The sequence below is a fragment of the Zootoca vivipara genome, chromosome 17 (assembly GCF_963506605.1).
Source record: "Zootoca vivipara chromosome 17, rZooViv1.1, whole genome shotgun sequence".
NCBI lineage: Eukaryota > Metazoa > Chordata > Lepidosauria > Squamata > Lacertidae > Zootoca > Zootoca vivipara.
In genome coordinates, this window is record NC_083292.1 from 28,165,754 (window position 1) to 28,270,593 (window position 104,840).

At 47.7% G+C, this 104,840-nt stretch overlaps 4 protein-coding genes across 13 annotated transcripts; 2 read left to right on the forward strand and 2 right to left on the reverse strand.

Moving 5' to 3' along the window:
* The first annotated feature begins 14,443 nt into the window (after positions 1 to 14,443).
* On the forward strand, positions 14,444 to 31,760 carry CDC42EP2 (CDC42 effector protein 2). 8 transcript variants are annotated; one of them, XM_035098588.2, is made up of 4 exons: positions 14,511 to 14,534; positions 14,954 to 14,971; positions 24,596 to 24,701; positions 27,390 to 31,760. In XM_035098588.2, exon 4 carries the CDS (start codon positions 27,402 to 27,404, stop codon positions 28,122 to 28,124), a length of 723 nt encoding a protein of 240 aa, XP_034954479.1. In that variant the 5' UTR covers positions 14,511 to 14,534; positions 14,954 to 14,971; positions 24,596 to 24,701; positions 27,390 to 27,401; the 3' UTR covers positions 28,125 to 31,760. The 8 variants fall into 8 exon arrangements, with proteins under 8 accessions (XP_034954477.1, XP_034954474.1, XP_034954476.1 ...); XM_035098587.2 differs by having other exon boundaries at positions 14,512 to 14,534; positions 27,387 to 31,760; XM_035098586.2 differs by lacking the exon at positions 14,954 to 14,971 and having other exon boundaries at positions 14,444 to 14,534; positions 27,387 to 31,760.
* Positions 31,761 to 36,996: 5,236 nt separating this feature from the next.
* LOC118075708 (uncharacterized) lies at positions 36,997 to 45,258 on the reverse strand. The gene is given in 1 exon segment (XM_060269920.1): positions 36,997 to 45,258. A coding segment is annotated over 1 exon segment (5,418 nt). The 5' UTR covers positions 44,748 to 45,258; the 3' UTR covers positions 36,997 to 39,329.
* Positions 45,259 to 48,962: 3,704 nt separating this feature from the next.
* On the forward strand, positions 48,963 to 75,797 carry DPF2 (double PHD fingers 2). Of its 3 annotated transcripts, none has more exons than XM_035097878.2 (12): positions 48,963 to 49,165; positions 52,591 to 52,751; positions 53,201 to 53,308; positions 55,411 to 55,574; positions 57,741 to 57,833; positions 59,746 to 59,824; positions 60,907 to 60,948; positions 66,647 to 66,784; positions 67,469 to 67,597; positions 69,725 to 69,837; positions 71,528 to 71,609; positions 73,099 to 75,797. In XM_035097878.2, exons 1-12 carry the CDS (start codon positions 49,134 to 49,136, stop codon positions 73,173 to 73,175), a joined length of 1,218 nt encoding a protein of 405 aa, XP_034953769.1. In that variant the 5' UTR covers positions 48,963 to 49,133; the 3' UTR covers positions 73,176 to 75,797. The 3 variants fall into 3 exon arrangements, with proteins under 3 accessions (XP_034953769.1, XP_034953770.1, XP_034953771.1); XM_035097880.2 differs by lacking the exon at positions 48,963 to 49,165 and adding an exon at positions 49,205 to 51,532; XM_035097879.2 differs by lacking the exon at positions 60,907 to 60,948 and having other exon boundaries at positions 48,969 to 49,165.
* A 3,562-nt stretch (positions 75,798 to 79,359) lies between these two features.
* On the reverse strand, positions 79,360 to 101,131 carry CHRM1 (cholinergic receptor muscarinic 1). The gene is made up of 2 exons (XM_035098555.2): positions 100,915 to 101,131; positions 79,360 to 81,495 (listed from the first exon to the last, which is right to left on the reverse strand). The coding sequence occupies exon 2, from the start codon at positions 81,397 to 81,399 to the stop codon at positions 79,816 to 79,818; it is 1,584 nt and encodes a 527-aa protein (XP_034954446.2). The 5' UTR covers positions 81,400 to 81,495; positions 100,915 to 101,131; the 3' UTR covers positions 79,360 to 79,815.
* Between the last annotated feature and the right edge of the window lie 3,709 nt (positions 101,132 to 104,840).

The window sequence follows — 104,840 nt, forward strand, 5'->3', positions numbered from 1 at the left end:
GGCTGGCTCCGCTTCCCCCCCACCCCTCATCCCAAGTCTATCATGATTGCTTCATTCAGGAATGACCACCTGCTGCCACTCCCCCCCCCAACAGCGCCATGGCTGGTTCTCAAAAGCATTTTGTCCACCCTCCTCTGCTGGCAGCGCACCCCCAATTGTTACCAGTGGTTTAAATGACCCCACAAATCGACTCGTAATAAAATTATGCTCCTAGGAAGCTGACTTATACTCCGCTGTACCATTGCTCCTTCTAGCTCAGAAATATCCACATCAAGGGCTGCCAAGCTTTTTAGGCCTGTGGGAACATTTGGATTGTTGAGTGACTGCATACCCCTCAAGTGTCCCAATTTAACCGGCGCATCCCAAATTGACAGATGTGGTGGTGGGCAGCGGCAGTGGGCAGCCACAGCAGATATCTTGTGGGTGCCAGGGCCCCCTGGAGTTGGGACCTATGCCTACCCCATTCAGACTTTTTGAAATAAGCCCACCACAAGTAGGAGGGGATGGGATTGAGCCTTCCCCCAGTCTTGAGGGGTCAGGCCCCACTGGGCCTCCTCGCGGTGGTGGAGGGCCTCACCGGGCCTTGCAGCTTCCTCCCAACATGTGTGACATCATGTGTATGTTGCACGTGTGATGTCACATGGCAAGCCTCCCCCCCCCAAAAAAAATGGCTGGATGGAATTCAGCACCTCAGATACCTCCTTTGTTCCGAGGATCACCGGCGCAGTTTACATTTGCATTAAAATACAGGTGAATTTTCATGTGAACCTTTCCTTAAAAAAATTCTCAATCTGATGTGAGAATGTGGAGAATTGACCTTAAGACTGAGAAACTTAGACCAGAATTGACAGATGTGACCATCCTTGACTGAAAGCTTTCCTCACTTAGCTGCTCTTTTCTTTCTCCTTTTCTGTGCCCCCCCCCCCAGCTAGAAATCGAGTCTTTTGGGGAAGGGGGAGAGGTTCAGCTGAGGGGCCAGCATTTTGAGTGTACAAAAAGTACTGTACCCAAAGAGACAATACTGCCCCCCTTTCCTCAAGATCCTCACCTTTCCTCCTTCCCCTCCCTCCCTTTTGGGGATTCTCTTGCCTGCTGTCTCTGAAGCCAACCGCCTTGAATTCCTTTCTAAGGAAGTCATTCTCCCCTTTTAAGCCCAGGCTGCTTTGCATTATTTTACTTCCGAGTTTTGGGAAATAGGGTTGAGCTCTGAAAGTGGAAGCTCTATTGCTAAAGCTGAAAGATCTGCATGTTTTCCGGTCAGGGAAAACACCCTCCTCCCCAGACAAAACTCAGTTTTGTGGGGGGTGCTTGTGAGGAACAGGTCTCATGGCCAAGCCATCCATTTTGCATGCAAAATTCGACAGTGTGATGCAGCAGTAAAAAGAGCTAATGCAATTCTAGGCTGCATCAACTGAAGTCTAGTGTTTCAGATCAAGTAAAGTAATAGAACCACAGACTTTGTCAGACCCCACCTGGAGTCCTGTGTCCAGTTCTGGGCACCACAATTTAAGAAGGCTATTGGACTCATCCAGGTCTGCACTGTAAAGCCCCTTATCTGAGTGCTTCCCCCATACCCGATGTTTTACTGCTGAATCACAACAAACAGCAATCTGCATTCAATCAACCTTTATTGGCATATAGAGAAGACAAGAATGTATGAATCAAAACATAAAATTGGCATCTGTTCACAGAAGAAGATGCTTTGAGATAAAACTATACAGACGTAATACCGTAGTAGTAGTAGTAGTAGTAGTAATAATAATAATAATAATAATAATAATAATAACAACAACAACAACAATACTTTATTATTTATACCCTGCCCATCAGGCTGGGTTTCCCCAGCCACTCTGGGCGGCTTCCAGCAGAAATATTAAAATACAATAATTTATTAAACATTAAAAGCTTCCCTAAACAGGGCTGCCTTCAGATGTCCTGTAAAAGTCTGGTAGTTATTTTTCTCTTTGACATTTGGTGGGAGGGAGTTCCACAGGGCAGGTGCCACTACCGAGAAGGCCCTCTGCCTGGTTCCCTGTAACTTGGCTTCTCGCAGCGAGGGAACCGCCAGAAGGCCCTCGGCGCTGGACCTCAGTGTCCGGGCAGAACGATGGAGGTGGAGACGCTCCTTCAGGTATATTGGACTGAGGCTGTTTAGGGCTTTAAAGGTCAGCACCAACACTTTGAATTGTGATCGGAAACGTACTGGGAGCCAATGTAATAAGGTTTTAAAAAACCACTCCAAGTTCTATGACAATGTAGTTTCAAGGCATTGCTCAGAAATTGCTGTTCCGATTCAGCATTAAAGGGGAGGGGATGAAAATGAAAAGAAACCTAAGATACGACACTTTAAAGTGCAGGTCCGTGCCTAGAAAGCATTAGTGGGGGGAAGTTAAGTGTGGACCAGCCCATTGGCAAGTTGGGACATGTGCAGAAGAGGGCAACCAAGATGCTCAACGGCCTGGATACCAAGTCTTATGAGGAACAGTTGAGGGAGTTGGGAATGTTTAGCCTGAAGAAGGAGAGATTGAGAGGCGATATGATAACCATCTTCAAATCCCTGATGGGCTGTCACATGGAAGATGGAGCAAGCTTGTTTTCTGCGGCTCCAGAGGGATTCAAATTACAAGAAAGGATATTCCGTCTAAACCTCAAGAAGAGCTTTTCTGATGGGTAAGAGCCATTCCGCAGTAGTATGGTTCCCTCAGAAGGCGACAGACTCTTCCTTTGATGGTGAGCGGGGCTTTGGCAGATATCGGGGTCTCAAATTCCAGCAGCACCCTGTGCAACGTGGTGTCAGATGCGTTTAAGGTGGGTGCATGTGGCTACCCCAAATTGGCTTCGTGGCCCAAATGCAGAGGACTGGTGGGTCAAATTTAGGCTGGGGGGGTCTCCACTCCTCTTGTAGAGGGAGAGAATCTTGTATGGCATCTTGAGCTCATTGGAGAAAAGGTGGGACACAATTGAAATCAATAAATTTTATAAGAGGGAAATGGAGAGGGCCATTGTGGATTTTCCGCCTGAGGCAAGAAAACGTTGCTTTCAGTCAGCGATAGCTCATCTCACTGAGCATTTCTCTGTTGGCCTCTCTGTTGACGTGTGCATTCAGTTTGCGACTGTCACTGAAGACGTTCCTCCACGTTCCTTGTCATAAATGCTGATATCCTGCGGTAATATCAGCAATGGCAGAAGCTCGGCCCAGGCTTAATCTGTTTGCCCTAGGCCAAAGGTCAGCCCTATCTGAATGCTTCATCCCTCACTCCCCGGCCATTCCATCCCAGCTAAAGCCTGGGATAAAATTTCCAGTCCCAGCTACAGCTAGTAAAGGGAAAGGAGGAAATATTATCCACATTTCTGCTGCCATTTTTTTAAACTGATTGCATTTCTCCAGAAATGTTGCTGCAGGGTGTGTGTGTGGGGGGGGGGAGGCTGTCCTTTGTTAAGGGGATATTTGTTTTAGATTTCAGCTGAAACGCATTTCACAATAGGGAAAACTCAGCCTCTGGCTGCCCGCCAGATAGCAGAGCTGATGACATTTACTGTATTTATTTCTTCGCAGAATGAATCACGCATGGGAAAAAAGAGTTTATGTGTGTAAAGATACAGAGTAGCCTCTCCCTCTTCCTGTGTGAAGTTCCCTAACAACCAGAAAATACTTAGGTTTCCTGGGTCCTTTTTCTGGAAGTGGGTGGGTGGTTTCTTGGAAAGGATGTAGGACTAGGACCAGGGAGACCAGGGTTCAAATCCCCAATAAACCGTGAAGTTTTTCAGGCCTGTGACCTCAGCCTAACCTGCCTCACAGGGTTGTTGTGAGGATAAAATGGTGTGAGGCAGGGAGGAAAGCAGAGGGAATACAGTATAAATAAGTGGGATAGCTCAGTCAGTAAAGCATGAGGCACTTAATCTCAGAGTTGTGGGTTTGAGCCCCACATTCCTGCATTGCAGGGGGTCGGACTAGATGACCCTCGTGATCCTTTCCAACTCCACTATTTTATGCTTCTAAGTAATAATAAATATAAAATAAACACATTGTTCCTTTGGTGTTGAGTTTCCATCTTTGGACAATGGGTTCTTTCCAGCTAAATTATACTCAGAGTAGATTCACTGACCTGAGTTAGTCATGTCCATTAATTTCAGTAAGTCTACTCTGAGGAGGATTAACATGGGCTGCAACCTATTGTTACTCATGTGCAAGTGCACACCTGTATGTACGTCCTCCCCTTGTGGCTGGAAATTCAAACCTGTTGTAGGGAAAAGTAAAGGGATATTATAATCTTTGAGCCTCAGCGCTTGAGCCCATTTTTCAGTGGCAGAGCAGCTGTAGACAATACTTAGCTAAATTGATCAAATAGTCACTCAATATAAAGCAGCCTCCTATCCTATCATACCCCAAGTGTCAAAAAAACAACAACAACCAGGACATCCCAGGGTTTTTTCGGGGGGGGGGCATGAAGGGACCTCAGCCCCTAGCAGTTGGCTCCTATGGGTCTCCGTTTCTGATTTGATCCCAGATTGTCCTGCTTTTCCTTAGGACGTTCCTATTTTCAGCAGAGAAATGTTGGAGGGTATGGAGTTATACGATTCCCAAGCCAACAAGACTGAAGGCAGTTGCATCTGAAGGGAAGTTTTTTTAATGTATAATGTTTTTATTATGTATCAGATATGTTGAAAGCTGCCCAGAGTGGCTGGAGCAACCCAGTCAGATGGGCGGGGTATAAAGAATAAAATTATTATTATCATTATGATGGAATAGGACATCCCTATTTTCATCAGAGAAATGTTGGAGGGTATGAAGGAGGCAGGCAGGCACAAACTGAGGTCGGTGGGGCAGGGGCTGCTTTGCCCTAAAGGACGAGCAGCCGCCGTGAGCTTGGACTGCCTTTCATCCCTCCACGGTTTATCCCAAGCCTCTCATTCCAGCCCCTAAACTTTACATGCCAAACTGAGCTCCCTTTCTCGCAGCACCCACCATACAGGCCCTGGAACAGCTTCCCCACAGTCACAGGGTGTGTCCTTGGTGGAAAAGGTACTTGCCAATGCCAAATGCATATGGAAGCGCAACGGATCTTGGAAGGCGCTCCCTTCTCTTCTTGGGCTAATCCACAAGGCCTCTCTGTGCCTCTTACCTCCCAAGATTGGCCGCACCACCTCTTTGTTTTGCAACTTTCATCTAATCCAGTTTGTTGTTTCTCGTCAGGTGGTCCGAAAATCCAAGATTTGGACAACGTTCAAGGGAAGATTTGCTCCTCTTTTCTTTGTCACTTTATTTTTAGTTCGCTTAAGCTTCTTCTTTCCGTTCCGTCGCTTCCTTGCTTCTCTTCTGTTGATTCCCCAATCCCTGCCCCTCCCTATGGAGAAAGGACCTCAGCTCAGTGGTAGAGAACATCACCTACGCACGCAGAAAGTTAGTAGAGCATGAGACAATTCTGTGATTCTAAGGACACAGGCTCCATCCTTGTCACCCCTGGGAATTCCCCATGCCTGAAACCCCAGAGAGCCACTGCCAGTCAAAGTAGACGATACTGATATAGTTAGACCAATCGCCTGACTCGGTTAAGATAGTTTCATATATTCTATCAGTAGGCTCATTCTTCCTGAATTTGTCTTATACCCTTCTAAAGCCATCTAAGCGGCTAGTATATGGCCGTCACATCAAGTATTGTTGCTCAATCAGTTTTATTATTTATTTATTTATTATATTTATGTCACCTTTATTTTTTTAAGGATCTCAAGGTGGTCTATGTGGTTCTCCCCCCCCCCAATTTCATCCTCTCGACAACCCTGTGAGGTAGGTTAGGCTAAGACATGGTGACCAGCCCATGGTCACCCAGTAAACTTCATGGCTGAGTGGGAATTCGAACTCTGCTCTCCCGGGTCCTAGACCTCATTTGAGCAGCCTGACATCAGCGCATAGCTTTACCTGGCCTATTGCACTAGGCTGTCCCCCCCCCCCCCCCGTGCAGGGCAGTCTCGAGCAGGTCGGGTGCCCTGGTGCTGAGGCATGGAAATCGCTCCGGTGCCCCCGCCCTCGCAGCCCGCAGCGCGGCTTGTGGCTTCGCCGCGCAGTGCCCCGCCTGCCAGCCCCGCACCACCGGGACTATACCTAGAGCCGGCCCTGCCCCCGTGCTCCAATCCTGAAGTGTCTGCAACTCCCTGCATCTGAGTGGCACAAATATTTTACTTTTCCCGCCTCTGTCTACACCTGGATGGGTTTTCTTGCTTAAGCCTGGTAACTTGTCTCCCCTCTGTCTTGCTCTCCTCTAAACCGAAGGCCACCTTTGCTTTCTAATTGGCCTTTCATTTCCCACCCTTCCCAAGCAGAACTGATAAAAATCTGCCCCACCTCCAGGCGTGTTGCATCTGACTGTCAGAAGAAGGAATCTTTGTCACATTCCTCCAGCCCCGTATAACAGTCTGTTTCGCCTTGAGATGCAGTGCTTTGCAGAAGACGTTAATCTTCTCCCGAGTCTGAAGGATTCCACGTTGACAGATTATTAAAAATTATAGGCTTGGCTTGCTTTTAGGGAGAGGAAAGTTCAGACCAAGTAGGGATTCAACTTGCAAGCTCTGATCATAGCTGCCAAGTTATCCCTTTTTTAAAGGGATTTTCCCTTATGCTGAATAGGCTTCCTCGCGAGAAAAGGGGAAACTTGGCAGCTATGGCTCTGATGGCCTCTCCTGTAGATCAAGTCAAGTGGAAATGGAGGCGGGGGCTCCCCTTGTTGCGCCCTTAAATTGCAACTAAGCTCTCCATCTCTGCTCAAGAGAAATGGTTTGTTATTTCAATTCTTATTTAACACCTATATCTAAATCTTAATATGTTACAATACCTCTACAAATCCTCCTCTACAACCTCCCTGTAACTTCCAGATCTTATCTTAAACATTTCCAATGTTGCAATTATTTCTTAAATAGACTTTAAATTTTTTAAGAAGAAGAAGAAGCAGGCAACGTTTCATATTGAACAGTCCTGCAAAACACTAAGCTAAGTGCAGCCTGCTAGCTATGTATGGTGTCCTGCCAGTGCCTCTATAAACTTGTTTTCCTATGCTTATCTGAGATTGCAAAATGAGGGGGAGGGGTAACATAGGGGAAGGGCGTAACACAGACGCATGGGGAAGATCCCAGGCTGAATCACTGGCATCTTTCGATAGGGCTGGGAAAGTCACCCTCTCTGTAAACTTGCAGAGTCTCTACACTACCGGTCAGTGTAGACAGCACTGAGTTAAATGGACCAGTGGTTGGACTCAGGGCTCGTGCATGCTTCTGCTTGTCCAACTGCTTTCACCGGTCAAAACCCGCTCTTTACAGCTGAATCGGAGCAAACATCAGTCGTGTTTTCTATGACTTGACATTGCACATAGAAGTGAAGATGATGTACAAAAATGTATCACATTGGGATAAACTGCTTTGCACAAATGTGTGCAATATGCAACACTGCATACAAAAAATGTGTATATCAGGAGAAATTTGAACCCAGCTGCTGATTAATTTTAAAAGAACTTAAAAAAAATATACTGTATATGTTGCAAACTGATGTGGAATTGTGGAGTATTGAATTTAAGAGTGGAAACAGAGAAACCGAAACTGACATACCTATTTGCCCATCCCGACTCAAAGAGCAGAGATTTAAAGTCCACAGTCCAAAATGCCAGTATTTTATTTGCCAGCTCATGCATCCAGGTTGCTTAAGTTTCCTCCTCAGGTGGTTTGGGTAGAGGCATCAATATAGTTTTTCTCTTTTCCCTTGGGGAAAAAAATACAGAGAAGGGGAGAAGCTCATTATCTGGATCAGTCAGAAAAATTATGCAGAGACAGAAATTTATTTAAGCAGTGGTTTCAATTCATATACAGTACACACTTACACGAGTGTAAGCCCCATTTAAGACAAGGAGACATAGTTCTGAGTAAGCATGCAAAGGTTTGCATCGCAAATTGATAATTCCTCCTTCCCCTTAGGTATTTCATTACAACTTAAATAGTATCATATTGTTTGTTGACTTTTCATGATATTCTCTGTGTTTTCGTCTGTTATTGTTAGCTGGTCTGGGCTGCCTTTTGGAAGGATAAGCTTAAGTGCAAACATTTAAATGAAATGGAATTTGATTCTGCGCTGGGTCTTTTAGTGACCACGATAGATAGTGTTCATTCTTTTGCCCCTGGGGATTAATAATCAAAGATGGACAATTCGGAACTGTAACAAAATGTTGCAGAGTGGAGTCCCCTTGTTCAGTGTTCCAGCCAGCTAGTTCCCCATGTCTCTTTACATGCTACTCCATTCCATTCCCCCTCCTCCCTTGTATTCTATACACCACCCAAAAAAATATGCTCTCACTAAGCATGCTTAGTCATCATTTGGGGTCCCCTGCACCACTTTAGGGTGGTTTTTTCTCTCCTTTAACAAAAATGTATTACAACTGTGGGATTACCCCATGCCTGCTGTTACCTTCCTCTTATGAATGGGAACTTCCATTTGGCTACATAAAAAGAGTGTTGCTGGATCATGCCAAAGGCCCATCTAGTCCAGTATCCTGTTCTCATAGTGGCCAGTTAGATGCCCCATATAGGAAGCCCACAGGCAGCCGCACTCTTCCCACTTATGATCCCCACTCTGACAGTGGAGGGAAAACATAACCATTGTGGCTAATAGCCACCGGTCGCCTAATATCCACCGTGAATTTGTGTAATCATCTTTTAAAGCCACTCAATTGATGGTCATCACTGCCTCTGGTGGGAGCAGATTCCCAAGTTCCATCATAAATAGAAGGAAAAACACAAACAAGACTAGCAAACCACACCTCCCTGTTATACAGAGCCTTCTCTTTAACCGTGGGAGCAAATTCCACAGTTGTGTGAAGAATGACTTTCTTTCGTCTGTCCTGATTCTGCAGGAGGACCCATGCTTAGAGGACTGAGTTCATGCAGTTAGTCAATAGGATATTGCCATCCTGCCTTGCTACGTCTCATCCAGTCTGTGTAGTTGCTGACCTAGACGGAGCGTGAGCTTGACCCAACAGAGTCATTTTAGATAGTTTAGGGAATTGTAATGAGGAAGGGAAATTTTGAAATGCAATTAAACATTGACCCTCCCTGCTGAAAAGGAAGAGAGCAGGAGAAACCACAGAGAGCAGGCAAGTTAGTGGAAATCCGCCTATTGCTCGTGGCTGGGCCTGTTTGTCAACATTCACATTGACTCCCTCTATTGTACTGACACACCAAGAAGAAGAGATGGCAGCGAACCAGCAGCAGGTCATTGCATTAACCACAGGTTTAAAACGTGTGGCATTTTAATTAGAACTCTCTCCCTTTCTCCTTTACTCCCTGTGAATATGTGCATTAACAGCCTCTTAATCGGTTTCAGGCGGCTGATTAAGCAGGCAAAAAGCAATTTTAATTCCACCTTCCCTCCTCCCGCCATCTGGGTAAACTGTGGGAAATATGCAAAGATTAGGGGCCCAATCCACTGAGCAGTTGCCCCATTGAAATGAATGAGGGGCTCAGGGATCTGCACTGGGATGCTGAACATGTATTTTGGTTCTGCCTAAAAATAATAACCGCCTGAATGACGGTTTGAGAAGTGGAGGAGGGTTACAGGGTATATATCCTGCCGGTTTTTAACTTTTAATCAGATTTTTAAATAAATTGTACTCTGCTCCCCTGGTTAACCAAAACCAAACCAGACATCACCGCTTTACTATATCTGCGTACAAAAGCATACAGACAATGCAAGTAAGTTGTCTGGAGGTGAAAAGTAGGTGCACAGTCCATTTAAGACTATGTACAGATAAATATATACTGTATATTATTATTATTATTGGTCCATTTTTGTTTTTCTTCCTTTAGGGTGCACAGAGATCTCATCCCTGGCTATTAGTCACGCTGGCTGGAGCTGATGAGAGCTGTAGCCCACAATATCTGGAAGAGACCATGTTGGCTACCCCTGGAAAGCGTAATGCTGGTGGTCAACAAAAGAGGTTTAAAGACTGTCTCAAGGCAAATCTTTAAAAATGTAGTACAAACACTGACAACTGGGAAACACTGGCCTGCGAGCGCTCCAGTTGGAGAACAGCCTTTACCAAAGGTGTCATGGGCTTTGAAGAAACTCGATCTCAGAACACAAGGGAGAAAGGCTAAGAGGAAGGCATGCTTGGCAAATCCACACCGTGATCAACTCCCACCTGGAAACCAATGTCCCCACTGTGGAAGGACGTGTGGATCCAGAATTGGCCTCCACACTCACTTACAGACCCATTGTTAAAATCGTGTTTATGGAAGACAATCTTACTCAGCTACGAGTAATCGCCAAAGAAGAGACCCCTGGCGTAGGCAGCATCACAGTAGATGAACCAGCGATCTGACCTGAGATGAGGTAGCTTTCTGGTGGCTTGGAGGTTCAGATGTTTAGTCTAGAAGTCTCAGAGGTCCATGTGTGGCTACTAGTCATGACAACAATGCTCTACCTCTAGTGTCAGAGGCTTCCGAATGCCAGTTGGGAATCGCAGGTGGGCAGAGTGCTGTTTCCCCACCTCTAGCTTGCAAGCTTCCCAGGGGCATCTGGCTGGCATTCGGTGAGAACAGGATGATGGACAAGATGGACCTTTGGCCTCATCCAGCAGGGCTCTTATGTTTTTAGGGTAGGGGAGGAAAAATAGGGTGGCATACGCTTTTGACAGCAAGCAACTGCGTTCCACTACATTACCAAAGTTAATAAACAGAAACCAAACTGATTCAAATGTGTTCTTTCCTGCCTGCAGGCCACCCTCAACTTTGGCATTACCCCCCCCCCCCAAAAAGAGCAGCTTGCCCTATTATCTCATGCTATAGATCTAATGCCACCCCATGAAAATCCTTCCAGTGGGGAGCTGTGATGGTCCATGCTGCTTCCAATAAGTGACCCAGCAATTCTTTGTGGTTCAATTTTAAATCTAAACCTATATATAGTTTTAACAGTGCTCACTGTGAAGAGCGATGGAGCATATTCCCTGGATCACTCTCACCCCAAATGTTGGTGCACAAGAGCATTTCCACTACATATGTACCAATAAGTTGGCACCCTCTCCAAAAAGGAAGAAAATGTTCTAAGACACATAAAGAACAGTTTCCTCAGGGTGGTGTTGTATTACTTTTGCAATAGTTTTAAAGTTAGCTCCCTGACATTAGCAGATACAATTTTATGGGAATGCCTATTCCATATTTAGTTTCAATCATCCTCCTGTGTAATTAACCCATTAGCTTTCCTTTTTGTTGTTAAGGATTTGTTTTTATTGTAAGACAGACAACTGGTTTCACATTTATTAACATGGTAATTAGTTATAACGGGGGGGGGGGGGAATCCAATCGCCCAACAACTGGGGCATGGGAGGTTGTTCAAATGATAAATCTGACAAATTTAATCAGAGAAAAGAAAGACAACTTAATGATAAAAACATTTAAAAATGGAATATATTTATTATCTACTAGTGTAACAAAATAGGTACAAGACATTTAACCATATAGTCTATTAGGAATTTTGTATAGATAGTATAAGAAGTTTGCAAATTAATTATTAGTAATTACTCAATGTTTATTTCTTTTGTTCATAAGCACTGATTATGTATTTAAGCCAGACATCCCCAAACTTTGGCCCTCCAGATGTTTTGGACTACAATTCCCATCATCCCTGACCATTGGTCCTGTTAGCTAGGGATCATGGGAGTTGTAGGCCAAAACATCTGGAGGGCCGCAGTTTGGGGATGCCTGATTTAAGCAATATAATAGATTGTATTATTATTATATCCCTTCTTTATATATGTATGTACATATGTATATTATTAGAAGTTAATAAAAATAATTTCAAAAATGAAAGTTGAGAAGTTTGGATTTTAAAAAAATATTAAATGGTTTATAAATGCTTTTAACTAAATATGAATAAATAGAGGTTGAAAAAGCACCGCTGTTGTGTGCTATGCATGTTTACTTAGACGTGAGCCCCTTGGGGTTCAGTGGGATTTACTCCCATGTAAGTGTGTGTAGAATTGCAGGCTCAGCCTCTTAGATTCCATTATGCAGTAATTTTCCACCCTGTCCATTCTTAACTCGAAAGATTATAAGTTACCAACTCTAGATCCACAAAGCTGCAACTTCAGACACACCCAAATATTATTTACGGAGACAATCTTTCCACACCCAATATCCTGAGGGCTTTTAAAACATATCCCTTAATTGCATTTTATCTTCACAGCAGCCCTGTGAGGGTGGTCTAGCCCAGAAACGGACTTTCCCCCAAAGGCCACCCAGTGAGTTGCATAGCTATGGGGATCTGAATGCGAGTTTCCCACTTCTGAATCCAACAGTTCTACAGCATCGGGGCTTAAACTGATAACAACACAGTACTGAATCCAGGAACTCCAGATTAGTTCCCCCCCTTCTGCGAAATTTCAAGGTGCTTCTGTACCTGTGCTTCTGACAGTGGAAGGAGGATATAGCTGGGTGGCTTTATGTTGACCCAGCTGCGGGGTTTTCACTGCAAAATGTGGGGGCTTTGCTGCAAAACGCTTGCAAAACTCTGGCACAGGTTTGGAGCGGATCCCAGAGTTAGGGGTTCGTAGTTAATGGGGGCCCCAAGGCTGCCTCAAATGGGCTAGCGTGGGACTTCCTGGCCTTCATGTCAACCATGGGGCTCTCTCAGTACATCAGACAAACCTAGCTGCGCATATCATTAACCCTTTAGTGGAATGGGAATATACTCTGCTGATCGGCTCCTGTGAGTCTGTTGCCGTTCCCTGAATGTAGCTATTCCAATTCTGCAAGGACAGGGGACCCATTGACTGATGGAACCTGATGGATTCCTGAATGCTCCGGGGGATTTCCCGGCAGACATAGCTGGCACTCCTGCCGTCGCACTTGTGTCACTGTCGAATGAATGGTGAGCTGTGAGCCATTGACGCAGATCACCTTGGTGTTCCAGTAACCTGCCGTGTGATGAAACAGGGTCAGCGGCTAGAGCACAGGTTGCATAAGACTCAGGGTCCATCTACACTTCCGTTGGTCTTAGAATCATAGAATTGTGGAGTTGGAAGGGACCCTGAGGGTCATCTAGTCCAACCCCCTGCAATGCAGGAATCTTTTGCCCAATGTGGGGCTCAAACCCACAACCCTGAGATTAATACTCTCATGCTCTACCAGGTGAGCTATCCCAGTGTGATTTCAAGACATGGGTCCGAGAGGATTATTATTATTATTATTATTATTATTATTATTAAAGATTTTCTTGGGTTAGGATTATTTTTTTGTCACACCGCTTTCCCCAGGAAAACTCGCTGTTTGCTGCAGAATCGGAACAAATGTCCATCGGGTTTTCTGCAGATTGATGTTTGTTCCAAATCTCAGCAGTAAACAATGGGTTTTCCTGGCAAAAGCAGTGGGACAAAAAAACACCAAAACCCAAACCTTCTTGGACAGACCTGTAACTTGACATCACGTGAAATCCTAGGAGAAGTGGAAGTGTGGAAGAGCCCCCAGTCTGAACCTGACTTAACATGGGTGAGGCTGCCTCATTGTATCTGCTGGGTTTTCAGAGCTCCCTTTCTGGAGAGGCAGTAGTTGTCTGGTGCAGGACATGTGTGTTACGGGAACGATTAGAAAGAGCAGTATCAGGGATGGCGTCTACCCAGAATAGTGCATTCTGATTGAACGCCGAATTTCATATTTGTGGGAGTTCATAGAATTGTAGAGCTGGAAGGGACTGCGAGGGTCATTCTAGTCCAACTCCCTACAATGCAGGAATCTTTTGCCCAACGTGGGGCTCAAACCAACAACCCAGGATGTGATTACTTGGGTGTGTGCCACGCTTTTTCAAGGGTCTTGTTTTGGTTCTTACTGCTTAACATATCACAGCCCCTGAGCATGTGCAGAGGAACTTTGACTTTGACTAGAGCTGAAGAAGGCAACTTAAAACCCCACAAAAGCAGGAAAATAAATACTTCCTCTTGAATTTCCAAGCTGCTGGTATTTCTACACACAGGAAGCTATATAGCTCAGGATTTTCCACTCTTTCTGGCTGCAGCTATCCAGGATCACAGGTCTTTCCCATCACAGGCTGCTTGATAATTTTCTATTTTGAGATTCCTGAGATTGAATTTGGGGTTTTCTGCAACCCAAAAAGCCCCTGACGTCAGCGCTGAACTATCGTCCTTTCCTCTGAAGGAAAGTCTGGGATTGCAAGTAGTCTTCTTCGGCTCCAGTGAAAATCAAAAGTTCCTCTGCACACGCTCAGGGGCTCTTGGGTCACAACAAGCCCAGGGGGGTTCGCTTCCTTAAAAGACTGTTGCAATATGCAATTTAAAAAAAAGAGAAAAGCAGAAAAGCAACGAGGGGAGGAGTCTGAAAGAAGGGCGGGGCTTGCGCTTCAGAGCAGCCGCCTTGGATTGGCTGGTGGCCTCGGGGAGGCGGGGCTTTGTGGTGGGTGGCAATTGCAGGCTAGTGGAGCTCGCTCCTTCTTTGCTTGTCAGTTGCCGCAGGAAAAGGAGCGGCCGGCGCCGCCCAGCTGCGAGCCCGGGGTAAGTAAACGGCTTCGCATTGGGAAAGGGAAAGGAGGAAACTGCCTTCAAAAATATGGAGTGTTCGGGGGTGGAAGGGAGACCTGGTTAAAAGCTGCGTCCCTGACCCGCAAGATCTTTAGGGGTGCTCTGTATTTATTGTGAGGATCCAGATCATTATGGGCTCTTGGGTAAGGATATATCCCATTGACAACGCCCTGAAGAGATGCCGGGGTTCAGGTTTGCCCAACTTACGCTGCTGGTGTTGTAGGTAGAGGAGGATTTGCAGTGTTTGGGGAAGGCACTCTGCACATGTTCAGAGGCCCATGGGTTGCAGTTCCTGCCTGGTAAAAATCTAACCGGGGCATCTCTCTTTTCCTTCTATCCGACTGTGTTCACCCCCGACCCTTCTTCCGCGTTGATCGTTCCACATTCTACAGCACAGACCCCGTCGCAAAGTATGAACACCGTTTTTTAAAAGATATATACTCGGCGGGGTGGAAAGTTTTTTGGGGGGTGGGCGTGCTGTTTTGGGTTAGCTGCTCCTGAGTCGTTAGAGGTGCCTTCACTTCCTTGCTTCTTACCCCTTGGAGATGTAAACAGTTGGCGGGTTTGAGATCATTCTAGATTAATTAGAACGGGATGTGTGTGGGGTTTTTTTTGCGGCGGACGCGGCGCGCAATGGTTAGAGAGCCACGCGGCGGGGCGGGCGCGGGGTCTCTAAGGAGGATACAGAGCTTGGCTCCGGGATCTCCCAGCTTCCCCTCCGGGGATCCAACATTCAGCGTGTGCCATAATAACGAGAGTTTACTGGAAGGAGTGCGGAGAGCGGCTGGTGGGGTTTGCTTACTTCCTTGCCCCTCCCTGAGCAACCAGGGTGGGTGCGAAGCAGAGAACTTCACTTTGTATCCGGCAGCCTCTGCTCCTGTGTCTATAGCAGCAGCAGAAGCAACTGGATCTAAGGAGGGTCGCAGAAAACTTGCAAAAAGTTCCACCAGTGATACAATCCTGTACATATCTATCCGGAAGGAAGGCTGGTTTCAGTGTATCTGAAGAAGTGTGCATGCACACGAAAGCTCATACCTATGACAAACTTAGTTGGTCTCTAAGGTGCTACTGGAAGAATTTTTTGTTTTGTTTTGTTTTGACTACGTCAGACCAACACGGCTACCTACCTGTAACTGGTTGAGTTCAGCGGGCCTTATTTTTACGTGAGGACAACCCCAGTCTTATTCCTGACAGATTCTGGTCAGATCTCCCTGGTAATCCTGATAAGAGGATGCAAATTCAACAGCCCCCTTCCCGGTTTATTTATTCATTTCTTGCTATTTCTCTCTTAGCAGACGGGGAGGTTCTATTTAACAATCCTGACTCATAGCCTCTGATACCCCCCCCCCTGGAATTTATTGCATCTTCTCCACACCCCAGCCATTTTGGGCAGTGGTCCCTGCCATTGCAACATCTTGTGGCCGGAGTTTCTACTAAGTTAAACATGCTGTGCAAAGAAGTGTCTCATTCTCAATGCGCTGCCTGTCAAACTTTATTAGGTGGCCCAAGATATATATCTCCCTCTCCCCTCTCTCTCCCTGTTGTCTCTTTCTAAGCTACGCAGCACTAAATTGAGGGTGGAGGCAGCCTGAGGGCCACATTTGGCCCTCGGTCTAATTTCATGCAGATGGCAGTGGGGAAAATTGGATGGATGGGGTGGTAAAAGGGAGAGAGGAAAGGAGACGGTGGAAAAAGAGAGAAAGGGGTATCCTTTTCATTTTTCTTGGTGCCAACTCAACCCTCATGTGCCCCTGGCAAGTTTTCTCCTTGCCCAGAATGTTGCCCTCATTAGAAATAAAAGTTTCTTTGCCTCTGTCAAAAATGCTTTAGTCCAACCTTTGTCAACTGTGTGCCCTCTAGATGTTTTGGACTAGTCCAAACCATCTGGGTGGCATCAGGCTGCCAAAAGCTGCTTTAGCTGTTCCTTGTATCCCTAGTGTGCTGACCCCATTTGATTCATTTCGTGCACCCTTACCTGCACTTAGATGCTAATCCAGCTCATGTGAACAATTTCCTCTCCTCATTTCTTCCTGTCCTTGACTGCCTTGCTTTCTTTTGTTGTTTTTTTACGATAGCGTACTGTTTTTAAATGTTTGGGACGCGGGTGGTGCTGTGGGTTAAACAGGGCTTGCCGATCAGAAGGTCGGCGGTTCGAATCCCCGCGACGGGGTGAGTTCCCGTTGCTCGGTCCCAGCTCCTGCCAACCTAGCAGTTCAAAAGCATGTCAAAGTGCAAGTGGATAAATAGGTACCGCTACAGCGGGAAAGTAAACGGCGTTTCCTTGTGCTGCTCTGATTCGCCAGAAACGCCTTTGTCATGCTGGCCACATGACCTGGAAGCTGTACGCTGGCTCCATCGGACAATAACGCAAGATGAGCGCCGCAACCCCAGAGTCGGCCACGACTGGACCTAATGGTCAGGGGTCCCTTTACCTTTACCTTTACTGTTTTGAATATTGGGTTGTGTTCAACTAAGTTCTTCCCAGAGAATCAAATGGGCCTAAGTTACTCATCCCCATTAATTTCAGTGGGTCTCCTCTGAGTAGGAATAGCATTGGATGCAGCCCATTGCCTTGTTTGCAAGTAGCCCAGGGGATATTTATTCTGGGATGGCCTTGGAAACAAATGAAGTACTGTAAAAGCATCCCAGGCTGGGCTTTGTTGGGTATGTTGGAAACCCTGGTACTTTTCATTTTAGAAAGGAACGCTTGATCATGTAATGTCAGCTGTTTCTGTTTTGCTTTGTTTTAACTGTGATAATTCTGGAATAATACAGGGGCAGAAGACAGGTTTCTTTTTTTAAAAGAAGAAAAGTGAAAAACAACAACCAATCTCTCTCTCTCTCTCTTAAATATAAATTAAAAATTGGCCAGATGGCAAGCAGACATGTCTGTTCCCATCTGTCTTGGCCCGGCTTTCCACACCTCTCTGTATTTAAGGAATGGAACCTGGCAGCTACATTGTGTGTGTGTGTGTGTGTGTGTGAAATAAAGCTTGGACCTTTTACAACAGGGGTGTGGTGGGCAGGAGGGCATCTCTGAGCTTCCAGGCCTGGCAGAGTAACTAAACTCTCAAGTTTAGAAGCTGGCGTCATTGTAGTGCCTCTCCCTCTCTCTTCCCCTCTCCCCCCCAGACCCCCCCCCCAGAGATTCATCTTCTGGGCTATATAAAGCCCTCTGCAAATGTCCACCCTTCTTTCACCCCCTCCCCAAGTTGCCCCCAATATATAGCCCTTTCCATTGCCGCCCTGCTATTAAAGACCCCTCTGAATTGAATGGCATTGATTTCACAGAACAGGTGAGCACACGTGAAACTTGGATCAGGGTCTTAGATTGGACAATACCTTGGCGAGTTGCGGGGGGTGGGGGGTGGGGAGAGCTGCTTTGTAACTTTAGAACCCCACCCCACCCTGGCTCTGCTGGGGCTATCTTTGGATGCTCCTTGGGCTGTGGGAAGTCTGAAATGGATACAGAGGGGTCGGCGGGTGGGCTAACTGGGCACGGCGCATAAATGACATAGTGCCGGGGGAGGGGGGCAGAGGAAGCTGGATATATGCCTTCTCTTCTTCGTAAGGGTTTTCAGTTGCTAGGCAAAAGTACGGGAACAATTCTCGTTGGTTTTGTGAGGTGCTAGCCTGCTCTCTTCATTCAGTGTTTTACTCTGCCTGCATCCTTGCCAGGGGAAAATCCCCATGGGTTCCAATGCTTCTCTCCCTGTGCATATGTTTGTTTGTTTTTTGTACTCATAAGGGACGTGGGTGGTGCTGTGGTCTAAACCACAGAGCCTTGCCGATCAGAAGGTCAGCGGTTCGAATCCCCGCGACGGGGTGAGCTCTCGTTGCTCAGTCCCTGCTCCTGCCCACCTAGCAGTTCGAAAGCACGTCAGAGTGCAAGTAGATAAATAGGTACCGCTCCGGCGGGAAGGTAAACAGCGTTTCCGTGTGCTGCTCTGGTTTGCCAGAAGTGGCTTAGTCATGCTGGCCACATGACCTGGAAGCTGTACGCCGGCTCCCTTGGCCAGTAAAGCGAGATGAGCGCCACAACCCCAGAGTCGCCCGTGACTGGACCTAACGGTCAGGGGTCTCTTTACCTTTTACTCATATGGGAGTCCTCCTGTGCTTCGAATGGGGACAGTGGTAAAAGCAGGAAACATGGATGGTTGGCATGTTTGGCCCTGTGGGCACATTTGGACATTTGGAGGGAGTGTGCCCTGCTCTCCCCATCTCCTTGCCTGCTTACAGACAAACACACACACACACACACACACACACCAGTTTCCCAAGGGGCCTGGATAAACATCAGGTGTGGTAAAATGAAAATGGAGTCTCTAGAATTTTTATATGGGATCTCCTGAAAAAACAAGCCCACTATCAAAGTTTTTACTGCACAGTAAAAATCACAGATCAGGTTGGTTTAAGGTGCTGGTCCTCATGGAACTTCAGGGTTGTTGTTTTTTCATTGGAGGAAGAAAAACAAATTGCAGGAGGACACATCCGTGTAAATGGAGGTGAGCTGTGATTTGATGGTGGTTTTTAACATTTGTGTTGTGCTTGCAAGTGTTCAGACTGCTTTGGCCACCCCCTGTTGTTCACCTCCCTAACACGTGGGTACTTGGAGATAGACTGCATCTGAGTATGGAGGTTCTCATTGATTGTTCCTGTTGGAATAGGCCACCCAATTCTCTTGGATGTCTAGTATCCTGTTTCTAACCCCTGGTTTGCCAAATGCCTCCAGGAGGTCCATCTAAGCAGAGCATGGAGACAGCAGCCCTCTGCCTTTCATGTGTCCCTTGGTCTCCGTTGGTCAGTGGTATAAAGCCTCTGACAATGGGGGGGGGGTGTATTTAGCTGTCATGACTGAGAGCAAGCAGAAAAACAGCTTGGATCAGAAAGAAACAGTCTGCAGGGAGGGAGTTGAGCACATTTTGCTGCACTTTCACAGCCTCCCTACATTGCTTTTCACAGGATGGCACCTGATGTCTCCACCATCATGCCTGGGGACCCTCGGTTCTTGCCTGTTTTCACACACTAACAACACAACCTGTAAAATTCTATCCGTGATATTTTATCTGCACAATCAGAGCGAATTTCAGAAATCAAAAAGTCGTATTAAAAAATATTACTTTTGAGCTGTCTGGTCCCAAAATGGCAACTAGACATTCCGTTTGGGTGACTGTAGCCTTAAACCCTACTTTAAGGAGCCATTTGGCTCCTTGCTTTTACGTATCTGAGTTTCTAACACTGATTCACAGGACCCTAAAGTTGAAGGAGGCCTCATCCAGCCCATTCCCCTGCTTGAGGCAGGAAATCCAGGCGAAGGGCATCCCATGAGAGCATGGTCAAGCCCAGGCATCCCCAGACTTTGGCCCTCCAGATGTTTTGGACTACAATTCCCAACATCCCTGACCACTGGTCCTGTTAGCTAGGGATCATGGGAGTTGTAGGCCAAAACATCTGGAGGGCCGCAGTTTGGGGATGCCTGGTCAAGCCTCTGCTGAAAGACTTCCACTGACATAGCAGTCAGAAAGTAGATACACTGTATGGATTTCCTGGTAGATTTCTAGTAGTAGGACTAGGAAGCTACCATATTATTATTATTTATATTTGTCAGTGGCTTTTTACCTTAAAAAAAAGCCTAATAATAATTTTATTATTTATACCCAGCCCTTCTGGCTGGGTTCCCCCGGGCACTCTAGGCAGGATACGATACGATACGATACGATAATCTTTATTGTCATTGTCCCATGCAGAACAACGAAATTGAACATCTACATCAAACTTACAACAACCATCAGCATAATTAACCCCCTAAAAAAACTCTTAATACGCCTCCTGATTTACCCCCTAAAACTGAATACAGACCTTCCCTTCCTCACAGACTGCCTTTTGCTGCATTCAAAACTGAAATTGCTCTTGGATAGAAGCTATTTCTCAGGTGTTTATGACCCTATACCTCCTTCCAGAAGGCAGAAGCTGAAAGAGATCATTTCCGGGGTGCGCACTATCCTGCACAATATCTGCAGCTTTCTTATAGCACCAGGAGGCATAGATTTGATCCAAAGTGGGAAGAGTGCACCCAATTATCCTCTCCGCAGTCTTAACGACCCTGGATAGCGCTGTTTCCCCCCCAACTGTGTAACTCCCAAACCACACACACAGACCATAGGTTAAGACACTTTTCTACGGTACAGTGGTAAAATGCCCTCAGCAGGTCCTTTGAGAGATTGTTTTTCTGGACGATTCTCAGAAAGTATAGCCTCTGCTGTGCTCTCTTCATCAGATCTTTGCTATTTGCTCCCCATGTTACATCATCTCTCAACTCCATATAAAAACATAGTAAAGTGTCAAACATTAAAAACTTCCCGATACAGGGCTGCCTTTAGATGTATTCTAGAATCATAGAATCATAGAGTTGGAAGAGACCACAAGGGCCATCCAGTCCAACCCCCTGCCAAGCAGGAAACACCATCAAAGCATTCCTGACAGATGGCTGTCAAGCCTCTGCTTAAAGACCTCCAAAGAAGGAGGCTCCACCACACTCCTTGGCAGCAAATTCCACTGCCGAACAGCTCTTACTGTCAGGAAGTTCTTCCTAATGTTTAGGTGGAATTTTCTTTCTTGCAGTTTGAATCCGTTGCTCCGTGTCCGCTTCTCTGGAGCAGCAGAAAACAACCTTTCTCCCTCCTCTATATGACATCCTTTTATATATTCTAAAAGCTGTGTAGTTCTTTATCTCCTTGACATCCGAAGACGTCTTGTAAATGTCTTACTTGCAAGATACAACAAATGAAAAGACTAAAACCAGAATTTTTTAAAACATTGTATAATACAAAATATCTTAAATGCTAATCCAATAACATAGTAAATATGTAAGGTTTATGAGTGCATTGTGCAACATTTCATTGATGCAATGATAGTGGGCTTATACAGGTCACATCATTCCACTGTTGTCTGCAAGGGCACACTTTCAGCTATAGTGCAACAAGAAGGGGCTCATCTACACTGCCTCTCGTCCTGCTGCTTTCATCTTGGGGGAAAGTGCTCTTTGGCGCTCAATCAGAGCAAACAGCAATTCGAGTTTGCTCAGATTTAGCACTGAAGGTTTTCCCTAAGGAGTAGGGCAAGGGGGAAACCACTCAGAGCTATGACTAGAAAGGGGTGGGTCAAGCATGAAATGGCTTGGACTTTTGCCTCCTAGTCATGGACCCAGCGGACGTGCAGACCAGCCCCAAAGCGGGACAATGGGCCCCCTCCCCTCTGGTACATTTGCGGTATGAAAAGTTACAGAATTTCAGCAGAAAGTTGAGGGACATTCACCGATTAGAAAGCTGCTCTGCAACTTCGGCGGGCGCAAATTGTCCTGAAAGTGGAATCGCAGGTAACTTCCATCATGAGCACAGTAAAAAGGAGAGCCCCGCCCCCAAAGTTCAACCAAAATCTACTTTGTAACTACAGCCCATTTTAAATTTAGTCCTGCTGCACCCTGCGGAAGAAGTCTTTGCCTCCGTTTTGCATGGAAGCCTGTCAGGTCTTTGGAGAATGTCAGGCCATCATTTCTCTGGGCCAGGGTGGTGTAGTGGTTAGAGTGGTGGACTTGTAATCTGGTGAACCGGGTTCGATTCCCCGCTCCTCCACATGCTGGGTGACCTTGGGCTAGTCACACTTCTCTGAAGTCTCTCAGCTCACAGAGTGTTTGTTGTGGGGGAGGAAGGGAAAGGAGATGGTTAGCCGCTTTGAGACTCCTTAGGGTAGTGATAAAGCGGGATATCAAATCCAAACTCCTCCTCCTCCTCTTCTTCTTCTTCCCTGTAGCAAGTGTCTGCCCATCTCATTCTTGTTCTCCTTCTGTGCAGCTGCTCTCATACCCCAAGGCGCATCTTCAAATTGCTCAAAAAGTGCTTTCATGAAAAGTGCTGCTGTTGCCACCTGCTCTCGCTTCCTTTGTGCTGCGTTTATTCAGCACCATTAATTGGCACACAGCTCACTGCAGCATAAGCAGCAAAGGCGGGGTCCATGCCCTGAGCTGCTTACAATTCATAGGAGCTAACTCCTAGGGGTTGAGGTCCCTTCGCCCTCCCAATGTTGAAGAGCATTGCCATTAAAACGGTGTCTGTGCACTGCGTCATGTGATCGATTATGTAGTGTGCAGTTTACCCCCCCCCATAATTTATTCAATTTGGCACCCCGTTCCAATATTATTATTTTTTGTAATAAATTTTTATTAGTTTTCAATTACAGTCCAGTAATAGCCTCATTATAACAATACCAATTTATAATACAATTATTAATACCAATCATTCAATTAGTGAATTATATAATTTAGTTAGAATGGGCCCCCCCCACGTGCTAGATTTGATTATTGTCTTTATTTCTGCGTTCCGAAATCTTATCAGTTTTAATTACATTCTGGTCATAATAATAATCCCTTATTCAACCACTGCAATATTAATAACTTCTGTTTGTGTTGGCACATTAAATGATTTATAAAACTTCAAGTGAGGAACTCAAACTATATCCTTGTTCTTCTTGTGGGTGGCAATTATCCTGTCCGTGGTGTTTCTTCCTGTCCTTGCAAGATGTTATATCTTTCTCCTGATTGTTGCCATTATCTGTCATGCCTTGGCCGGAGCTGATATCCCATGGGCAATTTTAGATTGGCTGATGTCGCAATCTAAAATTTATTGATGGGGAGAGAACCAAAGGAGGGAAGGATGGGGGGAAAGGCAAAAGTTTACAAGGGATGAAAGTACGTTTCCTTATGGGTGAAAATGTGGAACGTTCATCCTGATCTGTTTGCACGGAAGTTAATGGCGTGCGGCCTGTTTGCTGAGCATTCGTTCAAATTTGTGGGAAGGTTAGATGATGTTTCATCAAGCAAGCGTTAGTCCCGCACTTTCTGATGTATTTTCTCTGCAAAAAGTTGGATTTCTGTGGCGTGGGGGATGGACAGTGTGTTTGCTGTGCAAGAGCTCCAAATCGACTTGTGCAACCTGAATTTGGCGGTATATAATTGAACGCCATCTGGAAGCAGCACCCTCGTGAGTGCAATGCCCAAGTGCAAAATGTATCTTTTCCCTGCTAGTTCTCTGTTACTATATAAGTCCCAGTTTCCCCCATTCCCTGTGTTCTGGCTCTTACTTGTTCTTTGAAGTAAAGAGATGTTGTACCAAATCCTCGCCTCCTGCTTCTTATTTGCACTGAGCTGAAATCACTGAAGACCCACTACACAACAGCTTGGAATGGGAAGCCACGACTGCACCACCGTGTTAATCACAGTTCAATGTCCCAGTCTTGTGCATATCTAATCAGAAGTTAGTCTTTGGTCAGAGAGAACTGCAACTTGATAGGGATTCAGTTTCACAGAGAATCTTTGGAAGCAGTGCCAGTTAAGCTGATTGCAAACCAGTGTGGCCTGGGGGTTAGAGTGTATCTGAATAGGATTTGGAAAACCCAGGTTCAAATTGTACTGTCTCTTTCAGCCTCACCTATGGTTGTTGCAAGGATAAGAGGCAGATACCGGTAAGTTAGCCAGTATGCTGCCCTGATGCCTTTCGAGACGAGAGTGGGATATAGGTGTACTCTGTGCTTGGGATGAACTAGTTTGGTCTAATGAAGTTTGCTACATTTGTTAAAAAAAAATCTCTGAACTACATCTGAAAGATCCCACAATTGCCAGGTGAAGTAAACATGAATTAAGTTCTTTTTTTTGGAGTAGAACTTGGGACAATTTCTAGTTCAAGTTCATTCTCCTAATGTGTTTTTCAGGTTGTAGTCTCTTTGAGCCTTTAAGCTGAAACGTCATAATTGTTGGCAAAAAATAAATAAAACAAGTGAAACGATTCACATTTCCACTACATGGACGTTTCCTTAGTCTTCAGTCCGTTTTACACTTTAGCTCAGCAACTTTTAGCATTATGAATGCTAGGGAGAAAATTGCCGAGAATGATTGGGATGAATTTGAGTTGAACTGTAAACCTGAAATGGTCCGTTTTCTAAAGGGACAAACATGAACATGTTCCTTGTCTCATGGTCTACAGACAGAGTTCCCATCTGCCGTGGACAACATGGGCAAAGATCAAGGAAGTTGGAAGCCCAACAGCATTGGGAAAGCCACAGGTTCCTTATCTCTGGTTTAAAGAATTGGTGAGTGGTTTGTGGTTGCTCTTGAGAGGAGCCAGAGTTGCTCCTTTGAGAAATGCGACTTACCTGGACTTACACAGCCACCTAGTGGAATCTTGGAAGAACCAAGAACATGGGGTCGGTTGCTCAGCTAGGGGATGCTTTAGAAATGTCTTGCAAATTCCCCGTACACTTTTGTGGGTTTGCAGAATTTAAATGGGAGGGGGAGAGATAAATTGGTAGCCTCGTTAGTCCCTGGATATTTTTGGCTTTTTAAAGGTGGATGTTCACATCCTCTGCCTGACCTGGGCCCCATCTGTACTATACATTTAAAGATTAATCATGGCTCTCCCCCCCCAAAAGCCCCCCCCAAAACCAGTCATGACTTTCCCCTCAAAGAATCCTGGGAGTTGCAGTTTGTTAAGGGACCCGAGAGCTGTTAGGAGTCCCCCTTCATTTCCCTCACAGAGCTACAATTCCCAGAGTGGTTTAACAATCAATCCCTCTTCACAGGGGACTCTGCGCATTGTAGCTCTGCGAGGGGAGTCTCCTACCAACTCTCGGCATCTTCAACAAACTACAGTTCCCAGGGTTCTCTGGCAGAAGCCATGGCTGTTTAAAGTGGTATCATACAGCTTTAAATCTATGATGCGGATGAAGCCCTAGGTGTGTAGAAAATCACCTGATACCAAGCCCTGTGCTTGCCTTTCCCAACCTGGTGCCCCTCCGATGCTGTTGGTCTACATCTCCCATCATCCCGGTGGGCACCTGGTTGGAGAAGCCTGGCCCACGCCAACTGCCATCCGCTCTCCTGGATTTCAGTCAGGACTACCTGGAGATACCAGGAATTGAACCCGATACCTTCTGCCTGCAAAGCAGGTGCTCTAACCAATGAACTCTGACCCGTCTAACCTCTTTGGAGGAAGTCTGGAGGAAAACCTCAAATCTCCTGCCACTGCTGCTGCTTCAAACTGTGCTGCTTTTTTCTGGGGTGGTGCCCTCGGCAGTGGTGCTTTTGAGCCCAGAGGCATGGCTGTTTGTGTGTGGCATTTGGCGGGGCAAGAGAACAAGTGGCGATTGTCCAAAGCAGTGCATTGGAGCTGTGGGCCCGGCTTCTTTCAGCCGCTGGTGTATTGTTCTCTTAACTTGCAAAGAGAGAGAGAGAGAAAGCTGCCTGGATTGCTTTTCTGCGGTTGTTGCAAATGAGGCCCGTTTCCCCTTTTAAATCCTTCGCTTCCTGACTCGTCCGTTAAACAGTTGCTCGTGATAACCTGCTCTGTCAGCAGTGCGCCGAGCCAATGCTCTTGAGGCTTTGGCGTGCACCAGCGCCCTGCCAGGCACTCAGACAAAAGGCCGCTTTGTCCATCAGCCCACCCCTGACAGAGCAGCCACCTGTTTCGAGTCGGCCGCAGAACGCTCTCGCTTGTTCAAACCCGGCCAGGCCACATGGACTGGGTGTCGTTGCTTTTTTTTTAATGCCTCGGGGAGCAGAGCCCCTGCCAAATGGCGCTGGGATCAACTGTTTATTTATTTCAAAAACATGTATGCCGCTTAATTGCCGCCTCTGCCTCCGAGCGGTGCTCGAAAAGCTGAACAAACACAGTGAAGAGAAAATCCGTTTTAAAATGAGCAACGGAAGTATTGCTCTGAATACCAGTTACTGGGAATTCAGAACTGGGAGAGCACTGTTGGCCCTCAGGTCCTGTGTAGTGGGGCTCCCAATGTGGGCAGCTGGCTGGCCACTGTGAGAACGGGATGATGGATCCCCTTCCACAAACATCTAAAAGGGGTATAATGTGTTAATCAGGCAAAGGCCTGGTTGAAGAGGAATGTTTTCGCCTGGTGCCTAATGGTGTATGATGTTGTTGTTGTTGTTGGCGGCCTTTGGTCTGATCCAGAAGCCAGGCTTTTCATGGGAACATTGCTGCTCCTTTTCCTCGCTCTATGCCTGGGGAGGAGGCCAGCAGAGGAAGTGTCTGCTGCCTGGTCACTCCAGCCCATCCTGAGGGCATTCTGGGATGGAGAAGGAGATGACTTTGATGGGGCCAAGGCAGCAAGAAATGCTTACAATCCCAAACAACACAGGTTTCAGATTATGAGGTGAGCAAAGAGAGCTCTTAGTTCAGGGACGAGGAACCTCAGGCTTAGAGAATGGATGTGGCCCTCCAAGCCCTCCTTATCTGGCCCTCGGGACTCTCCCCCAGCCACACTCCTCACCAGCTGTGTTTTTGCTTGGCCTGAATGTAGTCTGATAATGCTTGCCTGGATGGGGAGGGGTTGAGTATAAAATATATGTGGGGAACCTTCAGCCCCACAGAAACTACTAAAGTACAACTCCCATCATCCTTGGCCATTGGCCATTCTTGCAATGGCTGATGGGAATATTAGCTCAGCAACATCTGGAGGGCCAAAGATTCCCAACACCTGGTGTAGAAATTAGCCTGCTGCACAAAGGTAAAATGTGTGCTCATTGCCCCGCCCACTTTTGCTTCTGGCCCCACCTACCACCGAAATAGGGTTCTCAGAAGGGAATGCGGTCCTCTGGGTGAATAGGATTCCCCATCAGGGATTGAACCTGGGACATGCAAAGCAGATGCTCTACCCTTGAGCTGTAGTCCTTCCCTCTATGGTTGGGCTTAAATTCCAATTGGACGATTGTTAAAACTGAATTCTTAACTTAATTTCAACCACTCTTTTCTTCTTCCTTAGCAGCAGTCGACAAAGATGTCTACCACCAAAGTGCCCATCTACCTGAAAAGAGGAAGCAGAAGGGGCAAGAAGGAGAAACTGCGAGACATCCTCTCTTCAGACATGATCAGCCCACCACTAGGGGACTTCCGGCACACGATTCATATTGGCAGCGGTGGGGAGAACGACATGTTTGGTGACATCTCTTTTCTCCAAGGGAAGTTCCACCTCCTGCCCAGGACAGAGGGCAACGTGAGTCCAGGCGGCACTAGCCAGTACATGGTGCCCTTCGAGTTCTCGAGGACCGCTACCATCTCGGGTTACGAGCCGCCGCCTTCAGACATCCCCTCCCCTCTCCTCAAAAATGCCATCTCCCTGCCGGTCATTGGTGGCTTGCAGGCGCTGACCCTGCCTTCTGCTCAAGCCCCGCCCAAACCACCACGCCTGCACCTCGACGACAAAGTCCAAGCTGCTCCCCAGACGAATGACCCTGTGCTGAGTCCTCCCTGCGCTGTGTCTGCTAGGACTTCGGAACCCCTTGGCACCGCCAATGGCAAGTGCCCGGCCTCTGTGAATGGGTTCTCAGGGGAAGAAAATAAAGACAAGGCTTTCATGTCCCATGCAGGCTCCCTGCTCTCCCTTCACGTGGACTTGGGGCCGTCGATTTTGGATGATGTTCTGCAGGTGATGGAGAAGCACCAAACGGCAGATGTGGGTGCTCCGTTGCAGGATTCCGGCAGACAGGAAATCCTGACGTAATGAGAAAGGCCGCCGGCGGAGGGGGACCTGAGACTTTGAAAGTGCAGCCTTTTTGTACATAAGAGAGTGTTTTGCTGTTAAATTGGGTGACTGGGGGTGCGTGTGCAGGCGTGGATGTACGCACACACCTGTGTGAGATCCTTTGGTGCAGCTTCACTAGTAATATAATTCCTCCCAGCTTTCAAAGAGTATGTTGCAGAATGCAAGCTTTCCTCCTTACAACGCAGCCCTCCGTTTCGACAAAAGCTGAGATGGGTCCCTGTCTTGTGTGCTCTTGGCAGGCTCTACACACACAAACACACCCTGCTGCTGAAACTTGTATTGGAAGCAAAGCAATAAATTAATAAGCATCTGTTAAGTTACCCTCGTGAACCAATGTTATGGGTGTGGATTCCAAAAAGCTGATGGTTAATAGATGGGTTGGGGAAGAGAACCTCAACAGCAAAGAGGTGTGTGTTGTTGTACATTCTTTGTAGTGGGAGTGGCGGGGGCGAAGTTGCGCTGCTCATTGATGGGAAGGGCGGCACAGCGCTCTGAGCAGTCGTCAGAGATTGTCCCGTGCTGGAGGGAGGAGGAAGCTGTGTTTCGAGCGTTGGAATGTAAACAGGAGTCAGGATATCTCATTTAAGTTCTTAAGCTGGTAATATGGGGATGTTAATGAATAGTTAAGGGAGACATTCCTGTGCTGGAATTTCATGGGAAAAGATTCTGAGTCATACAGGTTGGCTGTGGCTGGTGCAATTTAGGGACCTGCCTTATAACACATCACACTATTTCTCTACCTAGATCAGAATCATCTGCTCTGATGGATGGCAGGGTCCTAAGCAGAGAAGGTGCCTTTCCCATCACTTGCTACCTGATCCTTTTAACTAGAAATGCCAAGATCTGAACCTTAGTCCATAGTTAATACCATTTCCATTTCCCCTGTGTGTGTTTCTCCTTCTCTGATGGAAGAAAGATTGGTTATTTTACCGGGCAACACTCCTCGGTGGTGACCCAGCAGCCAACACATAGAGAGGACTGTGGTTTAGCTATGGAACACCTATTTTGCATTCAGAAGATCCCAGGTCCAACACCTGGCATCTCCAGGTAGGCATGGGAAGGACCTGTGCTTGAAACTGCCGGGAGCCACTGCCCGTCCCTGAGCTAGTTAAACCCATGTTTTGATTCAGGAGAAGGCAGCTCCCTATGTCCCTATTGGAATCCACCCTTTATTCAGAATCATGAGGACTGGAATCTTACTTTCTTTTTAGCAGAAGGGCTGCAGTTCAGTGGCAGAGCACATGCTCTGCAAGCAAAAGATCCTTGGTTCAATCAATCCCTGGCATCTCCAGGTAGGACAGGAGAGAGAGACCATCGCCTGAACTTCAAGAAAGTTACTGCTTGTAAGTGTGGATAACAGTGAGTGAGATGGACCAATGGTATAAGGCAGCTTCCTGGATTCCTGTTACAGTAGATGGTTATACTGTTCAGAAGAGAGGGTTGCCTACTGGTTGCGGCTCTCCTCTTTTGGCCGTTCCTGTGCTTGGTTTTTCCTGCACCATCCTGGCTGCTTCTGTAGTCGGCTGTCCAGCAAAGCAGACAAAGCCCCATTTCAGCATCTTCAGCGGAAGAATAAATAGAGGCTTGTTAAGCTAACAAACCATGACCTGGCATTGTCCCCAGGCAACTGGCTGTTTGGCAGCCGTTTCTTATCCGGACCATCTGTCGCTGCAAAGGCCGCTTCGCAAGGGGACCCTGTCAGGATGCTAGGATGCTGTCAGTCCCACGGCACACGACAAAAGGTGGGGATGACTCTCGAATAGGGTCAGGCTCCGCCAAGAAAGCCATTTTCAGCGTCCCAAGCGACTTTTGGGCAGAGACTGTTGTTGCAGCTTCTTTGGAGCATCTTTGGCCTCAAGCCAAGCCTAAAAATCTCTCCTTGGTAGCATGGCTTCCTCGAGGACTGCTCTCCAGATGCGTGCTGGGTTTGTTCCAGGAATTGGATACTCCATTCTGTGGTGTTTCACTGCGGGTTGCCCAAAATTCACTAGAAAGCTGTGTTGGATTTAAACAAATTCAAAAGGGGCCCTGAATTCGAATATTGTGAATCTTTATTTTTATGTCCCCCAAAGCTATTTATGATACAGCACCAGCAACTTATGTCAGGGAGGGGTGGGGAGCCTTGGGCCCAGTGGCCAAATGTGGCCCTCAGAGTTCTCTGCCTGGCCCTCAGGGCCTTCCCAGGACTGGTGGTGCTTTGCACATTTCCTCTGTTTTTGCTTGACTGAAGTGTGTCTTCGAACACTGATGATGCTTCCCTCTTGCTTAGCCAGAGAACGTGGTGTAGAAACTGCAAAGTAACATTTCGATTAGTTGCTCTGGCCACTTTTGCTTCTGGCCCTGCACACCTCAAGCACGTGGCCCTTGGAAGGCTTCCCAGAAGGGGATGTGACCCTCAGGCTGAAATAAGGTTCCCCATCTGTGCGCTGCGTATGAACTGTTAAAAACAGGCATCCCCAAACTGCGGCCCTCCATATGTTTTGGCCTACAACTCCCATGATCCCTAGGTAACAGGACCAGTGGTTGGGGAAGATGGGAATTGTAGTCCAAAACATCTGGAGGGCTGAGGTTTGGGGATGCCTGGTTAAAAAGAAGGAAGCAGATGGGTGGTGGTGGGGTGGGGTGGGGGAGACAAACAGCATGAAGGGAGGAGGGAATCCTAGAACTGTAGAGCTGGAAGGGACCACAAATGTCATCCAGTCCAACCCCCTGCAATGCAGGAATCTTTCACCCAATGTGGAGCTTGAACCCATGACCCTGAGATTACCCATGACAACTGAGCAATCCACAGGGGAGAGGCAAGGCTGATGGGTAAAGCTAATACATACATGTGTGCTTAGTGGCTGCTTTCCAATGAATATTGGAGGATTCGGGACAGACAAAAGATGGTACTTCTTTATGCAGTGCATACCGGTAGTTAAACTATGGAACGCACTCCCACAGGAGACAGTGGTGGCAACCATCGCGAGTAACTTGGGAGGACTGGACCAATTCATCATGAGGTCAATGGCTTCTAGCCACAATGGCTGTGTTCCACCTCCACTGTTAGAGGCAGTGTGCTTCTGAATATCTAGTTGTCGGGAACTGGGCAAAAGATTCTAGCATAGCAGGGGGTTGGACTAGATGACCCCCGTGGTCCCTTCCAACTCTACAATTCTATGATTCTATGAATCACAAGTAGGGAGAGTGCTACTGCACTCAGGTCCTGCTGGGCAGCTTCCCACAAGTATCTGGCTGGCCACTGTGAGAGCAGGATGCTGGACTAGATGGGCCTTTGGCCCAATCCAAAAGGCTGTTCTTATGCTTTAGGGTGTGCTATGGGAGATCCAGGTTTGTTTGTTTCCCCCCAGTTTTACAGTGGGAGGGAGAAACCCTTTGGAAGCACAATTCTGGGGTTTGGGGAGCTTCAATTTCCCATTGCAAATGGCTCTCTTGAAGTATCTCTTTGCAGCTTTAGTGAAAAAGCATAGGTACCCATATGTGGGAGGAAATCGCCACAGGGATGAGAGTTAACGCCTCCTCTGCTCTGCCAGCACTGCAGTCCTGATCAGATTCGGGCTCCCCTGCAACTGATATTAAACTTATTTAAAAACAGCATGAAAGCCCATCGTGGATTATTTGACTCTCTCAACTCTCTCTCTCTCTCTCTCTCTCTCTCTCTCTCTCTCGCGTGTGTGTGTGTGTTTTGAGGGGGTGGGGTTCACAGAAAAATTGGGTTTTGAAGAAGTGAAGCAATGTGCGTGCCTTGGTGGTGATGGAAACATTGCAAACATGGCTTGTTTGCCAAATACAACCCAAGTGTAGTGTTTTGTTTTCTACCCTGAAAGCAGAGCGTTCTCTTTGACTTCTAACTGGGAGAGACTGGAGACAGAAGCTCTTTGCAGCTTTGATTCTATTCATTATATCCACACCCCCTCTCTCCAGCTCCCAGAGTGAAGCCCCCACCTTTTCTTTTTTTTAATCTTTTTGCAAAATTACTGCCTCTCACGCTTTCCGATTCCCTTTTTGCAAGCTTTTTGTTTGTTTTCCCCCAAACGGCCTGCAAGCCGATTGTTCGCGAGAACAAATGGGAGGCAAATTTCTGGAACCAGAAAGACTGCCTTGTGTGCAAAAGCCAGCCTGTTATAACCAGGCAGCATCTGTTGCTTTCTCCCTCTCTCCCTTTCCGTAACCCTTCTATGGTCTCCGTGGCCATGGAGATGGCAAAGCAGTCATGACGGACCAGTGCCTTCGTTGCCATGGGTTTTGCCTTCACCAAAGTCAAGCGCACAAATGGATTTGAACCCGAGGTGAACCCCAGATCTTCCATTCTCCTCGCCTCCTCCAGTTTCTCAGTATATCCTCTGAATGCAATAAATTGAGGGTTTTTGCAGTAGCGGGAGAGTAGGTACAGACGGGACTCTTTAGCACCGATGAAGAATATGGCAGAGAAATTTGATTCATCAAACTGCTTTTGATGGTTGATCTACCTAATTTTCACAGTTCTGAATTTTGCAATGTGATTCTCCAGCCCCAGTAACGTGTGCACAAATGCATATGCTAAAGTGTGCACATAAATGCATATCTCAGTGAAAATGACATAAGAACGTATTGTGCGTGGGGAAATTTGCAAAAAAATGTGTTTATTGCTCAAAATTGCAAACAAAAATTAATGTAAGCAGAAATCTGCGCAACAGTGCTGATGAAATTTCATGAGGACTTTGGGGAGGGGGGGAATCACAATTGGATGTGGAGAACTAAAGTTAAGTTTGGAAAAATGAGAAACTGATAGGTTTGCCCATCCCTAAAGGTGAATTAAGTTTATTGAAAGGCCGCTTTTGTCTCCAATATCCTGGAGAGCAACTAGGGCAGCCAAACACTGGATTGCAATGGACCAATTGCTCAACCTAGTCTAAAAACAACTGCTTGTGTTCATCTTCTACCACTTCCCTAGTAGATCAGTGGATCACTGTGGCAGAACACCTAGCTGTCAGCCAGATGCTTGTTAAGCATCCTGAGTTAAGCAAGAATCAGGTGGTGGGGAAAATCCATCTCTGCCTAAGGGCCCCTGCCAGTCAGAGAAGGCAGTACAGTAGGTGGGAATGTGGTCCTCCAGATAATCTCTACCCAGACCTCAGGACTCTCCAAGCCACACACTCCTCACCAGCTCTGCTCTGTGATTTAACCTCCCTGGGATAGAAACATAGGGTTGGAAGGGACCCTGAGGATCATCTAATTCCAACCCCCTGCAATGCAGGAATATGCAGCTGTCTCATATGGGGTTCAAACCTAGAACACTGGCATTAACAGTACCACACTCTAACCAGCTGAGCTATCCAGGCTGACATGTCCTTGAAGTGTGCTGATATCTCTTGCTTTCCTGCATGGGTTGGGGCATGTCAGGCCACACCCACCACTGGTACATGAGCTGAAAAACATCTTCCCACCTCACACAATACAGGGCTAGGTGGACAAATCATTTGCCCTAATCTAAGGCAGAGGCAAATGGGGGTGAAGCAACAAATGTATATTTTACCTTTCGTACGGTAGGCTAGCTTTTACATGCCCCTCGCTATCTTCCATACAGACAGGGGTGCCAACTTGGGGGAAAAAATTGGGTGGCAGGTAAGCCCCGCCCCACACAATCAATCATTTGATGATGTCACACACACTATTTGAATGGCAATGTCCATTATTTTTGCCCCCCCCAGCCCCCTGAAATATTTTGGGGGTGCAAAGGGACCTCATCCCCCTAGGAGTTGTCTCCTATGCATACAGGCAAGCTTGGGGGACCACATCCAGCTCCCAAGTCTGAGCTTCCCTACCCTTGCTCTTCAACACTGCGCCCAAGGGTGCCCCAGAGTTCTTTGCAATATGTTCCCTTCCCCAGACACACACATATATGTGTATATGGTCCCATCCGGGAAAGGGAAAGTCCTTGTGGAAAGGGTTCTGCTCCAAGATGGAAAGACTTGGGTTGAAGTCGTGCTCTTGAGCCTTTCAGTACTGGAGGAATATCCTTTGGAAGAAGTTCAGTTTGCAAGTGACTCCTCTTTCCCTTGTGTCTTCTCACCCTCTTCCTTCCTCTTTCCCCACTGCCCAGGAGCAGGAGTGACTCATTGGCAGAATTGTGGACCAGACCCTTGTCCCAGGTTCAGATGTTCTCCCAGCAGCTTGCTAGGACTTCCTTTGTTTGGTTCTGACTCCTTGGCAACCCTCGTGGCCCTGTCTAGAGCCCCTCCCTTCCAGCCCTTACTCCTCTCTCTCTCTCTCTTTCTGCATTCCCTTGCAAAATCAGCAGTGCCTGCCTGCCTGCAATGTCTTTTAACTTTCTCATATATTTCTGTAAATCAAGAAAATCTTTTTTTAAAAAAAGCAATAAAAAAAATGCAAAAGCATGATTTCCAACCCCCCAAGCTGTTGCGAAAGAAGGAACTGTGCACACGCAATGGGGGTGGTGGCGAGAGACGTTGCTTCATGGGGTGGAGCAAGGGTCAGCAGCAACGGGTGAGTTTTGGGGGGTGACAGAAAGTTGGAAGGGAGGTCATCCAGTCCAGGGCTGTGGAAACTTTTTCAGCCCATGGGGACATGCCAGTGGTGGGCAAGGCCAAAGGGGTTGGAACAACTACCGGTAATACATTTTCTCCTGGGTCAGAATAGGTAGCAATCAGGGATGATGGGATTCGGAGTCTGACCAGACCTGGAGGGACAGAAATTATGTTCCCCTTTCCTATTCTAGGCCAGTATCCTGAGATGTCACTCCTTTTGTAAGGTGCTGTTAAGCAAGTTCCAGGACTTCAGAGATTGACCAGAAATGAAAGCCAGGCAGCGATATTCTTTTAACAAGAAAGTTTATATAGATTCAAGTTGTTTTGTACAAAGCAAGTTGGATGCATTTAGAAATGGAAAAAATGCATGCTGTGACCAAAAATTGATCCATCTTTTATACTCTTAGCACAAGCAAGGCCCAACCCCTCTTCCAACCCAGTAACCTCCCCCCAACCAATGGCTAGCAAGTTCTTATACTTCCTGATGCATATTCATTAAAGCTCAACCAATGAAAATTGGTGGTTGCCTTGTTTGGTTCCAAGCTGCCCTATCCACTAGATGGTGCTGCAGGCTTATTATTGAGAGAAACTTCCTGACACTTAACTAATTCCGATAACCACGGCCCCCTTCTTAGAAATGTACGCAAGAGAGTTAGTGGTCTTGACAGCTCATAACAGTGTGTCGCACCTGGAGTCCTGTGGTGGGCACATCCTGGAGAAGCGAGAACTAACTAGTTTTGTGGGGAGCTGAACATCCTGCTCTTTGCTTGCTTATCGTGGTTCATCTAAGTTTTGAGGCAAATGTCAGGGGATCATTTCTCATAAATAGCTTAAAGCTTGCAAAATACCCTAACCGCAGTAGCTTGCTGCCGTTTGCAAAATTCTATTTTTGATACTGCTGTTGCAAGCCGGAGAAAGAGAAATAGATTTTAGCTTTTAGCTTGCTTTTATAAAATGGCTTTTCTGGCTATATAAAATGGCTCTTGCCTGGTCTTTACAGTGTTCCAAGATAGGTCACTGGCTTTCACTCCTTCATTCCCCCCTTTTCATCACGAAATGCTAACCATTTATGGTTCTGCATCTTCGCTTGATGAACCTCTAGGTACCAGATCATAGAGAGCCAGGACACGAGTACGTGTAGCTGCATTAACTGAGCGGCTTACCATTCGGCGTACAATCTGAATAAGGCAAGGCACAATGCATGATAAGGCTAAGACAATAATAAAGAAAACCAATACAACGAGCAGAATCTCTTTTAACCATGACCACCCTGGGAGCCAGGAAGTAAGCCAACTCCATACACTGGGGAGCCCTTCACCATCTAGGCTAACTTTGTGGTACAGATCAGCCTGTTTTTTTATGTTTTGAACATCACCCTGCACCCGGGTGCTCTGGTTGTACACATTTGCTAACTTCCTAATCCTTCCAATATCGGTGACCACCCGCTGGTCCTGATTGATGTACACACAACAGGAAGAGTTAAGGAGGGCACATACCCCTCCCTGGCTGGCCAGTAGGTAGTCTAAAGCCATCCTGTTCTGCAGAGAGGTTGTGGCCATCTGTCTGACCTCTAGCTGAAGGGCCAGTAAGGCATCAGCCGTAGAGTTGGCCATCAAGGCCATCTGTTCTACCTCCCCCTGAAGGGTGGTTAAAGCATCAGCAGTGGAATTGGCGAAGAGTTCCAGCGATGCTGAGACATTGACCAGTGCTCGTTCTAGTTCAGCAACCCCAAGCCAGGGTAGGAAGGCTCTAACGCCTGAGTGGAATTTGGTTTTCCTGACCACCAGGGGGTTACCTGTATAGGGGTTCCTTGCTCTACGAAAGCGAGTGCGTTCTCTTCCTGGGAGGGTGTCGTGGATTGTGAGCCCCGGGGCCAGGGTACCCAAGGTGCAGGTTCCATACCAATTAGCAGGCAATGTCTTGTAAGCAGTGTGGTCACACAGCCAAAACCAGCCCTCTCTCTTCCCCGGAACCGACCAGGCAAACGTCCATGGGTTTGTTACCCATGGGTTAGTCGACCCTGTCACTGGGTCTATGGGGGGGGTCTGGTGTAGTTGTGTAGACTGGTGCACCCCGAGTAGTTGCCCACAAATTTCCCTTCCGGGAGAGGATCTTGGGCATATGCATAGGTCCGTCTGGTCCATTCCGAGACGTACGAGAGGGGTGGAATCTCCCTATGGATGCAGGGGCCTCCCTCTTCGACCCTGTCAATACGCCAGATGTGGTGTTGGGGGACCACGTATCTGGTGTATCTGGTGCCCAGACGTTGGCGAGTGGCCATCAAATCATAAAACTGACTCTTGTTCATAAAAAGGGGAACTCCTATTAGTGGAATTCCCTGTCCTAGGTGCATAGGCACATGCACACATACCCAGCATTCTGACCGGTTCAGGGCTTTTGCTACAGCAGAGGTCAGATTCAGGAAGGTGTTCTCCCTCCACCCTGTGGCAGTCTGGGAGGTGAGAACAATCAGGAGGCAGGGTATGATCGGATTCCTCATCCTGATCAGAGGGATGTCTGATGCCCCAGAACAAATGGCTGTATCAGCAACACAGAAATAGCACAAACGAGGTAATACCACAACCCAGAGGGATGGGGGTCCACCAGGGCAAGGGCATGTGGGACTCTAACCTCCGGTCCTACTGGGGCGTGAACAGCGTCGACAAACGAATTGTTCCCACTTAATAAAGGGAAAAGTGACCATCCGTGGACACCACTGTTCGGCTCCCTCACTAAGTTGGGACTGATACACCGCAAAGCCTCGGTAGCTGTAGAGGTGGCAGTAAATTCTATACAGTTCAAATGCTGGACCTACTCTCCGGATGAGGATGAAGGGGCTATGAGCCCATCCCTGAGCCTCAGTGGCTCTGTAAACCAGCCACAAAGGAAGGCAGGGGTGTTGGAATAGGACGTAGCTATGGTGGCCACACCTTAAGCTTCCTGCGCAGAGGAAGACGCCCCTTCGGATCACTGGTCGGACAAACCACTTATAGCACTGCAGCTCCGACCAGTCCTCTTGGTAGGGGTCTGAGGGTGAAGGGCGCCTCTGCATAGGAGGAGGTCCCTGCCTCTAATTGCCTAGATACCACCGCCGGAGTCCAGCCTGGGCCTGAAGGTATGCAAGGTCCAGGATCTCCGCTATTTCGGGGCCGTCGGCATACCAGGGTCTGTACCAGGGTCTGGATTCTTCCGGAGCTAGGAGCCCTGTCTGTCTTCCTGCCGGACCCACTGGGTGGCGGTCACCTATGTGGCCCCTGACTAGGGCGTATGGGGGTTGAAACCCTGGGGTGGCCACTCTTATGCAGCCACAAGAATACCCTGCCACATCCAAGGGTATTAGGTGTGGAGTCACCAGGCCTACAAGCGCAGGTGTTGTTTTGGAATTCTGGGAGGTGCGAGCCACTACAACAGTCACAGGTGGAGCTGCCGGATTTACTGGCACCTGTTCAGCAATTTCAATGTGCACCTGATTCAAGCTCCCTCCCATGCAGCACCTGGACCAAGATTAGGGCCTGGTCTATTAAGTGGGGTTGGTACACAGCTCTACCCCCCGATGGACACCAGCCACAAAGGAAGGCAGGGGTGTTGGAATAGGACGTAGCTATGGTGGCCACACCTTAAGCTTCCTGCGCAGAGGAAGACGCCCCTTCGGATCACTGGTCGGACAAACCACTTATAGCACTGCAGCTCCGACCAGTCCTCTTGGTAGGGGTCTGAGGGTGAAGGGCGCCTCTGCATAGGAGGAGGTCCCTGCCTCTAATTGCCTAGATACCACCGCCGGAGTCCAGCCTGGGCCTGAAGGTATGCAAGGTCCAGGATCTCCGCTATTTCGGGGCCGTCGGCATACCAGGGTCTGTACCAGGGTCTGGATTCTTCCGGAGCTAGGAGCCCTGTCTGTCTTCCTGCCGGACCCACTGGGTGGCGGTCACCTATGTGGCCCCTGACTAGGGCGTATGGGGGTTGAAACCCTGGGGTGGCCACTCTTATGCAGCCACAAGAATACCCTGCCACATCCAAGGGTATTAGGTGTGGAGTCACCAGGCCTACAAGCGCAGGTGTTGTTTTGGAATTCTGGGAGGTGCGAGCCACTACAACAGTCACAGGTGGAGCTGCCGGATTTACTGGCACCTGTTCAGCAATTTCAATGTGCACCTGATTCAAGCTCCCTCCCATGCAGCACCTGGACCAAGATTAGGGCCTGGTCTATTAAGTGGGGTTGGTACACAGCTCTACCCCCCGATGGACAGTTGGTTACCCCCCCACAACAGCAAGAGCGGTCCAGAACTCGATAGATTTCGACCGTCTCTGCAACTTCCCGCAGGAGCAACACCCACGCACGCTGGGCAGTGTTGTGGTAGAGGAGCCACAGTGGGGACGTGGGGTGTTTTACTACCTTAGCTGCGTTAGATCCCTGTTCCCAATAGCCAATGAGCACGCCGTCCCTCACCACCGGCAAGACAAACCAGTCGTAGCAGAGGTCAGCAGGCCAGTGAGGTTGGTATGGCCCGGTGGGGGCAGACCAATAGGACATAGAACAAATCAATACAGAATAGAGGAAAAGTAGAAAGAGGAAAAGTCCTTGTGCTGATCAGCCGCAGGATCTCGGTGCCCGTGGCCCAACGCTCTCCCGGTAGCGTCAGACACAGGGGTTCTTGGAGAGAGTCAGTTTCAGAGGGTCAGCCGGGTTGCCTTTGCAAGTCCAAACACCCTCTGACTTCTTCAGACGCGTGTGATGCACCCAGGGAATCACCTCGGCCACTTTCACCGCAGTTGGAGTGGAGAGAAGGACGGTATATGGGCCTCGCCACTTGGGGATGAGGGGATCGTGCTTCCACTCCTTCACCCAAACGCTGTCGCCCGGCTGGAACTGGTGGACCGGCTCAGCGAGACTGCACGGTGTACGCTCGAGGGAGTACCTGGAAAGAGAAGCAAAAACACGGGACAGGGATTGCACTTGTTCCTGGGTGATGTGATCTCCCACCCGGCCCAAACTTGCGGGGATGTCACGGACGAAAGGGGGTGGTCGGCCATACAAGAGTTCAAAGGGTGAGAGCTTTAGTCTCTTGGTTGGAGCACACCGGATGCGGAACAAGGCAATAGGTAAGACATCTGGCCAGGCTAGGCCTGTCTCCTGGGTCAGCTTAGCCAAATGGTTCTTCAGGGTGCGATTCATTCTCTCAGTTTTTCCCGAACTTTGAGGTCTGTAGGCTGTGTGTAGCTTCCAGTCTATCTGCAGCGCCTTGCACACTTCTTGCACCACCTTATCAATGAAGGCTGGGCCGTTGTCACTGCCAATACTCCGGGGGAGGCCAAATCTGGGAATGAGTTCATGTAGCAGTTTCTTGGTCACCTCCCGGGCTTTCTCAGTCCTGGTGGGATAAGCTTCTGCCCAGCCAGTCAGCGTGCAGACGAACACAAGCAAGTATTTGATTCCCCTTGCCTGGGGTAATTCAGTAAAGTCCACAATCAAGCTTTCCATAGGTGTGTAGCCCACGTGTTGCACGCCTGGTGGAGGTAGAAGGCCTTGCCTGGGGTTGTTTTTGGCACACAGGATGCACCTCTGGGAGATAGCAGCAGTCAGTTGGGATAAATTGGGGATGTAGAGTATTCTCCCAAGGTGTTCCCTAGCTGCCGGACCTCCGAAATGGGTGGACTCATGATGATTTTTCACAATGATGCTGGCAAGTTGGTGGGGCACAAAAACACGGTTGTCTGGTAGAAGGAACCATCCCTTCTGGACTCTGGCTCCTTCCTGGCGTGCCCACTGCTCTTCATCTGGGGTGTAATGTGGTTCCACATCGTCTGGAGTGAGGTCTGGTATGAGGGCTGCGGTGACCGCTGGTAGAGGTTTCAGAGCTGCTGCACGGGCGGCGGCGTCTGCCTTTCGGTTGCCTCTGGTGACCATGTCCCGTCCTCTCCCATGGCCTTTGCAATGCATCACAGCAATCTCCTCGGGGCCCCATACGGCTTCCAGTAGCGTCTCAACTTCAGGCCCATATTTCAGGGGTTGCCCGTGGGCCCCAATCAGGCCTCGTTCTTTCCACAGGGCTCCATGCGCATGCAGGGTCAAGAAGGCGTATTTGGAATCTGTGTAGATGTTAGCCTTGCATCCAGCTGCCAATTGCAGGGCCCTGGTCAGTCCAATCAGCTCGGCTTTCTGGGCAGAGGTACCAGGGGACAATGGTTCAGCTTCCACTACTTCCTCATTAGTTACCACCGCATATCCTGCCTTTCGGATGCCGTCTAGGATGAAGCTGCTGCCATCCGTGTAATACACTACATCGGGATTCTTCATTGGCTCATCCTTCAAATCTGGTCTGCTGGAGTAAACCTCATCCATCACTTGGAGGCAATCATGGTGCTCCGTGTCCTCGGTGTCAGGCAATGGCAGTAGAGTGGCCGGGTTAAGGGTGTTGACAACCCTTAAATGTATCCTGGGATTTTCACACAAAAGTCCTTGGTACTTGGCCATGCGAGGGTTGGTCAGCCAATAGTTCCCTTTATATTCCATGAGGGTGAGAACTGCATGGGGAACATTCACATACATCTCCTGGCCGAAGGTGAACTTATCGGCTTCTGCCACCAGGGTTGCTGTTGCAGCAACAGCTCGCAGACAGGGTGGCCAGCCTTTGGCCGTGGGATCCAGTTGTTTGGAGAGGTAGGCGACAGGGCGATTCCAACTTCCTAACTTCTGTGTTAATACTCCGGCAGCGACGCCGCTTTGTTCATGCACATAAAGTTGGAATGCTTTCCCGGGATTGGGCAGACCCAGGGCTGGGGCCACCATCAGACATTGCTTAAGAGTTTCAAAAGCTGCTTGCTGGGCTGGTCCCCACTCGAAAGGGTCCCTTTCCCCGCCTCTGGTACTCTCGTTCAGGGGTTTTGCTAAGACACTGAAGCCTGGGATCCAGATTCTGCAAAAACCTGCCGCTCCGAGGAATCCCCGCAGCTGTTTTCTGGTGGTAGGTTCCTTCATGCAGCAAATAGCTTCCTTTCTTTCAGGTCGCAGTGACCTCTGCTGGTGTGACACATTAAAACCTAAATATTTGACTTCTTTTTGACACAATTGAGCCTTTTTCCGGGACACTTTGTAGCCAGCTTCCCACAGCAAGTGGAGAAGTTCCTCGGTACCCTCTGCGCAGGTCTCGTAGTCTACTGCCGCCAGGATTATATCATCAACGTACTGCAAGACAACCTTTTGGCCAGGTACTGAGGGGTACTTTGCTAAGTCCTGTGCCAATGCCGTTCCAAAAAGAGTGGGCGAGTTCTTAAAGCCTTGCGGAAGTCTCGTCCACGTAAGCTGTCCCTTCGTACCGGTCAGTGGGTCCTCCCACTGGAAGGCAAAGAGTGGCTGGCTTTGGGGAGCCAACCAACAACAGAAGAAGGCGTCCTTGAGGTCCAGCACGGTGAAGAAGGTAGCTTCAGGCGGGATGAGGCTTAGTAAAGTATATGGGTTGGGCACGTTGGGGTGGAGGGTCTCTGTGGCTTGGTTGACGACCCTCAAATCCTGTGCCGGACGATAGTCATTGGTCTGGGGCTTTTTGACCGGAAGTAAAGGGGTATTCCATTCAGATTGGCAAGGTTTGAGTAGCCCATAGTGGAGCAGGCGGTCTAGATGCTTCTGTATACCTTCCACTGCTTGGCGTGGTAGGGGATATTGTTTAACAGAGACGGGGGTTGCAAAAGGCTTCAATTTGACTATGATAGGTGGTATATTGATGGCTAATCCTGGGGGATTGTCCTCAGCCCAGACACCCGGTGGCGCTTGAAGATTTTTAGGGATCTGGTCATTGGGGACGGCTTGCTGGGTTTCGGTGGTTAAGGCTGCCAGAAGTTCCCATGAGTGCTCTCTGGGCACCGTGACCGACATTATGCCGCTTGCCTGTGGGGGCAACTTCAATTCTGGTCCTTTGGGGGTGAAGGTAATTTGAGCCTGTAGTTTGGAGAGGACATCTCTACCCAATAAGGGTACGGGACACTCAGGTATGTACAAGAACTGGTGGGTCAGGTGTCGCCCCCCGATCTGACAGTCCAAGGGTTGTAGAAAAGGTTTTCTTGAGTGGTTGCCAGTTGCTCCCACTATGCTCACTGTTCTGTGGCTTTCCCGTTGGAGGGGAGTGGTGACCACTGAATATTGAGCTCCGGTGTCTATCATAAAGTCCATGAGTCGGTTCCCTAATTTAATCTGGACCATGGGTTCCGATTGGGAACCTAAAAAGGCTTGCTGAGTGCCTACAAAGGAGGAACCCGGTCCGTCCTAGTCTTGGTATTCTCCCATGGCTGCCAGGCCCACAAGGTCTGTCCTGTCCGGTCCTCTGGCGTATCTTCCTTCCACTATTCTGCCACGGCGGTCTCGTCCTCTGTCTTCTCCCCTTCTTCCTGGCTGATTCTGGGGACATTCGGCCTTCCAGTGCCCTTCCCGCTTGCACACCGCACACTGGTTTCTTCCTAAGGCTTGACCTCTTCCGCCCCCTCGGCCACGGGTTTCTGAGTTGTTGCGGCGCACCTCCCGGGTCACTGGGGTGTGAGCCATTGCCGCGGCTATCACCGCTGCCTTTTCCTTCATCCACTGCTTTTTCTCTCTCTTCTCCACATCTCCCCTCTGTTCAAACACCTTTTGGGCAATGGCCATGATTTGGGATCTAGACATGCCTTGGAACCCGGCCTGTTTCTGGATCTTTGTTCTGATGTCCTTTGCACACTGTCCTATGAAGGAGGCGTTCACCATTAACTCATGTGCAGCGTCTTCAGGGTCGAAAGGGGTCCAAATTCTATAGGCTTCCATCAGGCGCTCAAGAAAATCACCGGGACTTTCATCTGGTTTCTGTGTTACAGTCGAGACTTTAGACAAGTCTGTTGGTTTTCTAGCTGCCCTACGAACGCCATGCAGGAGAGTTTCTCGGTAGGTTGTCAGGGCAGTGCGCTGGTCTGGGACATTTGGGTCCCAATGTGGGTCGGTCAGGGGATAGCGGCCAGGCCAGTCCCGTTCGGCCACCTGTTGATCTTTTAGATGTTCACATGCCTGTGAATTAATTCGTCTCCTCTCCTCTGAAGTAAAAAGGGTGCTCAGCAGCTGCTGACAGTCTGGCCAGGTAGGTTCATGGGCTGCAAATATGGAGGACAGCAAGTCCACCATTGCCTGGGGTTTCTCAGCAAATGCAGGGGTGTGGGTCTTCCAATTCATCAAATCGGTGGTGGTGAAGGGGACGTACTGGAGGGTGAATGTCCTACGTGGAGGGTCAACTTGTGCACCGCCTTGTCCTCCCTGAACTGCAGGGGGTGCCGGTGGTGGATTGTCCCAGACTACGCGAAGGGGTGTCAGGACTGCTGCTCCTGCCTCTGCGGTGGACCTGGACCGCTTTATGTAGTCCCCCAATACCTTATTTCGCCCGTTGCGATAAGCCTCTTCAGCCTTCCGATACATGGTGGTGGAGGACCGGCACCTACTCATTTTCTCCCTCAATTCTTTAAGATTGGGGTATAATTCCTCCAGAACCTGTTCAGTAGGCTCTGTCCCTTTGCTTTCTGGGCTGGCTGAGGGCACCCCGCCTCCTGCTTCGGCTCCTGGGGCCACATATTGGGGCAGCGGTGGAGCGTTGGGGACATGGGGTGCTTGTCCCTGGTCTCCCAGTGGGGCCACCACGGCACTTGGAACATATGGGGGTGGAGCGAGGACTTCTGCCTCTGGTCCCTGGTAGATGGGCTTCTTAAGACATTTTCCTACTTGTCCTCCTCTAATTTCATTCCCGAGGGCCATGACCTTGCATTGGTCAGTCTTGCATTTCTTCAGCCAAGGGGGGTCTTCTATTATGACGTTCAGCCAACTGTCCACAAACGGTATCTGATCGGGATGACCTCCCTTGTCCTTGATGATGTTGGCCCACAAACGTCCGACCAGGTACCTATCAAAACTCCCCTCTGAGGGCCACCCGGTGCCTTGCGTTGGCCAGTCTAATTCACACAAGTTCCGTAAGCGTTCTGGTGTCATTTCTATGCCATAGTCACCGGAGAAGCCCTTATCGAAGTTGTTCAGCATGCATTGAAGGGGGGTCATTGGACCCTTTGAGCCTCCCCCTCCCATATTTAGTATGGCCCTGTGCAGCGTTCACACACTCAAGCACTCACAGACTCAGTTCGCAACTTTCCCTGCCCAGACGCGGTCGCCCGGCTGAGAACCGAGGTACTGGTTGCTACTACCCCAGGGGAATGCCCTGGGGTTGTCAAGCACACATGCACACCAAAGGTGCCTCTTTTGCTGGACGCTGCACCACACTCTAACCTCCCGGTTCCCCCCCTTTCTCTTTCTTCCTTTTTCCTAAGCGTGGGTGCTTGTCAGGGGGACAATCCTTCCCCTGTTACCACCAACACGCTGGAGATGTGATCAGGATCTCCCTTCTCCTTAATTAAAAGGAGGTCTTCCTATTCCCCCTTAGGGCTTGTTTTACTCACCCCCCAGCCGGCTGGTTTCTGTCCTGTCCTCTCAACCTCGGTTCTTCAATCCGTTGCCTCTTTGGTGCAGGGCGCAGGGGGTCCAAGTGCCGTCCGCTCTCCTCCGAAGAAAGGTTTTCGGTGTGCGCTGGAGTAGCTGGTTAGCCGGTTGGCTGCCGCCCCGCCCTGCCCATAAAGGGCAAGGGAGCTGCCTTCTGGTCTTATTAAGGACTTAAGGTCCTTTTGATCCGAGTCACCTGGGGCACCAGAAATGTAAGGTGCTGTTAAGCAAGTTCCAGGACTTCAGAGATTGACCAGAAATGAAAGCCAGGCAGCGATATTCTTTTAACAAGAAAGTTTATATAGATTCAAGTTGTTTTGTACAAAGCAAGTTGGATGCATTTAGAAATGGAAAAAATGCATGCTGTGACCAAAAATTGATCCATCTTTTATACTCTTAGCACAAGCAAGGCCCAACCCCTCTTCCAACCCAGTAACCTCCCCCCAACCAATGGCTAGCAAGTTCTTATACTTCCTGATGCATATTCATTAAAGCTCAACCAATGAAAATTGGTGGTTGCCTTGTTTGGTTCCAAGCTGCCCTATCCACTAGATGGTGCTGCAGGCTTATTATTGAGAGAAACTTCCTGACACTTAACTAATTCCGATAACCACGGCCCCCTTCTTAGAAATGTACGCAAGAGAGTTAGTGGTCTTGACAGCTCATAACAGTGTGTCGCACCTGGAGTCCTGTGGTGGGCACATCCTGGAGAAGCGAGAACTAACTAGTTTTGTGGGGAGCTGAACATCCTGCTCTTTGCTTGCTTATCGTGGTTCATCTAAGTTTTGAGGCAAATGTCAGGGGATCATTTCTCATAAATAGCTTAAAGCTTGCAAAATACCCTAACCGCAGTAGCTTGCTGCCGTTTGCAAAATTCTATTTTTGATACTGCTGTTGCAAGCCGGAGAAAGAGAAATAGATTTTAGCTTTTAGCTTGCTTTTATAAAATGGCTTTTCTGGCTATATAAAATGGCTCTTGCCTGGTCTTTACAGTGTTCCAAGATAGGTCACTGGCTTTCACTCCTTCACTTTCCCTTAAGACCTTGATGCTAAAATCACTTCAGATTAAGCTGTGAGACCTGTCAAGCCTCTGTTGGGATCACTTGGGGGGGGGGGGAACGGCACGGCGGCGATGTGACTTTATCCAGTAAGCTCCAGAGCAGCATTCACCAGCCTGGCTTGCTCCTGATGTTGGACTAAAACTCCCAACAGCTGGGGTCTAGTTTCTTTTGAATCTTCTCCCTCGCATTTTGGCCTGCTAAAGTTCTGCAAGAATTATTGCTGGAAAAGGGCAGTTACAAGGAGAGTTCCACAGCTGAGATGTCCCAGCTGCATCTGTTTCATCACTGGCAACTTCCTTCGTTTCTTTGCTCATCTCTAGATGTTTGTTTTTCTACAGCTTGATCCCAGATGTGTCTGCTCAAGACGAAAGTGCCAGACCACTGTGCCTATCAAGACCCTTTACTTGCTGGCAACTGGGCTCATGTGCATTAATTGAAAATGCATATTGGAAGCGAATGGGGGAAGTTTTCTTTTTCAGTCTTGAAGGCTGCATTTCTTTCCCGGCAACTTCCTGGCAGCCACATGCTGGCAAAAGAGGGCAGAGCAATGAATGTTAACATCCACCTTTGTGCAGTAGGCTAGTCCTCTATCCAGTCAAGCAAGAAGCATTATCAGAGTCCAAGGGCTCATTCCAGCCATCAAAAACACTAAATACAGTACTGTAAGAGTGTTGAGCAGGGCCCAACTCTAGGGAGAGTTTCGAGAATCAGATATAGAGACCTGGACCTGAGAATATAGAGCTCAGATATAGAGAACCCCAGGCCTGAGGTTCCCCACCCATATAGATAAATTAATAGTAGATCTGGCAGCAATGATTGGTCCTAATAGCTGAATGGAACCTCCAGTTCAGAACCAGTCTACCTCCAAATTTGAATTGGAGACAAGGGGCTGGACTAGATGAAGGTTTCCTAGAAGGGCTTTTAAGTTATTTGCAGTGACAACGGCTTGATTATGTCTAAAGGAAGTTTATAAGAAAAACAAAGCAGAATGTCAGAGGAGGGGGAAATGTTAATTTCTCATTCTTTTCCTATGAAATATGCCAAGAAAGTGTCTAGATGCAGCTGGCCAGCAGAAAGCCCATGGCACAAAATATATCCCTACTGGAGGAATCCACTCGTACCAAAAGAATGTTGTTTTTACCCAACAGACATGTCTCAGGAAACATTAAATGCTAGATTATGCACTTTGTTTCCTTTCTGAGTGCTTAGGCCTTTCCTTTAGTTAGCAGATAAACATTATTTATTAATTTATTATTATTATTATTAGTTGCTTGTTACACAAAAGGGATTGTATCCTTTTGAAATTAAGGGGCATGACTAAATGAAATTCCTTGATTGCTGTGGATCTACTCCAAGTATGACTAACATTGAATACAACCCAAGATCTCCCAGAGACTTGCAACATATTTAACAGCAGAAGTATACGTAAAAATGCAACATAATAAAATCACATTTACACAAAAACACATACCATTCATAAAAACTGCAACCCCCCAAAATAGCAGCAAAAAGCTTCTGTTTTCATCCTAGTCATTCCAAAGCCTGAGAAAAGGGTAATCATTCCAAAATATCAAGGCAATTTACAGCTATCTAAAATACATTCATTAAAATCAATGCAGTAAAACAAGGGTAGTCAACATGGTGCCCCCCAGATATTGCTGGACAACAGCTCCCACCATCCCTGACCACCATCCATGGTTGCTGGGGTTGCTGGGAGGTGTAGTCCAAAAATATATGGAGGGCACCATGTTGGCTATCCCTGAACCTTTTTTTTTTTTTTTGCTGTTTTGTTATGTGTTTATGATGTTGTAGGGGACTGTTTTGCAGACTGAACTATTATTAAATAAATACCTTATTAACAAGAATCCTGGTCAACATGTCTCTCTCTCTTTTAAAATATTATTAACAAGCGTTAACGCATCAACATAAAAAAATTCCTTCCAGTAGCACCTTAGAGACCAACTAATTATGTGTGTCGACACATAATTTTAACAAATTGACCCTTATGCCAAGGTGGGGTTTATTGTTTTTGTTTGTTGCTATGTTATCTATTTATGAGTTTATATATTTTAAATATATCACACTGTAATCCTCTGATGAAAGGCAGTAAAGAAATTTGAAAAATGATAATAAAAAGTAATAATAATAATAATAATAATAATAATAATTTCTTATTTATACCCCACTCATTTGGCTGGGTTTCCTCAGCCACTCTGGGCGGCTTACAACAAAATATAAAAATACAATAATCTATTAAACATTAAAAGCTTCCCTAAACATATATGAACGATATGAACAAAACATTAAATGTAATTGTACAGATTAATATCTGGCCCAAGACAGCCACTATCTTGCATTTTTAGTTGAATTCATAGCTGCCAAGTTTTCCCGTTTCTCGCGAGGAAGCCTATTCAGCATAAGGGAAAATCCCTTAAAAAAAGGGATAACTTGGCAGCTATGGTTGAATTGTTTATTTTAGTTCCCTCGTCAACCAGCATGGTTTTCCCGCCAATTTTTTCCAGATTCAGGCATGCGTCGTCGACTGCTGACTCTTTGACCGCGAAATTTATTTCCCCTATGAGGGAGGGTTTTTCCATTGCGCCTGCGCAATATAGATAAATAGTCACCGTTGGTGGCGTCACTGGCAAGTCTTTCTTGTCTTCTCTACGCGTGCGCCTTCGTGATATTTGACAGCAGGGCCGGCGGGAAGAGCGTGGGAGGATTAAGTTTTTTTTAAAATTACGCATGCGCCAAAGATGGTGGCAGCGGGGCGCATGCGCCATGCCGTGGAACTGAGTGAGATGCTTATGGAAGTCGCCCTGGTGAGCTCGAACGGCCGGTGGTACATGCGCACTTAAGTACCCCGCGGCCCCAGGCGGCAGAGGGGAAGATGGCGGCGGTGGTACAGAATGTGGTGAAGCTGTGAGTGCAACTCTCGTTCTCCCCCCTCCCCTCCCCTGTTTGGTTCTAATGGTACAGCCCGAATCTCCGAGAAATGCTCGTAGGAGGGTCGTAGGAGAGACCATTCTGTTATCGGGGTGGACTTGGGGGCGGAATAGGAGGCGAGGGGGCAGCTGTTGGCTCTTTTTATTGTTCAGGGCTGAAGTTTTTATAAATAAAAAAATTAACTCCCTTTCTATGGGTGGAGGCCGGATGAGGAGAGGGGAGAGTGCCTTCGTCTCAGATTTTTAAAAGTGGGTGGAAAAGAGGACACCCGGCCTTGAAATATCCCAAATTTTGGGGTGGGGGATTGGAATGAGAAAAATAAAAGGCTGCTCAAAAAATAAAAATAAAAAGAGGGAGGTGAAGTACAGCCGCCACGGGGGAGGAGAAAAGAGCAGGGAACCCCCCCCCACTTTCCATAAAGTCCCAAAGAAAATGGGGAATGATGAGAAAAATGGTCCTTTTACCGCATGCTTCCCCCCCATTACACAAACAGTAATTGTGAAAGAAAAACGGGGTGTGGGGAAAAGGGGGGGAAATACACCAGGTGGTCCCTCAAAAAAGTGTGTGTGGGGTGGAGGTGGAGTGGATTTTTAAGAGGTGTCAAGAGAGACTATCTCATACTCTTAAAAAAAGTCTTTAAAATGGAGTGGGGGGGGGGAGTAGGAAAAAATCACTCTTGAAAAGTAGGATTCCAGTCCTGGGGGTAAGAATGAGTTCCTCCCCACTTTCTATCAGAATCCAGAAGAAAATTGGGGTGGGGGAGTGAAATGGATTTAAGACGAGAACATAATATATAGATCTACCACCCACTCAATTCAGATCTCCAGAAATAAAATGTGATGGGGGCACAGTTTAAACACAACACAGCCTTCTCTTCCTCTTCTTTATATGGGAGATGAAGGGTGGCAAGAGATTCTAGCTAGCAAAGAGGTAGGGTGGCTAGAGAAGCTAGGGCAGGGATGGGCAACCTGTGACCCTGCCGGACTACGACTCCCATCATCCCTGACCATGCTTGGCTGGGGCTGATGTGTCCAATAACATCTGGATGGCAAAAGGTACCTCGTCCTTGTGCTAGAGAGAAACAGATTCCCCCCTCGCAATGTCAGGGGCAAGTTCCAGGGGTTGGAATAACAAGTGAAGAGATGAAAGTTGCTTGCCCAGTACGTTAGGAGGAGAGGCTGGAGTGAAGAGCACAAAGACCCACCTCCGTGCAAGAGTTTAAAAGAAGTTTTTGGGTGGGGGAGAGAATGAATTGAATTCCTGCCCCAAAGAGGCAGGATGGAAAGAGGAAGCATGACCCATAATGGTCAGGACTGCTAATGGGAGGTGGGCAGAAGTCCAAATGGATGGGCCATTGCTCTGTTGCTCTTGAATGGAGAAAAAGTGATGGGCCTGCTTTTCACATAAGAAAAGCTAAGCTTCTGAGCTGTTGTAGAATTTTAAGATGGCATCTTTGGCTATACTTGACTGGTATTGGATATCAAGAAGTAATGGCTGTAGGGTGGACCCAGGTTCCAGGTGTGGTGCCCTCTGGATGTTGCTCTGGACTCCAGCTCTCATCAGCCCTAGCCAGCATAGCCAATGGTCAGGGGTGGTAGGAATTGTCCCCAGAGGGGCACCATGTTGGCAACCCCTGGCATACGAGATGCTGGTACCTGAAGATTCTACATGATACATTCTTGCAATTATGTTGTTGTTGGCATCCATCTATCTCGAGAGACAAAGGAGTGCGCCTCTGAGAGTAAAGTCAGACTGCTGCATTGGCAGCTCTAAAGTGACCTCTCTTGGCACTAGCCTGGACAGTGTGTATGGAGGTCCTGGGCTGCCCAGATGACAACCCTCTCCCCTCCATGGCCTCGCTGATGTGGTCCAAAGGAAAGCAGAGCAATTTGTTTGGCACCGGCTTGGCTGCAGGAGCTGCTGGAAGGAGGCATAGAAAGTGCCATCCAACAGTCTTAGGTACTCCACTCCTTAGCCTTTTCTTGCCCTGAAGATACCCCACAAGGCAGCGGAGGTTTTGGATCAGAGTTTTCCTTCTCCTAGGTGGGCTACCTTTCCAGGTTGATGAGCCCCAACTGCTCCTCACTTCCCTCTACAGCTCCTGCAGAAACCACCTTCTTGACCACTGGGCCCACTATTGGTCTTGTTGACTTAATCCGCCAGAGCCTGTCTTCGCATGAAGGGGACGTTCCCATCGGCTACCCTCACATAGTTCAGCTGGCCAGTTGAAGCTGTTTCCTGGGTTGTGGCAATTTTCTGTCCTGATTTGCATCCTCTAAATTTCACAAAGCTGCTTCAACTGATGATAGAGCGCCAAGAGGATTATAAAACATTGTAAACAAGGTGGACTTGCAATTTAATTACCTAATTTTCTCTTTCATCCCTCCACTCCCCCCAACAAACTGCTTTTCCTCCGGCAGCAAAGATATTAAATCCCCCCCGCCCAAGCAAGCTGATGCCCACCAGTTTCTATTCCCTTCCCTCAGCTACTTTATGTGGCGAGATTGAAACACTAAAATTACTGTAATTATAGGCTGCTCAATTAAGGAAACTTCATTGCTGCCACACCACAGATTTTTAAAGAACAAGAATATAATTGCAAACGATGTATTCCCCCCCCCTTTCTGCTTCGCTCTGAGAACTCTTCATCTGAGTCTTCGCTAATGGGATTATTGAATAGAATTGGGCATTTTCTTTCTTCTATGATTGTAATAGATTGAAAATGAGATGTGGTAATATAAAAAGCTAGCTCTACAGATGCCTCTTTTTTGTTCCAAGAAGGGAAGCTTAAATTCAGCTTTGTAATCAGAATTTTGATCCTGACACCTTAAAATTAAAGTATAACAAAAGTGAAGTACTTTCTGCACCCCCAGTTCAACATTGTTGCAATTATTAGCTGTGGTTACAGGTAGGTAGCCTGACGTAGTCGAAACAAATACCTGAAGAAGTATGCATGCACACAAAAGCTCATACCAATGACAAACTTAGTTGGTCTCTAAGGTGCTACTGGAAGGAATTAGCTGTGGTGTTTAGCCTGAGGATCCTCACTCTCGTGTGCACTTCAGCTTTCCAAAGAGATCCCTGTGGGAAGATCCAGCTTCCTAGATTTCTCTTTGTGTGATGCAGTCAATCAGTTGGTAGAGCACGAGACTCTTAATCTCAGGGTTGTGTTTTTACTTATGTTCCTCTCATCAGTTTAATCCTCTTTTAAATTCGCCCAGGAGTGGATCAGTTCTGGTCCTGAAAGCAAATTTATGCGCTGAGTATATGTTTAAGAGGCACCTTGCTCCTTAATTGCAAATGGCTGGTTTGTGCATCCACTTTAAGAACAAAGTGGATCTATCAAGCCTGAAGTTGGCACACCCATGTTCTAACGCATGCTTGCTTTTGCCTCCCACCAGCCTTGGCGAACAATATTATAAGGACGCGATGGAGCAGTGCCACAACTACAATGCCCGACTGTGTGCTGAGAGAAGTGTCCGATTGCCATTTCTGGACTCGCAGACTGGAGTGGCGCAGAGTAACTGCTACATCTGGATGGAGAAGCGGCACAGGGGGCCAGGTTGGATACACATATGATGTTGTGAAAACTTGAAGTTTAGGGGCACGGTGTGGTTTTCTTCTTTGGGCTGCAGTTTGTAACACTTTGGAGTCGGCAGCATATTTGCTTGTTTTTGATAAGGCACTGCACCTGTTATTTGACAGCTCACCTGAGGAGTGGGTGGGTGGGGAGAGGTAGGTCTCTTCTTTTTCCTTCATGGAAATATCTTTACTCATTTCAGGGAGCCTATCTGCATATACTGCATAGTCCTTTATTTATTGGTCCATATCAACTGTGCGGATTAGCGGCAAACTAGGATGGATTGTAAGGAATGGTTGTGCTGTGTTAATTCCTGAAGTGAGGGTTGTTGGGGAAGTGCTCAAGGCTAGAGCTTTGAAAAGGCTGCATTGCACTGATAATCTTACGCTTTTTCCTCCTTTCCTGTCCTGGTTTGCTTTTTTTATTGGAAGGTTTGGCATCTGGCCAGCTCTATTCCTACCCGGCTCGGCGCTGGCGGAAAAAACGTCGTGCTCACCCTCCTGAGGATCCAAGGCTTTCCTTCCCTTCCATTAAGCCAGGTACATATTTTCCTTTCTTTCTGAGCTGCTGCTGGGACTTCATTTGGGGTCAAATTAGTTTTTCCTAGGGATTGGGGATGGGTCTGTACCCCATAGCAAATTGATTAGGGAGAACCTCTCCTGCCAGGGTGAGTTGCACCACCGACACAACTGTGCTTTCAGGAGCATCATTATCAGCATCTCTAACTTTCCAGGTAAATTCCTGTTTTGATTTTAGTAACCATTGGAAGTCTTTGAGTCTTATATTATTCAAAGGCTACCCCTTTCCCCATTTATCCCATCACATTTCTAATGCAGGGGTGGCTAACGAGTGGCCCACCAGAACTTGTGGAACTAAACCTTTAATCAGCCCCAGTCAGCATGGCCAATGGCCACAGATGATGGAAGCTGTAGTTCAGTGGTCATCTGGAGGACCACAGGGTACCCACCGCTGTTCTATTACCACATGAGAACTTATTAAAGTCTTGATATACTGTCTTGATGAACTGTTTTGGCTTGCATTCTGTTGTTGGACTCCAACATTTCTCAGCTGCATTGAGCATAGCCTATGGTCAGGGGTGATGGGAGTTATAGTTCAGGAACACCTGAAGAGCCACAAGTTCCACATCCCAAATCAAGGCAAATATTAAAGTTCTTTTAACGGGTCAGGAATAAGAATTGCAATTACACTCCTGACATGCTGACTTTTCATGAGATTCACACTTGGTAGCACATTTACATCGGATTTTAGGTTTCTCCAGGAATGCTCACATTTTGGCAAAACACAGGAGAAGAGGAAATTTTTCCTAAGCTGGAAGGCAGAGCAATGGAGCCCCTCCAGCTTGGGAATTTCTTCCCTTCCCTTCCTTCTGCTGTGGCTGGTTCTAAGATTCCACTTCTGGAGGGCCACAGGTGATAACAGTTGTTTGTATTGGCTGTTAAGTTTTCTGCTTGGGCCAAGTATCTTGTGGCCAGGGACAGGAGGGCCTTTACATGCATGAATCAAGGTTTTTGTCTAGCCTTGCTGGCCAAGCCAGAAATTGTAGTTGCTGCTACCCCTGCCCACCCCACCAAAAGCTGGCCTGAGGTTGTTGGGGATGCGATGAGAGACTGAGCATTTGGCGGCCACTTTCCAAAAGTGCACAGAGTGCCTTTGAGCAGCAGAGCCCAATACTCCACTTCCTGCCCCATCCTTTCCAATGCATATGTACACAGTTCTGACTAGTCGGACCAATGGGATCACTTGGTCTTTGATCTTCATGAAAAAGACACACCAATCACATAGCCTGAAGCAAGCCCAATTCTATGTGAGGCATCTACATAGTGAGTTGTGTCCTCTCATTTGCCTAAGGGGTGGTGGTAGCAGCGGCATGTGACTATATTGTTCGCTATAGCATCCTCCCTTTTGATTTCTCTTTCAGTTTCAGGCCCTGCCTTCACCCAAATATGTTCTTTCATCTCTCTGCCTTATGCTTGTTCTTTTTTTTTGCTTTAAAAAACCCCTCTGTATCCACCTCCCTGACACACATAATTTTATATTTTTCTACCATGTTGCCTCTTATTCACCTTGTTGGTCAACTAAAGTTGGTCAACGAAATGTTGCAACCTTTCCTCACAGGGGAGATGTTTCAGAGGCTTTGTTCCGCAGTGGGCTCTGCTTCCTTAACTTGAGGTTCACAATCCCTCGTCCAGTGCGTTCTTTCCTTCCACCATGTATTGGAACCTCCAGTCCTTCTCTTTTGGTGATGTGGGTGGCAGTTTTAGCAATGGCCAGCAGAGGCCCTTAGTCAGCTCTTGGTTTGGAGAATTCTCTACCTGGTGTGATTGAGTGTGTCTTGCTCCTTACTGACTTCCTGGAGAAATTTAAAGTCATTCCTATTTACCCAAGTATTTGATGGCTGACAGATATTGACCATGGCAACCTTGAAATTAGTGACTGTGAGCATATGTGATTGCTTTAAAATGTTTTTAGATGTTTTAACATTGTTTTAAATGTGTTCTTTTATTTTAAATAGTATAGTTTAAACATTTGGTGTTTATCACCCTGGGCTTCTCTGGGAGGAGGGACAGGATACAAATTTAAGTACATAACACAGCCAACCCTCTGGATGTTACTTCTGTAGACACTGAGCAGACCCTAAAGAAAGAGGGTTTGATCTCTCAGGATGGCAGCAGCCTGGAGGCCCTTTTGAGGACGGACTCTCTTGAGAAGCGCAGTCTGCCTGATCCTCGTACTGACGAAGACAGCCTCGGCGAGTTTCCTGTTGCCAATAGTCGCGCGCGGAAGGTAATGGCAGGCAGAGGGTAGCATCGACTCTGTTTCGAAAGGGGGCTCCATGGTAACATATGAACGGCTCCTTGCAGCTTCTTTCTACCTCTCCTCTGCTGTCCTTGCCTTTAACTACAGAACGGATAGAAATCTTGCACCATGGAGACCTGGTTTTTGTACCCAGAAAAACAGAAGTTTGCTACATGAATAAATTGTTCATATTTTTAACAAGTGCACAAATGGTTGGTGAGGTTTGAGCACTTAAATCCAGCTTACACCAGAACAAGGAGCTGTGTGGAGCTTTAGCTCCTAGCCCATGACTTCTGGAAGTACTGCTGATCCCACCACCCCTTGCTGTTTCACCAGCTTCTCCCCACAGACATAAGGGCTCAAAACCTGCTTCAAATGCAGAAGATGGAGAGAGCTGAGAGTCTCTTTTTTTGCGTCTGTGTAGTAGCTGAGGAGTGCACAGCCGTACCCCTGCTGGTAGTGTCCTTTCAGCTTGTCAGACTGCTTCTGTCTCAAAGATCCTCATTGCCAGAAAAATCATTTCATGGACCAGTGTTTTGTTCTACTGTGGTGCTAGGCATGCTTCTCTCAGCCCAGCCCAAGGTCTCATCTGTTGTTCCCTTGCTCCAGTTTCTTCAGCTTTATTTGTTCCCAATTCCACCCTTTTACTCCAAACTATTGGTTTGGATTGCAAGAGCTTCCTTTAAAAATAAAATAAAAATGAACCAGAGTGGAATTTAGTGTGAAATGAAAGCCAGTCTTATTTTGCAAAAGCCATGCTGGCGTGGGGGTGGGGGTGGAGCGAACAGGGAGGAGGAGGTGGTGCAATGACACTTTCTGGTTTTCATCAAGTTTTTTGGCTTGCTGAGATACTGAATGTCATAATACACACTGGCTGCTTCCCAGGATCAACTCTAATAGCCTAGTAAGGCAGCTGAAGATGGAATGCTGTAGCTTGTCTTCCAGCATCCAGGAAGACAGGATGTGTGTGTGAGAGAGAGCAATAGAGAAAAAGAGAGAGAGAAAAGGGAGAAAGAGCACTTACTGATGTGGGCATGAAATGCGCTTTTTTGAGCCCAGGCGTTTTCATAGAATCAAAGAACTGTATAATTGGAAGGGATCCCCAAGGATCATCTAGTGAAGTCCAACCCCATGCAATGCAGGAATCACAGCTAAAGAATCCCTGACAGAGAGGTAGGATATAAATGTAGCGACAAATAAAATTATATATGACGTGAAGAAAGCAGATATAGAAGACTTGTTAATGCCATGACCCAGGGTCATCTGATAAAGCTGAAAGGTAGAATTGTGGAGTTGGATGGGACCCTGATGGATCATCTAGTCCAACCCCCTGCAGTGCAGGAGTATATAGCAGCTGCATACAGGGATCGGACCTGCAACCTTGGTGTTATCAGCACCATGCTCTAACCAACTGGAAGATTCAGGACAGAGAGCAGGAAGTGCTTCTTTACAGAAATCCTATGAAATCTGCCTGTGCAAGATGTGTAGGTGGCCCTAAATGGATAGTTTAGGAGATTCAACAAATTACTAAAAGATGAGTCTGTCACTAACTACTTGTCATGATGGCTGTATGTGTTGATAATGAAGGGAGAACCTGTGGCCCTACAGCTGTTGTTGGACTACAGCTCCCATAATCCTCCTTGTTCGGGGCTCATCTGAGTTGGAGTCCAGTGACATTTGAAGGACCACAGGTTTTCAGTCGCTGGTTAGGCTCAGAGGCATCATGCCTCCTTAGTATCGTGCTAGGGAACAACAGTAAGAGTCCATGCCCAGCTTCTCAGTTCCCCATAGATATCTGGTTGAAACAATGTGCTGGACTCATAGGATGTTTGCCCTCCAGATGTTGCTGAAATATAACTCGTGGGGATGAGAGTTGTAGTTCAGCAACATCTGGAGGGCCAGAGGTTCCCCACATCTGGGAATAGGCTTTTGCTCTGATCCAACAGGGCTTCTCTTATGTCCTTAAGACAGTTTTTAATGTTACCTGAAAGCTCTGCAGTGCAAATGAAACTATTAGGTGGTCACTGCCATTGGTCTAACTAGAATGCATTTGAGGGGGTGCTTCTTAGCCAGACTTTCAAGTTTTCTGTCCACCCCTCTTGTCTTTTTGAATATGTTTGTTTTCTCTACAGTAGTCTTGCTTCTCTGTTCTAGCGGATCCTGGAACCTGATGATTTCTTGGATGATCTAGATGATGAGGACTACGAAGAAGACACGCCAAAACGCCGGGGCAAAGGCAAGGCCAAGGTACAACTCACATACTGGGGCTCAGTAATGCTTGCTCAGTCTTGATTCAGTGTACGCTTTGAGCCTGCATGGAGTTGAAAGGAGCACGGGCTCTATGGCAGTGGCAGGCAAGAAAATTCTATGGATGTCCCAAAATATGGTGGGTGCTGGAAAGGAATGAACACTCCATGATTGTAAAGACTAGTGAGAACGGCATGGGGAAAACATGTGGTCTTCCAGATGTCTTTGTGCTATAGTATCCATCATCCCATCCTTTCTGTGGCTGATGGGAACTGAAGTCCAGAAACATCTGGAAGGCCACAGCTTCTCCATCCCTGTCCAAGTATTTCTCAGTCTGCCTTTCTGTAGTTTTAAAAACCTTGATGTCCCTGGGAAAAACATGCATGGACACTCTCTCCTGCCCCCATTCCCCAAGGCTAAAAGGTTGAAATTGCTAGAACACCAAAAACACAAGGTAATTGTAAGTACTAAAGGAAAGGGATGATTTATCCTTGCGGGGGAAGGGGGGATTCTGGGGCTATAATTGCTTGGCACAATATTGGCTGTCATATGAATAATAATGAAATGGAAGAAGAAATTTGAAAATAAAATCATTCAAAGCATGTGCCACTGTGGGGCAGTAGTGGACTGTCTTTTAAAATATTGCCAGATGAGCTCATCGACTGCAGCACTTCATTAGCATGACTGCCTTCCTCTGCTTGGCTTTTTGATTTACTGAAAGAACTGTCCTACCCTATTCTAGTGGTGAAAACATATTGAAAGACAATATGTTTTAAAGGTTAAGACTTCAGCCCTGAAAAGGACAATTGCAACTGTTCCCTTAAAGGATCTTGGTGATGGCTGTGTTACTTGAGAAAGAGAATACGTGTGATTTCCCCCCTCTGAAGGTCATTATACTGTATGTACATAATGATGCATCACATAAATGCATGGTGTACACCAGGCATCCCCAAACTGCGGCCCTCCAGATGTTTTGGCCTACAACTCCCATGATCCCTAGCTAATGGTCGGGGAAGATGGGAATTGTAGTCCAAAACATCTGGAGGGGCCGAAGTCTGGGGATGCCTGGTGTACACCATGGCTGCAATCTAGAGAAAACATTTAGCAGTCGTGGTGGGAACCACATATGTTTTTCTTCATGACGGATCTAACAGTTGAGCTGTTGGGAGTGGGGGAAGAGTTCAGTGTGGCATCTGTGATTATCCCCTGTCTCATAGACCTAAATAATGGTGGGGTCACTGTCTTCAGATCATACTATAATACTGTTCTTGCCCATGGATAAATCAGCTAATTTAATAGTCTTATAAAGGGCTTGAAAGTGTTTTTGAATTCCTTGGACCCACAAGAACTGTCCAGCAGTAGTACTAGTAGTAGTTGTTGTTATTATTATTAATATTAATATTATTATTATTATTCCTTGCTAGATTATATGTTCATTGGTCTTCCTGCAGCGTGGTGCCCTCCAGATATTCTGGACTATATTTTCTATCACACCCGGTCTTCCCCAATGTACAGTCTCTAGATGTAGACTACAACTCCCAACACCCATTGGGAGTTTCAGTCCAGGATATGTGGTCTGAAGGGTGATAGGTTGGGGAAGGCTGGCATAGACCACCTAGTCTGTATCATGTTTCCCAGTGTGGCCAGGCATCTCTCTCTCTCTCCTCCAACCCCAGCAACTGGCATTACTCAGATCCTTTTATGAATAACAGCTCATTTGCCATGAATTTGTTAATTGCCCTTGCCTCATCTTGTGGCACTGAATCTGCTTAACTTTCCTGCAGGCCTCCTTAACAGCTACTTGATGGGTTTCAGCTCCCACTTTATGTCACGTCAATGTTCTTTCGGTGAGGGATTGTTGGGTGAGGCATTCTTTCCCATGCTCATGACATCCTCCTCTCTGGGTTCCTAGGGCAAAGGAGTTGGGAGCGCCCGGAAAAAGCTGGATGCAGCCATTTTGGAAGACCGAGACAAACCGTATGCCTGTGACAGTGAGTAAGAAGGCGAGCCGTGCTGTGGGACGCAGCTGCCGTGAGCAGAACACCTTTGCTTTTCCTAGATAGGAGGACGGTGTGGTGGGGAGGGTGGGTGAACGGAGGATGCAGAGGTCAAAGCTTCTTTGAAAGAGGGGCTGCGTCAGCTTCCTACTTGTCCTTGGTCCCTTGCTTTTTATTCAAGCTTCTTGGAGGCTGTTATATTACTTGTCTAGTTTGGGAGCGTTGGAGGTCTGGCACTATCCGAAGTCTCCTGTGGGTATGGGCAGTTGCCTCTGATGAGATCTTAGGCTGATAAAATGATGCTTTTTATTTGCCCGGTGTGCAAATTTTCCTGTTTCACAGCGCGTTTCATTCTGGCTGGTGAAGAGTTCTGTGAAAGCGCACAAAATTACATACTTCTGCACCAGCTCAAGTTGGACCAATAGGAGATAACTTTACCAATGTTCTCATCTCCTTTGGGACAGACTTGGCAGACTAACCCAGTCTCGTCCATGCAGGGTCTTAGCCCTGCCACCATTGGTCCTCTAAACTGGAGACATTGGGGATTGAGCCAGGGCTTCATGGATGCAAAGCAGGTGCTCAGCCGCAGTGCTCCAGCCCTGCCTTCCTCTGGCAGATCCCAAGACTTGTATAGACCTTGGTATTGCTTTACCGGTCCATTGGGGGCTGTGTTTGTGTGCAGACTCCCAAGCTAGGGGACCAGCCCTGCTGCGTGTGGCTGCCTTTGCCAGTTCCATATTGCATGACTTTTCTGTTCTTTAGAGCTGCTCCCTGTGTGCCAATCTGGAAATGAACGCCCGTGCAAACCTGGTTATTAACGTAAAAGGTGGGGGGCAATTGGCCAGAATTTTCAAAATTGCAAACAATGAGTTTTTGAAATTACTTTTCTTTCTCTTCTCCTTTTACTGTCCTGTAAGAATTTTATACTCCCCCTTTTTACTTTAAAATAACACCAGTAAACATTTTTCTTTTTCTCCCTTTTAATTGTTGTATATAGCTTTACTGTGTGCATGTTATGTGTGTGACCTATAGAGTGTTTTCACCTTTTCTCTCATTATTCTCTTTCTGTATTTCAGATAGTTACAAACAAAAGCATACCTCGAAACCTCCTGACCGAGGTAGTCCATTCTCTCTGTCTTGCTATTTATTTCCTCCTGACTTTGTTCTTCTGAAATGTTAGTTTTAAAAACTCTTCTTTTTTAAAAAGCAGGTCTTTTGATGCAGGGCACAAAAAACCCCTTCCCTCATATGATAATGCAGTTCAGGTTTATATTTAGTGTGTGTCCTAATAGGGTTAGCACCCAGCTTTTTGGCCTGAGTCTCTCCAAGTTGCTGTGGGAAAGGTGATAATTTTTTGTCTGGAAATTTGTATAAATAGATATTTCCCTCAGTAGCTCATAGCAATTAAAATTCAATAAGCATTGTTATTGTAAGGTCCTGTGCATTGAGTTGGGAAGAAAGTACATCAGGATGTTTTGCAGTAGATTGGAAAAGGGTTCTTACTTCCTATTGTCTAGCAGTAACAAATGAAAAAGCTTTCCCCTCCCCTCCAGCCCCAAATTAGGTTGCTGAAAAAGATACGGGGAGCAGGTTTTTATATCAATGGACTTGTGAGCTTAGCTGTGCTACTGACCACACATTCCTGGACTCATCGTGTGCTCATAAGCGGCACCCTGTTCTTTAAATCTTGAGAGTGTGTCTGCCCAGCTACTGTGCAGGTGTTCTGATTGGTGGACCTAGTAAAACCACCACCACCACCACCAAGTATATTCCTCAAGCCTGTCTGCTCACCCCTGGCATACATGAACAAAAATAAATCTGTCTTTGCACTCAGGCTTATTTAATAGCACAATCCTATCCATGTCCACTTAGAAGCAAGACCAGTTGATTCATTACTACTTCCTCCTAGAGAAGTAGGGTTAGGATTGTGCCTAAAAGGACAAGAGACTCAAGGGGAAATGGGTAGAAGGGAGATGGATTTGCCTGACCTAGAATGAAGTAGTGAGTTGCTACCAGGAATTTAAATTCTTGTGGGACTGGGATGATGTTCCCTGCCTGATATTTTTTTACTGAAAAGGAAGTGATGCAGTTATCTAGTAGCCCTTAGGCTGGTGATGGGCCAGGATGTCCTTCATCTTTGCCTTTGTAGTCATTCCAGATGTTTGGAGGAGGAAAGCAAGTGTCTTGAAATTGCTTCTTCTCTGGTGGATCTTCTCTTTGTCCGATCCCCTTCTTGGAAAAGTGGGGGGAGACTTATACATGGCCCTGATGTCTGGCTAGTGACAAAGGCTAGAGTAGCCTTCTCTTCACTCCTGCAGTCACAGAAATTTGTCCTTTGGTTCTGACCCACTGAGGTCAGAAAGAGAGGTGTTTGTTGTTGTTTTTTAACCTCTGTATGTGACTTTGAGTGCTTGCTTCCTGTTGCTCCCAGGGCAACAGGATCTGCCACATCAGGAGTATAGCCTTAAAGGCCACAAAAATAAGCAGCTCACAAATACCCCCACATGCCCACACATGCCCATGGCTGTTATTTCTGGCCTGAAAGGGTAGGTGGGTAGAAATAAGAGCCTTTTTTGTAAACTTGGCATGCTCTGATTTTCCCTGGGTGACCAGGCTATTTACAACTTTGCACTGCAGGATGTTGTTGAGTGCTGCAGAGTTGTGTCTAATATCTAGTTTCCTTGAGAAGATGCTGGATTTTGCTTGGGGGAATGGATGTTGGCTAGTGAAACTGTTGTGTATTTTTGCTTTCTCCTGTGACTTCTGGTTTGACTCGCTTGCATGAGTCACCTGACAGTTTTGGAACTGCAGGCCACCTTTTTGCAATCTTTGCTAGCAGCACTCTGTGGTTGATCTGCAAGGGCTTTGGTGTATAGCAGGGATGAGGAACCTCTGTCCCTCAATATATGCTGGACTCCAACTCCCATCCACCCCAGCCAGCAAGGTCAGTGGCCAGGGATAATGGGAGTTGGAGCCTTGCAACACCTGGAGGCCCTGTCAGGTTCCCCTATCCCTGGCACATAGGCTGAGTTCTTCCCATCCTGGATAGCTGTTGATAGACGTGCTAGGCAGCCAAGTTGTTCCTTCCAGATCTAGGTAATGTATTAACACAGTCCCAGGGTCCAAAAGGCCTTGGAATTTTATAAGCTCTGTTAATGATAGGCTAAGCCCTGAGTCTTCAGTTTTCTCTGCCCTTTGGACTCTTGCTCCTTCTTATAGCCACCTGAACCAAGGGCCAATGCCACCTTTGGCCACAACCCCAACCAGTTATGTTTCAGTTTAATGTTTCATTCTGGTTTTTAAAGCATTTAAGCATCATGGGGGAAAGGTACCTCAAGTATTGCTGCAGGCTTCTGAGAATGATTTTATATTTATATTTTGCGTTGATTTATTGGGTTTTTTTAAAATAAATCTAGAGTAATTTTTAAAATAAATCTAGAGTAATTTTTGTGGTATTAAAGAAGCCTGTACCCAATAATCGGCTTCATACCATCATTTTTTCTCTAGTTGTATTTTGACACAGTGCAAATACACAAAAACCTGCATGATCTACTATGTCATTCTTCCTCAGCTTTGGGTCTCTAGGTGTTGTTTGACTATTACTCCTTCCACCCCTGTGATCCTTAGATTAAGGGCAGTATATAATTAATTATTATTATTATTAATAATAATACCAGGTCCTGTAACTGTTATCATAGAATTGTAGAGTGGGAAGGGACCCCAAGGGGTTTTTACCACCTTCCAAGGGAGTCTATTCTCCTCTCAAACAGCTCTTACTGCCAGGAAGTTCTTCCTAATGTTTAGTCAGAATCTCCTTGTAATTTAAATCCATTGGTTCGATGTTCCTGAACTACGCCCCCTCCCCCCATCATCCATGGTCATTGGTCATTCTTCCTGGGGCTGATGGGAAGGCTCTTACATTTGTTAGCCTTTGAATTGTTAAGCAGAGCAGCCTGATTTTACCCCTCCCTTCCCTTGGAATTAGCCAACCAGAGGAGGAAAGGGCTCCGGGCAAAGGCAGGGCAGCAGCTCAAACTGCTAACCTCAGGCACAACCCTCATGTGGCAGAGCCCTCCAAGCTTGCTGAAGAAGTTGTGGAATGGCAGGATTGTGCTATTCTGGGAATGTTTGCTCACAACTCTGAGCAGAAAAGACCCACTAGGGCAGGGGTGTCTAAACTCAAATTCATCGGGGGCCGCATCAGCAGTTTGGTCACCCTCAAAGGGCCTGTTGTATCTGTAGGACTATGTGTCCACTCTTTATTATCATAAATTATTGTCACTGCATTCAATTATTACTTTTTTTTTGTAATAATGTAAGTAATAACTAGCTCTGAAAGCAGAAACATAGTCAGAATAAAGTGGCGCTGCTGGGTGCTTTGTCTGTGCTTCAGCAGCAGCAGCAGCAGCCGTTTCCAGGCGCCGAGCCGTGGCAGGAGGAGGATTCAAAGTGCTACAGAGCACTGCTGCGTCGCAGAGGCTCGGGACTCTCCGTGCGGCGCTGCTCCGGCCGCCTTTCTACCCCCCCCCGGGCCCCAGCTGTTTGTCGGCGCTTTGTCGGCGCGGCGCTTCAGCAGCAAGGTCCCGCTGCTGGGTCCCGTTGGCTGGGGCGCTCGGCGGGCCACATGACGAGGTCTGGCGGGCCAGATTTGGCCCCCGGGCCTTGTGTTTGACACCTGTGCACTAGGGTAACCGCTGTCCCCTGGCAATCCTGCCCAGCCCTTCATTTGAATCCTATAGAGTGATCTTTCTTTTTCTTAAAGCGCTGAAACTCAGGAGCATCCGATGAAGCTGAATATTTGATTTTAAGGCCAGACAAAGGAAGTCCTTCACACAGGGCATAGTTGAACTACGGAATTTGCTCCCACCAGAGGCAGTGATGGCCACCAACTTAAGATGACTTTATAAGAGGATTAGATCAATTCATGGAAGGTCAGACTATTAGTGGCTATTAGCCACAATGAATATGTTCTCCTTCCTCTGTTGGAGGCAGTGTATGCCTCTGAATCCCATTTGCTGGGAATCGCGAGGAAAACGTGGGTGCAGTCGGGCCCTGCTTAAAGGCTTCCCATAGGGATCTGGCTGGTCCCTGTTGGCTTGAATGGGCCTTTGGCCTGTCGCCAGGTTCCTATGTTCTTACATTTATGCAAGTCTTAAGAACTAACTTATTTTAATTTTATTGTTTTTATTAACGAAAACCAAGAGTCGGTTCTGCAAAGGAAAACATCGGAATGAAGCAAATTTGCAGAGTATATTCAGCCTTGCCTCCATTTTCTGGTGCCATGAGCAAGTGGGCTGCAGGATTGAACTTGGGACTTATTTATTTTTAACTGAGATTTGTTGGCTATCTCAAGTATCCCGATCCTTAATCCCAGATACGTGGCTCTGGGCTGTTGGTGGTGAGAGAAAAGCACGCAATGGGTTGTATCCATCTAAGTTCTCCTTAGAGAAGACGCAATTGGAAATTAATGGCTCAGCTACTGTTGAGCATGACTAATATGGATACAACCCAGTATTTCATGAACATTGCACTGTGTGTGTGTGTGTGTGTGTGTGTGTGTGTGTGTGTGTGAGAGAGAGAGAGAGAGAGAGAGAGAGAGAGAGAGAGAGAGAGAGAGAGAGAGAGGAGAGCTACTTTGGAACCACAGCCCAAGGAAAGAGGACGGAGGTTGTTTTTTCTCCTCCTGCAACTGCTCCACAAAGTGGGCTTTTTTTTGTAAGCTATGTTGAGCCTCCTTGGAAGCAGCATATAGCAACCACTGCCTCTGTGGAGGGAGCCTGCCAGCACAGGCTCCCTACTTAATCAGCTGTGTTTACACAGCCCTTAAGAGAGCCATTACTTTTCCCCTGCAAATTGGCTTTCCAGTCGCTGTGCAAAAGACTTGCTGGACTTAATGCGTTTTAGAAAACATTTGTCTCCCTCCCCCAAATCAGAACTTGATTAGACCTGGAGTGTTTATGGGAGATTGTGAGTTTGTGTATGTCCAGCCCCAGCGTGTCCCCCCCCCCAAAGCAGTGTTCCTTGATATATATGGCTCACTTCCTTGTTTCTGTGTCTTAGCTACTTCCAAATCTGGAGCACGCTGTTTTGGTGGTTCAGCCTAGGTTGCTGAGCTGCGGGTATTAATCCCTGCTCTCCTTTATATATCCATAATGCAATTCTGAATTAGAGCCAGATCTTCAAACAAATTGCTCTTTTCTCTTTGCCAAGGACTTGAGGGTGGAAGGTGGAGGAATGGTGGGGTGGCAATTGGGGAAGAGTGGACTTGCAGCAAGGCTGAAGAGCCGTGCAGGGCAACTAAAAGCTGGCCACTAGAAATCTGCTCTTAGCTTTTCCCTTTCTGAAACCAGACAAACAGGGTTTCAGGTTGTTCTTTCATGAGGGCCAGAAACATGTGCTGTGCATGTTAAGAGTCTTCAATTACTTGGAGTGCTAGACATACACAATTGTGTGCTATCACCTCTACTGTTTGGTTGCGGGGTGGGGTGGAGATTCTTTGAGAGCATTCTGAGTGCTGGTCGCAAAGGGTGCTACAACATGAACTTACCACTGTGTTTAGAAAACTGGTTCTGGTGCTGAGCAACAGCAAATATTTCCCCCTCCCTTGTTTTGAGATTTGTGCAGGTTGACACAGTAGCCCATTTAGGGGATGGGCGGTGTGGGCTTTTTGGAGTGGGGGGGGAGAGAGAAGGGGATAAAGATTGTCTGAGAATGGGATAATTTTGTTGCGAAAGGAAGGGGGAGGAAGACAGCCCCTCTGGGGATGGGAAGCTCAAACCTGTGTCTTGTCTGCCTTAAAATTTTCTTCCTGTTCAGTCTGTGGGAAGCGTTACAAGAACCGTCCTGGGCTGAGTTACCACTATGCGCACTCCCACCTGGCTGAGGAAGAGGGGGAAGACAAGGAAGACTCGCAGCCCCCCACGCCTGTATCACAGAGATCTGAGGAGCAGAAATGTAAGTGTCTTCTTCCTCCTTCTGGGGCTTTTCTAAACTTTAAGATCTCTTTATGTAACAGTTCTCCTCTACCTCAGCTTAAATTGGATCTCAAGATTTGCCCTGGAAAAAAGGATAGACCTAGTGCGAGTCCCACACTTAACTGTCTTGTTGTGATGTTGGGATTTCTATGAGCCAATTGAAGGGCTAAGGGAGTCAGTTTCAGCCAGAATGGTGGCATGTGCTAGCAAGTGACCAAGCCTGCTGTGCTTTGAGCAGCTGCATATGGAACCATCACAACCAGGACTGAAGGGATGGACCTACGTACTGTATGTCCGAGCCATAGGTATGAGCCAGCTGTTCTCTTTAAGTAGGCTGTGAATACAGGGTGAGCATAAAATGATCAGCAGGATGAAATCATAGAATCATAGAATTGGAAGAGACCACAAGGGCCATCCAGTCCAACCCCCTGCCAAGCAGGAAACACCGTAATGCTATAGCCTGTATCCTGTAATGGCAATGGGACAGTGCTTTTGAGAATGCACACAAGAAGCTTTTCTCTTGTGGTCACCCCTTCCCTTTCCTTTGAGAGAAGCTGGGCTGCAGTTTAAAAATAATAAACTCCCCCTAGGTCTGGGTGGAGTGAGGGGAGGCGGGCTCTGTTTTGACTGTCTTGTCATTGATTAAAACACCCTTTTCCAATAGCCAAGAAAGGTCCGGATGGCTTGGCCTTGCCCAACAATTACTGCGACTTCTGCCTTGGAGACTCCAAGATCAATAAGAAAACAGGGCAACCCGAAGAGCTGGTTTCATGTTCTGACTGTGGACGATCAGGTATATGAACTAGGGGGAGCAGTGGGGCCAGATCCTGCCAAGAACATGGGTGTCCTACGTAGGTTTTGTGGGTTTGCTTTGCATCCCACTCCTGATCCTTCCCACCTGCACCTTCCCGTGCTTGTTGGTTTTGGTCCCAAGAACAACCTTTTCAAAAAGAATCTAAACAAGAGAAATGAAGTAGGCTCAGGAGGCATGCTCTTACAGCTGCCTCCTGAAGCTGCATTTATTTTTAAAAAACAACACCAATTTTTTAAAAACAATTTCATGGTACAGAAGATACATTTAGAGAAAACAGTTGTTGCAACAGTAAACAACAAGCAACTTGTCCGGATAAAATTACAGACTTTTGTCATAGTATGTAATAAAGTTTCATTTGATTACTCTAAAAGATCACACCACATTTTCCCATGAGTGTTGGAACTGATTCCTGCTGCAATCTGAACAGTTTATGTGTTCAATGAACATTTGCCATACGTTATAAAATAAATAGGGATTGTGTTTGCCCCATGCCCCAATGCTATTGACCACATTGGTGTACCAATGGTGTGCCAATCAATGTTAAGCCTAACACCAGTTTCTGAAGCTTCAAGACTGGCATCTTTGTCAAGGAGCTTGTGCGTTTCCCATCTGTCAGTGCCCCAACAGAGGCTTTGACTGCCCCTCATTGGCTCATTTGGCCATCTTCTGCTGCTAGGGGGAGTACATCTTCCTCATGGATTAAGACAGCTACCAAGGGTTGTATCCAGCTAAGTCCTATGCAGGGTAGAGCCCTTGGAATCAATGATCATGAGTTTTGACTAAAAGTCATCATTTCAGTGGGTTTACTCTTGAGTTGCACACAGATATATAAGACTAACATAAGATTGAAGTGTTGGAATCTTGGCTTAGCCACTCCTGAATCCCCTTGTTAAAAGGGGGTTGGACACAGTCATGAAACAGGAGAGACCTGCCAGTGGCCATTAGCCTTTTTGTGTTGGACCAAACCCAGAACTACCGTATTTTTCCATGTATTGGACGAAGTTGTCCAATACACGGATAGTGGCATTTTTTTGGGGGGGGGGGTAGTCTGTTGTTTTTTGTTTTTTATATTTTTTTTTACTGATTTTCCACATTTTTTACATCTTTACAATAATAATTTTTCATCTCTATTTATTAGGCTCTTTTGACCTCTTGGACTTCCCTCCATGTCCCATAATTAATTGCATCGTTTACGTTTTCCAAATAATTATATAAATAACAAGTAATTTTACATTAAAGTATCTTCACATTCCTGTCAGTGACTTTAAAATTTTAGAGTGATCTTTTAAATAAAGTAAGAATTTATTCCAGACCTTTAAAAATACTTGATCTTCCTGGTTTCAGATCTTTCCTGTCAATTTCGCATAGTCCATCAGTTTCACCTGCCATTCCTCTTTCAATGGCACTTCTTTTTGCTTCCATTTCTGGGCTAGTAGTACTCTCGCTGCTGTTGTTGCATACAGAAATAATTGCTTATCTCCTCTCAGTATCTCTTTACCTATAATACCTAATAAAAAGCCTTCTGTTTTTTTTTTAAATGTATTCTTAAACATTTTCTTTAACTCATTGTAAATCATCTCCCAGAAGTCTTTAACTTTATCACATAACCACCACATATGGTAAAAAGTAACCTCTATTCCCTTACATTTCCAACATAAATTTGAGCTCGTTTTATACATTTTTGCAGTTTTACTCAGCGTCAAATACCAACGATACATCAGTTTCATAATACTTTCTTTCAACAAGTAGCATGCAGTAAATTTAATTTCTTCCTTCCATAATTTTTCCCAATATGACATTTGAATATTATATCTAAAGTCTCTAGCCCAGTGTATCATAATAACTGCCTTAACCTCTTCATTCTTTGTTTGCCATTCCAAAAGTAATTACAATATTCTGTTGTTTGGTCTTATGTGAACGTTGTGAGATTAAAATTCAGTAGCGCTTTCCCTCTTCCTGTCAAAACGCTTGCCAACCTGGTTTTCTTTGGAGAAAAGACAAGCGGCAAATGTGATGAAGAGGTGCGATGTCTTTGTTTATTCAATTGCTGAGGTGCCCACACAACATTCCTGTCTTAATGCCTGCCCCACTGTCTCTCCCCACCAGGGCACCCTTCATGCCTTCAGTTCACACCAGTTATGATGGCGGCGGTGAAGACCTACCGCTGGCAGTGTATTGAGTGCAAGTGCTGTAACATCTGTGGCACCTCTGAGAACGATGTGAGTACCCCTTCTCTCTCCTGCCCCTGCCCTTTGCATGACTGAATCCCTTCTCCCTGTGTCCTTTCATCATGAATGTCCCTCCTTGTCGCTATCAACATCTCCCTCTCTCCTTGCCACCTTCATTGCTGTTCCTCTTCCTGGGCTGCTCTAATAACCTTTGAGGCAACCCCAAACCTCTATCCCACCCTTTGTCACGTGACCCCAGGCAGGCTGCCACAAATCCATAAAACAAGGTATTTATTTATTTATTGGATCAGGCATCGACAACCTCTGGCCCATGGAGGCCGTTTATCCGGCCCACGGGCCACCCGTGAACCATAGCTGCCAAGTTCTCCCTTTTTCAAAGGGAAATTCCCTTATGCTGAATAGGCTTCCTCGCGAGAAAAGGGGAAACTTGGCAGCTATGCCGTGAACCGAGCCACCTGCTTGGCAAGTCCCCTGCGCGTGGCGGTAAACCGGCGCAGTGTGGCACGGGAACTCGCCGAGCAGCGCCGAAAATCGCGTCTACACAGCCGCAGAAGCGATTTCTGGCGCTGCGGACATTTTGGAAATGGGCATCCAGCACCGGAAATCGCTACTGCGCGGCCGTGGACACGCGCAGAAGCGATTTCTGATGCTGCGCTGCCAATTTCCAAAATGTCCGCAGCGCCAGAAATCGCTTCTGCGCATGTCTGCGGCTGCATAGAAGCGATTTTCGGTGCTGGCTGCCCATTTCCAAAATGTCCGCAGCACCACCGGAAATGGCTTCTGTGCCTGTGCGGCCTATGTCCAGCCCACGGACGATAGTCCGTGGGAATCCTCCGGGCCACGGGCAGGAAAGGTTGCCGACGCCTGTATTAGATTTAGATTTTAAATTGTCTCTAAACAATTTGCATCTGGAAATTTAAACATATTACAGTGGTACCTTGGGTTACAAACACTTTAGGTTACAAACTCCGCTAACCCAGAAATAGTACCTCAGATTAAGAACTTTGCTTCAGGATGAGAACAGAAATCGTGCTCCGGCAGCGCGGCGGTGGCAGGAGGCCCCATTAGCTAAAGTGGTGCTTCAGGTTAAGAACAGTTTCAGGTTAAGAACGGACCTCCGGAACGAATTAAGTTCTTAACCAGAGGTACCACACTACACCAATTCGTGCAGAACTGTAACATTCTCATAGGACCCCCCCCCCCAGTTACAGTCTCAGGAAGCACACTTCCAGCAGAACAAAATCATCTCATTAAAAGCCTGGTGGCAGGTGGGGTCATAGGCCAAAGTGGTTGGAGCAAACAATGTAACCTTTTTGGAAAAAAAAACAGTAGACTGCTTTCTACACGCGCCCCTCATTTCAAGGGTACCTCCCAGCCAGGAAAAAGATTGCAAGGAAGGTGCAAAGCAAAGTCATTTAGGGGCTTCGTCTGGGGGAGAGTGCTGAGGGCCAGATAGTACGACCTGGAGGGCCACATCCATTCCCCAGGCCTATAGTTCCCCATCTCTATTTCCCATGGTTGTCATGAGGCTGAAGGGTGGCAGCGGCAGGCATTCCTCTCTAAGTTCCTTGGAGCAAAGGTGGGATATAAATTTGATAGATTAAACTGTAACGGCTTGATTTTTAGGGGCAGAGGGCAGATTTTCTCCCTTTCTGAAAAGAAGTGGAATAATTTGCGTTCTCCTTTTTTCTGGCTTTTCCTCATTCTCCATCCTGCTTAGGACCAGCTGCTCTTCTGTGATGATTGTGACCGTGGCTACCATATGTACTGCCTCACTCCGCCCATGTCAGAACCACCGGAAGGTGAGTACTTCTCTGCTTCCCCGTTTGCCTCTTCCCACCTTTGTGCGAATTTGAGTTTCTCCTGGTTTTTGCAGTGGTAATCCTGGAGGCCATAGTTCAGTGATAAAGAGTGACTGCTTTGTAGACAAAAAGCCCTGGTTCAATTTCTGGTGTCTCCAGGTAAGGCTGGGAGAGAGAAACCCCTGCCTGAAACCCTGGAGAGCTGCTGCCGGTCAGTGTAGATATTGCTGAGCTCGGTGGACTCTGTATAAGGCAACATCCTATTTGGGGGCATAGAATAAAAGGATGCTCTGCACTGCTTGCTTACCTGTTTTGTAATTAACTGGCCTGCAATTTAAATTGAGTAAAAGAAGAAGAAGAAAATTTCCTTCTGGGCCTCATTCTGCATAACAAATCAAATAGGATTTTTCTTTTTTTATGCTTTGGGATTTTAAACCTACCTTAGCGTGCCAATTATATAAAAGAAAAAGTTTGCATGTAGCATGACATGGCAAAACGCTGGTGACTTGTAGCAGGCAGTTTGCTGACTCATTTCCTGAGCAGGCGCTGACTTGGGATTTTGAAAAGATGCTTCCGGCAACAGGCCCACAGCCAAAGGTAGCCTGTGTTAATCTTAAATCGCCTGTTTAATCTTTACATCACTTCTTTTGAGTCGCAGGTCACAGCTCAGCCTTTTCCGAGGCCTAGTTGGTCAAGGCCCACAGACTGCCTGTCTACTGTAAGACCAGTAGAAGGAGCTGTAGGTTTGGGGCGGAGCACACATTTCACTCATGGAAGATTCTGGTTCTCATCCCTGACACCTCTGATGTGGCGTCAAGTTCTGCTGGTGTACAGTGTGTGTGTCTAGTGTAGCTATAATGCATCCCACATACTCCAGAGAGGACAAGTCACATACCTGTAAACAAGGAGGTGGACAAAATGACACTCTTGTGTGCACCACTGTCTGCTATGCTTAAGTTTAGTTTGCTTATATGTTGCTTTTCCACTGTGACCTTGGTGGCTCACAATAAACATTAACTTATTATCAGAACATACACCATTTGGAACAACTTCGTGTTTCAAAACATATCATTAAATTCAAAAAGGGCAAAATCAGCAATTAATAAGCACAGGATAAATTCGATATTACGCTAAAATAACCAAGTACTTAATGGAGCCCCTTTCTCAGTATGTCCCATCTTGTAGTTTACGATCAGGGAGAGCGGCCCTTCTCAGAGTATCACTGAGTGAACTTTTGAACAAAGCGTATCACTTTTGGAGTGAACAAGACTTGCTTGTGCAGCATCTCTCACCCAAATTTAACAGCAGCTCAAAGATAGGTCACCTGGCACCTCCCAGATGTTGCTGGGCTACAACTCCAGTTCATCATAATGATTGGCCATGCTGGTTGGGGTTGTTGGGAGTTCATGTCCAACGTCCTCCAGAGAGCCACTGGTTCTCCCACTGCTGCAATACATGTCTTATCCCTCCCCCCTCTTTTCTGTTGCAGGAAGCTGGAGCTGTCACCTGTGTCTGGACTTGCTGAAGGAGAAAGCCTCCATCTATCAGAACCAGAACTCCTCCTGATGGGCGCTGGGGCAGCAGAGAAGAAAGGGAGCTTGAAAGAGGAACCGCCAGTTGTCCACTACCTTGCCGGGCTCTTTTTCCCTTTCTTGGTTTAGTCTTTTTCCTATGCTGCCTCCCACTCTTGGTCAGTGTCTCCTTCACCAGTCGGATCCAGCCCCTGCCAGCTCTCTCCGTTTTCCTCTGCACAGCGGTTTTTGGGTTTAGAACTTCTCTTTCTCTCTCTCTCTCCCTGCTCTCATGGGAGGGAGGACTCTCCATGCCCTTTCCTCACTTGCCTCCAGGCTGGCTGAGAAGCACCAAACAGATCATCATATCTACGGCCTTAATACTCAAGGACAAATATATATATATAGAAATATATCCTGACCGAACTGGGCTTGCTGGGAGGAGGCGACTCCTTCTCATCTCACTAACATTGTGCTATTGAATCAACAGCTGATCTGCAGGCTTCTATGTCTCCGAAAGCAGAGCCAGCAATTTTAAAAACTTTTTTAAAACGCAAAACCACCATGAGGACTCTTGATACTACTCACAGGGCTTATAAGCTCCCTCCCAGTCCTTGGTCACCCTCTCCATTAGAAAGTGGTTTTGTCCCTGATATAATTACAAGTGGATCTGGTTCTGGTCTGGAGCAGCCTCCTAGACCCGAGAGAACCCTGGGAAGGCACTGTCCAATGGAAAACCTACCTTTGGCCTTCAACAGTGTGGACCAGGACTTGGCTCAGGCAGGTGCGAAAACAAAGTGACTTCGTTTACCTCAGTCAGGGAAGATCTTTTGAGGCTTCCCCTTGTCCTGATGGAGGCTGGATCCTGACCCAAAGAACCCTCCCATTGTTAACACGAAACACCATTGCCTCCTTCCTTGTTTTCACGTACACAAGGCTATATAAATATATTTTTAACCAGGGGTTGTGTCGGGGTGGGGAATTGGGATTGGGGGAAAAGTCTTCTTTAGAGCAGAGAGAGGGTTCCAGCACTTCCCCCCACCTCTCTTTTGCAAGCCCTTAACCCATGGGGTGTTGACAGCATTTCTGTGCCATGGTGGGTTTTAGTATGTTTTTAATTCTCGGGGGAACGTTTCCAGTCCTGGCACCATTTTACATTTCCCCTCGTATCTTCCTCCCACCATATGGGCCTCTACAGGAATAGGTGAGTTGCTCGGAGGTGGATGAATGGAGGGCCAGCAGCTCCTTCTTCCCCGGAGCAGGGCTTGTTGGCAGGAGTTAATCCTCCCAAAGTTGCCTGGTCTCCCCCCTGTGCTACGTGCCTCTCTGGGGACGTTGGCCACAGATCTCTGGGGTTGCCTGTGCGGGTCACTTCTTTGTTTCCTTTCCCTAGCCTCACTTGATGCCTATTTGCTGAGTCCTGATTTCCCACATTCTCTGTGTGCGTGTCTGCAGGTGGAGGGCGAGCCCTTATACCTTTGGGCTGCTCTCCAAGGAGAAGTAAACAAGCATGCGGAAGCCTCCTCCCTTTCAAGAACGGAAGCTCTCTTCTGCATCCGTCCTGCCTTCCCCTTTGGCTGCCTTCTTCACCTCCCCACCCCCCACTCTCTGGAGGAATCGGTCCTTAATAAGAAGTGACATTTTGAAAATCTTCCTTGGAAATTTCCACCTGTCTTCCCCCTAACCCCCTTTGTTTTGTATGGCACCCCATTTGGGGAGGAGAGGTGTTTTTCTCTGGAATAGGGTTCTGTGTAATATACTAATGATGTGCCTGTTTTTTTAAAAAATTGACTTCATACCTACCTCCAAAGCCCCTTACCCCAGTCATACATCCTCTTGCACTCCCCCAAAATGCACTCCCCCTTCTCTGCCCGCATCTTTGCAGAGGCAATACATGAAGACTCAGGGGGACTGGCAAAGCAGAGGGGGCTGGTTCTTTTTAGAATAGCTTGCCTCACCGAGTTAACATCCATCCTGTGAGTGGGCACTGCAGCCTCTTGCCTCGCCTTTCCCTAAGGCAGGGGTGGGGAACTGATCCCCCCCCCAAAATATGTTGTTGGGCTATGGCACCCATCATAATCTCTGACCCATTGGCCTTGCTGGCTGCCGGAGCTGCTGGAAGTTGGACGCCACACCCCCAGCCAAACCGCAGGAAGGGTGCCATCCTTGCCTTTGTTCTCACTACCCTGCTAGCTAAGGTGGGTCTTGGTGGGGCCGTATTTGGCCTCTGGAAGGGGAAAGAGGCACTTTGGGAACCAAAACGGAAGCTTTCACCCACCCACCCCTGCCCTCATTCGCTATGCCATGTGGACTAGAGGCTTTCAGGATTAAAAAGGTCCACAGACTCCCCGTTGAGTCTGTAAGGGATGTCAAGAGAGGTGGAGTCATTGTGCACTTACAGCCCTGGATCCCCTTGGGGGGCCGCAACCCCACACAGGGAAGCCATTTTGGCTTCTTTAAGCTTGCACTTGATTTCTCTCCCATAGCTGGTTGGGATTGGGTAGGAGGGAACAGGTAGAGGCGGCCTGTTAATGAAGGGGTGGGGGGGGCAAACCTTGCGTTGGGGGGGGAGTTGCTGTCCCAACCCCAGATGGGGGCATGCCCTTGTTCAAAGCATCACACCCGTGTCTTAAAACTCACAACCCGAATAAACACCAAAATGGCTTGTTTGGACTAATTACTTTATTGCAGTCTTTTGTCTGTGGGGGTGGGTTGAAAGTTGCTTTTGGGGGGGGGGCTTTTTTTAAAAAACCACGAAGCACTGTTGCATTATGGGTATTTTATGCTCAGGTTAGATCTGTTGGTTTGAGGGAAGGGGAATTGGGAAGGGTATATAAGAACATGGTCCATGTTCTTTTTTTTCTTTTTAAAGCAGGCTTTGATTCAGTGCTCTCTGCATCTTGGGGAGGGGTGGGCCTTAGGTTTTCAAACCCACATCCCTTCTATTCCTTGAGCACTCAGAAGCTGGTCAGAATACCTCACACCCCCCCCCCCATTTTTGGGGGGCCACAAGTTGATTCTGCAGCTCCTTGCACCTGGATGCTGTCCTGCCCAGCTGTTGCCAGTTTTACAATGAATTGGTGGCTATGTTTCTCCCTCTCCCCAGGCAATTAATTAATTATGCTGATAATTTTATTTTTTAGGTTTGGAATTGGTTATGGTATGCTGAGGCTCTTCACCCCCCCACACATTTTTTTAAAATTGCAGCTGAAGCTAAAGTGTGTTTTAGCTTTTCTGTTTTATTTTAAGGTATTGTAATAAGCATTAGCGAATAAATCATTTTTACACAGAAAGCGCTCTCCGGTTTCTCTGTCCAACAATCATCTGGCTCTCTGGGATTTTTCTGGGTTTGATGCAATTAGGGGAGTTTGCTTTCAGGAAGCCAAAGGGTAGGAATAAATGAGCAGTTCTCCAAATGGAGAGAAGTATTGAATCTGAATCAGAATGGTAGAGTTGGAAGGGACCAGAAAGTGGAGTCCCCCAAGGATTGGTATTGGGACCTGTGCTTTTTTAACTTGTTCATAAACGATCTAAAGCTAGGAGTGAGCAGTCAGGTGGTCAACTTTGCTAATGACACTAACTTGTTCAGAGTTGTTAAAAAGATTTCAGAGCTCCAAAAGGACCACCCACCCCCCACACTGTGAAAAAATGGCAAATGCAATTCAAGGATAAAGTGATGAATTTTGGGTGAAACCCCCCCCTTAAATTCACATCTACTTCCATGGGGTCTGAACTGGCAGTGACAGACCAGGAATGAGAGACCTAGGTGCATAATGAAGGTGTCAACCCAGTGTTCAGCAGCCGTGAAAAAGGCAAATTCTATTCTAAGGGATCCTTAGGAAAGGAATTGAAAATAAAACTCTTGATATCATAATGCCGTTATACGAATCAGTGGTGCAGCCACATTTGGAATGCTGTGCTTAGTTCTGGGTGCCTCACCAGCTGAAAAAGTTTCAGAAAAGGGCAACCAAAATGATCGTGGGGATGGAGCAACTATGTTACGAAGACTGCAGTTACCACCATCCCTGACCACTGGTCCTGCTGGCTAGGGCTGATGGGAGTTGTAGTCCCAAAGCACCTGGAGACCCAAGTTTGGGAAACGCCGATCTAGAGGTTCCCAGAAATGGAAACCAATTTGCCCATGTGGGTGAAAATCTGTCCAGGAATTGAACCTGGGACACTTAGCTTGCAGGCTGCTTTCACTGCAGCAACACTACAGCCCTTTCCATTTGCCATGGGTGCCTGTGCTCTTTCAGCTTTAAAAATAGAAACCTCAAGGGAAGGGGAACCTGCGCTGATGTGCCTTGCAGGGAAAATGAGCATGGCCTACAGCAGGCATCCCCAAACTGCGGCCCTCCAGATGTTGTGGCCTACAACTCCCATGATCAGGGATGATGGGAATTGTAGTCCAAAACATCTGGAGGGCCGCAGTTTGGGGATGCCTGGCCTACAGGCTCAGCTTGGGGTTCCCCTCTGCAAAATCCTGTGTGTTTCCTGAATGTTGCAAGGCTTTCCTGCAGCCACCAAGGGGCAGTGTAAGCCTTTCCCCCAGTGTGTTGTCCAAACACTGTCTCCTTAATCCAGGAGTAGCTAAACTGCTCTCCTCCAGCTTTGCCAGAGGTGGACCATCAACTAAAAAAAGGCATCCCAGATTAATTTGGCAGCACCATCTTTAACAAAAATATGTTTTATTTTTAATATTACTTTTTAATACAGCGCAGAAGGCAGACAGCACAATAAAACACGCCTTCCCCATCATGCTGGCACAGGAAGGAAGACATTTTCTAGGACAGTGAGTGTTGCAAAATGTACATGCATAATCTCGAGGCTTGCCAACACTTTTAGGCCCATGGGCACATTTGGATTTTTCAGGGAGTGCCATGGGTGCCACCTCCAATGGTCCGTTCTCTCCCTGCTTCCTGGATCAGCCCGTTCCTGAGACATAGAAGGAAAGAATACACACTCCTTATATTTCCCAGTCATCTGGGTGAAGGTTAGACACAATAGAATTAATCTGAGCCTTGAAAAGTTCAAAGAGTTGAAAGAGGAAGCAGAAACGAATGTTGCTTTTTCAACTTCCTCCTTCAGCTCTATGTACTTTCCATGGGAGCTTCCCTACCTCTTGACTAAGGGGGTACTGGGAGGGGGAGGGGGCAGAGGCACCCCAAGCACCAGGAGAAGATCTCAAAGTTATCCTTGCGCCCATAGGTGCCACGTTGCAGATCCCTGCGTTATCTGAAGCCCACGAAGCTCGCGTTCCCTTCAAAATCACTGTACATTTATGCAGATTTAATGGATGCCCGGTGGATTAAGTAACTCAAACTTCTTTCATTGGGCCACTGCCTTATTTGTAATCATGGATGACATTAAGATTGCATGCTTTTTCGGTTTTGTCTTGAAAAGGTGAAGCAAGTTCATAGAATCGTTAAATAAAATCGTTAGATGTTTCCTTCACAGAGCTCAAGGTAGCATACACAATTCCCCCCCCCCATTTTAATCCTCACAACAACCCTGTGAGGTAGGTTAGACTGAGAGTGAGTACCTGTCCCAAGGTGAACCCGTGCACTGAAATGAATGAGTGGGGATTTGCACCCTGGTCTCTCAGGTCTTAGTCCAGCACCCTAACCACTATACTACACTGTTGTTGGATGCAGCTAAAACGCCCCCTGAAATATAACTCTCCAGGCTCTGCTCAGATGTCCTCAGCAAAGGAGAGCCTGCCATCTTCCTGGGCAGCCTGTTCTGTTCCTCTGCTGCATACCTCTTTCCATTACTGTAAAATTTCTCCTAATCTTTAGTTCAAAACAGCTTCCCTGCAATTTCCACCCATTGCTCCCAGTTCTGCCTTCTGGAGAGGCAAACAACAGTAAGTCTGTTCCATTCTCTGCATGACACGGACTTGCTGAAGACTATTGTTGTCTCCCCTTCTCTTTTCCAGGCTATATACACCCAACAACTTTCACCGTTCTGCAAAGGATTTGTAAAGCACTCGTTTTATTGTCCTTGTTACAACAGAAACAGTGAGCAAGGCAAACAGGAATCATGTGCATAGGGTTGTAGCTAGTGTTAGTGTAGCTTACATCCATTCATTCCATTGGGTCTGGCCTGAGAACTTAGTTGGATACACCTATGGTTTTCCCTCTCTCATAAAGTCTCTGCCAACAAGCCTATAAATTTCAAAATCTGAGGAACGAAGGGACACTGATTCGCTCTGCACCTTCCCTACAGCTTACTCATTTATTCCTTTTGCAAAGAATTTGTGGTGGCCTAGAAGTTGACAGAGGAACACTTTATTTTCTGGAATAAATTTATTCACAGGCAGCCTACTTCTGAATACCAGATTTTGGGGGTCTAGGTGGTTGAAGCCTTCATGTCCTGGTCTAGGATGGAGTATCCCAGTGGTTCTTATGTTCTTAGGAGCAAAATGTCTTCTGAGCTTAAAAGTATATATATATATTTAAGCATCCATTAAGGGGCAGACCACCTCTGTGCCTCTGCAGTGCTGAATTCTGTAAACATACCCAGGCATATCATGGTTATCCTTCCAAAATATAAATACCTAGCCCTAAAACTGGGAAGGATTTCTGTTCCATCCCGCTCTCCGTTTGCCCTTCCTTATTTTATGCACCACGCCGAGGTCTTTGTGCCCCCTGCTCAATGGACTGGCGCCACCTGGGAGTTGCTCCCTTCTCCCTCTAGCGTCGCCGGCCCCCACGGCACTGCAGCAGCATCCGGAAGGTGGTCCGGAACGACCTATTGCAGAGGGCGTAGCACATGGGGTTGATGGTGCTGTTGACATAGCAAAGCCAGTACCCCAGTTTCCAAAGGCCTTTGGGGATGCATCCCTGGCAGAAAGTCGACACCAGCACCATGATGTTGTAGGGGGTCCAGGTGATGATGAAGGCCAAAAGGATGGCGCTGAGCGTCCGGGCTGCTTTCCTCTCCTTCATCAGCGAGAGTGTTTTCCTTTTGGAGACACGATTCTTCCTCCTCTTCCTCCTGAAGGCTTGGCTCTTGGCCGCTGCTGGAGTCTTCTCCATCAGTGGTGGCATTGCTGCTTTCTTGAGCTTGTTCTCCATGACCGGAGGTTGCCTTGGGATCCCGACGAGGACCTTTCCGCCCGCCCAGTTCCTACCAGGCGCTGCCTTGGGATCTCGGCACTGACCTGGACGCGGTGGCTGCAGGACGGTGCTGATCATGGGCAGGTGTATGACTGCTGAGCAGATGGTGTGGACTTCGAAGGGCTGTTCCTCGCCCTCGGATGACGTCAAGGAGTCAGCAGAGGCCTCCTCCACTTCCTCGTCCTCCGTGTTGTTCCAGCTGCCATTGCTGCTTTGGTCTATGAACAGGCCCTTGGCCCTCTGCCCAGCGGGAAAGCAGCATGTCTGCAGAGGAAGGACAGCCACGGCCGAGGAAGCTGCAACAGCGTGGGATGGCTCCGAGCTGCTGCTGCTGCTGCCCCCACTGCCACTGTTTAGGGGTATTCTGGAGGCAGCTTGGGGTTTGTACCCAAACTCTGAGCCCTGTAGTCCAGACAGTTCCTTGGCTCTCTTCTGGATCTCCTGGAAGATCTTCCAGTAGAGAGCCACCATTATGATGACGGGGAGGTAGAAGGCCGCTATGGCCGTTCCGAAGGTGATGATCGGCACAGAGAAAAACTGGATGTAGCAGTCGTCCTCGGGGACCGTCCGCTTGCCGACAAAGTTCTGCCAGAACAAGATGGCGGGTGCCCACAGGATAATGGAGATCAGCCACGCCAAGCCTATCATAACAGCCGCCCTCTTGGGTGTCCGCTTGGCCCTGTAGGTGAGCGGGCGGGTGATGGAGAAGTAGCGGTCAAAGCTGATGACCAACAGGTTCATGACAGACGCGTTGCTGGCAACGTAGTCCAGGGCCAGCCACAAATCGCAGGCCACACTGCCCATCGCCCACCGCCCCATGACAATGTAGGTGGTGTACAAGTTCATGGAGATGACTCCAATGATGAGGTCGGCACCAGCTAAGCTGAGCAAGAAGTAATTGTTGACTGTCTTCAGCTCCCGGTTGACCTTGAAAGAGACCATCACTAGAAGGTTCCCCACCACAGTGACAAAGGAGATGATCCCCGTCGTCAAAATGATCAAGACCACCTCCCAAAGAGAGTGCCCATCTTCTGACGAAGGCTTGGTGGGTTCCAGGGTGTCGTTTGGAGATAGTGGGTTGATTGAGATGTTCATGGTGTCGCTGTGAAGTCCCTCCTGGCCACCATCTAGGAAAGGGTTCCAGGAAGACAACCACATTGGTTTGTGGGACAAGGTCCTTTTTTTCTTCTGATGGCCACCTTAGATTAAAAGGAAGTGGCAGTTGCAGACTGTCCTTCAGCCCAAGGACTTCACCTGGAAGGAGAGGAATGGAGACAGAAGTAAGCAACATGACCAGATAGACCCCCGCTCCAACTCTGAGCCTTCAAAAAAAAGTAAGTCTCTAGTCCCCGTAGAAAAACAGTTGCGAAGCAAAATGTGCAGATATCTGTGAAATGAGACAACCTGCCTGTTCCACTTGTCAGACATTTTAGCCAATGAGTGAAGTCAGAGCTGTGCTTGATGCAATTCCTGTTTGGACACCAGGCGATATAAATCCCTGACTTCCTAAAGAGCTCCTGTTTCAACTTCCCCCTTCAATGCACTTTTCTTGCTTCTGTCTTATTTTCTAAGTGGAAGTTCAACAGGTTAAGCCTTTTCTCATACAATTTTAGGAAAAGCTTCACCGTGATAGCTCGGTCAGTAGAGCATGAGGCTCTTGACCTGGCCCCCCCCCACATTTTTCAGGGGGAAATCACACTGCAAAATTGTGCGAGATCGCAGCATCCAAAATGGCGACTATTCTCTCGTGATTAAAAAAGGATGTCCCGGTTTTTTCGGGACACTTGTGGGGTATGCATTTGTCTCAATTTGCCTGCACAGTGCCTATGTGGAGATTAGGCAATGCCCTGTCTTTACTGAGCATTCGTAAGACCATAAGAGCCTGACTGCTGGATCAGGCCGAAGCCCCATCTTGCTCTGCATCCTGTTCTCTGTTTCCAACCGGATGCCTCTGGGAAGCTTGCAAGGAGGACCTGAGCATAACAGAGAAATCTCCACTTGTGATTCTGAGCAACTGGCACACTGCCTCCAATAACAGAGGTAGTGTATAGCCACTGTGGCTAATAGCCATTCATTCTGTTTGGCTTGTGGGAAGATTGCTTGCACATCTGCTTACACATCTTACCAATCATTCGCTCATCCATCCATTCATCTCCCCATCACATTTCCAACTCCAAAAAAATCTGGTGTGTGTGTGTGTGTGTGTGTGTGTGTGTGTGTAAAGTAGATTCATTGCATCAAAGCACTTAAATGTATTTTAATTGTACAAACCTTAAATTCCTCCTGCAAAACATTTATTAATTTCTACTTTCATAAAAACATATCAAGGCAGCATTACAATATCTAAGAATAAAACCAGCAAGAAGCATCCACTGTTAAATGCCGATGAGCTAAAAAAATGAGAAAATTAATATTGCAAAGGAAGCCTACGTTGAAAAGGGTGACGTTCCAGACCCTCCAACTGTCCCTATTTTCCAGGAACAGTCCTGAATTTGCAGAAGCTGTCCTGGTTTCTGATTTGATCCTGGAATGTCCCACTTTTCCTTAGGGCATCCCTATTTTCATCAGGTAAATGGGGCTTTGAAGACACTCGATCTTAGGACGGAAGGGAGAAACATTCTAAGAGGAAGGCACGCTTGGCAAATCCACACCGTGATCAACTCCCACCCGGAAACCAATGTCCCCACTGTGAAAGGACGTGCGGATCCAGAATTGGCCTCCACAGTCACTTATGGACTCATTGTTAAAACTGTGTTTATGGAAGACAGTCTTACTTGGCTATGAGTGATCGCAGAAGAAGAAGAAGAGGAAGAGGAAGAGGAAGAGGAAGAAGAAGAAGAAGAAGAAGAAGAAGAAGAAGAAGAAGAAGAAGGGTATGGAGTTATTGGACCCCCGAACCAAGGAGATAAGTACTGTAACTATACAACCTTTAGAGGACATCTGAAGCACACCCACCCACTGTATAGGGAAGTTTTTCAATGTTTTATTATGTGGGTGGGGCATAAATAATAAAATTGTTGTTGTTGTTATCGTTGAATACGATATCCCTATTTTCATCAGAGAAATGTTGGAGGGTGTGCCATTCTCAGAAGGCATCTGAAGGAAGAAAGGGATGGTTTCTGCCAAATCGTCTATGTTATGTACTGAGCTGAATCCTAGAACAATAGGATTCAGAATCAGCGGGAGCTACCCAATCCAACTCCAGGTGGAAGTGAATCCGCAACCTGATTGGCCTGCTGGAGCAGCCAATCAGGCGGCTGGCAGAAGTGAATCTGCTACCTGATTGGCCTGTAGGAGCAGCCAATCAGGCTGCAGGCAGAAGTCAATCCATAATATAATTGGCCCACAGGTGTAGCCCTGAAGTAGCCAATCACGCAAGGCCCATTGTGTAAATAATGTATATAAGCAGATGGTTTGGGGAAAAGAGCCATTCGTCTTCTCTTCTCCTCCTTGATGACTATGAGCTGAATAAAGAGCATGAAATTCACTCTTGACTCTGAGTATATTTCACTGGCGACGAAGGTGGGATCCTGCTGAGCTGACCGCCACCACGCACTGCACCGCAGCACCGCCACCTGCTGCACCGCTGCATCGCACCGTGCATCCAGGCTTCAGCTCCAGGACCCAAGGAACCCAGAATGGCAACCGACAGCAGCTTCTCGCCATTCAAACCAGCATCAGGAGACTGGGAAGGGTACGCCGCCCGTTTCAACTTCCTCCTGCAAGCGAAAGAAGTCACCAACGATGCCATGAAGAGGGCGACATTCTTCAGCGTCTGTGGAGAGGAGACGTTTGAAATCGCCCGGGCTCTCCTTGCACCTAGAGATGTCGCTACCGTCTCTTACAAAACAATAATGGAACGGCTGAAGGAGCACTTCTCACCACAGCCCTCGGTGGTAGCTTGACGAAATGCCTTCTACGCAAAGCGGCAAGCCCCGGGGGAAACCATAACTGGGTTTGTGACCTCCCTCCGCCAAGCCGCCCGGTTATGCAACTTCTCAGAATTGGAGAACATGCTTCGTGACCGCCTCGTCGGTGGCCTGAGGGACGAGATGTTGCAACGACGCCTCTACGCCAAAAAAGACCTCACGTTCCAGATTGCTCTGGAGGAAGCCCTGGCAACCGAAGCCGCCGAGAGGTCAACGCAAGAGGCACGACCGGCCCCGCCATCCCAACCGAGGGTCTACCACGAAGACCTCACCGACGAATCCGAATCTGACAGGGAGGAAGTACACCGAGTACAGCGGCGCACTCAAGCAGCACACACACCACAGCAGCCTCGACGAGAAGGAGGGAACTGTGCAAGCTGCGGGGAGAACCACGAGAGGAGGACCTGTCGTTTCCGCAACGCAGAGTGCAGGCAGTGCAGAAAATTGGGACACATCGCCCGGGTGTGTCGGGCTCGACTCACCCGTCGACAAGCATCAGATGACCGACCCAGGAGCCCCAGGTCACACGGCACCATGCACCAAGGCAACTCGACGGAGATCACGGACTACCAGGTATTCCAGTTGCCCCATCCCAGCACAGAGAAAATTTATATAGAGGTACAGATAGAGGGAGCCCCATGCCGCATGGAGCTGGACACGGGTTCAACTCTATCCATAATCTCAGCCCGAACATTAAGGGAACTGTGCCCTAATGGGGGTCCCAAACTAAGGCCGGCCCCATTCACCCTCCGGGACTTCCAGAAACGTAAGGTCCCTACTATGGGGGTGGGGACCTTCAGGGTGCAATATCGAGGGCAAAAGCAACAATTGGACTTGCTGGTAGTTAAGGGCCCCTACGTTAGCTTACTGGGACTGGCATGGTTTGGACCTCTGGGGCTAGCCGTTACCGGGGTGAACCGCACTAGCTTACAAGTGGACGTGGACGCCATATGCAAAGAGTTTCCAGGGGTTTTCAATGGGGCATTGGGACGATATACAGGACCCCCCATTGCCCTACAGCTGGACCCCGCTGTACGACCCATCAGGCACAAGGCCCGCCGGGTCCCGTTCGCCCTGAAACCCCGCATAGACGAGGAATTGGACCGGCTCGTGGAGCAAGGAGTGCTGGAGCCGGTGCCCAACGCCCCCTGGGAAACTCCAATTGTCACACCCGTCAAGCCTAACGGTTCGGTCCGCATCTGTGCAGACTACAAATGCACCATAAACAAGGCTCTCACGGCCCATGCATACCCAGTGCCAGTGGTCAGCCATGTCCTCGCCACCCTGGCTGGGTCAAAAATCTTTGGCAAACTGGACTTGGCCCAAGCGTATCAACAGTTGCCTGTGGACGAAGCCACAGCAGAGGCTCAGACGATTGTGACGCACAGAGGGGCATTCAGAGTTAAGCGGCTGCAATTTGGCGTTAGCGTGGCACCAGGCATATTCCAGAATCTAATGGACTCTCTCCTTAAAGGGATTCCTGGCGTCACCCCCTTCTTCGATGATGTACTGATCGCCGGGCCCACACCAGAGGAATTTGAGGACCGCCTCCGCTCCGTCCTGCACCGTTTCCAGACGGCGGGCCTCAAGGTGAAGCGGGAAAAGTGTTTACTGGGAGTGCCGCAGGTGGACTTTCTGGGATTTAAGGTGGACGCAGAAGGGGTCCATCCAACCGGTGACAAGGTACGGGCCATTTGTGAGGCCCCAGCGCCCAAGAGCAAGCCCGAACTTCAGTCATTCTTGGGACTATTGAACTTTTACCATGCCTTCCTTCCCCATAAGGCAGCGGTAGCGGAGCCCCTACACAGACTCCTAGATAAAAGGGCCCCTTGGGTGTGGGGCCAGCGACAAAGGGCCGCATTCCAGGCAGTCAAGGACTTGCTCGTCTCGAACTCGGTCTTAGCACACTTTGACGAGAGGCTGCCAGTGGTGCTGGCATGCGACGCCTCTCCCTATGGCATCGGCGCTGTCCTGGGACACCAACTCCCGGATGGAAGAGAGGTGCCGGTGGCATACTTCTCCCAGACGCTTGCTGCAGCCGAACGAAACTACTCACAGATTGACAAGGAGGGTCTGGCAATCGTGAAGGGCGTAAAAAAATTCCATGATTTCTTGTACGGGCGGCCCTTTACCATAGTGACTGACCACAAGCCGTTGCTTGGCCTGTTTGCCCCTGAGAAGCAGACCCCCCAAGTGTTGTCTCCACGTGTCCTCAGGTGGTCAATTTTCCTTGCCGGCTACCAGTATGCACTAATCCACCGCCCTGGGAAGGCGATGGGCCACGCAGACGCCCTCAGCAGGCTACCACTACCAGAAACAGGCCCCGACCCAGCGCCTGCGCAAGAGGTTATGACCCTGGAGCTGCTTCCCGACCGACCCATTCAGGCACAAGAAGTTGCGCACCATTCCACAAAAGATAGGGTCATCTCCCGGGTCCTGGACTGGGTGTGGCGAGGATGGCCCAGCAGCAGCCCCGGGCCAGAATTCGCTGGCTACACAAACCGCAAACATGAACTGTCGGCCCACAAGGGGTGCCTGTTATGGGGAAGCAGGGTCGTTGTTCCCCAGCCCCTCCGCAAAAGGGTCCTCACAGCCCTACACGAGACACACCCAGGGGTAGTGAGGATGAAGGCCCTTGCCAGGAGTTATGTGTGGTGGCCGGGGATTGACAGAGAGATAGAGGCCTGGGTCCAACACTGCCAGACCTGCCAAGAATCCCGCCCGGATCCCCCAAGGGCCCCAGTCCAGCCCTGGGAGTCCGCCCGACATCCATGGTCACGCTTGCACGTGGACTTCGCTGGCCCCTTCCAGGGAAAAACATTCTTCATAGTGGTGGATTCCTACACCAAATGGCTGGAGGTCGCACTGGTACCATCCACTTCTACGGCGGCAGCCATCCGGGTACTACGTAAGCTGTTTGCGACCCACGGGCTCCCTGACACCCTCGTCTCGGACAATGGAACCGCATTCACGTCAGAGGAGTTCCAGACCTTCACAGCGCAGAACGCCATCTGCCACATCCGCTCAGCACCATTCCACCCTGCCACCAATGGCCAAGCGGAGCGCATGGTGCGGACCACCAAGGACAGCCTCCGCCGCATGACACAAGGGGACTGGGAATACCGCCTTGCCGCATTTCTTCTAGCACAGCACAGCACCCCAAGCACAACGACGGGCCGGAGCCCAGCTGAATTACTAATGGGCCGGCGCCTTGCAAATAGACTGGACCGACTTCACCCCGACAGAGCTCAGGATGAGGTAGTGGTGGGGAAAGGCAGGAACCCCCGGACATTTGTGGCCCAGGACCCAGTGTATGCAAAGAATTTTGGGGCAGGCCCAGCATGGGTACCCGCAACAGTCACCAAGGTGACCGGTCCCGTGTCGTACGAGGTACTAACGGAAGGGGGGCAATGTTGGCGCCGCCACTGCGACCAGCTACGGCGACGATTCCCAGGAGGAACCCGGGAGGAGAGTGGGACAGAGGGCTCCCAAGGGGACAGCAGGGCAGTGAGGCCTGTAGAGCGAGAGGGGTGGGCAGGGGAAGCAGAAGCAGTAGGCACAGAGGGGCGCCCCGAGGCTGGAAGGACACCGGAACCAGAGCTACAACCTAGTGGTTCAGTGGCGCCAGACCAGACAGCCCTGGCACAGCCAGCAGCCTCGGAACACGAGCCAGAACCAGAACCCCTGACCAAGGAACACCCCAGGCCACAACGCACACGGAGGCGGCCAGCAGACCTTGGGGACTGCGAATGCAACTTCCCGGGCAGGACTGGAACTTAGAGGGGAGGGGTGTTATGTACTGAGCTGAATCCTAGAACAATAGGATTCAGAATCAGCGGGAGCTACCCAATCCAACTCCAGGTGGAAGTGAATCCGCAACCTGATTGGCCTGCTGGAGCAGCCAATCAGGCGGCTGGCAGAAGTGAATCTGCTACCTGATTGGCCTGTAGGAGCAGCCAATCAGGCTGCAGGCAGAAGTCAATCCATAATATAATTGGCCCACAGGTGTAGCCCTGAAGTAGCCAATCACGCAAGGCCCATTGTGTAAATAATGTATATAAGCAGATGGTTTGGGGAAAAGAGCCATTCGTCTTCTCTTCTCCTCCTTGATGACTATGAGCTGAATAAAGAGCATGAAATTCACTCTTGACTCTGAGTATATTTCAGTCTACTAGCAGTGAGTTCCACAGGACAAGGCTTACCACCTTAAGGCTCTGGACCCTTGCAAAGGTGAGCCAAACCTCAGTGGTGTGGGGAAACCTCTGGAAATGCCCCAGCAGAGGATCTCAAGGCTTGCAGTGGAGCATAAGGAACCAGGAAGGATTTTTAAGGTCTTTCGAGCCCCAGTTGCTTAGGGCTTTGTGAATTAACCCAAGTACCTTGACCCAGTGGCAAATGGCGACAGTCTGCAGGTGATCCAAGAAAATAAATCTAGCATACCTGAAGGCCTGCCATATGGGGGAAACAACTGCCTTGGTCTACAACGTCCTCACTTCGCCTCCTGTCCCTCCCTGGGCAGGTTGGAAGGTCTCCTTTGGTCTTTCTTCTTCTTCTTCTTCTTCTTCTTCTTCTTCTTCTTCTTCTTCTTCTTCTTCTTCTTCTTCTTCTTCTTCTTCTTCTTCTTCTTCTTCTTCTCCTCCTCCTCCTCCTCCTCCTCCTCCTCCTCCTTTCTCCTTTCTCCTTTCTCCTTTCTCCTTTCTCCTTTTTCTCCCTCCTGCCCACCAAGGGGCAGCTCAGGGTGAGGGGTTTCTCAAGCAGAAAGAGCCGGCTGTTGTTCCTTTCAAAACTGCTCCTTGTGGGGCTTCCCCCACTTCTTCTCTGTCTTCCCCTTGTGTCAATATTCCATAGTCACGAGTTCAAACAGAACCTCCTGGCACCACAGAGGCACCTTGGGAGAGAAGGAAGCTGAGCCCTGGTTAAAAATAGGGAGGCTTGTGGCTCAGTGGCAGGACCTGCTGGGTATGCAGGAGGTTCCAAGTTCAAGTTAAAAAAGAAGAAGAAGAGAAGAAGAGTTTGGATTTGATATCCCGCTTTATCACTACCCAAAGGAGTCTCAAAGCGGCTAACATTCTCCTTTCCCTTCCTCCCCCACAACAAACACTCTGTGAGGTGAGTGGGGCTGAGATATTTCAGAGAAGTGTGACTAGCCCAAGGTCACCCAGCAGCTGCATGTGGAGGAGTGGAGACACGAACCTGGTCCCCCAGATTACAAGTCTATCGCTCTTAACCACTACACCAGGCTGGCTCTCTCGGGTAAGTGATAGAACAGACCCATCTCCCATTGAGATCTTGGTGGAGCTGCTGCCATGCAATAGAACAGGAACGGGAAACCCTCAAGAATGGGGGGTAGCCCTCCAACCCTCTCCATCTGGTCCTAAGGATTCTCCCCAGGCTGCAGTCTCACTGGTCTTGCTTTGAACCCCCAGTGTCTGTGCTTGGCTGGAATGTGCCCTTAAAGTCTGATAATGCTTCTCGCTTGCATGGATGGAAGATGGAGAGAGGGGTGCAAGTGTGTGGAAACTAGCTCACTGCACAGAGGTAAAATCCAGATGTACTGCTTCACCCAGTTTTGCTTTAACACTTTGCACCCACTCTGCTGTGGTCCTAATCTGAATTACCCCAAGCATGCAGTGGAAAGTATTATTATTACCACTACTATTCCATCTTTCCTCCAAGGAGCTCAAGGTCGAGTACATGTTATCCTCACAACAACCCTGTGAGGAAGGTTAGGCGGAGAGAGGCAGTGACTGGCTCACAGTCACCCAGCCAGCAGGGTTACATGCCACCCCAATATCCAAGCGGTGTGAAATCCCAGGGGCTTTCTCAGAGTTTGTCCCCTCCTCTCCAGGGTTTTCCCCATGCAATTGGAGACGGCGCCTGTGTGGAGCCTATTCCTCCTCTGCTCTTCATGCCTTTCCTGGTTCTGGGAGACCAGCAGGGATGGGAGTTTGTCGCAGCAGGAGGGAGAGACACCCGTGACTCATTCCTGCTATTTGACCTCCCTCCTTGCTCTCACCTGGTTCAGTTTCTTTTTTTTCTTTTTTTCTTTTAACATAATTTTTATTAATTTTACAAATTACAAAAAATGGTATATACATTAACCCTTTTTCCACCATCTTCCCACCCCCCTCCATGGGTCCTCCCCTGCCACAGAAGCATCCCACGCAGGTGAGCATTCAGAGGTGGTCCATTTTATGGTTGGGTTTCTGTCCTCCCCTCCCTCCCCTGCCCCCAAAGCCCCCCCCCTGCCACCAGAGGGCTCCATCACCTGGTTCAGTTTCTGCCTCCGATTCTGGACTTCTCTCTGCCACAGACTCTCCCTGCTCCCTAATCCCTGTTTCTTCTTCAGCTTCAGTCCCTCGCTCTCCTCTCTCTGACCTCTCCTTGCTGTCCCACCACCACTCCCCAGGCCCTCAGCCTTCTTCCCTCGGGGGTTCCCCAGCTGGTTCCCCTCCCACCATTCCTCTGCACCCAAGCAGTCCTTGAGACATTCACATTATTGCAATTTCGCCTAAAAAAAATGCACCATTCTATGTTATCTTCACCAATGCACACGTTTCTGTGCCCATTTCTCTCCACTACATGCATTTTTTTGGTACACATTTTTTGCTTGCAGAACTGCATCACAAAATTTGAAGCAGTGCTGTCTTCGAAGGATTGCTGCCCTTGGAACATGCCTTGTTTTGGGAAGGGCAAAGCAGGGAGGCTTCCTTTTATTAAACATGAACCAATCTGAATTCCACCCCCCCCCTGCCCCCAATTCTCTAGACCCAGGTGCCAGGCTTACGGCACCAGCCTGCTCCATCCTCGTATTTTCGGACGGCAATTTCTCTTGCCTGCTCCAAACGGTTTCTAAACCTCTACCAAGGCAGAGAGGAGAGGGGCTTGCCAAGTGAGGAGGCCAGGTGCGTGTGTCTTGCGGATCGGGCCAAGAGAGGAGCGTGGCCGAGAACGCTGCCTCTCTTAGGCATCCGTCTGTTGGCGGAAAATATTTACATTAGCTTTTGATGAATGGAGCTCTGGATGTCATCATGGAGGTGCTGATGGGGGAAAGAGCTGCTCTTGCCACCCTCCTCCTTGGTCTGTACATCTTTGGGCGACGAGGCTCAAGAGTACTAAGCCATCTGAAATATCCTGTGCCTATGTAGGCGCTCCAAACCAGAGTAGGCCTGCCTTCTATTTGTCAACAAGAGGCAATCTCTCGGGTGCCAGAATTGGGCGACGGAGGAATTTGACCCAGGGAGAGGGGGTAAAACACCAGCATGTTCTCCTGCCCAAACATTAGTTCTCTGGGACATTAGAAGGACAAAATGGACCCCGACAAACAGAATCGAAGCTCCAGGAAATTTGGGAATTGTAGACACAAGCAGTGGAAACCTGCCTTAAGCTGCTACTGCTGTTGCAATTGGGAAAAGGAAACAGAAAGGCTGGAGAAGGAAAGACAGTTGAAAGGAGAATCAGGGGGCCTTTCCTGTGACTTGTCCAGGGGCATAGCGTGGGTTGCCGGTGCCCAGGGCGGGGCAAGTGTTGTGCCCTTGTAGTGAAATTGGGCAGCAGCTAGTCCCCTTGCTGGTCATTGTCTAATTAAGGGAGTCTCTCCTTGCAAACTGGCCCCAGCCTGGGAGTAGAGATAATGTAGAGAAACACAGATCCAGGAATATTTTTGTCCCCATCTTCTGGAGTTCTACATGATGGGCTCATCCACCCTTGCCTTTGTCCTGCATTTTTTAGGCATGGGTACGAGACGTTTTTCTTTTGCCCCATGGCTCGCCCTGCGGGAAAGCAAATGTTTTGCTTGCTTGCTTGCTTGTTTTTAATTTAGTTTTTATTAAAGACTTTTTTGTGATACAAAACAAACAAATAAGCAAGGAAAAGTACATGTAGCGTCTCCACTTTCAGTTCATAGAATCTTTTTCACAGTTCATTTACATTCGGTGTGAGACACTGGACTCAGCTATACAGCTGCAAATAAAATGTTTTAAGTGTGTTGTAAAGTGCATTATACAAATGTGACACTAGATGGAGATGGTGAGCTATGGCAAATTCAATATATAGTTCAAAACGTTTTTTAAAAAAACATTTTCACAATGTTTTTTATATCTGTCTAGATTCTGCCACTATTGTCATAGACTTTTGGGGGGGCAGAGGGGGGGAGAGGGAGGGAGGGAGAGGGAGGGGTTGTGGGGGTATTGTTGACATTTTCATTCTATTGCATAGTGTTTGTGCAGGGTTTTTTTGTCTACCACGCAGAGTGGTTGGGGAAACCCAGTCAGGTGGGCGGGGTACAAATAATAAAGTTTATTATTATTATTATTATTATTATTATTATTATTATTATTATTACTGCTGAATAGGAACGACGCCAATCTGTAGCAAACCTGATTGACTTTTGTTCCGATTTAGTGGTAAATAGAATAAGGTAAAGGTAAAGGGACCCCTGACCATTAGGTCCAGTTGTGACCGACTCTGGGGTTGCGCGCTCATCTTGCATTATTGGGCGAGGGAGACGGCGTATAGCTTCCAGGTCATGTGGCCAGCATGACAAAGCCGCTTCTGGCAAACCAGAGCAGCACATGGAAACGCCGTTTACCTTCCCACTGCAGCGGTTCCTATTTATCTACTTGCATTTTGACGTGCTTTCGAACTGCTAGGTTGGCAGGAGCTGGGACCAAGCAACGGGAGCTCACCCCGTCCCAGGGATTCGAACCGCCGACCTTCTGATCAGCAAGCCCTAGGCTCAGTGGTTTAACCCACAGCGCCACCTGGGTCCCTGGTAAATAGAATAGAATAGAATAATTTATTATTGGCCAAGTACATTTTCCAACATACTTGGAATTTGTTTCGGCTACATTGCAATGTAAACATACACACACTGTTCCACTCACAATACAAATAAGCAAAGAAACCCACCCGTAATTGACCTCCCCTTCAGCTACACATCTACAAATTTAACAATTTAATGGCACATGGGAAAAAACTGTTCCTGTGCCTGGCCGATTTTGTATATGAAGACCTATAGCGACGTGCAGATGGGAGTAAATCTAGCAGATGATGACCGGGATGTAAAGGATCTGCTGCAATTCTCTCTGCTCTCTTCTTAACTCTGGTAGCATAGATTGTCTCTATTGTAGGCAAGCTAGCACCAATGGGCTTTCCTGGGGAAAGCAGTGGGACAAAAGGGAAAAAAACCTCTCGGACCCATGCCTAGGAATCATGGAAGCATGGATGAGCCTTGCGGCTAAAGAACCACCGGCGTAGCTAGCTGCATGGGTGCCCAGTGTAGCGCACGCATCCTGCAGCCGGGGGTGGGGCTCGCTGCGTGGAGCCTCTCCGCAGCCTCCCCCTCAGCTGTAGGGCAGATGAGGGAGAGGTGATGGGCAGACGCAAGCTCCACACTGCTGTTTCAGGTAGCGCCAAGTCTGCAGGCACCCAAGCCACTATGTCACTCCCAGGAGAGATGCGTGGCTTGGGCATGCCGCAGGCCCTGCGGTAAGTGCCCCCCCCCGTGGTGTGGCACCCAGTGCCAGCCACGTTTCGTTGTGTTTCTTGACTGAACTAAAAAGTTCTGTGAGCCCATTTTTATATAAAAAAAACCCCTCATATTTTTGTCATTTTGTCACCCCCCCCCATCAGTGATGACACTTGGGGCGGCCTGCACCCGCCGCACCCCCTTCCTCCGCCACTGTAAAGAACAAGAAGCTGAGAGGGAGTGCTACCCCCTGGATTGGATGTAAATTCAAAAGCGGGCAGGTGGGTAGCTGGGTGGGGGCTGGCTAAGGGTAGAGGGAGGTTTGTTGGGCAGCGAGCGCCCCCTTTGCCCTAATAGAACAGCCTCAACTGATGTGTGACTCACAATATCGGCGTGCATTTGTGGGAACGTTTCGCGTCTCCCTTTCTGGAACCCTCTGGAATCTGCCAAAGCGTGTTCTTACTCACACAGTGTTTATGGAATAAAATCACAGAGTGACACCTCCGCGCTGCCTGCCTTCCTCTCTTTCTCTGCCGCTGCTGTTAAGTCAGCGTGCTGTTCTATTTTGGGGATTATTGGTGCATGGAAAGGGCGGTACATTGCCTGGATGCTCGTGGGAGAGCGGGGAATGTGGCACCCGATTGGCTGTGGCCAGAGGTGGTGGCATTCCACAGCTCCACGGGCAGGGCGCTAATCATTACTTTAAGCGTCACGAAGGTTCGTAATGTACATCAAAGCTGTGTGATATATTGCTCCAGAACAGTTCCAAGAGTTGCTATTTTCAGGTGCGATTCAGTCACAAATTCCAGTTAGTGCAGGTTGTACGATGATTCAAGTTGGTTTGGAGGTCTCGCGCAACAAACCAGAATACCCTCCAACATTTCTCCGGTGAAAATCGGGACGCACTAAGGAAAACATTCCGGAATCAAATCAGAAACCAGGATGGCTTCTGTAAATTCGGGACTGTTTCTGGAAAATAGGGAGGGTCTGAGCTACCTCCCATTGGGCATTTTGTGATAAGGGAAGTGCACACCCTCCAACATTTCTCTGATGAAAATAGGGATGCCCTAAGGAAAAATGAGACATTCCAGGATCATATCAGAAATCGGGACAGCTTCTGTAAATGCAGGACTGTCCCTGGAAAATAGGGACATTTGGAGGGTCTGGAATGGCACTCTTTTCAACTTAGGCCTCCTTTGCAATATGATTTTTCTTTTTTTAGCCCATTGGCATTTAACAATGCTTTTATGGATGCTTCTCGCTGGTTTTATTCTCAGATATTGTAATGCTGCCTTGATATGTTTTTACAAAAGTAAAATTTAAGAAATGTTTTTGCAGGAGGAATTTAAGGTTTGTACAATTAAAGTATACAGTGGTCCCTCGACTTACGAATTACTCGGCAGCCGATGTTTTCGACTTAAGAATGGGACAAATGGCCTCACGCTTACGAATTTTTCTACATCCGAACGGAAACCATTGGCGCTTTTTAATGCGGTTTCCTCGACTTATGAATTTTTCAGAATATTTTTTTCCCTATGGGAATCCACTTTTCGACTTACGAAATTTTCGACCTACGAATGTGCATTCGGAACGGATTAAGTTCGTAAGTCGAGGGACCACTGTATTAAAGTACATCCAAGCATCAGGAATACACACGGGAAAGCGTAGGATAAATGATGGCTTGATGCAACCTCACCTGACCTCTCTGCAAAAATGGACAGTAAATAGCCGATGACGTCTAACCACCCCCACAGGCATTGCCTGCAAACAAATTAGGAGGAATGCTCAATAAACAGGTCACCTGACGTGACCTACGTCTGAGCAGGAGCAGAGACGCTTTGCCGTAAAAGAGGAAGCTTTGTCCGTCTTTATTTTTGCAGGTGGATGACATAAATTGCTCCCTCCAGCACCAATTAACAAAAACCTTCATGTTGAGACACAGTGTGATGTCGTGGTTAGAGGGTTGGACTATGACCTGGAAGACTCAGATTCAAACACCTGCTCTGCCATGAAGCTCACTGGGTCGGTCACCTGTCTCTCAGCTTAACCTTAGTTGTGGGGATAAATGGGGAGGGGGAAGAATAATGTCTGCCATATTGAGCTCCTTGGGGGAAGGGTGGGATGCAAATAAACCCTTAAAAAGGTAAAGGACCTCTGGCAGTTAAGTCCAGTTGCAGATGACTCTGGGGTTGCGGCACCCATCTCGTGTACAGGCCAAAGGAGCTGGCGTTTGTCTGCAAACAGTTTTTCCGGGTCATGTGGCCAGCATGACTAAGCCGCTTCTGGCACAACGGAACACCGAAACCAGAGCAGTGCACAGAAACGCTGTTTACCTTCCCGACGGAGTGGTACCTATTTATCTACTTGCACTTTGAGGTGCTTTCAAACTGCTAGGTTGACAGGAGTTGTCAACGGGAGCTCACCCCGTCGTGGGATTTGAACCGGCGACCTTCTGATGGGCAAGCCCAAGAGGCCAGTGGCGGAGCTTCATGCTCTGGCACCGGGGGGCGGAGAGCAGGTGGGGATGGGGCTGGCGTGCGTCCCGGGGGTGTGGCGTGCCACCCGCAGGGGCGTGGCACCCAATGTGGGCGGGGGGGCAGCTGCGATTGCACCCCACCGGGATAGTGCTGCCAGGGGTGGTGCGCTCCCCCCGCACTCCTCTTCCTCCACCAGTGCAAGAGGCTCAGTGGTTTAGACCACAGCGCCACCCGCATCCCTTAGCGTGACCTTAACTCCCATTCTGTTCTTGCAGTAGATGAATGAACTTGAATGGTTTGTTTGAGTTTTGTAATTTTGACTATAGTATTAATAAACATGATCTGTTCTGTGCACATTGATGTTCAAAGGTTGTTGCTGTCTCAGCCTAACCTACCTTGCAAGGTCGTTGTGAGGGTAGGATGTGAAGGGGGAGGACCATGTCTGCCACCTTGGAGGAAAGGTGGACACTGAGGTCCAGCGCCAAGGGTCTTCTGGCGGTTCCCTCGCTACGAGAAGCCAAGTTACAGGGAACCAGGCAGAGGGCCTTCTCGGTAGTGGCACCCGCCCTGTGGAATGCCCTCCCACCAGAGGTCAAAGAGAACAACAATTACCAGACCTTTAGAAGGCATCTCAAGGCAGCCCTGTTTAGGGAAGCTTTTAATGTTTGATTTCTGTATTTTAATGTTTTGTTGGAAGCCGCCCAGAGTGGCTGGGGGAACCCGGCCAGATGGGCGGGGTATAAATAATAAATTATTATTATTATATTATCAGTGTAAGTACAAATGTAAAGTACTACACTTGGGCAAAAAAATGAAAGGCACAAATACAGGATGGGAGACACCTGGCTTGAGAGGAGTACATGTGAAAAGGAACTAGGAGTCTTGTTAGACCACAAACTTGACACGAGTCAACAGTGTGATGCAGCATCTAAAAATGCCAATGCAATTCTGGGCTGCATCAATAGGAGTATATCGTCTAGATCAAGGGAAGTAATAGTACCACTGTATTCTGCTCTGGTCAGACCTCACCTGGAGTACTGTGTCCAGTGCTGGGCACCACAGTTCAAGAAGGATACTGACAAACTGGAACGTGTCCAGAGGAGGGCAACGAAAATGGTCAAAGGCCTGGAAACGATGCCTTATGAGGAACGCCTTAGGGAGCTGGGTATGTTTAGCCTGGAGAAGAGAAGGTTAAGGGGTGATATGATAGCCATGTTCAAATATATAAAAGGATGTCATATAGAGGAGGGAGAAAGGTTGTTTTCTGCTGCTCCAGAGAAGCGGACACGGAGCAATGGATTCAAACTACAAGAAAGAAGATTCCACCTAAACATTAGGAAGAACTTCTTGACAGTAAGAGATGTTTGGCAGTGGAATTTGCTGCCAAGGAGTGTGGTGGAGTCTCCTTCTTTGGAGGTCTTTAAGCAGAGGCTTGACAGCCATCTGTCAGGAATGCTTTGATGGTGTTTCCTGCTTGGCAGGGGGTTGGACTGGATGGTCCTTGTGGTCTCTTCCAACTCTATGATGATTCTATGAATCTATGAATCTATGATTCTATGTCTGCCACCTTGGGGGAAAGGTGGGCGTATCATTATAAGTACAAATGTCCAGTTTCATAGCCTGCATCTGACCTTCCAAAAGCACCAGCCTGGCAGCAGTTAGAAACAAGTGGCGGTGCAGATAGATCTAGGATCTGATGCATTACATAATGATGTCTTTTATATCTGCAGACGCATCCATTCTCAATTGATGCCCAGAGTCGGGGACCGTCTGCCTGCTTACCCTTATTTAATTTCTCTCCTTCTAAAAGCCTTAATTTGAAACAGAAGGCAGTTGTTTACAACCTTGCCGGGGGTCCAGCAAGGCCCCTGAAGGGAATCTAACATAGGGACATAAGGAGAGCCTGGCTGCTTCTGCTGGACCACGCCAAAGGCCCCTCTAGTTCAGCATCCTTTCCTCCCAGTGGCTAAGCAGATGCTCTGACGGGAAGCTGGGAAGCAGAGCCAATGATCAAGGGGAGGGGAGGGTTGCCATGTTTCTAGAAGTAAAATTCAGGACACAAAAGTTGTTAAGCTTTTTTGGGGTGTGTGTGTGTGTGTGAAAAATCGCACTAAAATGCTGATGGAATTTCATGAAGACTTAAAAACCAAAAATCCCAAACTGATGTAAAAAAATGTGGAGAGGTGAAATTAAGGCTGGAAAATTGAGAAACAGGAAAATCAAAAGGGATGGATTCGCCCATCCCTTCCGTGGGGTGGGGTGTCTTGACTTTTCCCACTTTTTTTGCTGTGGGAAAGAGAAACCAGATCTTCCAAAAGCTATGTGAAGAGAATAAAATGTAGCACACGTGCATTGTAAAGCTTGCAGGAAACTTTTGAGGCTGCCTTCGCTGGCAGGTGGTTAATGTTACTGTTGGGGGTGGGGGTGGTGGCAGACTGGGGAAGTGAGCCCCCACTCAGCTCTCTCCAGAGAAGTGGAACATTTGTGTCATATCTTCCCCATATAAGCTCTCCCCGTCTGCTTAAGCCACGTGCTTGCAATTCCACAGAACTTGCGAGTGCTTCTAAACACTGAAGTGTTTAGAACTTTTCATTCGAGCGCGCAGGATTGAGCCCCTGAACCTCTTTCCAGTGCCACGGCTTGGCCCAGAAAGTCATTCGATTTGATTGATTATCTGTACGCTGCTCCCCCAACAATGACACCGAGGTCGACACGGCTCTGGGTAATTACAAAGCACTGAAAATTGGCAAGCAACCTTTCTATCAGAGTAACCGTACTGAGCACAATAGCACAGAATTAAAGCGGTTCAGTTAACATGGAATGTCTCTTGGGGTGGTATATGGGGACGAATTGTTATATGCATTTTCAGAAAACGAAAACTCAATGCTCCCTCGCAAGCAGCAGCACATCGTTACAGAAAGTAATGGTGACAGTGCCTCTGAGCATATAGACACCATGCTTTGGGGAGAGGGGTGGGTCCCATGCTTCTCTGTTCTGAGAATCCTTTACATTATAATGACATTTGCACCCCACTTTTCCTTCTTGGACCGCAAGGGGGCGTACATGGTTCTCTTCCCCTCTCCCAATTTTATCCTCACAACAACCCTGAGCGGTAGGCTTAGGCTGAGAGATACTGGTGGGACCAAGGTCCCCAGTGGTCTTCCAGGTCTCAGGCCAGGGATGCCGAGTTGCGCCCAACATTGGAGGGGCCCATTGCGCATGCATGACGTCACACGTACAATGTCCCCCTATCCTACTTGAGCAGGGGGCAATGGTTCCCCTTAACCTGGAAAAGGTGAGGTACACATAAAACAGTCCTCTTGGTACTAATTCTGGGTTCTCTGTTCAAATGAGAACAGCACTGCTTTCTCATTCCAAGCAAAACCAATTTGCTTGGAAGTAAATCCTTCTGAAATGAATTGGAAATGCTTCTGAGTTAGCACAGTTAGCAAACAGGCTTTCTCTTGCCCGAGGTTCCTCATTGTAGCCCATAACTGTTTCTCTTCTGCCATCTGACCTACGTTCAGGATGCAAACCATCCCCTTACAACCTCCAAGGGCACAGGTTGGGCACGAAGCATTTCTGTGTGTCTGTTGGGGAAACTCTTTCTGTTGTTAAACGGCAAGCAAAATTCTTTTCCACAATTTTTCATTTGATGGGTGAATCTCTGTTTTGGTTTCCCTCTGTTTCTCGTTTTCCCAGTCTGATGTTCAGCACTCCACATTTCCACAGCGGTTTGTGAATGTTGTTTTTAAAGGCCTTGTGAAAATTCAATTTAGCATGAATTTCTCCTGCTATGCAAAATTTTTTTTGCTCTGCAATTTTGCCCATCATACACATTTTTCACAAAGCAATTTCCTCTAATATAGTGCAATTTTTTTTGCATGCTAATTTTTGGCTTTATATGCATAGGCAGACATTTTACCCCAGTGCCTCTATTTTGGCACATGTCACTCAGCCCGAGAACTACATTGCCATATTCTGAGAACAGTCAAGGTTTGCTGGGTTTGGGTTCGTGAAAGTGTGAATGAGGTAGGCTTGCCTTCAAAGGCAAACGGAATCAATTTTGTATTTCATTCCTAGGTGAAATGTGTTTATGTCTAATGAGCATCTAGTCTACATTAAATCGAAAGCTATGTTCCAGAGAGGCAGCTGTGCTAGCCTATTCAGGCAAACAAACACAGAAAGAGCCTTGTGGCACGATAAAACTAGACTCTTTATTGCGGCTGAAAGATTTATGCCACAGAATAACTGTGGATGTTTAGGTCTACAATCCACTGACCATCAATGATTTGACTCAGACAGATAATATCAAAAAAGCTTAAGGGGTAATGAGGCTGTTTTTTAGGCCTGAGAGTCACTGTCCTGGGTCAGTTCACCAGGATTTGTCCCCTTCCGTTGAACAAAAGCATTTTCCAGGCAGTCAACAGTTTTGGCAGGATTCAGCCACATGCCAGCAAATTCAGGTTGCACAATTCAGGCTGATTTGGAGCATTTGCACAATAGACCCCCCCAAGCCCCCCCCAGACTTCTTTTTATAAGGAAAACGATAGGCAATGCACAATAAATTGTGGGATAGCCGTTGCTTTGATGCTACACCATCTAACATGCCCACAGACAAATCAGAACAAGTGCTAGACAAATTGCCATGGTTGTCTTAGCCTCCCCGCAAACTTTGTGCAAACAAGGCAGGACGAATGCTCATGAAAACAGATTGCCTGGAAATGGCTTCAGTTGTGCCTTAAATCGTGCCGATCTCTAAAGGCTACAAGGCAGTTGACATGGATGCCTCACTTACCTTCTTGAGCCCTGGCTCAGATTCTCGGATCATAGCCCATCCAGGTGAGATGCTTGCTGGCCTCTCTGGTTCCTTTGAGACCCGCTGAAGCACTTGCCTGGTCTCTAGCCGAGGGCTTTCGCTCTTTCTGGGAAGTCTGGTAGTGGGAGCAAACAGCAGACTGGAAGAAGGAAAAAAACACCCACCCAGCACTCCAATAAACCATCCTCCTCTCCTTCGCTCCCTCTGCTGGATACGAGACCAAGAGTGAGACTCCTGGCTTTGTGGGAGGATTTTAGAAGGTTGTTATGGAATTGACAGATACGAAATGGATTGGTAGCATAGGAAGTTGCCTTCGACTGAGTCAGACCACTGGCCCATCTAGCTCCATATCGTCTGCACTGACTGGCAGCAGGTCTCGTCCGGGTTTCAGGCAGAGAATCTGACCCTAACCCTATCTGGAGTTGTTGGGGGTTGAACCTGGGACATTCTTCCCAGCTTTTAAAAGAAATCCTTAGTTTAAAAAGGGAAATCACAAATATACCTCTGCTTTGGTAAGTGGAAGCAGAAATGCTGATTTTTGTTTAGAAGGCTGGATGTGAGAAGGAGTGTAGACATGGGCTTAGTGTATTTTAATTTATTTACTTGATTTGGGGGGGGCAGCTGCCCCCCCTGGCTACACCCAGGGTTGTAGCTTTGCGGCTGAGCATCAGCCGGAACTGACACAGATGCTAACTTGAAGAACTAGACCTTGAAGAAATTGTGCTTGAGCTTGCTTTTCATAGAATCATAGAATTGTAGAGTCGGAAGGGACTCTGACAATCATCTAGTCCAACCCCAAGCAATGCACGAATATGCAGCTGTCCCATACTGGGATCGAACCTGCAACCCTGGAGCCATGAGCACCACGCTCCAACCAGCCCATTCCTTTCCCCTCAAGTGCCATGTTTATTTTTAGTTGTGAACAGTCTTAATGCTATCCCCCCCACCCCACCCTCCAACCCTCTCTGAGAGCCTTTGGCTAAAGGGGCTATTGATTTAAATAAATTTAATAAATATGGTTAGGCCTTAGTAGGAATCATTACAGTCAAACCTCGGTTGTCGAACGCAATCCGTTCCAGAATACCTTTTGACTTCCGAAACGTTCGACAACCGAGGCACGGCTTCCGATTGGTTGCAAGAGCTTCTTGGACTCAAGCGGAAGCCGTGTTGGATGTTCAGCTTCCGAAAAACATTCAAAATCCAGAGCATTTACTTCTGGGTTTTCAGCCGAAACATAGGATAATGGAGGCATTTGGGAACCGAGATTTAACTGTATCAGATTGCTTCATCTTATTAATAGGAAGTGTTTGTTCAGTCTAGTGATATTTGTCTGGCTATTTACTTTTTGTTACGTTTTGTAACTGCCGGTGTGTTATTCTGGAATGTTGCTGCCTAACATTTTATGGTGCAGAATTTATTTGATGTTGTGAGCTGCTTTGAGCATAGCTTGCCATGGAGAAGCAGCATTCAATTAAAATGATGCTTCTGGGGAATTCCTTGTAAACTAATATGCCTGCCTTGGCCTAGGCTAGTCTTCCCCTATGTCGTACCCTCCAGCTGCACTGGGGCTGATGGAAGTTGTAGTCCAAAATATCTGGAGAGCACCAGGTCGGCACAAGCCAGGATCTTACCTTCCAAGTCCCGGACTGCAGAATCCGGGACCGGCAGCCGTGTGACACCGGAAGTTGCGTTGACGTAACTTCCGGTGTCGCTTTGCCCTTCTATGGGCACCAAAAATGGCTGCCGCCGGCTTCAAAAGTAGTTTCTACGCATGACCGGAAGTGCGTCAACGCAACTTCCAGTGTCACCCCGCCCATCTATGGGCAGCAAAAATGGCTGCCGCTGACACCGGAAGTCACGTCTACGCACTTCCGGTCATGCGTAGATGCGACTTTTGAAGCCGCCGGCGGCCATTTTTGATGCCCATAGAAGGGCAAATCAGAAAAAAAATGGCCGCCGGCAGGAGAAAATAACGGAGAAAAACGGGAGACGAAGTGATATGGGGGACCACCGGGAAAAGGTAAGTAAAAACGGGGGTTTCCCAGGGAAAATGGGGTACTTGGCAGCTATGGCCAGGATATGCTGAACAGGTGCGACAGAATATGTGATTTATCCGGTCTTTAACAGTTGTGTCAGTGGAAATTTCAGCCCACGTTAGTTGCACTTCCTAAAACAGTACACAAACCAAAACTTGGACTTCTTCAGGTTTCATGATCCAAGGACTGTGTACAAAAATATTTAGTTTTGTTTTTAAGGAAATGCTTTTAAAGAAACAAACACAGGTAAGGCTGGAACAATGGGAAACTGAGAGAAACCAAAACCGGCAGACTTATCAGTAATGTGCCAAATTGAACTGAAAACTGAAAAAATAAGAAACAGAGCGAAATTGAAGTGGACATATCTGTCCATTCCTGAGGACAAATGGATCTGGCTTGAGCTTCTTGGGGGCAGACCTTAGCTTGGCAAAGCAAACCATGGTGCCCTGTGCCTTTCCGATCTTCCAAACCATGGTTAGCTTAAGCGTACGGTGAGGTGTAGCATCGGTGCCACTGAGACAGAGGAACAACAATAAAAAGTTAGGTGAGTGGATCAGCAAGCCAGAAGCCCATTTGCATAGTCCCTGTGCAAAGCAGAGCAGACAGGAAACAGCTGTGAGATTTAAAACGTCTCTCCTTTGTACAGAGTAGTGCTGTATGTGGGAACTTGCTGGAACATGGGCCTAGATTAATGGGGTGTGCTTGCCATAGAACACAGCTGGGCCTTTCATGGGGAGAAAAAGGTCTTAGCCGTAGAGAAGTGCTGCAGAAAACAGCGGAGATGAGAGTGTTTTATTTTCTCCTACATTTCTTTGCTCATTTCCCATTGGCAAGGCCTGTGTGCTCTATTCATGTCCAGGAGCCTGGCTGGATGGAACCCCCAATTTGGCCGGCAGAAAAGCTCCGCTTTCTTTTATTTTCACCAAAGCAATTTTTCCTAGCCTTTCTGCCTTTGTAGAAAGTTATTGGTGGAAGAGAGAAAGGAGTTTTAAGGTTTGATTTCTCATGGTTAGGAATGGGGCAGGGTGTGTGTGGCAGTTTGATTTTGCTTGCATTTTAATGAGGAACTATGCAATTCACACATTTCTGACCTGAAAGCACAACTATACTTCAAATTCCACACTTCTCTGAATTTTGCAACACATTTCTCCAACCATGTGTGCAAAAAAGCACGTATTAGGGGGACTGTGTGCATTAAAAAAAATGCACACACGGGTGAAAAATCACACCCCAAAAGGTATTATGTTAGGAGAGAAGATTGCTTGGGATAAAAGTGCATATTAGTCAAAACTACACACAGAAACATTATCGGGAGAAATTTGCACTAAAATGGTGACGAATCTTCATGAGCATTAAAAACAAAAATTGCAAATCACTGCAGCAATGTGAAGAACAGAATTTGAGATGGGGGGTGGGGGGAGGGGATGAGATACTGAGAAAACCTGCAATTGATTGATCCATCCGTTCCCTACTCGTGGTCCAGAGTAAAATAATGTATCTGAATGTTGCAGCACTTCCAGTCTCCTCCTCTGTGGCTGAGAGATTTAGCCAATGGTTGGTGGAGACGTTTGAGAATGTAGTTTGATCTTCATTTTTCAGCAAACCAGCCTGATTATTGGGCTACTAGATTGGACTAGCCCAGTAGTCCAATAGTAGTCTTTTGCTCCCTCCAGCCCCAGCATTGCCGGTGTTCAGGGGTGATGGGAGTTGTAGAGTCTTAGAATTGTAGATTTGGGAGAGACCCAAAGGGCCAGCTGGTTCAACCCCCTGCAATGCAGAAATCACCGCTAGCCCTGAATCTCCCAACATTCAGGGGCACCAAATGATCCAGCTGTGGTTTAGTATTATGAGGGTGTGAGGAAATTGGTG

Coding starts and splice junctions, on each gene's coding strand:
- CDC42EP2 (XM_035098586.2), top strand. CDS start 27,402: ATGTCTACCACCAAAGTGCCCATCTACCTGAAAAGAGGAAGCAGAAGG.
- DPF2 (XM_035097878.2), top strand. CDS start 49,134: ATGGCGGCGGTGGTACAGAATGTGGTGAAGCT. Junction 52,752..53,200: donor GAAGCGGCACAGGGGGCCAG/GTTGGATACACA, acceptor TTTTATTGGAAG/GTTTGGCATCTGGCCAGCTC. Junction 71,610..73,098: donor CATGTCAGAACCACCGGAAG/GTGAGTACTTCT, acceptor TTTCTGTTGCAG/GAAGCTGGAGCTGTCACCTG.
- CHRM1 (XM_035098555.2), bottom strand. CDS start 81,399: ATGTGGTTGTCTTCCTGGAACCCTTTCCTAGATGGTGGCCAGGAGGGA.